General features: G+C 38.9%; 1 protein-coding gene across 1 annotated transcript; it reads right to left on the bottom strand.

The window, feature by feature from the left end:
- Positions 1–24030: 24030 nt before the first annotated feature.
- LOC145994311 (protein takeout-like) lies at positions 24031–81075 on the bottom strand. Its single transcript, XM_083130414.1, has 6 exons — positions 80887–81075; positions 50848–50943; positions 50006–50153; positions 45822–45955; positions 35804–35953; positions 24031–25566 (listed from the first exon to the last, which is right to left on the bottom strand). Exons 1-6 carry the CDS (start codon positions 80942–80944, stop codon positions 25412–25414), a joined length of 741 nt encoding a protein of 246 aa, XP_082986540.1. The 5' UTR covers positions 80945–81075; the 3' UTR covers positions 24031–25411.
- Positions 81076–121573: the final 40498 nt, after the last annotated feature.

The following is a 121573-nucleotide window of genomic DNA, read 5'->3' as shown; positions in this document are numbered from 1 at the left end:
CAAGTAGCTGAGCGATCACGTTCCTCGCTGAACGCTCAGATACTCGACGCGCCACTGGCTGGTTGACTGTACGTTATGCTCGATAACATGTGGGTTATCATTGTTGCTAACTCATCTCTTTTGGAGTTAGATTTGGCCTTTTCTAAACACGTGGTTAGATCCTAAAATCATGGAATGCTCGAAGATGATTTTCTAGCTTCGGGTACGTAATTTTTCTATATCTAGTGTCTTTTCAGTGTAAATCAGTGGCAGCGAGTAGGGGGACGAGGGTGCAGTTGCCCCCCCATTTTTCGCCACTCTTGCATCCACACTGTGCTAAACCTTATCTACAAAGGTAAATATACTGTCTTCGCCCCCCCCCCCCAGTTTTGGCACCTTGCCCCTCAGTTTTGGAACCCAATCGCCGCCACTGGTGTGAATAGTCTTTATTCTATTACCAAGAAAATGTGCATGTAATATCAAGACTTAGTTACGGTGTTGAAAGCTTAGTTTTGCCACTTGCTCGCGTGTAATGTCTAAGCAATAGCGTTCCCAAGAGGGGGGAGGAGGTTGGTGGGGGTTATACCCCCTCATTTTGGTCCAGTGTTCCTGAAGAACGACACTAAAGGCAGGAAAAGATGTAAAGATGAGAAATGGACACACCACTGTGTCTAAGAAAACAACCTCTCGAATAACGTTCTCCTTGATGCTGTTTCCTTGCAGTTAAATGCCCTAAGTTCTACTCCACAAAGAAAATTCGAGTAGTATAGAAATTAGATAAGGACGGTCGCTATTTAATATTCGCAATTGATTTGCACGTACTTATAACTAATTTGCACGTACTTAGAACTAATTTGCACGTACTTAGAATTCATTTGCATGTTCTTAGAATACTTTACATTTATGTATTTGCATGTTTATAACTTTTTATGACTATATATTTATTTATTTTATGAAAAATATGTATATAGAAGGTAATTAGAGGTACTAAACGCTATGCATATGGTTTTATATTCATTACTGCAAAGTATGTAATGTATAAAATGTTAATATTAATGTTTATAATATTGAAAATAAGAGTTTATGGTTTATGAACCGCTATGAACGGTGGTAATGGTACGAAAGAAGACGGTCCCGGTATTCGAACCCACAATATGTAATATTATTAATTAGTACTATGCAATTATTTCATTATGTTATAAAAGACGGTGGTTTCACACGTTAGACAGAATACTGTCTCCGAATCTCGACTCCGCTCTGATGTCAGACAGAGAGAATGAATTAATATTCCGCGCAGGTAGAGGAGAAAGGAATTTGGGGAGTGTGCGTTCAAGGTCAAATGACGTCACAACGTCAGGACAAAGAACGAACCCAATTGACCAATCAGAGAATGCGTCGGTAGGTTTTCAGAACCGGTTTTTCCAAGGTTAACCAGTACGCAAGAACAGGGGAAAGCTATGCAATACTGTAGGGCAGGGGAGGGATTGAACCAGACAACAAAAGATGTCTGGAAATGCGCAGCAAGGGTCAAATTTTTTGAAACTGCGCGTCGCTTGCATGCTACGACATGTTTCTGTCAAAGTATGCCAAGGTTACCGAGAACATTAGAACAAAGGATGATGGGAAGGAGTTCAAGGTGAACTAGAACGCAAGAACAAAGAAAGCGTCGATTTTATTTCCACCAATCAGAAAACGCGTCGGTTTTATTTCAACCAATCAGAGAACGCGTCGGTTTTGTTTATGAGGTATAAAAAAGCGCGTAAAAGCGAGAAGATGTTAGTTTGAGAAGAATTTCTGAACCATTGTGTCAGAAAAGATATCAACATCAACTTGTGATTATTGTCTGAAAGTTGAAGACAAAGAACTCAAAAGAAGCTATAATTAAGGTAAGTGAATTGTTACATATATGTATTGTGTTTTTAAATAATGCGTAAATGCAAATATTGAAACGAATCAAAAAACAAATATGTGTAATGTGAACAAGTACTACAACTATTTTTCCTATTTTTTTACAGGTGATTCTATTGTCTCTCTAAGTGCGACTGGAAGGGACCATTAGTGAAAGATGGCGTCTACAAGCTCCACAAACGAGGCTAACCACACTGCGGTGAGTACTTCGGACGAAATTATATGTAATTTTCATTCTGGAAAGTATATTTCCCCACTAGAACTCGTTAATGTATACTATGATATGTGTGACAGAGTTATTTTCCACGACGATATCCCTTCATGTGATCCGACTTTTTTCTGCGAGACAGTGCAAACAGCAATGTGTCAATTAGGGGTGGGGGCAAGTCAGTTTTCAATTGTGGATGAAAGAGAAAGATATTTTAGACGATTTGGAATGCTAGGACGGGAGGTATCCATTGAAATACCTAATCAGGTTGTGGGCGACCCTGAATATTTGGTTGGGTCCATGTTCCAATTTTTGATGAAAAATATTTTTTTGATGTGTCACCGGACAGTCAGGTTGGTTTGATTATTTTCGGCAATGAAACCAATAAGGATATTTATATCCCTTGGCGCCGCCTTTCGGCATTAAATCCCAAGATTATTCAACACTATGTGACCAAAGTGTTGAACAGCAATGAATCATTTTTTGTGGATAACACCATCAAATGCATGGCGCATATTGTCGAACCCAAGCGCGGTAGAGGGAGGAACAAGTACCCTCTTTATAGAAAGTACGCTCCCTTACTATCAATAAACAATCCTAACCAGAGACAACGGGCTATCACTATTATGACTAACGATGACAATTTGTGCTTGCCACGCGCTATTGCATTTGCCCAAGTCAAAGTCGACAAGAACACAAACAAAATCAAATCCTTTCAAAGATTTGATAACAAATTGAAAGAAGCTGCTATGCGCTTATGCCATGAAGCACGCGTTGATCCAACCAATGGGTGCACTGTAGAGGACATTCTTAAATTTCAGAATCATTTGGGTCCAGAGTACCAAATTGTTGTGTTTTCAATGAAAGAGGGGGAAAGGGAGTATGAAGTTATTAGGTCAACTCCGTTCTCCCCTAAACAGATTAATTTACTGTATCACGATCAACATTTTGATATAGTTAATTGTGTACGCAGACTTTTTGTGAAAAATTATTACTGTCCCAAATGCCAAGTCGGATTTGGATATAAATATCAACATACTGAATGCACTAGGTATTGTTCGTTGTGTGAATACACTCATAGTGATGAATCCAATAACACTATTCCCAGAAAATGCACTGCATGTAACAGGAAGTTTCTGTCCCCGGAATGTTATGAAAATCATTTGCGCACCGAAGGGCGAAAATCCAGTGTTTGCCAAACTATACACCAATGTAACGTTTGTTACAAAGTAGTGAAGAAGAGAAAGCGCAAAACACCACACAAATGCGATGAATTCTTTTGTAAAAGCTGTAATGCTTTTGTTGACCCAGCACACAAATGCTATATTCAGCCTGTTAAGCCCGAACCAAGTGCAAAGTTTCTTTATATTTTTATGATTTTGAGTGTATGCTGGTAGAAAGAGAAAATGACCAGAAACACGAAGTCAATCTGGCTGTTGCTAAGCAAGCCTGTCATGTCTGTAAAGAAACTGATGTAGATTTCTGCGAGACGTGCGGTCCCCGTGTCCATATTTTCCCCAATATTCAAGAATTTATGCAATATATACAAACTCCGAGGGAAGGGTTTGATAAAATTGTGTGTATTGCACATAATGCAGGACGATACGATTCTCATTTTGTTTTAAATTACCTGATTACTAAAGAGAATATTACCCCCTCCGTAATTATGCAGGGCAGAAAAATAATTGAGATGTCAATTACAAAGAAAATAGTGTTCAGGGACTCCTTGAATTTCATGCTCATGAAATTGAAGGACTTGCCTGCAAGTCTGGGACTAGCGGAAGATTTGCAGAAAGGTGATTTTCCGTATTTGTTTTCAACCCCTGCAAATCAGAATTATGTAGGTCCATTCCCAGATATTCAATATTATGATATAGATTCCAAGTCCCCCAAAGAAAGAGAAGAGATGCTAAAATGGCACAAGGAAACTGTCCAAGCAGGGAAAATTTTTGATTTTCAAAAAGAGTTGCGCGAATACTGTATTAAAGATGTGGAAATTCTTGCGGCTGCATGTATTAAATTCTCTAATCTGATCGAAGATCTGACTGGAATACAGTGCTTTGTTCGCTGCGCGACTCTTGCGTCGTTAGCGTCTTTGATATTTAGAAGTAAATATCTTAAAGAAAACACTCTTATTAAAGTTCCGCCATTTGGATTTCGTGAACAAGACCAACAGTCTCTAATTGCATTAAAATGGTTAAAGTGGGTAGAAAATACTGACAAGATCACTCTAAGACACGCAGGTAATCTCGGGGAGGCTAAAATAGGTCGTTATAAGTTGGATGGGCTCCATGAAGAAAGCAAAACTGTTTATAGTTTCCAAGGCTGCTACTACTATGCTTGCCCGATTTGTCTTCCTGACAACAGAGATAAGCCTCTTAACGAGACTGGGGAGACCCTAGACCATAGGTACGAACGTACTGTTACCCGTAAAGAAATATTAGAGCAAATGGGGTACAAGGTTGTAGAAAAATGGGAATGTGAATTCAATGAGGAAATTAAAAAAGATCCAGAATTACGCAAATTTATTGCTGAGAATTGTTATTCCCTGAATAACCCACTTATCCCAAAACAAGCTTTTAATGGGGGACGCACTGAACTTTTCAGGGCAGTTTATGAAAAACAAGAGAATGAAAATACGAGCATGAAACTGCTAGATGTAGTTTCCCTTTACCCTGCAATGATGAAGCAAAGAAAAATGCCTACAGGGAAACCAGTGATTTACACGTCAGAGTTCCCCACCTTGGATAATGTGTTTGGGGTTGTAAAATGTGATATTCTCCCCCCTAAAGATTTATATTTACCAGTACTGGGCATGTCGTGCAACAACAAATTAATGTTTGCTTTATGCAGAACTTGTGCACAAAGCGAGAATCAAGAACAATGTTCACACGCAGATAAAGAAAGATACTTACATGGCACCTGGGTATCAGAAGAACTGAAACTGGCTGTAAAAAAAGGGTACAAAATACTCAAAATATATGAAATTTGGGATTTTCCTTCGGCTGACCAGAATGATAATGTGTTCAAAGACTATGTAGACACATTTCTTAGACTGAAACAACAGTCTTCAGGATATCCTTCCGGCTGCAGTTCAGAAAATGACAAAGACAAGTATATTCAAGATTATTTCGATCGTGAGGGAATTCAACTTGTAAAAGATGAAATTGCACCTAACCCTGGACTTCGTTTTATTTCCAAAATTCTGCTGAATTCAATTTTCGGGAAATTTGCCCAAAATCCTTTAAAAACTAAGTCCATTTTTGTAAATACAGAACAGAAATTCCATGATATAGTGTTTAATCCACAGTATGAAATCAGTAATGTTGTCCCTATTTCCGAATCTTGTTTATTAGTGAATTATATTGATCTGGAAAGCAAAAATGAACCGTTAGTACTTTCAAATGTACTTGTCTCTGCGTTTATTACTGCTTATGGAAGAATGCATTTATATTCTTTTATGGACAAAGTCAAGGAAAGTATTCACTACGTGGATACGGACTCTGTGTTCTATGTAGAAAGAGAACATGAAAAACTTATTCCTACAGGATCATTTCTTGGTGAAATGACGGATGAGATTAAAGAGCCCTACCAAATTACATGCTTTTTGGGTGGTGGTCCCAAAAACTATGCATATAAAATGGTGAACAAACATGATCCTCAGGATGAGAAACATGTTATTAAAGTAAGGGGCATTACCATGAATTACAGAACTCGACTCCAGATTAATTTTGATTATTTTAAGCAACTGGTCAAAGGGGAAATTGAAAAGCGAGTTGTTGAGAACCCCCGTAAAATTAAACGAAAAGCCAATTTTGAAATTGTTTCTGAATCTGAGCAGAAAACACACCAAGCAATCCACACAAAACGAAGAAAAATTGAACATTTTGAGACAGTGCCAAAAAACGAGTGTTTTGTTTTATTTTTTTATTGTCTTTTTACAGTCCTAAGAGCGTCTGTAAAATCTCTATTTGGCGTGCTATCCAGGGGCACTCCCCGTTGACGCGCCGCCTGGCGCAGAAACCGCATCTCCCCTCTCTTCGCCGCCTCCGGCGCGACAGGGGAGGGGACACCGGGCGAAGGCGGTGAGCGGTTCTGATGTGGTCCATGAGGGCCTTCTTCCCCCGGAACCCCACCTCCCAGCACACAGAACATTCCCTCTTTATTTCATCCTGAAAAGAAAAGATAAAATTAATTTGTGGTATATATTTGGGCCATTGTGTGTCTGCGCTTCAAGCAGAGAACGTGTGTTGTTCAACATGGAATTGCGTTTTACACACCCGTTTGCAATGATGGTTTGTGGGCCCTCACAAAGTGGAAAAACCACTTTTGTGGATAAGCTTCTATTTTATAAACATAAAATGTTTACACAAGTTCCAAAAACAGTAATATGGGCGTATGGTGCGGTTCCTCCCAGATTAAAATTAAACCAAAATACAAATATTCAGTTTATTGAAGGAATCCCTGATGTAGCAAATATGGATATTGAAACTCCTGGATTAATAGTCATTGATGATCTAATGAATGAAAGCAGCAAAGATTCCGCTGTTGCAGATATATTTACGAAATATTCTCATCACAAAAATATAAGTGTTATTTTTATAGTACAAAACTTATTTCACAAAGGTGCTAAAATGAGAGACATAAGCCTCAACTCACACTATCTTGTGATATTCAAAAATCCACGTGACAAACACCAAATATACCATTTAGCACGACAATTCAAACCTGACAATAGTAAAAGTGTTTTGGAAGCTTTTCAAGATGCAACTGAAACACCACACAGTTATTTAATGTTCGATTTAACACAAAATACACCTGAAATTTTACGTATGAGGGCGAAGAACAAATGGCTATTTATGCCACTGGAAAGCATGTAAATAATCCATTTCTTGTGCGAACGTCAGAATGACATCACAGCTAAAAGAACATGCTCCGGCACTTAAATTATTGTGTAAATTAAAACCTATTCAACGGAAACGCCTTTTGCAACGAGCAACACCAGGACTAGTTCGTGTACTAGGACAATGTGCAGCCAATACAGTACGCGGTAATATTCCGCTTTCAGGGGTACAAAAAACTAAGCTTCAAAAGTATAAGGCCAGTTTGCGTAAACTAGCGGCGAAGGGCACTTCGCTCAAAAATAAAAATAAAATATTAATTCAAAAAGGCGCCGGCTTTTTGCCATTTTTAATCGGTCCGATTATATCAGCGTTAGGTAGTGCATTGTTTTCACAATGAGCGTGAGAAAAATGATTCTTGTTCCCGAGGACTTTGCCACTAATATGCATGCCTCCGTTGAGAAAGCTCAGAGACACGAATCAAGATTAGATTCTAATATTCGTACAATATTAGCACGTGAAGATATAGGGGAAAGTGAAAAATCGAAACTTTACCAACAGGCACTTCGACTATTTGTTAATTTTACTAAGCCTATTCCCACACACCTAACATTGATCGAAGAAGAAAATAAGCTGCCACAAATAAGTGAACCAGTGCAACAAGACGACCCCCCTCCTAGTGTTACTCTCAGGGAAGAAATTCTTGCTTCAGTACCGAAAACTGTTCAGAAGAAAACAGAACTTTTACTTAAAAGACTATTCTCTTCTCAATATATAAATTGGGACGCATATGGAACAGTGTACATAAATGGAAAAAGAATTCAGGGTACAAATATCATAGATCTGATAAATGATTCTGTTCGCCCCCGTAAGAAAAGTAGAGATCCTGTCGGGAGAGATCAGTTCCAATCTATCCTTCATTCTCTAAACATACCCAAAGAATATATTCTTACACGCACGCCCCCACCCCCTTCAAGAAATAGGAAAGCTGAGTTTATATGGGAAGATATATAAAGAATGGATCTTAAAACATTGTATTATACACATGAACTACCGACTTCATTTTCCAATACTGAAAAATTATCCAAACATTTTACGCAATCACGAAAGAATATTTCTGAGTGGCTATCAAAACAAGATGCATATACTTTACATGTTCCAGTTAGAAAAAAATTCCCACGTAAACGTTACGAAACCACTTTTCCCCTGGAACTTATGCAAATGGATTTGGCAGATATGCAGAATATCGCCAAATACAATGACGGTATGCGCTATACTTTGTGCAATTGACGTGTTTTCAAGGCAAGCGTTCTGTATACCAGTGAAAAGCAAAACGGGTGAAATTATGGCAAAAGCAATCACTAAAATTATAAACATGTTAGAATATCCTCCTGTTTACTCCCAGACAGATCAAGGAAAAGAGTTTTATAACGCTCAAGTGAAAAAAGTGTTTGACAAGTACAATATTATTCATTATAGCGTTTATTCAGAACTAAAGGCAGCAGTAGTGGAACGATTTATTCGTACTTTAAAATCAAAATTGTATAAACACTTCTCAGCCAATAATACGTATCGTTATGAAGATATTCTCCCCTTTGTAGTAAAATCATACAATCACTCGTATCACCGTTCTATAAAAATGGCTCCTGTTGAAGTGAGCGAAAATAATGCGCTGCAGGTCTGGTCTCAGTCTAGAAACAATACAAGTCAAAAAACCAATAATATCAAATTTAAATTTAATATTGGTAACTACGTAAGGATAAGTAAAGCCAAAATGAAATTCGAGAAAGGATATCTACCTAGTTGGACAGAGGAAATTTTTATAATTAGTGATCGTATGAGTACTGATCCCCCTACATATCGTATAAAAGACTGGAGTAACGATCCTGTCAAAGGCATTTTCTATGAACCAGAATTACAAAAAATTACACTTGATCCAGACAAGCCATTTACTATCGAGAAAATTCTAAAACGAAAGGGAGACTTTCTTCTAGTAAAATGGAAAAACTACCCCCTCGCATGTGCAAGTTATGTACATAAATCAGATATTACGCGTGTTTAGGTTAGTTGCCATTATGCCGCTGGAATTCTATGTTACATTACCTTCCAATGTAAACTTGAACTTGTTTCCTGATAATAAAATAGCACATTACCGTACTAAGCTGAGCGAACCAATAGAATTAAGAGCCCGTATCAGCGTCACTCGAAAAAAGCACCGGACAGATGCCAAATTTTCTTTCTAGTCTCACCAATATTGATTCCATTTCCCCCTTTGAACGCAAATCCATTGCATGGTAGACCGTTTGAGACTTTACTGGTGGGAGGCTTGCTTTGTCGAAAGAAACAGAAGACAAGGTTCTCTGTCCGCTACTCACCCCCCCCCCACCCCGCCTGGAAGGTCAGGCTCTGACCATAAAAGACCTTTCTTTTGAGCCCGCACGTTTATAACTCCGAGCCGAGAGGGTTTCTCTGACAGGACAACACTTTTTCCGAGTGTCTGAAAGAAGAAAAACACACATTGACGAACATCGCAATACAACTTACATGTAATAGAGCCAAGGACTATTTAGGGGGGGCGGGGTGACCAGGGAGTCCGAATCTTCCGCGAGAGACTTACGAAGTACTAAAATTAAAATATGTAAATATGCTTGTTTTGTTTAGCATCTGTCGTATAATCGAGAGAGGTGTATTTCCGTCAAACTTATTGTAAGGGAAGGATTACATTTGGGTCATACAACTTTGGATGATTGTATCAAAGAAGATTTATACACACCACTACCTAAGTAATATGCTTAAATATTAAATTAAGAACTTTACTTTTCGTCAAATGGATCTAACATCCTTTTTCGTTATTCAATAAATATTCAATTCCTTATCTGTTTCACAATCACCTTGCCCGGTCAGTTGTTTTTATACAAATTGAAGCGATCTTAACTATTCATGAGCTAGATAATGAATACGTGCTGTTATATTCCTATTCTTATGCCATCTTTTCCCATTCATGTGATAACAATATTAATTAATATTTTATTATTATTAATTTAATATTACTGTTATTTTAACTTGTTTTTATTATTAGAAGAAGGTGCCAACATCATAGGCGTGCGCAGACCCTCTGATAAGGGGGGGGGGGCAAAAACCTTGAAAATTAAATCAGATCGGCAAAGAAAAACCTCATTTTATCTCACTGTTTTAGTTTTTTGCATTGATGTGAGATATATATATATATGTGTGTGTGTTCGCGCGCGCGAGTGTGTATATTATATATATATATACCTAGGTATTAACATATTATTTAAATACATTACGTAATCTATTCATCCGCCCCTTAACAAACCAACAGCAAAAATTATATAGATTGTCTCTGAAATGTGAGCGCTCGTTTTCCTCCAAACCAAACTGTTATAGCAGCAACTGTCTGAATTACTTATTCGTTCTTACTTTCTTTCTGGTAATTTACAATGTATTGGAGAAAAGAAACTGAGAGCGAAGCGAGCAAGAAAATTTTTCGATCCAAATTTTTGAAAGTTGAAAACAATATTGATTTAATAGGGCGCAAAAAAATTCATGGGACGGCATGGCATTCTCTTTTACAATTTTTCTCAATCAGATTGTTCGGCGCCCAGGGCCAACTCCCGCTACTTCCTAGCTACGGCTCGGAAGTTGACAAGACTGCAAGAAAAGCAGGTACCCCGAGCGAAGCGAGAAAGAAAATTTTACGAAATGTATTTTTATTTATATAAAATTTAAAGTCGAGGGGACAATTGTCCCTCTGTAACCCCCTGCAAGTGATCCTGACCGTCTGGAAGAAATAATGCAAGATGGACGTGAAAACTAATTCCGTCTTGAGTATCCTTTTGTCCTGCTACTAGTAGATTCTGCTAGTCTTGCTTTCTTTTACTTCAATGATTTCCGTCCAAGGTTGGAAAAAGGCATAAGCAATGCCCCCCTGTCCCATTGTGGTTGCGCCATTGCCTTTTAGAGTATAATATTGTTTAATAACAGCGACAATATTGCTCTCCACTAAATTTCTGTGAAAGTATAATAATATAGGGGCATGGAACGTCTGGAAGGGGGGCAAGGATGACCACACCTTGAAAACGAAGGTCAACCTAAAAGTATATATTTCACAAGTATAGTTAGATTTCAGTCATAGTAATTTACATTAATTATTATGTAATGGGTACGCAGGAATGCGATAATTTCAAATTCAAGTGGTGTTTTTTGAGGGGACAGCACTAGTATCGGGGTAATATGCCCCATGAAAAAAATACCTTTCTTGTCCCTTTGTGGAAAAATCTGCGAACGTCCGTGATTAGGGGCAATTCCCCCCCCTCCCCCGCACGTGCGCACGCCTATGACCAACATATATATAATAGTTTATAACATCGAGTAGCAGGATATCTCTCCTGTATGGTGCTGTAAACTAGGGAAATAATGCTGATGTTTTGTAGTAGTGCATAGCTATTCACCCTGTTGCGACACATGTGCAGAACAGGCGGAAGACATTCTTTTGTGTTTTCTGCAGTTGGTGGATTATCCTAAGTGAGATGATTTTGATGTTCTTTCTTTTCTTAACGTAATAAAAACGTGTCTTACAACATAAGGCGTCATGCTTTGTGCTCCGCCTGAGGATGAATTGTATGATGAAACTGATGAACGGACACTCACAAAAAGCATCCATGCCGGGATTCGAACTCCCGGATGTGCTAACCACTTCATCACGGAGGCCAGTGCTAATGCACATGAATATCAATCAAAGTTAGCCATTTGGAATCATTGGGAAAGTCGTGTAGTTAGTAAAATGTGTACTTTTAGCATTTTTGATACAATTAAAACTATTTACAGCCAATGCATATTACTCATATTGAACCGGAACGACGAATTTGTGAATTTACTACAGGACTTTTCAAACATCCGCAGATAAGGCTAATGCAGTTTCTTGCTCATATCTATCATAGTTATCCTGAAATACACGTATGTCAGTTTTCACGCCGCTTACTAGTTTCCAGATATGATTGATTCTGTTAACTGTACACTCCTCTTATTCATAGTTGCGAACTATCTCTCCGGATCCGAGCATGCATGTGAAAAAGAACTGAATCACTCCGCCAAGGGGGGCAGCTTTTCTGATTGTAGTTTCTCATTCGAGTATTTGCAATGAACATAATTGTCAGCGATGTTTTCTCAATCCTTTCATCGTTACATCGTTATTGAAAACATCCGAGAGGCAAAAATACGACATTAAGGAATTAAAAGACTAAAGAAACTAACTAACTCTTAAATGTTAATAATTAGAAAGATTATAAGTGAACCTTCCCGCCTCGGTTAGCGGTAATAATGATGCTTTGTAATCGACGGGTCACGAGTTCGATCCACGGTTAGGGACATTTAATTAAGTGGCTCGGATTCAACTATAGGCTGTAGGTTTTGTCCCGATTAGCCTTTGTGCAACTAAACATTGCAATTTAGTGCAAAAATCAGCAAGCTTGGGCAGTTTTATTCCTTGTAAGCCTATAGGTCTTCATGTTAATAAATTATTATTTATGACGTTGGAAAATATTTTATGCCGAGTGGCCAATTTCTATTCCATGGAGAAGAATCAGATGTGAAACATATATAAAACTATTGGTAGTTATTTTCACTACTAATCAAATCTACCCAGTGCGAGAGCTGCAACTGTATCCATTGATTTATGTCAATGATATTGATAGTCAATGCTTTTGTCTCCTAGTGTAGGTAAATTTGCACTGAAAATATGTTTGTTCTCTCAGTGTTACCTTCACAATACAATTGGTAACATCCTCCAACTTATAAAAAATAATTTTTAACACTCGTTCCAAAAATAGTGACATGATTTACATAGGATAATAATTGTTATCATTTAAGTTCGTAGGCATCGTATTATCATCGTTTGACCCTCCAACAACCAAACAGCAATCCCACAGCCTCTGAACACATCCACCTACCAGATAGGCAGCAGAGTATCTGTAAAGTTTTTTTGGCAAGTTTGGAGACTTGTGATTTAACAATTACTTAGTACGTATTAAATAATCAATGTCCGTTGTTGATCCATGCAGATCTGCAGCTGCCACCTCCAACCACGATTTTACGTACAACACGTTGTAATAATCTTGCGATCTTATAAAAGCAGGAAATGTACTTGAACATAGCAATGGCCTTGCCCTAAGGGAAGTTTTATAATGGAAAATATTACGTAAGATAGCTTCTACTTCTTTAATTTTCGATCGAAAGGCGTCTACCGTACTATAAAAATCTGGGGGCTACAGGGAGCTTAGATATGTTGTTGGGGTTTCATCCCCCCTAACCTCCTTGTAGCTCCGTCCCTGGCTGTATGTATTTCGTCCAATGAGTACAAGCTAGCAAAACTGCGAATTTCAACAAGTTTGTAGATAATTCTGCAGCTGTTCATAAAAACAGACATATTTTATTAGTTTCTTGCTGTGGTTCATTTTCCCATTTCAGCAAAAAAGTATTCACACTCTTTGCATACGGTGAGTAAATGGGGGGGAAGGGAGAAGTTGCCCCTTAATAGCCTCACTTAGAAATTTAGTGCAGAAGAATCTAATAACAGTTCTTAAACAACATTATGCTTTTATAGAAATAAAAGTAAATACTATTTTCAAACCTACGAAAGTTCCAAGTAACTACGTAAGGAAAGGGTAGTGTATAACTTCCTATGTAATTGGACTCTCCCACTAGCAAATTTCTTATTAACACCTCCACATATTTTATTCTTTAGTTGTATTATCTGTATGTGTCTGCAGAATAAATTGCCCATATATTGCACATGAATAAATTATGTGTAGTTCCTTTGAATTTGCGGTACTAAACCACGTTTATACGTACATTAGTCTTTGAACGACAGAGATGGAAAATAAAGCGCCAGCAGAGAACAATGGTGCCACTGAAGTTAAAATTCATCTAATAAAGTGATTTTAGGTGCGTCGGGACACACACGATCCTGTTTTGTTCCCATCAATGTAATAAAAACAGTGAGATGGAATGAAGGCTTTATTTCGTCAGCTGAACTCTTATCAAGGCCCTTGCTCCCCATAATCGGAGGATCTGAGCACGCCTAAAATTCCTTATACAGAAATAGTGTTATTTGTCGTATATCCAGAAAGTTGATTGATTTGCTTTATTTTACTTCGCTTTTTGTGCCACTTTTGGCCAATTTGCGAAGAAGGGAATAAGTGATGATATGATGAAATTGATGAATGGACACTCACAAACATCCGCGGCCAAGCCGGAATTCGAACCCGGGACCCCTGGCGTCGTAGCGCGATGTGCTAACCACTCCCCCACGGTGGCCGGCCCCAGAAAGTTGAAAGAGAATGAAATTTCTATGGTGTGTTTTGTATGGTCATTATCAATAGTAAGTCTGTCATATTATTCAACTAAATAATGTCTTTGGAAAAGAAAAAACAACATATAATTAATGATGTATTTTATTTTACATACGACCTGTTCGATCCCGGCCGGTTCAAATCCGGGAACTTTTCTAACGGTTGGAAGCGGCCCCGGCGCCCACCCAGCGTCGAATAACATGGGTACCTGGGGGAAACCCTGGGGGGTAAAGGCGGTCAGGGGCGTGATGCTGATCACATCACCCCTACTCACGACCGGATCAAGAAAGTGTGGGGCGTTACCCCCACACCCCCTATACGCCTTCATGGCGTGGTGCTAAGCACAGGGGAACACTTTACTTTTTACTTTTACCTATGCCTAAAAGTATTTTTGTATATGATGACACAGAACTATCTTATGTTGTGACTTCTTTGGGTCTGACTGTAATATATATATATATATATTTATATATATATATATATATATATATATATATATATATATATATATATATATGTGTGTGTGTGTGTGTGTGTGTGTGTGTGTGTGTGTGTGTGTAATTGGTGATAAAATAACGCAGTAAAGTATTAAGTAAATATATTTTATCCCCCTTCTTACAAATCATGAAAGGAGTCAAATTCGAAATTAAGTTGAACGGACGTTCAAAATGTTTAAAAATAGCACTATTTCCATTACAGATCATCAAGTATTTTTACCATTGACCCTCAGAAATATCTCAAACTGACAATGAACGTTCATTGAACTTATTTATGATCGACAGCTAAAAAGTCATTCATTTGCGTGGCTGGTTGATAATCCACCACCAGATAGAATTTACACAATATTTACCTAAAAACTTTGAGTAAAGTCACCTTCCCCCTAAAAAAAATCCCTTGGTAATGGACTTTCGTGTTCTCACAAAAAAAAGTTTATAATTTTGCACAATTTTTCTTTTGCAGGCAAACCTTTTGTAAAGGTGTACTTGAGTCTGTGCAACCAGCCCTTCCCATTTGTGAACAATATACTGGGGAAATCCCCCGTTCTTCACTGTTGTCATTGCACTACAACCCCATCGTGATTTAGTATTAGGATATAGCGTAGTGAAGAACTGTTTACAAGCATCGCCCAAACCATTGATTCTCCCCCAAAACCTTTCCCTGCATTCTTTTTTCTTTTCCTAGCTCTCAGCATGCGGTTTTCTTGGAAGACCGGCCGATTGTGAAAGAAAAAAGGGCCGTGGAGGAGGGGGGGCGGGGTTGAGCGCGAGCGGTACAGAGGGGGAAACGGCTAGCGCGACCAGCTTCGAAAAGTCGAAGTTAAAATTTACATACATTGCTCTGTACGTCGACAAACTACAGACATTCTAAAGAAAATTATGTAAGATCAGTTTCATTTCTTTGCTGTAGAAGAACAGTAGAAGCTTTCTTGTTCTTTAAAATGTTGATTTTAGTTATTACATATAATTGGCGAGCAAGTGAATTTTACGAAATTGAGATAAGGAAAACTACGTAATAAATAATGTATTTAAAAAAAGGCTTAACGACATAACAAATTTCATATTTGATCTTTAACTCAGTAAAATTTAAATGCCACACACTTGACTGTTCGAGCACAGAAGGTCGACGCAAGAACCTAATTTTTAGGTATCGTCACCAGCGGTGATACGGGCTCTTAAATGAACAATGGGTGGTGGCGGCCACAGAGCTTCATTTAACTTGGAGTTTTTATAATATTGTTTCCGATACAAATAGCATTTCATATCAATTTAAACCGAAAAAGAAGGACCAAATTTTTTATAGTGAAAGTATAGTTCCTAAAGGTTACTACTCCAATATTCCATTATTATTAAACAATATTCCCCCTTCAAAAAGAAAACTTCTTGCTCAACATGTCCGATTTGGCTATACTTTGTCCACGCATAGTATGTATACACAAACAACGCTAGAGGAAGATGAAATTATGAAATTGTATATATCTCTCCACAATTAGCTCCAGTGTTTGGTTTTTCGTTGGATACTCCTCAGTCAGAAATATCTATACATTCGGTTATTGGTCCAGGTACGGCAAGATCAAGTTCTATTTATCCTTGTAATTTAGATTATCATATTCCCCGTGAAATCAACATATGCACAGATATTGTCAAATATCAAGCAAATATAGGTCCCGTAATACGAACGGTTAGTGTGGTTGATTATGAATATGGAGCAATAAAAAGTTATATATTTGAGCCCAGGCAGTATCTAAAAGTAGAGAAGCGTTACTTTGAAACAATTGAAATTATATTAAAAACAGAGCATGGAACTTTGCTTCCATTTGAGTTTGGAGCGTCAAGCGTTACATTACATTTTAAAAAAGTGGAATAATGATTTCTGAAGGCAGTGATAATGATTACTATGTAACTTTGGTTTCAAATGCATCCAAAAATATTTTTCCGACTAATACACCTTCTCATTTTTTAACTAAACTTTCTAATGCTGTTAAGCTCGAGTCTGGAGGCTGGTTAGTGGGTCTGTCTGAAATTCATTTCACAAACAGTCTGTTTAATATTCAAAAAGGACAAAATGAAATTATGTGGACTTATTATAACCAAGACTCGGATCAGTCAAGTAAACAGAGCGGTAAAACAATCGTTCCCCGTGGATATTATTCAAGTGTGGAGTCTGTTTTACAAGTTTTAAATCAAGATCATATTGGAGAAGGGCTATTTCGATTCGGTTATAACCCGTCCAGCAATATTGTTGAGGGAAAATACAATGCACAATTATCTACACTGAACTTCTCTGATATTTTGGCTCTGCAGTTAGGATTCGAACCAAATAGAAATCTTGTTAAACAACAGCATAGTTCGAAACAGACCAACCTAAATATTGGTTATCCCCAGCAGGTTTTAGTATACACTAATGTACTCAGTTACCAGTTTGTAGGAGATACAAAGGCACCTCTTTTAAGAATGTTTACATTTTCTTCGGTCCCTTATGGCCGGTCACAATCTATAATATTTAACCCCGTTCATTATATGCCTGTATCGAAATATTTATTTGATACAATAGAAATAGTTTTAAGAGACAACACAGGTCGTAAACTCTCATTTGCCTTCGGAGATCTGAGTGTTAAACTACATTTCAAGCGACAATGAGATACGATAGACGTCAGTTATATCGAGATTATTATCTCAACCAGGCGGGAACAGGTTTACCTTATTTTTCCGGTCCTCCCTATCAAAAAGGCCACGGAGCCCTCGGTTCAATATTTAAAAGCTTGTTTCGTTTTGCGGCCCCTTTATTAAAACAGGGTGCTAAAGCAATTGGCCATCAAGCATTACAATCGGGAATGGAATTTGTTGGGGATGTTCTACAAAACAGGCCTCTCAAACAATCTTTCAGAGATCGTGTAAATCAGGCGGGAGAAGCTCTTCGTGAAAAAGGCGAGAGAAAAATTTCTCAGATTCTTTCAGGTAAAGGCAGACAAAAAAGAAAGGCTAAAACTATAAAATTCGAACCACCCTTTATTACCTGCCAGTCACGCAAAAAAAGGCGAAGGGTACACAGAGATATATTCGCTAATTAACTACCATGTCGTTAGTAAACTGTAACTCATCGGAATGCACAAATACAGAATTGGATTTGTTTTCTCTGCCATTAACTCAAACTAGCATTGAAAATTCTTGTTTAGTGGAGTATCGTCCCATTTCATCTTTAACTAGTAAAAGTCCAGTCGAGTTTGCCATTACTGGAGACAGTGGGGAATACATTGATCCAGCACACATTTATCTGTACCTAAAATGTAAAATAACTAAACCAGATGGTGCGGCCTTAGCTGCCGATAACCTGGTTGCCCCCGGAAACAATTTTCTACATACAGCATTCAGTCAGGTCGACGTTTCGTTAAATGACAAATTGATTTCGTCCTCTGCAGGGTGTTACGCTTACAGAGCCTACATTGAAACATTACTCAGAAACATTACTCAACTATTCTAATGAGGCTAAAAAATCTCATCTCACTGCTGCTCTCTGGTATCGCGAAACGCCTGGGAAATTAGAAAATCTAACTGAAAATAAAGGAATTGAAAAACGAATGAGTCTTGCTGCGCAAAGTCGGCCATTCGACATGTACGGGCGACTGTATTCTGATTTTATGTGCCAACCTCGTCTTCTCTTGAACAATGTGTACATGAGAATTAAATTACATAGATCAAACGATGCATTTTCATTGATGGCCGCCGAGAATTCTTCTTATCGTGTAGAAATACAGGACATTTCTCTTTATGTAAAAAGAGTTACTGTATCTCCAGATATAGGTCTTGCTCATGCAAACGCTCTTGAAACTACTACAGCTAAATACCCAATTACACGCGTGGAAGTAAAATCAATAACTATCCCTCAAAATATTACTTCTTATAATCTAGATAATATATTTTTAGGTACTGTTCCTAAACGTGTAATGTTAGGTTTTGTTGAAAATTCAGCTTTCAATGGTCAAATACATAAAAACCCTTTTAATTTCCATCATTTCGGATTGAATAAAATTCAACTCCAAGTTGGAACTAGAACCATTCCAAACCAACCTCTCTGCCCCAGCTTCACAGACAAAAATATTATCCAAGCATATTACAATTTATTCTCTGGAACGGGAATACATTACCAGGATACAGGAAATAGTCTCTCCCAAGAAGATTTTGATAATGGATTTGCTTTGTATCCCTTTATTCTTTCACCCACAATGGAAATTGACTCTACTTGGGACATATTACGCGATGGGAGTGTAAGTGCTAAACTGTCATTCTCTGCGCCGTTGCCTACGGCGGTCACGTGCATTATTTATGGAGAGTTCGACTCTCTGCTCCAAATAGACAAACACAGAGGTATTTTCCCAGATAATACAAAATAATAATCAGTTGAGTACCAGCCAGGAAGGAGTACGGATCACAATATGAGGGCTGTCGTTGATTTTCAAGGATTCCGAGACAATTCTGGCAATTTTATTCCTAAAGAACTAGCTATAGTCGATGCAGACTCAGATAGTATGCAATCATGGATATTTCTACCACCTTACGAATGGGATACTTTAGATATTGGAGCAAAAAACGAAAATATGTGGCAAACACAAAACAAGCATTCTCTCGAATGGCCTATCGGTGAACTTTGCTATTCAAAATTGTTTTCTGTACTTTCCCAGTACACCGGAAACGCATCAGTTATTTATTCTTTTGGAGCTGATAAATGCAAGTTTTTGATTAAAGTACTTCACCGCACTGTGGTTAACCTCGAGGACCTAGGATGCCCTAAAGCGTCACTGTTAGCCTTCCCTGCACAAAATTGCTGTCGCAATTATCACAGATTAAGGACAATCAAATGTGCTCTTAGAGACGCACATTTATACGCATCTTATCTCCGTAGCTTCATGCTTCAACAGCATATTATAGGAGAAGCCACAAGGACTGCACCTAAACAGAACACCTCAACATCAGACAGTGGATATTCATCCTTAGCTTCGTTTTACAACGACGTTTCAAGTGTGTATTACTTATCCGAGCAAGGTTGCTCTTCCAAAAATAGTGCATTTTCGGATAGTGAACAATGAATAACATTGAAATTGAAAAAAACTGTTCAATCAGACAAATGTCTGTCTTTTATTTTTCGAGGTGTTTTTGCTAATAACACATTGCCAAAAAATGTGCAATTGCCTGCTGCATTGATTATTAACACCGACAATGAATCTGGACCAGGGATACACTGGACAAGTTTGTTTATAAACAGTGATAAGGAGGCCATGTACTTTGATAGTTTTGGTCAGTCTCCTAGTGCAAATGTACTAAAATTTATAAAAAAGAACTGTATTTCATGGTGCATCAGTGAAACGGTGGTTCAAAACCCAAACTCATCCATGTGTGGAATTTATTGTATTATGTTTTTACATTATATGTGCCGTGAGTTACCCCTAACCTATTTTCTGTCATTGTTTGGAACAAACTTAAAAAGAAATGACAGAATTGTATGGACAAAATTCTCAAGTGCCTTTAATTAATTTACAATGTGCCTGCAGTGAATACTGCATCGAAGACCAGTGTCTTATTTTCTCTATTGCACAAGCAATAGTAGAAAATTATCCCAAGCCTACGTGTTCTGAATGTGAACTTGGCGAACCAAAAGAAGAACTTCACAAATGTCTAAATCTTGAGTGCATAGAAAAAGATAAAATGGAACAGTTGATCAAAACTTACAAGGGTGTTATCGGCTGCTACTTCCAGCAGGCTCATAAAAGAATATTTATACGTGACAGAAAGGCGTTCGATGCAAAAAAATGGACAGTGTAGATATCGAACTAGTTATGAAACTGTATACTAAATTTCTGCATAGTACATTTTTCTACAATAATCATCATATTGCATATACATGCAATGATTTGTGGGCTCCAAACAAATCAAAAACAGAACAAAAAAATGTAATGTATATAAATGAATTTATCACCTGTAATAATAATAAAGTGTACTTTTCTGGGGCGCCAGTACAGACATTACGCAGAAGAGAATTGTACGGTAATCCCGTACGTCACTGTGTGTTTAAATATAATAAAAAGCCAACAAAAAAGTTTCACTTTTGTGGGCAGGGATATATGTATATACCCGAATGTATATGTGCGTTGGATTCGCACCGGTTTCACTCATATAATTTTTCTTTGGAGAACGAGTTCTGGGAAGCTATTTGTTCCACAAAGTAACAACTTAAAAGCATTGTACTTTGAGTAGTTATAATGTATAAATATAGCAGCGTAGTGTTAAAGCTGTTTACTATCTATGTACAATTTTGCTTGAGAAAATATAAAGCGTTGTGTGAACGCTATGTATTACAACATGTGTACAAAATGACTTATAAAAAACTGTAAAGCGTTGTGTTAACGCTATGTATAACCTTTTGTAAAATTAATTTGACTCTGTATTTATTTTGTAGTAGATTAGTTTTAGAACAATAAACTTGTATGTAGTAGACTTGTGCGTTTTATTTCTTTTAAAAAATAAAAGGTTTATAGTTATATGTAGAGTAAAAAAAGCTAATATTGTTGGTGCAAACGGTCCTAGGTTCGATCCTTGTTAGGGATCTTGCACAAATCTCAAATACATTAATCGCGACTGTTACTACAATTCACTTTTATTCCGTCTCGCCACGCTAAACACTTTGCCGCTAAACAAAAAAACACAACCGAGATAGAACTTGACAAGTTAGTTTGTATTTCGGATAAAACACTAGTCAAATTCCATTCTCGTATAACACTTGTACTTAGATAAAAAATGCAATACTTACAATATGCATCATCATCTTGACAAACCAGAAAACTCAGCAGACAAACACAGAACAAACTCAATAGAAAAAATAACAAAAATGTGCGGTCAAATTCTTTTTCCCCAAGTTTAAATACCCCAAAAAATCGGGCCGAAAAATCAAAGCCTTTTCTACCCACCCTTATTTTCCATAGTGGAAACTAACAATCTCTTTAAATTCACGCTGCCTCGTTAACTCTAGACGTCCAAATTTAAAACCCACAGCCTCTTTTTTCCATTAGATAAATTCCTTACGTCCACCCGCCTTGAATTATATCACCTTCACCTCATGTCCTTTTAACTTAAAATCCTTTTTTCGTCCAAATTCTGTACCTGCCTTGGCGCTTACTATTTTACTGCCCGTATCGCTCCACACACAGACGGACTCTTCCGCTTAGGGGAGACTTTTAAAATTAGCATTTTACAATCTTTTGTTTTTTTTTCACGGGACACAATCACCCCGTGATACATTTTCTTTTTCCACCTGAAATCGAAGCGGATCGTATCTCTAACCAATTTATTTTCCCCAAAATGACTTGTTGTGTATTTGTCCCGTCACAACAACATCCCGCCCACAACCCTTTCGCCTTGAACGCACACTGCCCAAATTCCTTTCTCCTCTACCTGCACGGAATATTAATTCATTCTCTCTGTCTGACATCAGAGCGGAGTCGAGATTCGGAGACAGTATTCTGTCTAACGTGTGAAACCACCGTCTTTTATAACATAATGAAATAATTGCATAGTACTAATTAATAATATTACATATCGTGGGTTCGAATACCGGGACCGTCTTCTTTCGTACCATTACCACCGTTCATAGCGGTTCATAAACCATAAACTCTTATTTTCAATACTATAAACATTAATATTAACATTTTATACATTACATACTTTGCAGTAATGAATATAAAACCATATGCATAGCGTTTAGTACCTCTAATTACCTTCTATATACATATTTTTCATAAAATAAATAAATATATATTCATAAAAAGTTATAAACATGCAAATACATAAATGTAAAGTATTCTAAGTACATGCAAATGAATTCTAAGTACGTGCAAATTAGTTCTAAGTACGTGCAAATTAGTTATAAGTACGTGCAAATCAATTGCGAATATTAAATAGCGACCGTCCTTATCTAATTTCTATACTACTAATTCGATATTTGTACTCGAATATAAATATGTTTCAATTAGCAGTAGATTTCATAAATCTGGTTCCACGATGTGGCTCTATTCTAGGTGTGCTTTAGCTCTTTTATGCGAACATGTTTTGGCAACACCACTGGCGGCGATTAGGGGGAGGGGCGACGGGGGCAGTTCTCCCCGCAAATTTTCGTCACTTTGCCCCCGCACTATGCTAAACCTTATTTCTCAAAGGGAAATATACTATCATTGCCCCCCCCCCACTTTTGCACTTTGTCCCCTCGGTTTTGGAACCCAATACCCGCTACTGGGCAACACTGTAGAAGGCATTTCCATCTTTACCTTCAGGCGGTGCCTCTACTCGCGGTGGTTAGTATATAGAGGAAATCTTTGCGAATATTTTCTTATTTTGGGGGTAACGAGAACAGTTTAAAATTTTACCAAAGGAAGGACTGAATTTCACTTGTCATTCATATAGTTTGTAACATGAGGCATACCGTAGCAAATGGAACAATTTGTTCACACAATCAATTTCATACCCTTTGACAAGTAGCTCCAATTCAGTAACTTCAATATCTATATAGTATATCTTAAAATTCAATGCACACTTTAACCAAAATCCTAAAAATAATCCAGAATGTCCTGCTTGAAGTTCAATTCAAAATGTACACGACGACAATTGCAAAACATTTCTTGTATATCTTCTATTAGTCTTTCAACAATTAAGACTGGCTTGGAGGAATATGTCACGGGCGAATTTGATTGATAAGACGACAGGAATAGTACGGACCAGACGAAACAAAATGCACTTGACAATTCTACGAATCTTCCACTTCATTACACAAATGCGTCTTTGCGAACAAAGTTTATATCTGGGAAATATTTCTATTACAAATTGGATTGGATTGTATGTACTATCTCAGTATTGAAACTTTACCTTTTTGTCAGTATATTCTGGGGCGGTACCTAATATACACTTGCTAATTTTCACCCTGCTAGAAACTATATACGGTACTTTTCGGGGGAGGAGGGTGCGAAGACTAACAATATTGTATTGCTTCTTTTCATCTTCCTGTATTGTTAGAATTAATCTGCTATTGTATCTTTGTACTGTTGTATACTATATTTAGCATTAAAGATAAGTAAGAAAAATAATATTTTTATAGTCGTTTATATTCCAGAAAGAAATTTAAATGGATTATTATAGATTTTGGAAATGTGTTCTATTTTCTTAATTTTATTGTACATAATGAGCATTATTAGACAAAAAATTGAGCAAATTTTACAAGGAAAAACAGTTCTCCACAAAATTGTCACAGAAAATAAAATGATAAGTGCTTTACATTCTGGGTAAAATTTATCCTTTTCAGTGCCATTAACTACATTATTAATACTGTTAAAATGTTATAGTTTTAAAACTAATATTATTTTCTACTAATGAATCTTTTGGACACTTCTCCATAGGACGCTTGTCCAGTTCACCTGCCACTTTCACGTCCATAGGTTGCAATTCTTGTAAAAAAAAAATCATACAACTTGTTATGAACAATGCTGCACGTGTTGTAACCGATCTTGAAGAACCCCTACAAAACTTGACCCGCCCCCGCTGGTGGTGAAAGGGCGGTAAAAGCGGTTAACATTTTTTTCTGGGGGACGGTTGAGGTGCGTTGCTCATAAAAAACAGTGCAAGCCGTGCGTTGATACGAGTAAGACCCGCGTCGATACATGAACTCAGTTTTTGCACTCAGATGTGCATACTTAGTAAACCATTTGGTTTAAATGAAACTAAATACAATACTGTTGAGACTACAATCCTGAAGTTTAGTGTCATTACTATGGTGTGATTAGAAGCTTTATTGGAAAGGAATCCAATTTACTGCTAACTGTTGAGGAGCGAAGTCGTGTTCGTTTGAAAAGAAAAGTTGTTTTATCGCGAGCTGTGAAAGTACTGAGTTCATTACAAGATACCTGTTAGAATATTTATATATCTCTATGGAAGAGAGACAGGATCGGCGGAACTGAAGGAAGATAGAAGACATACAACTGGATTTTAGTTACCGTCAAGATATTTACTCCCCCCATCGCCTCCATGTGTTTAGTGCTTCAGTGTGTTCATTGATTAGTGTGTTTAGTGTTCAATAAATTTACTAAGCGCGCCGAGGAAGTTAACGCCTGGAGTCATGAAATTAAAAATAGGCTATATAATAACAATAATAAATAAATAAAGGCAGGGTAGGTAGTTTCTTGCCAAGTTTAGTAGACAACCTTGGTTACAACAAGAAAAAAATTGTGTACGATACAAAGAATTATTGAAAAAATGTTATTGTATCTCAACAATACCAAAAGCTGGACCCTCAACGTATTCCGGAAACGTTTATAAACCGTTGATGCCAGGTGCCTGGGCCTTGATTATTTACCATTACAGTCTTTAGTGTATAAATATTGTAAGTTAGAGCTTCACTTCAAAACACAGTTCTATAGATTATATATAAATTTAAATATAAAAATCCACTGTTTGTTTTATTTTGCTTTTGACGTCAGTCCGCAATAAAACTTCAACATCAAATACATTCATATAACGATATAGTTGCAATGAAATTCACACATGTGGAGTGTGATGGTGTCCACACACTCACTTTTACACTCCCTTAAAGAGTTGTTTGTAAGGCACTTTGTCGAAAAGTCTCTTGGATAATCCATGGTACAGTGCACTGAAGGAGCCGTCCAATGCTGGTTTCATTTCCTTGAACACTTCACCTGAGTTCTCGTTGAGGAATCGGGACATTGTATCGGCTAAAATATGAAGAAAAAAAATATTAGTTATTAGTAGGGTACAGTAAGTAAAATACCCCTGCCCCCCTCCAAAAAGTTAGCCGGATTGGTGTAAATAATCCAAGATAAAATTATGTACGTTGGAGTTACTTTGGATTATTATCCATTACGTTTTGGGTAAGACCGGGCATCCAGAAACTCCTTTGACAGAGAATGAGGCAATGAAGTTACAGAAACGTCTCCTACTAGCTCACTTAGTTGCCAACCTCCGTGGCAGAGTGGTTATCACTGCGCGCTACGACGCCAGGGGTCCCAGGTTCGAATCCCGTTCGTGTTTGTCCAAAATTAGAAAAATAGAGAATTTAGAAAAAAATGATTCATGTGAAAACTTAGAAAAATGCGAATAACAGGAGATACTAAATTACAACTTAGGGAAATTCCTAAAGAAAGTTGGTAGAGCATCTGGCTACTATGCGGAATACCCGGGTTCGAAACCCTGGACAAGTGATCTGGAACAAAAATTTCCAGTCATTTCTCTGTTTCTGCGCGGCTCTGATGTCCAAACAGTTTCGTATAAATGGGTACCTGGAAGTAACCCTGGGAGAAAAAGGAGACCGGGTCGTGCGAGCGAGATGGTGATCACATCATCCCAACCATGGCCGAGATCAAGAATATGTGGAGCTCTATTCCTCCACATCACCTCATATGCTACAGCCAGAAACCAAATTATACCTTTCACAGGTGCAAAATTAATTTTTTCATCAAAATTTCCCTTTGTCTTACAGAATTAAAAATCAGCAAAACTTTGTTCACTATTATTATTTTTATACTTAATCTGAGTAGTAGCAGTAATAGTAATAAAAGATGCATCAATGGCAAAATCTCAATTTTTTAACAGGGTATATACGCTGTATCGTGAAACATTAAATGGACGCCATGTTTGCATTAACTTTAGATTATGTTACCATTAAAATGGATGAAATTAATTAACTTTACAAAAAAAATGTCATTCATATTAGAATACTGATAATGACGTCCGTTACTGATGTAAAAGAGGCATAACATTGTTGCGACTCGATACTTGGAAATCTCAACTGACGTTAAGTCATACGTATTTCTACATTGGTTTTGATAACAAAAGGCAGATCTCATATTAGTCAATACCTGCACAAAGATACCAACCAATCTAGCGAAGGTTCTGTAAAATTAACTACACATTTTTACAAAAATTGTCAATGTTATTTTCGTAGCTTTTGATAGATTCACATTTACAAATTGCATAGTTCGAAGGGGGGAGGGCATGGTCCAGTTGACCCCTTCCCTGGGTACGAGTCTGCCGTGCATTGTCTATTCACGGCCTCTTCCCATCTCAATATTATGTTCCCCGATCACGTGAAACCAAAAGTAAGAGGTACAGAATTCTGTATAGGTAAGCATTGTGACAGAAGGAATATTATAATCAGTAAGGTTAACCAGTCATACGTCGATTCTTGGATGAGGATAACGTGACAAAAGAAAATAAAATGCATTTCATATTCAAATGTAATAAAGTTGAATTTAATATGCGAACATGAAAAATTCTCATTTCCCTGCATTATTTATATTTCTCATAGAATTCCTCTTTTTACGTTTTTGCAAAATATTCTACTCGAATTTATGGCGTAATGGAAATTTTCAATCTCACTCTCTCGGCATATTTTTTTTTTACATAAATTCGTGTAAACTGTTCATTCAGAAGAGGTGAATGTAACTGTGAATTATTATTATTATTATTACAATATTCCAAATGTATATCTTTTGACTTGGTCTTTTAAAATGTAATTATCGTGTTAGAAAATCTGAAAAGATGATTAATTTTCTAGCTTCTAGTGATTTTTTAAATCTACAAAATTAAATAATATTTTTCTGCCATCTATGACCGAAAAAATAAGTTTCTGTATTTTTGTAATGTAACATCATTCTTTATCAATGAAAGATATATTTATGGAGGGAATAGGTGACTGAGACTTATACGTTAGAGGTTAGAGGCGATAGTGTAAACTAGGTTTCATTATGGTAAATAGTCAGAAGGTGTATAGGAATTTATCCCGGTTCACCAGTCATGGTGGAATCAATCCTTCCCACCCCCCTTGCATTGACCTCGAGATGTGGAACACGAGAAACTAAGTTCCGAGAGGACTTTAGAGAAAACCACACATGCGTATATTTGACACAAATTTACTAGTCGGAATCTTTACACCACATATTTTGTGTGTGTGTGTGTGTGTGTATGTGTGTGTGTGTGTGTGTGAGAGAGAGAGTGAGAGAGAGAGATAGATAGAGAGAGAGAGAGAGAGAGAGAGAGAGAGAGAGAGAGAGAGAGAGATATCAAGACGACAGAAACAACACTGTGAAATCTGCAGAGCTACAGTCAAGGGTGCCACAAGGTGGGGGTAGATTACGATCTCATATCTTGATGTTTAGTCATATAATTTATTATTATTATTAATATAAAACTGTAAAGTTTTAAGATGTACCAAGAAAGTTAATTAAATTGTCTCCAACTGTATTTATCAAAAGATTGATTGATTGATTGATTTAGTTTATTTTACTTCCCGTTTTGTGCCTCTTGGCTAATTTGCGAAGATGGGGATGAGTGATGAAATGATGAAATTGATGATGGACATTCACAAACAACCAAGCCCGACCGGGATTCGAACCCGGGACCCTTGGCGTCGCAGCGCGATGTGCTAACCACTTTTTTTTTTATTACATTTTGCAATTTATTACATTACATTTGCAATTTACATTTCAACTCATTGGGCAAGTAAACATTACAGTAAGAAAATTAGCATACAATCTATTTCTTTTACAGTCAGGTATCCTGTGGTATTCTTGATGGAGGTAATTTACAAATTGTATATTAAAATCTGGTTGCCGATATGTCGATAGGAAATAGGCATAGTGTCCTAGGAGCCATTGTACACTTTTACGTTTTGTTTTTGGGTAATATTCAAAAGCTGGATATAAAAGAATATCTACAGAGATGTTATACACTGATGTTCGACAAATAGTACTCACAAGTTTCCTTATATAAAGCCATGATGTTTCTATTATTTGGCATTCACTCAGTCTATGGATTAAACTATCAGATACATTACATTTGGCACACATTGGTGTATTTATTAATTTAAGATCATAGAGTCTCTCTCCAGTGAGTAATTTTTGGTGGACAATTATATACCATGCTGATCGGATTCGTGATGTAAGATGGTGAGCCTGAATATTATTCCATATTTCTCTCCACTTCATTCTGGGATTTTGCTCAATAATTTTACATGTTGGTTGTTCTAATTTACATAGTCTGCGATATATTTCCGATGTCACTGGTAGTGTTAATATCGGAGATTGTAATAGGGCATAACTAATATCCACTATTGTTGACTTAAAATACCATAAAGTGTCTACCAGTCTAGTAATATCAATAGGAGCCTCTAGTGAAATATAGTCCAAAGCGCTTCTCAAAACTTTACTTGTGAGGCTGAGTGGATGCTGAATCAATGTCTGCGTGTCAGCTTGAATACGTAAGGCCTGGCATTTGAGTTCTATATTCACAAGATTCATTCCTCCCTCGGCAAAAGGCAAACAAAGTAATACATGTTTCACCCTCAATATCTGACCATTCCAAATAAACCAATTTACTGCACTCTTAAGTTTATTTATATCTAACTTCCGTAGTGGAAGGATTTTTGCCATGTACCATAACTTTGACAGTGCATAGACATGTACAAAGGTCACCCTTGACTGTAAACTAAGGCTGCGAAATGTATTTGTTTGTAATATCGCTTTAACCCCAGTTAATACTCTATCATAATTTAATTGGATCATACTTTGGATAGAGTGCGTATATATTATACCTAGTATACGTATCATTTGTACAACCTTAAAATTACCTCGCTGCGAGTGAGAATGAACCAAATTTAAATTCAAAATGGACGATTTTTCTTGGTTTATTTTTAATCCCGACCATTTTCCAAATTTCTGTAATACTTGACATGTTTCATCAATATCAGACTGTTCATTTATTAATACAGTAACATCGTCAGCATACGCTAACACCTTAATGGTAGTAGAGTGTATGTTAATTCCTTGAACTTTTCGGCCTATTTCACACAGAATGGGTCTCAGTGCAATACAAAACGCTAACATCGACAAAGGATCTCCTTGCCTTACACCTTTATAAATATAGAGTTCTTTTGTCAGAAAACCATTTATTTGAATTTTTGCTGTTGCATGACTATAAAGACTTTTAAATACTGAAAGAAAATGTCCACGTATACCGTAGCCCTGCAAAACGTTAAATAGATATTCATGATTTATCGTGTCAAAAGCACGTTCAAAGTCTAATGCTAATATAGCATTTTCAGAGTTTTTGTTCTGTAGTCTATAACATGTAATTATTTCACGCATCGTTTGTAAAACATTTGTGATTTTCTTATTTAAACCAAAAACATATTGATCATCTCCTACTAATTTGTCGACATAAGGCATAAGTCTGCCAAGCATACATCGCGCCAATATTTTATAATCCGTACAAAGGAGGGTGATGGGTCTATAATGACCAGGTTCGCTTGGTTTTGGACATTTTGGTATTAGAATTATAATACCCGTATTGGAAGATTTACCCATTTGATACTTGCTAAACACTGCATTTATCCAATCCGTTATTGTTTGACCCATCAATTTCCAAAAGGTTTGATAAAACTTATTGGGTATCCCATCCCAACCAGGAGCTGAAAATGATTGCCCTACCTTAACCGCTCGAAACACTTCCTCACTTGTATATTCTTTGTTTAAGTTTTCACTTTCTTCATCTGTAAAAACCTCTGATTCGGATGCCAATTCATCCATTAAAGCTCCATTATGTGACGCTGGTTGGGAATATTGTTGCTCAAAATAATTATAAATGCAATTACGTATTTCAGGGGCTGAATTGATCTTTGTTCCCCCATTATCAAATATTTCACTAATACATTGTCTTTTAGCATTTTTTCTTTCATGAATTACATGGCTGATAGAGGCGACCTCATCGTTGTCAAAATGAGGAAGTCTACTACGAATTTTGACCCCTTGACGCCTTTCTGCAGTCATTTTTAACAATACAGCTTGTATACGTTTGACTTCAGTTTGCACTTTTTTTTCCGTCCGTTGCTTGCTGAATTTGTTCACGCAATACCCTGTAGTAAAAATTATATTTATTTGTCCACTCTCTCGACCGTTCCTTACAGTAACTGATACAAAATCTTTTTATACCCGGTTTGAGAATCTCCTCCCACCAGCGGATTATATCTATCCTCCTCAGACGGTGTGTTATCCATCTCGACCATTGGTCATTAAATGCTTGTTGGAAATTTTTCTCATTAAGAATTGAAGCATTTAATTTCCAACAACCGTACCCTCTCGGGACTATTGGAATGTCCACATTTATCATCATAATGACAGCACTGTGATCTGAAAAACATGTAGGTGTTAGACTGATGGACTTTACGTTCTGACGTAATGTGGGTGTGACATAAAATCTATCCAAACGGGATGCACAATTGTCACGTATATACGTGAAACCCCTCTGCCCAAAACATTTGTCCCTCCAGACATCTGTGAAGTTAAAGCCAGTTACTAATTTTTGCAATGAATTCGACGTGTTAAATCCAGGTCTTTGATCCTGCGGATACAATACACAATTGAAATCTCCCCCACATATTATGTGTTCTCTCCTACCCTGCATTTCAACAGCAACTTCCTGCGCAAGAAACTCATCCCTTTGTTTTCTACACTGTGACCCGGATGGAGCATATATGTTATATATCCATACATTTGCAACTTTTGCTGATATGATTCTATTATTAGGATGACATACCACATTTGTGAGGGGAACCGTATTACGTGTTAACAAAGCTGTTCCTGTCGATTGGAAATTTGCATTATTATGAACTCTTATCATTGGGGAAAAATTGAAATTCATTTGTCCACATTCTTGGAGAAAGACAATATCTAATGATGCTTGTATAATAAAGTCCTCTAACGCCGCCTGTTTTGTAAGGGATTTCATTTTGTTTATATTTATTGTAGCAAAACGAAGGGTCGTCATCATAAATACTATGAACAAAATTTTTGGGATTGGGTATTCCCAATACTTATACTTCCACCTTTGCCCCATCTAAGAGTAATAATTCTTACACTATTTTTATATGCCCCTAATGTTATACACCAAAAATTAACAAACACACTAACAATATTATTTTAGTAGGGGGGGGGGGAGGAAATACCCCTGCCCTTTGTATAGCTTAATCCATAAATATCTACCACCACGCAATACAATATCATTAACTTTCTGACAGTCCATATAAAAATATTCATTCCAAATAATACTATTTTCTAATCTTAAAGTGATTACCTGTATCCAGTATTCACAAACTTTCATGGCCTATCGGACTTGGATCAATAACCATGTCTTGGACATTTGTTTTTACATGTCGCAATGATCGTCTTTTCGTCCGATTGCTGCCTGACACTTTCCTTATACTCTTTGGTCGTTTTTGTGAGCCGGAAACCGAACGACCCGTACTACTTTGGACACTTCCACTTTCACTATCAGTTTCCGAATCTTTTTCCTGTTTAGCTTCTTGTCTGAAGTCCTTTTGCTTGGTCTGATTCTGCTTCCTCTCCTTGTTGCTCTGTAGCACTTCATCACTCGATTCCTCTTGCACTTTAGTTATGTCTTCTTGTCGTCTTAGTGGTCCACCCTTCTTCTGCTCCATAGTATCCAGGGACATTTCTTCACTTTGTCGTGTAAGTTGAACATTTAACACAGGTTCTTTTGGTTGATCTTGCATATTTTCTTCAGTTCCTTCCTTGGTCAAAGTTTGTTGATCATTCTTGTGAATATTTTTCTCTTCCTGTATATGTTTTCCCTGTTGAAGCCCTTCTATCACAGTCAGTTGTGCTGATTCTTGACTCACATTTATATCTTCGTGTGTAGATGTAGACGGTGCAATTGCTTCGCTATAGGACCGAACTGCACGACCCATGACTTTGAACACTGTTGGTTTCCGTAAGGTACAATTAAACCGCATGTGATCACTACTACCACACCATTCACAAGTCGGGATTTGACCATTATATACTACATGTGCCGTATATTGGCCTATTTTCACAAAGGAGGGAATTGGCTTCTTAATTGCCATCAAAACCTGACGCACCCCATTATACACTTTGTACCTAAATTTGTCACTCCAAGTTTCTGCTTTCAATTCATCGATTGTCCCATATTCACTCAGTTTTTCACGAATTTGTCGTTCTGGCACTTCCAAAGGAAGATTAAACACTCGAACCGGCTTCAAAATTCGATTCGCATCACTCAGTTTCACTTGTGTCACAGCTCCACTACTATAATAAAAATTCACTTCACCAGTATTTTCTTCTAATATTTTTCTCATTTTTCCCGGACGCACTAATTTCAAAAATACACATTTAATCGTCGTGGGAATTTGTATGGCTGCAATTTCATCCACACTCAGTTTGAATTTATCATGAATAAATTCATGTACTTCCAAAGGACTAGGTTTCAAAGTTCCCGTTTCAAAACTAATTTGTATCGTATTTTCGCGATCCATTCTATATTTTACTTTTGTCCAATTCTTCACTAGCACAGTTCAACAGCACACCCTCTCCCACACGTACGTACCGATATCGCGCTGAACTTTCACTTTTCCTCAAAGCACAGAGCTCGTACAGCACGACCTACCTGTTCCGCGCTAGGCGCGAGACTGACCACTCGGCCACAGGGTCGGGCTATTTATCAAAAGAAAATCCAAGTCTGCGGCAGACATAAAGACTTAGGAATATTAATAGACTCCTCTCTCATATTTGATGAGAACATTTCAGAAATTTGCAAAAGAACAAAGAAGATGTTTGGTTATATATTCTTCTCATGGAAACATTTTCAAAAAGAAGATACCTTAATATACCTATATAAAACGATAGTTGGTCCTATTCTTCAATATGCTAATGAATTATGGTTTCTGACAGCCACCAGTCACCTTCAAAAAGTTGAATCAGTTCAAAAACTTTTTATCAGGTTATTATGCACAAAGTTTTTTTTAAAAAAATACTATGACCAACATTGATCTGAATGGTTATGACGGTTGAACATGTTTATCTTAGAAGAACGAAAATGAAAAGGATAAATTTTGTACAAGAGATTTTAATTTTAACGTTCCAAATAGACTGTGAATACCTTTTGAAAAATATATCTTATAAAATTCCCAGTTATTCCCATAGGTATATCTCAATTCTTACATGTCTAAATAAGGTCAAAGGTTTAGTAGATGAACTTGTTGAAACCTACAATTTGAATTTATGATGATGTATAAGATTGTAGGATCCACTGTATTATTTTATAATTATGTATTCAATTCTGTAATTTTGTATGACCAATTTTGACATAGTGATGTACCTAGTTGTCAAGTGCTCATCAGTTAAATAAATATTTTTATTATTATAGTCTACTTCACAAATCATTGTAATTGAATTGAGAACACTTTGGCGTTGTATACAAGTTCAGACTTGAGTCTAATATTTAGATAGGAACTGGATTCGCCTCGCTTCCTTTCAATAAACATTTCTTTGTCTTTTTGTAATTTTTCAAAAGTACAGGTGTCACACATAGACCACTTGATCTACTGTCCTTCATATGTTTCTACGTACCGAAAGCACTGTAAAAAAGTAATAATAATAATTCAAAATGACTGGGTGTGAATATTCAAGATCAGATCCTGACTTCGGAAAATGTTTTCCCAACTTCTCGTAATGATTCCAAAGGAACTTATTTAAAAGAGGTTAATTCTTGATATTTTCTGCGCTAAAAATTCTTGAAAATAACAGCTTTTATTCCACAAGTGCTAAAGCAATGTCTTGAAGGGGAAATAGTTTGTACAATTCTGGATTTTTGCTGCGTCGGAATATTTTGAAAATTTCCCGACATGATCGGTAAATGGAGAATGTTTTCATTCCTGAATGTCAGGATTATTAATATTTCCTTCCCAATCTCGTGTCGACCCTTACACTCCTAATTGTAAAACTCAACATGAATCTAATGTATCTGGTGAAAACGTTCTCTCGTTATACACAGGGCCGGATTAAGACGAAATTGGGCCTGATGCTGCACAATAAAAACAACGACGCGTTATAGTTACGTCATAGCCCAAAGAATAATAGCAACTGTATAATAAGTAAAGCTGTGTCTAGGCGTCCGAAATTGGGTCTCCAAATTTCATTCTAAGATTTATTTTCAGGTTAATATAGCAAAATAAAACTGCTAAGCTTTCGGAAAATTCTCGTCTGTTTACATCTGCGCCTATTTCAGGAATGGGCCTAATGGTGCAGCACCAATAGCACCCACCTTAATCCGTAACTGATTAAACACTTTGTTGAACATGACAGTTAATTGCCTGTAAATCGAAGAAAACAATATTATTTGTAATAAAATTTAGTTTGTTTTAGTAAACGCAAAAAAATGTACAATTTCACCTTTCGAATTATATGAAAATTTTCCAGATATCTCCTGGAATCAAGTGTCCTCTAGCCTCCCCCCCCATTACTGCGGGCTTTTTGGTTGTAATCAAGGATATATGGCGGTATTCGCCGTATACTCTGTGGTTAACCTTACATATTAGAATATACCTTACCCGGTGGACGCACATTGAACAGTGCTTCGGATCCAACTTTAAACTGTAGGTCCCGTCCTGATTAGCCTATTTGTGCATAAAGTGGACTTTAAAATATAGTGAAAGGTTTGTGAGGGGCTTTAAGAAAGGGAAGGTAAGTAAACAGTTTCATAATATCAATTTCTAGTAGATTTACGATCTTTAAACTGAATTTTTGTATCTGCTGCATACATACAAGCATTTGAGGAAAATAGGTAAACGCGATGAAAGAGAAAACATTTTTCTTTAATTGCATACCTTGCACTAAATAAATGTTATTGTACTTTTTAGGTAGTATATTGCGTTTCGAAATATGCTATGAACACTGCCACAATATATATATATATATATATATATATATATATATATATATATATATATACACACACACACATGTATATATATATATATATACACGAATTGTAGCCTCGTGTTTGATTCTTTTTGAGTAACAATATGTTGAAATCGTTCAATATTCTCTGACTAGCCCTGTACAATTGATGCAAATTGCTTACCTAACTGAGAATTCCCATTGAAGAGGTTACCGAGATAGAATGTTCCTTTGTTAGAGAGGACATTGACGTCAAATGACGTCAGATTCATGTACGTCTCCCCATTCTTTGTCATTGGCTTTCCGTCGAGGATCCATTTTCCTTGAATGTCATCTGAAAAACCAAACTTTAATTAATTTTAATCACAAATTCTAAATGGTTCATATTAAATATACGAGTATTTATGACAGTAACACATAAACGAATGCTTGTTTTAAGACAGCTTTAGTCACGGATACGCTAATCGGGACCTGAAGCACTGAAATGTGCGTCCACCGGGAATAGAACCAGGGTGCCTTTAATTTCAAGCCAAAAGAATAACCACCACCTAAGCAGGGCCAAAAGATAAGCCAAGTGGGCGCGTTTATAATTTGATTCTAAATTTTATTTTTCAACAAATTAACGATGAATAAAAAAAATGATTTGGATTATTTATTCTGCTAAAGTTATCATTGAATTCACTTAGAAGTAATTTGAATGCTATCTGATGGGTCTCCCCGATGGCGCAGTGGTAGCGTCCTGGGTTCGATGCCCGGTTGAGGCACATAGTAGTTCGGATCCCACTTTAAACTGTTGGTCCCATCCCAGTCCCAAGTAGCCTTTCTTTGCATAAAGTGGACATAAAAAACAACAATTCAATTCAATGATATCTGATTCTGATAGGACGGTCTTGTAGTAAAGGGAATGAATAAATTTGTTCTGCATTCTTTCAACCTTTTTCCTATTACATTGTACGTAAGGTGACCAAACAACATTCACATATTGTAATTTGGATCGAACAAAGCAATTAATCAGCGCTACATGAGAAATTTTGAAACTAATCCAAGAACTGGAATTCTGCACACAAGTGCAAACGGATTAAGACAGAGAGAGAAAGTGATTGAAACAAATAAACAGAGGTAGAAAGAAAGAGAGAGAGAGAGAATGCTGAAAAAGAAGGAGTACAAGAAGAAAAAGAGAGAAATAGGAATAGGCATGAAAGAGAAAGATGTGGACACAGAAAACGAAAAAGAAAGAGAACAAGCAAAGGAACAAAGAAAGAGGAGTAGGGATAAAAGGGAATTGAAGCGAAAAGAGAGCAAGAGAATAGAAAGAAAGAGAAAGATAGAATTAAAAATATGGAGAAACAGAGGGAGATGGATAAAAAGAGGAGAGAAGGAGGAGAGGAAGAGCATAGGAGAACATAGCCACAACCACAGAAGCAGAGGCTAGGTGAAGATATTTCGTCCACACCCCACTAGAACTTTCTTCTTTCTTTTATGTACAGTCACAGGCAATAAAAATGGGACATCTAGATTCTAAAAAACTAGTTTACCTTCAAGGCGTTGTGTGTGTTGGAAGTCAACGTCCATAAGTGGATTTTAATATGAAATATTCAATGGGAACTTCTACGACCGCCGAAGATTTAGGCAACACACATAACGCATTGCAGGGAAGTGAATATTTCAGGATCTAGGTCTCTCATTTTTATTGCAGGTGACTGTACGTATTACTTGCATTGTAAACTTATTTCTCTTGTAGTCTACGGTTTTTACAAGTACTCTATGTGATCAAAAATATCCGGACACTCACTGGAATTGGGGCGTGAAATTCGAGCATCCTCCATCGGATGCACTGGCAATCAATACCGTGTGGGGCCACCCTTGGCCTTGATGACAGCCTCCACTCTCGCAGGAATACTGGCAATCAGGTGGCGAAAGGTATCTTGGGGAATGGCGGCCCATTCTTCGCATAGTGCCGAGATGAGAAGAGCAGTGGATGTTGGTCGGCATGGTCTAGACCGAAGTCGGCGTTCCAAAACATCCCAATGATGTTCAACTGGAATCAAATCGAGGCTTTGCGCAGGCCAGGCCATCAGTAGGACGTTGTTCTCTTGAAACCACTGTCCCACACGGCCCTCAGTGTGGACGGGAGCATTGTCGTGTTGAAACACACAATCATCATCCGCGATGTTCTTCGATGGTAGGCAGCATGAACGTTTGTAAAATGTCAACGTAATGATGTGCCGTGACAGTACCGTGCAAAGCAACGAGGGGACCAAGCCCCTTCCAGGAGAAACATGCCCACACTGTCACCCCACCTCCACCGAATTTCACTGTCGGCACAACACAGGATGCTAAATGTCGTTCATGAAGCATTCGCCGCACCCACACACGACCATCGGATCGCCACATGGTATAACGCGATTTGTCACTCCACATCACGGATTTCCACTGTTCTAACGACCAGTTGCGCCTCTCCTTACACCATGCGAGGCCTTCGCTTCGCGTTTCGTTGGGTGATGTGGGGCTTATGGGCAGTCGCTCGTCCATGGTAACCGAGTCGTCGTACTACACGTCGCACAGTCATGCTGCTAGGGTTACATCCTGCCCTGCTTTGGAATTCCTGTGTGATGGTGGCGATCGCTGATTGCCGGTTCTCTCGTACTACCCTATTCAACACTCGGCGGTCTCTGTCTGTCAACATGGGTGCTCGGCCAGAACGTTTTGCGGTTGTACACGTCCCATTACGTTTCCACTTTACTATCACATCGGCGACAGTAGACTTCGGGATGTTTAAGAGGATGGATATCTCGCGCACTGACTTGTTACTCCTGTGGCACCCAATCACTTCATCACGTTCGAAGTCTGTAAGTTCCTTCGACCGAGCCATTCTGCTGTCTCGTGCACTATGCTGCCTATAGTGGTCCCTTGCTTGCCTCACCTTGCTGTAGATGGCACCACAGAGTGGTCTACTATGCGCAACACACATTTTACCTGGTGTCCGGATATTTTTGATCACATAGAGTATATGTGCAGATATTTTGAGGTTACGTTTCGGAAGAACACATGCTTCCTTCATCAGGCATTTATTTTTAGTGTGAAAATGTAAATAAATTATGTCATAATCCAAACGAAAAGTAAATGTTTTTCCTGAAACGCAAAATCAACAACAATTGTGTTCATCCACTCGTAAGAACCATAAACTGCAAGAGAAATACAATATTCTTGTAATCCCCCGTCCGTAACCGTGGTTAAAATGAATTCACGAATAAAGTCTCACCCGTTGTTGAAATGTCACATAGTTACATCACATAAATCTATTTTTAATAATCTAAACTCTCAATACAGTTATGGATATACACTAATCAAATACTAGACAGTACTTGTAACGAATTGTTATTCATATTTGAATAAATAACAGTTTTAAACTTTTAGAAAGCTCTAAACCAAAGAAAACTAACTAAGGTTAGGTCTAATTTTAAATAATTGTACTTTTTAAACAAGTACAAGGTTACTGTAAGCTATTACAACTTGTTTTATCACTGTGACCTCAATCAGTATTAACCTAATCGACTTTGTTAAGTTTATTACAAACTAATAGGTCAAGATTTGAAAACTAAGTGAAAGATGAGTGTAGATTTGATTGTTTGCACATTACGATGTTAAATCATTATTACCATCGAATGGATTTATATGTAAATTTACATCTTTATACAATGCTATAAATTGCAAGTACATTCAGCGCAGTCAAAATGTATTAGTTGAAATAAGCTTCAGATTCAAATATTTATGTTTTGCATTTCTGGTACAGTTCTTCCATTAATTTCACCCCTCTTTCGGCACAAATATTCGTCCGTGGTCTACAACGGATCTTTCAACATTCCAGTGAGTTACAAAGCACTTCATGGCTGCAGAGCAATTTAATTCGGAAATTCCATCCATCAGTTTCTGGTGAATCCCTGCATTGAACATTTGGTTAGAAAACTAGGCTTCCTGCCATGTATTTGAGATGAGAGAGCACGGTATTTGCAGTGATATTCTCCATTTAGGAATGAAGAAGTACGAAATAAGAGCATATATGGCACGTGAATTACATCTGGCATTGTGAAGAGACGGTAATTTTCTCCATTTAATTGCTGGGTATGCACCAGTTTCTTTAAGGAAACGGAATGCTCTACATAACCCATACAGAAATCTAAAATCATCTCGCCAACCTGGATTTTGAACAGTTATCATTTAACTTTCTGGCTTGTAGGACTGCTGCAAGACATCGTATTGTTTTATCACTTCGTCCACGAATTCATAGTTCAGAGTTGGTTTGGTAGAAGAAATCGGATTAAAGAAGTCTAACACATGCTTTACGATTCTATCAAGAATATGGTGCTGGCAGCCAATGTGCTGTGGCTGATCAAATCCTCTTGTGATGATTTCACTTTTTAATTTTTGAACAATTCCATTTGCTCGTCCAGTATTTACTACTGTTGTGTCACATATGATCATTTTGAAGTCGTCGAAATGAAGGCAGAATTGTTTCTCTTCTTGCAAAATAGATTTTATTTTACGCCTTTCATCTTCGCCACTTCTTATAACATCTCGCCAAACACCTAACTGTGATGGTGTTGTAACACTGATTCCATCTTCGGCTAGACTGGAGCACACTACAGCAGCTTTATTAATTGAAAGATATTTTTTGTCACCAACCAAGTTGCATGGAAAAATGCACGACTCGTTTTCTTTTGTCATTTTCATTTTCATTTTCTTCAGATACATATGCTGTGTCAGAAAAATTTCATCACTACTTACTTCTGCTGATGATGCGTCGTGTACATCAGTGGCAAAGACAGCGTTTGATTCAGATTGTGAAGCCGATTTTCGCACTCGCTTAGAGGGATGGATTGACGATTGTGGAGCAACTGTGCTTGTTACATATCCAATTTTACCTTGTGATTTAACTTGTAACTTGTATAGTTCTTTATCTTCTTGGCACACCAATGTCAATCTGTTTTCGTTATGTCAAATATATTTTCTATTTCAACTTGAAGTGAATCTTTTTTCTTCTTTCTATTTTTATCGTTCTCTTCAATCAATTTAACTACTTTTGACATAATTGCTTGTTTTGATAAAATTGGAAAGCTAAATTTTTCCCAGAAAACAGTAAGCTCACCAGTTATCATAGACATTCATTCTTTCTTATCTTTCTCTGTTATTTCCGATTATTCCAACCGGAGAAGTTGGGACTTGCTGAACACAGCATCACCGAGGGATACATGATTTTATTTGCCGACACCAAAATAATAGCCGAATGTTCCGGTTACTGGGACCGACGGATGAAGGAATCCATACCCATATTATGGGAAAGCGCCAATCTCAACAGGGAAGTGGGATTCCAGCTCAGTCACGTCTGAACCCACTTCTGAGTAAAAACAAGACACCAGCCAATGAAAACACCAGGTTCCAGAGAGAGTCAATAGGAAGACAGACCTAACCAAACTTCACCACATTATAGTAATGTATATTAACCTACACTGGTCTCCGTTTCTGCGTTCCCGGAGGGTGGGAGCGGTGTATGCCCTCGAGGCGTTGGGGGCCGACCCCAGTTTTTCCTGGCTGGTGGCCCGAGAACGCTTGTTCGAGTTACTAGTAGAGGTTGTATAAATTTCGGTGGTCTCTGCCATCATCTGATTTGGAACTCGTTGTTTCACTCAGTGAAAATTTTAAACAGATTTTACTTCCAGAGTGTTTTCCAAGAGCAGAGATCAAGGGAGGTAACTAGTGGCACAATGTAGTATGCTTGGTTCATTGTGGTTTTGATTCTTTCAGATGGGGAGATAATGTAGACAAAAGTCATCTTTTTTACATTTAACTACTAAATTGATATTCTTTGAACAACAGCATTATGCATCTTTAAAATTATTTGAGAGGACTTCAAGGCTACAGTTTAGATTGTAGGGTAGATAATGATAAAAGAGCACAATAATAAATAAGTACATATTCAACAGTTGGAATTCAAATATAACTTGGTCATTGTGTCTCAAAAAAAAAAAAATCTTAGTGCAGGATTGGTGATTCTATGGCACCTACCATAAGGATGCCTATACACAGTGTGTGACATGATTTTCCGGACTACAACAAGAAAACAGGAAATGCACATGCAGTTACACTCTTAGTTGTATATTATTCAAAATACATTCCTTGTGCTTCAATACACTGAATGCAATGCTCATATAGCTTGTCAAAACAGTTCTGGAAGTCTTTGATAGGAATAGTGTTGAGCAGGGGTTTATCCAGGATTTTTCCCTTGTGGGGAGGGGGGGTGTACATTTGGGGATGTTAAGTGCATATTTTGGACAGTTTTTAAAATGTTTGCCTTAATTCAATTTGTAATTATGTGTGGATTTATCTCTGTGTGTTTATCTTGTGTAGTAGTTGTCATGTGCTTGTATGTGGGTTTGTCTTGTGTAGTAGCTGTGCTGTCTAGTGTGGTTGTGTTTATCTTGTGTAGTAGTTATGCTGTCAAATGTGTTTCTATTTGTCTTGTGTAGTATCGGTGGTCTGTATGTATGTGTCTTGTGTTGTAGTTGTGCTGTCTAGTATGTTTGTGTAGTAGTTGTTCTGTCTAGTATGTTTGTTTTGCGTAGTAGTTGTGCTGTCTAATTTGTTTGTGTTTGTCTTGTGTAGTAGTTGTGGTGTGTTTGTGTTTATATTGTGTTATAGTTGTGATGTGTTTGTGTGTGTCTTGTGTAGTAGTTGTGCTGTCTAATGTGTTTGTGTTTGTCTTCTGTAGTAGTTCCTCCATTCATATTGGGGGTTAGGCGTAGAGCTGACAACTCTGCACTGTAAAAAGCCATGTCAAGAATCAGCAATATAAGGCCATGGATGTTCCCAAGGTAAACTATTCCGGAGGTAAAATAGTCCCCCGTTCGGATCTCCGGGTGGGGACTACTTTGGGAGGTCCCTGGACTAAGGATAAGATCTACGTTAGGAATAAGGATATTAAATTAGGCACCTGGAATGTTCTGAGCCTTTACCGGCCTGGGGCATTTCAGTGTACAGTTAATGAGATAGTTAGGTATAAATTAGATGTAGTAGCTGTCCAGAAAGTTAGGTGGCCAGGAGAAGGGAATTGTAAAACTAAAAATTATACTTTTTTCTATGGTGGTACTGAAAATCATAATTTTGGAACAGGCTTTTTCATAAATAATAAAATTATCTCTGCTCTTAAAACAGTAGAATTTATTAATGATAGGATATCATATGCAGTTTTACAGGGTAGGTGGTGTAAAATTATTTTAATAAACATACATGCACCAACGGAAGTTAAAGATGATAATACTAAAGATGATTTGTATACAGAGTTAGAACAGGTCTTTGATAAATTTTCTCAGTATGATATGAAAATTCTGTTAGGTGACTATAATGCACAGATTGGCAAAGAAGAGACATTTAAACCCACGATTGGTCAAGAAAGTCTTCATGAATTAAGTAATGATAATGGTATAAGATTGATTACTTTTGCAACCTCAAAGAATTTAATTGTGAAAAGTACCACTTTTAAACATAAAGATATCCATAAATATACCTGGTCTTCTCCAGATGGTAAAACTCATAATCAGATAGATCATATTCTCATTGATAAGAGAAGGCACACTAGTATAATTGACGTTCGTACACATAGAGGTGCCGACTGTGTCAGTGACCATTATTTAGTAATTGCTAAATTAAGAGAAAGACTCTCAGTGATAAATCATAAGCAACAAAATCTAAAAGTTCTAAAATTTGATACAGGAAAGTTTACTGATGAAAGAATTAAGAAAGATTACCAAATTAAACTGTCAAATAGATTTGATGTTTTGCAGGATTTAAATCATGATGAAAATATAAATGAAACAGACGTAAATAAGAATTGGGAGCACATACGTAATGCAATAGAATCAGCAGCTAAAGAAAGTATAGGATACCATAAACCGAGAAAAAGTAAGCCATGGTTTGATAATGAATGTCATAATCTAATAGAAATAAGAAATCAGGCTAGACTTAGGTGGTTAAATAACTCTGATGATACAAATCTAAACAATTATAATAGAATAAAGCGAGAAGTTAACCGCACGTTTAGAAGTAAAAAAAGAGATTACTTGAAAAGCAAAATTAACGAAATTGAAACAAACAGCAAAAATAAAAATATCAGAGATTTATATAAAGGTGTAAATGAGTTTAGAAAGGGGTGGCAACCTAAAGTAAACTTGATAAAAGATAAAGACTGTGATTTTCTAGCTGACCCAAGCGATATTCTAAATAGATGGAAGAACTACTTTAATGACCTTTTAAATGTCCATGTAGGAGATAAATCAGAAGTGAATGAAGTACACACAGCAGAACCTTTAGTTCCAGAACCTAACTTCACTGAAGTTAAAGATGCTATTAAAAGGCTAAAGAATAACAAAGCACCTGGCATTGATTTAATACCAGCTGAGTTAATTAAATATGGTGGAAACTCATTAATATGTTAAATTCATAAATTAATTTGTTTAATATGGAATAAAGAAGAAATCCCTCAACAGTGGAAAGAATCCATAATTGTTCCTGTGTTTAAAAAAGGTGATAAAATGAACTGCAATAATTACCGTGGAATTTCTCTACTCTCAACAACATATAAAATATTATCTAACATTATTTTAACAAGACTAACCCCATATGCTAATGAAATTATAGGTGATTATCAGTGTGGATTTAAATGCAAAAGATCAACTACAGATCAAAGTTTTCACATCAGACAGACACTTGAAAAAAAGTGGGAATATAATCAAAATGTCCATCAGCTATTCATTGATTTCAAAAAAACATATGATTCGGTCAAAAGAGATAAATTATATAATATATTAGTAGAGTTTGGAATACCTAAGAAGCTTGTTAGTAAGATAAAAATATGCACCAGTGAAACAGAAAGTAAAATTCGTGTGGGTATTAATATGTCTGACAAATTTACAATTCATAATGGGTTAAAACAAGGAGATGCATTATCTCCATTGCTCTTTAATTTTGACTTAGAATATGCTGTAAGGAAGGTAAACGAAACTAAAGAAGGACTAAAATTAAATGGTGTGACTCAGATGTTAGCATATGCAGATGATGTAGACTTACTGGGGGATGATGTGAATACAATTAAGAATAATGCTAAAATATTTTTCAAAACTGCTAAAGAGATAGGTTTGGAAGTTAACAAAGAGAAAACTAAATATATGCTTACAGGCCGAAACCAAGTGTTAGGTAATAATCAAAATCTAATTATTGATAACAACTCGTTTGAAACAGTTTCCAAATTCAAATACTTAGGAGTAATATTAACAAATGAAAATTATATTAAAGAGGAAATAAAAAGTAGGCTTAATTCAGGAAATGCATGTTACTTCTCTCTTCATAAACTTTTGTCATCTCGTTTAATATCTAAGAAAGTAAAAGTTAAAATATACAAAACCGTAATTTTGCCTGTAGTATTATATGGGTGTGAAACTTCGTCCCTTACATTGAAAGAGGAACATAAATTGAGAGTATTTGAAAATAAGATCCTTAGGAAAATCTTTGGACCTAAAAGGGATGAGGAGACAGGTGAGTGGAGAAGGTTACATAATTTAGAACTACATAATTTGTATTCATGTCCAGATATTATTAGAATAATTAAATCAAGAAGACTTAGGTGGGCAGGCCATGTGTCACGAATGGGAGAGGAAAGAGGAGTTTACAGGATTCTTGTTGGGTAAGAGACCAGTAGGAAGGCCAAGACGAAGATGGAGGGACAACGTCGAGATGGAGCTAAGGGAAATCTGTAGGGATGGAAAAGAGTACGGAACACCAAGAAATTCATTGCATATTTCAAATATACTCCCCTTGCTTCATGTGCCATTGATCACAGTTTCAGTCAATACAAATATGTATTTACAGACAATGGGAGATTCACGATTCAGCACTTAAAAGACACTCGGTAATCAATTTTTTTGCGTTCCGATTTGCATTACAGTTAATGTCATGTTAGGCTAACATATTTTATTCATCAAAGTGTGCACCTTGTTTAATGAAAATTGTCATTTTTGACAATTATAAGTACATATTTAATTCCATATTTTGATTAAAATAACTATCTAAAACTTTTTAAGTCATATATATATATCCGTTCTCTGGTTATTATTAATAATCTACCTGCAAGTCTATATTAACCAAATACTCACAAAAAGTTAAATTGGACGGTCCTTCTCCATAAATAGGGAGGAGCAGAATCCTCCCCTCGCCTTTGTAGTCTCCAACAATTCCGTAGTAGGGAAATGTCACATCGAACTCCATGTGATAGTTTTTAGGATCTGCCCTAGAAAAGTACAAATAACACATTAACGCTTATAACTAAATTCGTAACCGCAAAATACTGTGACTAAAATAATAAGTGTGCTACTCTAAAAATCGGAGAAGAAAGTTGAATGGTGATTTGAACTCGTAAGATACACGGAATCAAAATAATAATAATAACAATGGAAACACAAACAAGAAATAAGTTTAATAAAGATTTATAAATTATAATTTAAATAAGTTGTCAAAGTTTGTTTAAATTCACTTTAATCGGGACTGGGTATATCCTCCAATGTCTATGACGCACTCCCCACAAAAGATAGAACTATACACAGAAATGCCCCCACCCAAGGCCTATGACGCACTCCCCCCAAAAGTAGAACATTTCTCCTCCCTCCCTTTATGCCGAATTACGTATTTACTCAAAATATTTTGGTCCGTCAAAATTTGGGGAACAATATAATACAGACATATTTAAGAAAAATATATTTACTTTAGGTATTGTTTACAATATATATATTTGCATGTATATTGTATATTACTTTGACAGTTATACGTAGCAATAACGTTTTACATACATGATGGAGACTCATAGAACGGAATTAAGGTAGACATTAACCACTCATCAGCCATACACGAACGTAGTCAGTTTTTAATTTTTGTGTGAAAATATATAGAATTGGTAGCTGAACTATAAAATTTTGTCCCCCGCAAAAAAAATCCCATGACGCAGGCACGTCATGGACCTCCCCCCCCCCCCCCTGTGGGCACCCCTGGTTTATAGTGAAATCCGGACTGCTGTGTAATGTTCTTCTAACCCAGAACCCTCTTTCTGATTACAAAGGGACAGCGTTAACACTACGCCATCGGGGAGGCACCAACAAGAAATAAGAATAATATTTCTTTTAATTTACAAATAATATTTACGAAAATTGTAATAGTACTGTTGTGATTCTGAAAGTTTCAGAAAGAACATTAGAAAACAGAAGTGAAAAATTGGTTAATATCTTCCTCATTCCCTAATTTCTTTACACACACACACACACACATACACACACGCACACAAACACACACACACACATAATATACCGGGTTGTCCAAAAGTTCCGGAACGGTCACATATCGCGAGAAATACACATAGAATCGGAAAACGAAAAAATACATCTTGAATAAGTGAAAGAAAGCTATTCAATGATATCACACTTGATTCCCCACCCCCGCCCCTGGGGTGGGGCGGGGGGCAACTGTGAAATTTTAAATGAAAACTCCTATTTTGTATTGTAGAATCGGAAAGAGGACTTCATTCCGAGTCCAACGAGCTATGAACCATCCTCCTAGCTAAATTAGAGACGGAGATATACAGGGGGTGGGGATGGGGGTCAAGTGTGATATCATTGAATAGCTTTCTTTCACTTATTAAACTCGTATTTTTTCGTTTTCCGATTCGATGTGTATTTCTCGCGATATGTGACCGTTCCGGGACTTTTGGACCACCCGGTATATTCGACTGTAACACTTGATCTGTAACACTTCCAAGTGTCAGAGATTAAGTGCTACAGCCGCCATACATTCCGGAGAACAGCCATCCAGGAAATTAAATCCGAGACTTTCTCGTGGTAACCAGACGAAACTAAATCTCCCTCTATACTGCTTTTCCGGATTCTCTGGAGTAGCGACGCGCAGAGGGGTAAGCTTGTGGGCGGGGCCAGGCTGGGTGGGGAAGGGTGCGGGATGAAAGCAACGAAGTGCTGCGCGGTATAAGGGCCGTAAAGCTAAACGCTTTCTGCTGCCAATTTCTTCTCTTATTCTCAACAATGGCCAGTCAGGCCCGTAGCCAAATATTCTTTGTAGGGGGGTGGGGGTGGGGCGAAGTCAATCTTAGAGGGGGGCTTTAATATATTGTGTTGCATTGGCAGATATAGCAGGGTACGCAGAGGCACTTGCCCCCTCCCCCAAAAGAGATAAGTAACAGAAACTGCAACAAACAAACAAAAAAAACAAAAAAACATCAAATAGCAATATTTCGATAATGACCTTTCCAGATTGCCAAAGAATTTGGAATATTGTATAAGTTTAACGTAAATAGGCTAATAGGGACTGTATCTACTTGATATTTACAGGTCGATAATGTTAATAGATGATTATTATGTACCAACAGCTTTGGGCCTCTCTGCAGAACTGATTAAGTGAGTCCTTTCAAAATAATGCTTCATAATGATTCCGTCTTAGTTTCCAGTATGTAAGATTTTTACGCACAAAGGAATCTAACGAGAATCCAACAACACCATTGTGTTGTGTTATGCAAGAAAAATTGAATTAATTAAATATTAATGGTTACATATTATCTACACTTTGATGATTTGTGTAAAAATTTGTAATACATTTTTTTGGACTTGCTAAAACATTAAAACATGGGTCCCTTAGTCCACCACGGACTCTATTTCCTTCAAAGGGGAGACTCTTGCATCACTACAGACAACGTTTGCCTACTGGTTACGTTAACCATTTTGCAAAATATTGTGTGAATTATATTATATTATAGTTGAAATACATGTTTTGACACCTGACAAATAAATAGGAATCCCTTGATTGATCCATGACTTCAGGGATTACAGTGTCATCATTAATATTTCATATTAAGTTTCATAGAGAGAAATTCTTTTAATAGGGCGCAAATAACTTTACGGAGCGCAATGGCATTATCTTTAACATTTTTTACTATAGATCGTTTGGCTCCCAGGGCCGACTCCCGCCGCCCCATAGCTATGGCTCTGAACTTTGACTATAATAATAGGAGAGATTGCGAGCGAAGCGATCAAGAAAATTTTACGAAATGTATTTTCTTTTTGTATAAAATTTGAAATCGAGGGGGGCAATTGCCCCTCTGTGCCCCTTGCAAGTGCCCTTGTCCGTCTGGAAGAAAAATGCAAGAAACACATTAGAAACTAATTCCATCATGACTACCCAATTGTCCTGCTATTCTTAGATTCTCCTAGTCTAGTTTTTACTTCAATGTTTGCTTCCCCTAGAATGGACTTCGGTCCAAGGTTGGGGGGGGGGGGCAATGCCCTCTGCCCCTGTGGTTGCGGCACTGTTTCTGAGTGTCTCTTTATCAATTTCACGTCATCACTCATTGTTGCGATTAGCTAGAAGTGGCAGAAAAGCAACGCTAAGTAACAAAAATCGAATATCCACTCCCTCTCTACCACATGAATCACTATTATCAAAAGGTAGACTTGAGAAACAAAAATTTAAGGCTTCGTAATGCCTCTAGCGCAAACTCATCGAAGTCTGCAAATCGTTGAGCTCGTTTCGGATGCTTCTTGCCCGGCGTTTCCAACAGGGATGTTCCATCCTTTCCTCGCGATTGTTTCGCTTCCTTCCGGATATTATAGACGGTGGATTTCCCAATTCCCGTTAGGGCAGCCAAACACATTCATGTAGCTACTGTTTTACCACCTCGTTCAAATAGGTTCTCGAACACATTCAACAATATGCGGCGCTCTCCTGAATGCAGAGTTCCCCTCGACTTCCGAGCTGACATGTTTACTGCGGAGCTACTGTACCAAGAATGAGCAGTCGAGTCGCACCCTCCCGTGGATGCCCCTCCCCTCCGCGCGGTCATTGGACGAGGCGCACACCCTTCAACATGCGCTGAGAACGCGAACGCGTTCTCTTACTCCAGAGAATCCGGGAAAGGAATATACATGGAAAACATGTAATGCGTTTCCATTGACTTAACACCTAGAGTGCGCGTCAAATCTCCTGCATATGGCCTTGAACGGCTGAACAGCACCAGCGAATCACAGACGTGCGGCGTTGCCGTGCTCCCTTGACAAGGCGTTTCGCTCAACCACGCTGTCTCTTTTCAGTGTGAGATTTCGACATGGCACCGCTGCAGTGCGCTGCTATTGGCTATCGCCATATGCAGGAGATTTGACGCGCACTCTAGTACGCAGCCAGCCTCATCGTGATTAGCTGTATTAAAATCTCAACTGGAAGAACAATAAGACGCGTACAAACAAATTAGCTACACTTCAAGACATAAATTACCAAAAAAATGCTCACTTACTTTGCGGAGTTGAATATTATCTCACTTAGGCCGTAGTGGTCGCTGTTCTTCAGTGTGAGAGTCAATCCCACTGGTCCATTGCCTTGACTGATCACCATAGAGGGCACTTTCAGCGGGTTAATTTTGGGAATTCCAAATTCTTTCGATCCTGAAAACATTTATATAATATAAGGTTATATATATAAAATTATGATGATGTTGAACGGTTACGGTCTACGAGAATGCATTTGTATTTTTTGTAGCTTTTGTTTTATCTCTTTTAAGCCAATCTCAGTACTAAAAATGAATGATAATATTGATGAAGAGGAACGTACAATGGAATTTCTTAGGTATCGAAGCTTAGGTGGCGAAACTGTGTGTCGACCCAGTGATTAATCCACACACACCCAACATCCCCTAACACCCCACAAAGATCCTCAACAGCCCTCTAAATTTTTCACTCTATACTTTTGGTCATTTTGGCTTGAAATTTACCCTTACACTCCCCTAAATTTCGACTTAACCCCACAGAATGCAAAATTCTGGATAAACCCCTGAGTAGACCACAATAATTGATATGCAAATCAAATGTGTTCGAGAGTGTTCTATCACTAATACGACGGGTTGCCCAGACCTAATTTTGTGTAAGAATTACAATTTTATTTGCCTACCGTGCACTTTATCCGATATAACATCGTAGAATGAACTGAGCAATGTTTACTAAAAATGCCAGGTACTTTAGGGAAGGCATTTATAATCATATTTACAAAAACATTCAAACCTTTTACTTCAGCCATGATTTCCACTTAATGTGCATATTCTCCCTTAACCTCGCATGCAAATTTACAATTTAGCGACCCTACCTTTATTACTTAATGATTTCATCGCATCTTGTGCTGCATTTTTAACGCATTCGTTTAATCCAGGATCGTTCACATCACAGACAGACGTATAGTCGTCTGGAAAGAAAGAGACAAATAGGTTAATATGACTGATGCATGCCCAGATATCAGAGTAAGCTTACTACATACTTGAAACAAACTTTCATGTAAAGTGAATAAGTTTGCTTAAAGCATATAATGGCAAGCTGGAAGCTTGCATCATGCTTGAATCAAGTCAAATAGTTACCACGTAGCAAAATTTGGCAAGCTTGACATGACATGCTTGCACCAAGCTTGTCACAGAAAGTTGCATGTTTGATACATGCCTGTCACAATCAGCTTGATTCAAGCTTGCCATATGAAACTGACGTTGACAAGTTACAAGCAGGCTACCTCAAACTTGCCACAAGCTTTCGTGCTATCCGGCTGATCACGAGCACAGTACAAAAACTAATACAGCAATAAGTCAAATAAAAAGTACAAAATTATGCAAATATGTAAAAATATACAGCGTGTCAGGTAGAATTACTACCAAAAACAATTGAAAATATCTCCTAGGTTCTTGATTGCTATTTTTGTGACATAACTCTCCAAGTTTTACTACCACCCATAAAAAAAGGAAATGATTGCTACGTATGGTGAGCGTGCGAAAGTTCAATGCTATTGTTGGTTTCCTGAAATTAAATCTCCAATTAGTGTTTCTGTTTTTCAAAATTAGGAGTGCATCCAACGTACGTACATCACAAAACATTCCCCAAACACAAAAAACTAGGTTTATGTAACCTTCGACAGAGATTAACCGACGCTTGTTAATCAGTTACTCCAAAAATGCTGCAAGTTTGCTTAACAGAAAATCAAAATTCCGTTAATATATTATTATCAGTTTCAGAAATATATTTGTGCATTTCTTATTGGTAGTAATTTTCCCGGATACGCTGTACTATAGTAAGACCAACATATTAAATTTCATCACAGCTCAGATTGCAGTTTTCAAAAAGATGCGCTACTGGACATTTAACACTGCGTAACGTTCCCTAAGGAACTGGGATCGAATCGTAGCTCATTCATCATTCATCCTCGCTGCTCATGGATAGCTTAATGGTAACACAAATGCACAAAGGCGTTAGAACTGCTCTTTTTTTCTCACGTTCCATTTGGGTATTTTGTAAGCTGTATTACTTAATAAATTTTCACCATCTATTTACAAAGACATACCTTATGTACTGTACAAAATCGTTCATTTTTTATTTTCTTCTTTCCTACAACGTAGATAAATGTAACCGTGTAAACAATTCGAGGCAGTGACAGAAAAATAATTCTCTTCTCATTTCTTGCATAGAAACCTGAGAAAGATTTTCTCTTCAGATTCAACTTTATGAAGATAGCTCTTGACTGCTGGGATCATAAATTATTAACCTATTGTACGTAGTAATGAACTAACAAAAGTTTTATAAGAATGTACAAAAGTACCTACTCTCATTTTTTAAAAAAATACAAGTCGCTCACCAAGGGAGTTTATTAAGATTTAAAAAAAAACTTTACATGTACCGTCTCTACCCTCTATCAGGGTCTTCCTCAGACGAGAAACTTAGGAAGACCCTGGTCGAGGGTAGAAACGTTAAATGTAAAGTATTTTTATATATTTATAACCTGCCTTGGTCATCAACTTTAGTGTCTTTTTTAATATGGAAAGAAGGCTTAATTATATTAGTACCATTCTCATTTTAAAATACATTCCGCAAAAAGTAGCTATATGTGAACGTGCCTCCCCTCGTAGCGTCGTCGCCTTGTAATCAAGGGGTTCATGGTTATATACCCGGTGGAAGCACATAGTGGTTAGGATCCCACTTTAAAACTGTAGGTCCAGTCCCGATTAGCCTTATTGTACATAAAGTGGACATAAAATACAAACTCAATCAATCAATCATGTACATGTGAACTGAAGTTTTCTTAGCTAGTTTGAAAATTTTTGAAAAATGTTCACCAAATAAAAGAGAAGAGTCAATTAGAATTCACCAAGTCCTTGCTGTTAGTGCACACTTGCACTTTACATTGACTAATGTATAAAAGTAATTATGTACGTACAGTCACGGACACTTCTGGCTTGTAACAACCCTATTGAAGAAGCACTGAAGCAAGCCATCCATGTCTGACCACCAAGCGCCTTGTGACTAGACAACCCAATCAGCATTGCAATTCTGCGGCTTGTATACCAGTCACGGGCATACATCTCTGTAAATTGAGTAGTGATGCCAAAGAGAAATACGAGATGAAGATTGTCGATCGTAATGTCTCGTGTTCTCGACATGGAATAATACTCGGTCCACGTTACGTTCCATTATTTAATGTTGTTTGGGAACGAACCTGACGGACTGAGTTTATATTTTCACTCCTTGCATTACAGTAAATTCCATATTTTACAATTATATTAATGCTTTGAACGAAAATAATACCCAGAAAAACATCGAACACACGTTCACACCATTCTTCTCACACACATGAACGTGAAAACAAACACACAAAGCTAAGTTTTAACTTCCAAGTGAATGTCCAAATAACAGTAAATGGAGAAGCACGATGTGCGAAACATGGGACTTTTCACAGAAAGAATGCGTCTATTTTTGACATACGTGGTTTCTATTAATAGACAATGAAACAATTATGAGAGAAATTAACATGCATTTTCCTCTTCAGGTGTTGAGGAAAGAAACAAACTGACTGGAAAAAAGAAAACATGGTGTTATTGATAGAGTGTTGGTTAGCGTACAGAGCTTTCACCAGTGAGATCTAGGTTCGATCCCCACCAAGGACACTTTTTTTATTCTTTTCTATTAGTGAAGAAGTATGTACTATTGTTTTCTAGGCATTTTGACGAAAGGATACACATCAAATGTGTTCGTTTAATCTGTATTTTCATTCTTCTAATAAGTTCTCTATCACAAGGGGATATAGAGATTCTCTATCTAGGCGATAGATATCTTCTCAATGGTTCCGTAGCTACGATTCTCCAGTCCCTTCCACCCACTTGTCTTATTTATTTACTTTATTCATATCAACTCACTAAATACCATGAATCTAACGAAAACACACAGATATAGTTAGAACAAGAAACACACCTCGCGTCGAAGGTTCCAGACTCCAAATATTCCTCATTATTGCCGTGATTAACCTAGGGAGAGACCAAAGCGACTGAAATAACAAAAATACAGAAAATGCAAGACACATCTGCCTAGGCATGTTATACCTTGGGAATTAGCAATCTGAAAATTAACTTGCGTTTCAGTCGGCTACTTGCGAACCAGTTTCGTGTTGTCTCGTTTGCAGTGTTGGTTATCGTGTCCGACTAGCGTGCGCGCAACCCGAGTTCGAACCCAGCGGAAGGGAAGTTTTTTTTTGTCTAATTTCATCCAATCTTATTTATAAAACTGAGGTTTCTGCAAAACCTTTTGAATTGCATTGTATGTTGGTAATCTGAAAGCAGCAAAGATGAAAATTTGATGTTCCGAAGCGACGATGTATTTGTGTATGTGTTGAAAAAACGCAGTTATTAATTAGTGAAAAGCATGCAGCCACGTGATCATTGAGAACGCTTCCTAGTTGTCAGTGCTGATATGGCAGTACCTGCAGTCTGTCAACACACACCAACTTTCACGTTCCCCGTAAAATTATTACATTTCCACGTTTAAAAATTATGAGTGCTGTCTAAAGCAATACTTTGATACTTGCGTTTGCATGTTCGCATCTAAAGTAATACCAAAAATTTTTCCCCAGGAAATGACATTGAAACCATTCATAACTGTTTGCAATGTGATATTGATATCATATATGGAAAGAATAAAAATGGAGAATTTCGCTTAAAACAACTTATAAATATATTAAATTATGTGGGTACCTGATCTGAGACGTACGATGCACGATCAGAGAGCCTGAATGTTGCATTGGAAACTGCAGAGAACAATGACTGACTTATGAACAGTGAAAGGTTTTTCCATGCTCCAATGGGATTTTATTTATAACTATAAATAAACAAGGCAGAAGGACACAGGTTGGTATGATGAACTAAATTGTAAACTAAAAGTTTTAATTGAAGAAACTTAAAACACGTCATGTCCTGTTTCTCTCGTGTTTTTACATATCGCATTTCTCTCTCTCAAGTCGTACATCATCCCTATGTTGTTTCAACATGTCTTTCAGCCTCTTTTTCGTTTCTCCTATGTACACACTCTGATATTCTTTACATTTCACTTCATAGATAATCCCTTCCTCTCCCTCTTCTCTGTTATGCACAGATTGGCCAATAGGGACCGGACAAACAGTTTTCAAAGCTGCATCCGAATCACCCAGTGCTCCCACCGGGTATCGAACCGGGCGACCTTACTTCTAAGATATACGTACTTGATTTAAGACAAAAGATGTCATTGATGAAAATAGCAAATTGATTTGGGCCTAGTGCAGAAACTTGTGAATCCCAACAATAAAATATTTTCCGGAAGAAATTATTTCACCAACTTTGACAGAAAATGTTCTAGTTTTATATAATTCTAGATTTGATAATCTGGCATGTTGTTTGTCTCGTCTCGAGCTGGTAGCTGGTGAATGAATCTCGGTTTGTCCTGATAAGTGTCTCGCGAGACGAGACCAAAACGAAACCTATAATAGTTTTGCCTCTTTACCACGCATACTTTCTGAAGCAGTACTTTACAAGTTACGAAAAATTTGCAACCAAGGCCACACTAAAATTCATTATTTTTAAAACGTTTGTCCTTGAGACACATTGGCACTTGCGTAACTTCGTTACACAAAGAAGTTTAAATATTTTGAGTGCGTAAAATAATTATTGTTGTTAGAATTTCTGAAAAACCCAAAACTATGACTTTCTACTCGGCGTTCCGTAACTCGTAAAATTGCCCTGGGAAGATGCGTAAAGGCATCCCATCACACGAAACAATCTTATGGTTGGTTCCCACGACTCGGAACGGAAGTGAATACGTATATTATGTTTGTCAAGATACATTCAACGGGCATCTTAGCTGTTTTGGATATCTACCAAGGCTATGTAAATCAAATGTAAAAATTCAAGTTTTAAACTAACAACATGTTGCCATTGTATTCTTATCCCGTTACGTACGATCTGGCTGTAATCGGATGTGGGTGTTTTACCGGTTACATAAAAATATTCGATTTTCCACAATTCGTAATTCCACACTGTCCTTCTACATCAGTGTTTCTCAACCGGCTGGTCGCGAGAGTTTCTCAAGTGTGCATCTTGCAGCCTCAGCTGGCAACAACATGCACAGGTGAATTTACGTTCGGAATTCATCAGCGAATGGCCGCGGTGGCTCAGTCGGTAACGGGTCTGACTACCATGCTAAAGGTCCCGGGTTCGATCCCCGGCCGGTTCAAATCCGGGAACTTTTCTAACGTTGGAAGCGGCCCCGGCGCCCAACCAGCGTCGAATGACATGGGTACCTGGTGGAAACCCTGGGGGGTAAAGGCGGTCAGGGGCGTGATGCTAGGGTGACCAGATATTTGTTGACCAAAAAGAGTATAGTCTATAGGTTGAAGGTGCGCATGCACAAAACATAAAAAGAAAACGAAAATAAGGGTGGGTAGTATTTGTTATTGCTTCTATTATAACCCCTATAAAATAGGCCTACACTCTACAGATTTAAATTACTTATGGGTTTAATGTAATTAGCTAATTACAAATACTTCCTCACCAATCATACTTCTGGGATGGTTTTGCTTGCTTGAGTATGTTCAAGTTGTCCTTTATTGGCAGTCCAAACTCTTTACAGGTCATGTCCACATTGAATTTCACTTTCATTACTTGTTCAAGTGTTGACACCAGGAGTGTACCTTTTCCTCTCGCCAATAAGTTTTCATACCACTGACGAGTCTTTCACAATCAACATTTGTATACCAGGCAGTGTAAACAAGAATTTTATAAGAGGCACAATCACTTTTAAATTTGACCCAGCCTGTACTGACCTCCACTTACCCATCATTGTTTCTCTTCATTTTGTGGATTTTAACGTTTTTTTATGCGTAAAATAATGAATGAAATTAAATAGCAAGGAAAATAGTGTATTTGGGGATTTTTGCAAATTGAAAAGAGTATAGAGTATATGAACCTCTAAAAGAGTATAATACTCTTAAAAAGAGTATGTCTGGTCACCCTAGTGATGCTGATCACATCACCCCCACTCACGACCGGATCAAGAAAGTGTGGGACGTTACCCCCCACACCCCCTATACGCCTTCATGGCGTCGTGCTAAGCACAGGGGAGCACTTTACCTTTTCTTTACCTTTATTCGCCAGCGATAAGAGGAAATAATTTCTCGCAATTGCTGGTGAGAATTCAAAGCCGCTGAGAGGGGACTGTCACCTGCGCAGCCTCCAAATTTGAATTTTAACGGTTGTGCTTTTCTTGAGTTGTAGCCAGAAGGATGAAGCTACTTGCAGCGCAACACAGCAATTTTCATTAACAAATATCAGGTGTTTCATAAATAATTGAGGGGTTACAAAAATTTATTGCAAGTAAACTATTGAACTTTCGTTAATGAAACCAGTTCAGAACGATCGAAGAGCGAACAGTTTGGACGTGCATGTTTTGTTTAGCTGAGAGTTCAAATCCCTGCCGCCAGGCGACACTCAAATCACCCACATCACTCACAGTGTTTTGGGCAATGTTTTTGTCACCAATATCACTGGACCTTACACCGTGTGACTTCTTTTTGTGGGGTTTCATCAAAGACTGTATTCGTCTCACCGATGCCGCGTGATATCGCAGCCCTAAGGGAGCGTATCATCGCAGCGATATACAATATCGACAGGTCCATGTTGATGGGAGTGTTGCAAAAGTGGACTATCGGGTTGATGCGTGCCGTGTCACCCGTGGTGCATACATTCAACATTTATATTTGTAAAAAAACTGAGTCTCGTTCGTTCTGGACTGGTTTCATTAACCAGTTTACTTGCAATAAATACTGTATTGGCCCGAATATAAGCCGCACATTTTATCCAAATTTCAATTGTAAAAAAATAGGATGCGTCTTATATTCGCGACTTTATACATGACACCTAGTTGGCCGCGGTGGCTCAGTCGGGTTCGATCCCCAGCCGGTTCAAATCCGGGAACTTTTCTAACGATGGAAGCGACCCCGGCGCCCACCCAGCGTCGAATAACATGGGTACCTGGAATAAACCCTGGGGGGTAAAGGCGGTCAGGGGCGTGATGCTGATCACATCACCCCCACTCACGACCGGACCAAGAAAGTGTGGGGCGTTACCCCCACACCCCCTATACGTACTGTGCCAGTAGTTAGCAGAAAGCTACCTTTGAAGTAGGTATAGCAAACAATTGTAACCTAAATTTTTCAATAATGATAGTGTATTTTGTATTTACTGTATTTATGATAAAATAAAATATGTACCTACCTAATTATATTTCCCTGAATCTGTGGGTAAATGGTTACGGTATTTTGTTTTCTTCCCTCGGCTTATATTCGGGTATCATCTTTTTTTTTCTTTTCGGTCCATCAAATTTTAGGGTGCGGCTTATATTCGGGCCAATACGGTACTTGTAACCTCTGAAGTATTTGTAAAAAATCCGGTATTTTGAAGTGGAAATATTTTCATTATTATTTGGATTTTTTTCAGTGTCCGAAAGGGAACGCGCCAAAGTAGGTGAAACCGTACGTTCTGGGCCGGCCCTTTGACCTACTTTTTATTTTACGACGTTTTACGCACTAAACTAACCTACAATGAAAGAAAAAATGGACAGAAAAAGCTCTGGCATCACTTTTTAAGCTATTTTTTATGCCAACTCGTTTTTTTGACCTACATTTGAAATGACTTACGACATTTTCCTATAAGGCTACCCCCCTCTTACTGTAAGGCCCCCCTCAGTGTAATCTACTACGACCTGCTAATAGAGTAGGTGGAATGGCCGATCCTAGAACAGTCCTTTGACCTACTTTTCGCGCGCAGTGTTGCCAGCTCCTCACTCGAAAAAATCACCAAGGTTTTTGTTTTTGGGTCTAACCTAACCTAAAGCAAGGAGCTGGCAACCTTGCTTGAGGTATTTTCTCGCAGTGTTGCCAACTCCTCACTCGAAAAAATCACCAAGGTTTTTTTTTCTTGGTCTAACCTAACCTAAAGCAGGGAGCTGGCAACCTTGCTTGAGGCTTGCCTTACAGTGCATAAAGCAAGGTTGCCAACCCACTGGTATTTTTGCCATAGCTTTTTACAAGAAAAAAAGAGAGAGGGAAGAGTTAAACAACCGACAGCTTACCCACAGCCTTTTTTGGTCTAACCTAACCTAAAGCAAGGAGCTGGCAATTTTGCTTGTGCAATCAACCCGGTTGACCGCCCTCAAGTGGAGATCAGCGTTGCCAACTCCTCACTCGAAAAAAAATCACCAAGGTTTTTTTTGGTCTAACCTAACCTAAAGCAAGGAGCTGGCAATTTTGCTTGTGCAATCAACCCGGTTGACCGCCCTCAAGTGGAGATCAGCGTTGCCAACTCCTCACTCGTAAAAAAAATCACCAAGATTTTTTTTGGTCTAACCTAACCTAAAGCAAGGAGCTGGCAACTTTGCTTGAGGCTTGCCTTACAGCGCATAAAGCAATTTTTGCCAACCTGCACACACTGGGCAAGGAGAGCCGGCACTGCCGTAAAAGAGAGAGAGATGGGTGGATGGCAACGCAGTATGTGTGTGCGTGTGTGTGTATAATATGTAGCATTATTAACTAGAGTGTGTTGGAAACCCACTTACAACTAAAAAAAAATAGAGATGCCAACGTTGGTGTAAGATGAAGAGAGAGAGAGAGACCCATGGCTGGCAACAGTGGTGAGCGAATGCGCCATATCGTAATTTTCCAACTCCGTATATCGTGACCTTTGTAAACCTCTCTCGGGGGAACGATGTGCCACACACACGCGCGCACACACCTGTATTGTGACGCAAGCAAACAAACAAAATAATAATTGTTGTTTTTTTAGGATACCTGGCCCCTATAACCTCGCGAGGGTGCGTGGTGCCCAACACAGTTCTAATGGCCGCGGCTAACAAAGTCATGCCTTTGTAGAGTTTCATGGGTTTTTTTTCTCAAGCTTCTATGAAACTCTACAGAGGACCTCCATGTGTAATGTGTGTGTTTTATGATTGAAGAGAAGAAAAAAATTTGGTTAAGAATGGAATGTGTAAAAACTAAAAAAGTTTCCGTAGGGGGTGCAGCATCTGAAAGAAAAAAAATATCCTCAAAATAGTGTACATAATATGATAGAAAAATATAAAAAAAAGTGTGAATGCAAAAATTAGTGTGAATGATTGTTTTTTTAAAAAAAACGATAGAAAAATATAAAAAAGTGTGAATGCAAAAATATAAAAAAAAGTGTGAATGCAAAAATTAGTGTGAATGATTTTTTTTTAAAAAAATAAAAAGTGGTGCAAGAAATAATACATACTTTTTTTGATGCGGAAGTCTAATGGTGCGAGCAGATTTCTTCCTCGTCATGACATCCCCATTCTCGGGTGTGGATGTTGCAGTCCAGTAGCCTCAATTTGGTGTCGTGGGGATCAAGCGCCACTTTATTAATCATGGATGTACGCAATTGGTCGATGGTGCTCGTGATCCGATGTTCGGTCATGCGTTTGATTTTTTTGTCGAACAAGCACGACTTGTAATCTTCTACGGTTAGTTTGTTTGTGCTCGAACGCCCCACCCCCTTTTGCTTTTTTTATTTCGGTCTCATCCTGAACTTTGATGGCATACATTTTCGCTCGAAGACCCGCAAACTCTGTGATGATGCGGCCGTTGACTTCATCCTTCATCTTCCCGATCGTCATTTTCTGGCTGTCGTCGAAGAGAGGGTGATTTTTCGGATAATTAGAGAAGTCGAAATGCTGGCTCATGTTTTTCAGATCTTCGTATAGATCATCGGTGCGGATGTTGTACACGAAGCTGTCCGTGTCGGTGTACGCCACCTCGATCGCCTCTCCATAGCGTGGTTTCATGATGTCGTAGTGAAACTTGTACATGGCCAGCTTCGACAACTCGAGGATCGCGACTCCCGCGGCGATTGGTTTGTCGAATGTTATGTGGCGGAGAGCACGTTCGATCAATGCCAACGTGTCGCTCAGTATCGTGAAGTTTTTGTACGTGGGCTGAGTGACGTGCTTGTTTATTTTCTTTGGGTTGGAGACCAAGTTGATATTTCTTCTTTTCCTGGCATCTTCCATGCTCTTGCCGTAGATGCTGTTATTCATCAATTTGTATAGGTCTTTGTCTGCGGAAGAAGAAGCTGATGCTCGACGTTGAGTGTTGCCGTCGATATAGGGTGCTAGCCACCTGGTCTGTCTAAACTTCAATCCCGAGTGCACATGCTTCAAAACCAATCCATGCCGGAGGTAGAATTGTAGGAGACGATAATGCACCACGTAATTTTTTTTGCTCTTGAAGGTGAGCATCAGCTTCTTCTCCGGAGCCGTTTCCATCACAGGTGCCATCGCAAATCCATGGTGTTTTCGATGAAGCGATGCAGGATATTCCAAATCTACTTTCAGGAAACATACATTTTCATGATCTTCGCTCCATTCCAAACAATCTTGAAGTTCTTGCTCGCTCATCCATTCGTATTCTCCGATGGGCAGAGGCTCGGACATGGCATAACCATACAGGTTGTTCATGTCCCAGTATGCCAAGAAGTTTGTCGGTTTTTTTGCATCGAAATCGGCAACATATGGATTGTTGGCCTTGACGTATCGAAGGGGACACTGGACGATTCCACCACGTTTTGCCTCTTCAACAAACAAAAGTTGATTGACGTCCTTGATGAGTTCTATCTTCATCTTCGTGGATTTTAACATCGCCTGCCAAGAATAACCCGGTGTGGTGTAGCTGAAAGCGGGGTCCAAACCATATGCTGCCATTCCTCTCGAGCGATGGAGATGAAAACGGTCGCTCAATAGCGTAACATCCAGTTTCAGATACAGATCGTGATAGTCGGCCATGGTTTGACAAGAGAATGTAGACCACACGAGCTGAGCATGATGGTAGTCCTCTTCGGTGCAACAGGTGTCGCTAAGGCGACTGTAGAATGCTTCTCTCGGTGGTAACGATGTTTCTGAGAATTTGGAAGCATCCGTCATGTATTCGTAGGGGTAAACACCCTTGCGTCTTAACAGTGCTAAATGTTGGTCGCCGAAACATTTCCTGGTGGCGACCAAATCATCGTCGGTGAGTTGAGACGCGAGTGTGGCCAAACTCGAAGACAGAAAGTTGTAGGAGTCCAAGAAGCGAATTTCTACGTGATTGCCATTTCCAACGTCCACCTTCTTGCTGAATGAAATGAATTTCTCGTTGGTGCGAGGTATGACGCTAATGGGTTGAGCGTCGCATCCCATCTCCTTTATGAAGATTTTGGCGTCGTAGCCCTCCAAATTGTGAATGAATACGGGAATAAAATTTGGTTTTTTGATTTGAAGATTACAGTTGTTACACACGGGGGCCACATATTTTCCCGTGTGATGGTTGTGGTGGCGAACTTTGACATTTTCGAGGGTGAAGTTACTTTCGCACACACCACACTGAGAGGCAAGGTCGTATGCTTCCTTCTCTTCCTGGGTAAGAGACTCCATTGCTTTGTCTTCTCTTAGTAGAGGAGCGAATTGTATGGCCATCTGTTTCAGGGTTTGAATGAATTTTTGTGGAGCATCACTGCCGCGATGTAAAATAACATTGCCTGTGTTGTTGACCATCAATCCAAAAGCGCAGGCTTTGTGATGTAGAATTTCGGTAGTGCTCGATACGCTGGGATTTGGTTCGCATGTGGCGAGTGGAAGTTGGAAACTTTCAAAGTCGGCGCATATCACCACGGGATGCCAGAGTAATGCCTTGTAGTTGGAAAATGTCATGTCTTGAGAAGGCATTTTGATAGCCGTGGCCGGATGTTTACTACACATTTCATGATGATCTCGGAGTTCTTCATCAGCGTTCTTTTTTCCTTGACCGTAGAATATACTCAGGCATCTGTCGCATACTCGAATTTTATGGTGATTTGTGGTAATTTGACTTCTTATTAATTTTGGAAGATTCTGAATTAGACAGTAATGATAATTATCGTCATCTTCGATCAGGAGTAATCTGATGACACGATTACTTTTAATGTTGCTGTGTCTGAGAACGTAGATGGTGTTTTTTTGTCTAATCCGAATATGTGTACTGCTATACTTTCGTTTTTATCTGTCTTGTACTGTGTCTCAAATTTACTAATGTCTCGTAGATTTACAGGGTAATTAATGCCAGCCATAGGTTTTTCAAATTCTGAGAGATATTCTGGCTTGTTGTAGTGGTATAAACGATGCTTATGATTATTGGCTGGGTGATGATCGGCAATGATGCACCACAAAAAGCATCTGTTATCTTCATTTTGAATGTTGATTATGGCTTTCTTACTGGCTATTTCCGGAGGCAAATTGATGTAGCTGGATGCTCCCATCGGGTTGTATCGTGCCACCTTCAAAGTTAAAGTGTGAGGCGAACCGCAAAGTGTCCAACCCGATCCGCGTTTTTGGAAAGTCTCGTGCTTGTTCAACAAAGCGTCAAACATCTGGTTGCAAATGGCATCCACCTCATCGACGTCGGCGGCGTGGAGGCTCTCTACACCAGTGTAATGATGGAAAGTTTCTCGCTCTTTTTTCATGTTTTCGTAAATGACGGAAACGATGAGGTGGATTTTCAACGAGCATTGCAACAAAGCTTCGGTGATAGACGAAATTAACTTGCTTTTGACCGAGCGAAAAAAGTTGTTTAGATCAGATGTTTCTTCAGATCGGAAAGTCTCCTCGGTTAAAATATTTCGAATATTTTCGCCGGCACTCTTCTGCTTTTTTCGTGGCGCTTGATCGTCAACATCGAGCTCTCTCTTACTTGATCCTTCGCCATGCACATTCTTCAGATGTCTTCTCAAGTGAGAAATGGATATATATGTCCCACATTGGTCGCATGCACGTTTCGCTTCCTTCTTCTCCATTTTTTTTGCTAAGAAAAAAAAGATGAAGTTACTAAAATTGCACATTTTTTTGTGGTGTTATTTATATTAGATACGACCTCAATTTTTTTCTTAAATAACCAACATGAATCTTTTTGGTTTCCGAAAGCAAACAATGGAGACTGTACACCGCACGACGACAGATCATGAATTTCTACCTTCCGCGTTAACTAAACTCAACGGTTTGTTGATTATTCACCTCAACAGCATTTGGACGAAATTGGATGAGGACGTGGGCAAGATGTTTTATGTTTTTAATAACAATTTACATTTCTATGAAATTCCGATCGACGGGAAACTTCGGATCACCCTGAATCCGGAGAACGTAGGCGAAATCAAAATATCTAGCGGCAAGAACATTTTTCGAATCAAGCACGACAAAATGCTTTCTAACATGGCATACGATGTTTCCGCAGGAGATTATTTTTACGTGGAACTCCTCGGAGATTATGACAAACTTATTCCTCTCTTCGTAGAATTACGAATCGTCTATTCTATTATAAATAACCGTTAACCAAAAATGCCTAACGACATTTTCGGCAACACCAAGCGTGTAGACCATGCAGAAGAGATTCTCATGCTGGACGTTCGAGTTAAGAAGTTGAGGACCGATTTGATTGCTTTGCAGGAGACCTTAAACAAAAGTTTAGAGTCTGAGATCGCTACGCTCCAAACGCAATGTCTCGATCCCATTCTGAAAATCGATTCCGAACTGAAAACACTGATAAAAAATTATGTTGACGTACCTTCTTACGACAACATTCAAAATATACAGTTGAGCATGGATTCGCTTCAAAATGATTTGGCCAAATTACAGCAATTTCAATCGAAAAATGAAGATTTGGAAAAATTGAAACTCGAAATCGAAGAGCGAACTTCCGCAATAGAAAAGAATTTCTCTGAACTTCAAACCGTCGTGAATGATATTGATGTAGAACGCTTGCAGGTTGTTGTTTCCAAATTACAAGAAGAATTCACCGGCACGTTGGAAGAAATCAAATCCAAGTTGCAGACTTTGGAAGATACAATGACGAACCTACCATCGTCGGACGAACTGCAGGTCATCGGTAAAAGCGTCGCGAACATAAAAATTCAACTGGAGGCTTATCGAGATTTCGAACACATTCAAACCACCATCGCTACGCTTCAGGCGTCCTTGGAATTGATCAACGAAGAAATTAAAAATATTCACGCTGAAGCAAGTGTGTTGACGAGTATTCAGGACACGTTAAGCACGGTTCAGCAGAAGATCCAATATTTGGAAAACTTGAACGTCGAATCCAATCTTACTCATTTTCATCACGTACTGGACAACATACAGGGTGACTTGGAATCGTTACGAACGAGCGTGCCTTCGAGCGAAGATTTGGAAAAATTGAAAACGGCGGTGACGGCACTATCCGATTCGAGTGACATCAAAAGTTCGTTGAGCGATCTCGAGAGTAGGGTGGCCAATCTCCCCACCTCCAAAGAATTACACGCTTTGAAAAGGAACATATCACGTATGCTGAAACGATTGGAAACGGAAACGGCGAACGTGGAACAGATTCGAGACGAACTTGCTTCCCTGGTGTCGACGCTGCCCACTTCGCAGAGCGTCGCCGACCTTCACACGCAGTTTACAGAGATGCGAATCATCGTGAATGATCTTACCGAGAAGAGCTCGAAATTGAATCAAATCGAGAACCTTCAGAACATTGTGGTCAACATCAGAGATCAAGTTGGAGTGCTGGAATCAACGCAGGAATCGACGCTGGCCTCTTTCGGTGCCAAGTTGCAAGAACTCAACGAAAGCTACAAGCAGTTGAACGTGGAAGTGAAAATCAAACCGTCATTTTCTACCGTAACGAATACCATAGTCGAGCATTTGGTGCCCGTACAAAACACACTGGGTCAGCTTCACAGCAACCTTGTTAGCATCGATACTAAATTCGCTAAACTCCATTCTCTGGAAGCCATCGAAATTAACAGCGTACCCAATCAACAGAGAATCTCCACCTTCGTCGAAGGTAACAAACTGTACATGTTGCATCCTTATCATCCGTACTACAAGTTTCTCCTCGATGGCACGATTCAGATAAACGAATTTTCGTACTGGTCTCACGGTAGAAAAGCTAGCGTTCCCACCATGACTTTGATATCGAATCGTGGTGTCCAGAAAGCAGGAAACATTCCTCTGGCACGTTGGAACGAAACGCGCAACATATATGAAATACACGAAGACGAAGATCTCACCGTTTTCGACGTGAGTGCCGGCGATAAGCTGATCATTCAAAACACGAGCGAAGTGCCACCCTCTTTGAATCCCATCACGCTGGTGCTTCTCTTGAAACGTAATCTCTAAAAAAATGTCTAGGCAAGCCATCGTCGAAGAATTGCATAAACCTGCACGCCGTAACTACGAACGTTTGGCTGTGGTAACCAAGGGCATCGACGACCTCTGGCAAAGTGACCTCGTGGAGATGAGCAGCGGCAATTTGAAAAACGTACATAAATTGAACAAGGGCAACAAGTACCTCCTCACCGTCATAGACACGTTTTCGAAATTCGCATGGGCTCTACCTTTGAAAGCCAAAACGGGAACATGCGTCACGGAAGCATTCAAATTAATTTTTCGCGAAAGCGGCGGCAGACGACCACGGTTTCTGCAAACGGACAAGGGGAAGGAATTTTACAACGCTGTATTCCAAAAGTTTATTCAAAAACATGACATTCGACATTATTCGACCTTCAGTCACATCAAAGCCAGCATCGTGGAAAGATTCAATCGAACCTTGAAAACACACATGTGGAAACGATTCACGCTTCGGGGAAATTACAAATGGGTCGACATCCTGCCGGAACTCGTCGACGCCTATAATGATACGGTACACAGAACGATAGGCATGAAGCCAGCTGACGTTACGAAATCTGACGAGCAGCGTTTAATTTCTACCGTTTACTGTCCAAAGTACACACCCGCGACAAAAAAAGCTAAATACAAAATTGGAGAACAGGTGAGGGTCAGTAAATTGAAGCGAACGTTCGACAGGGGTTTCACGCGAAACTGGAGCACTGAACTTTTTACCGTGGTTCGAGTTTTACCCGGGAACCGTCACACGTATATAATAAAAGACAGTGGCGGTGAAATTTTGAAAGGAAGATTTTACGAAGAGGAACTCTCTAAAACTAAATACCCCGACACGTACCTTATCGAAAAAGTTTTGCGCAAGAGAGGCAACAAACTTTTGGTGAAATGGCTGGGACTTCCGGAAACAAGTTGGATCGATTCAAACGAAGTGATTCTATGAGTACGTGGAATGTTGTGAAACGTTTACCTAATTCGGAAAGTGGAACGAAGAAAAAAACGGTGAATTGCTCCCCGACAGCATCCGCTGTCTGATCGTAGGACCTTCGGGGTGTGGAAAAACGACACTGCTCGTGGACAATTTTCTCCTCGCACCGAATTAGTTAGATTGGAAGAACAGGCACCTGTACGTGTTCTCGAAAAGTTTAGAGCAATCCAAATACCAGCAACTGATGAAACTGTACGATGGTCTGGATATTGCAACGTTCGCCTCGGAAATAAAACCACTCGACGATTGTCGTGAAAATTCAGTCGTTGTGTTCGACGACGCCATCCTGGAAAATCAAAATGAAATTCGCAACTTTTTCACGCAAGGTCGTCACAAAGGAATGGATTGCTTCTACCTAGCTCAAACGTTTTCCAAAATTCCAAAACAGTTAGTGCGCGACAACGCTAATTTCATATGTTTGTTTCGTCAAGATCACACCAACCTCAAGCACGCGTACGATGACTACGTAGGCGGAGACATGAACTACAATCAATTTTCGGAACGCTGCTGCTCTACTTGCTGGAACGGTGACGATTTCGGATTCGCTACGATCGACATGACGAGGAAACCCAACAACGGAAAATACAGAAACAAAATCAACGACTTTCTAAACGTTGCAACGTTGTGAGAAACGACGTATATAAATAACGTCATGACGAAACGAAAAATCGAGGACGAAAATCTCAAGCTTCGCGATTACCTCGCGAAACGCTTCAAAGGTTGGAAATCCGAGAATCGCGGATTCTACGAAGAGAAGAAACGTCAGGATCAACCCGTGATCGATGCCATCAGCGGTCTAGGTAAAGAAATTAAAAGTGTCACGGAACAAAATAAAAATTTGATCAACGAACTCGTACCGCTCGCAGCTAAAAGTTACGCCGTACCCACGCCTATTTCGAGCATTCCTTCGACGCCGTTCGAACTGAAGGATGCACCGGCACGACGTCGAGCTATTGGTAGCACGTCTTCGGATAAAATCGAGTTGGGACCTTTGGCACGAGACTACCTGAGCACGGGGAAATTCGACAAGGATGAAGTGTTCGGATTGTATCCCAGCATGGAAACCAGCGAAGGCGGCGGTGTGGTGTGGAAGATTGGGAAATCGAAGGTGACCTTCGAAGGCAACGACATTAAAGTCAATTTAGGCGACAAGGATAGTTGGAACAGGTATCCGGGTACGGTGGGACTGTGGGAACTCGTTGCCAAAAAGCAGCCGAAAGATTACACCGACGAAGATTACCAGAGTTACAAGGAAATTCTGATCATGACGGATGCCTTGTACCAGAACAACGACGCCTCGCAGAATAGGGTGAAATCGAGCAGCGGCGAGAAGTACAGGAATCTCATCAAACCGATTTGGAACCAGGTCAAAACAGGCAGCGGCGTCAAACGCTACAACACGTTACCCAAAGAATTCGTTTGGGTGGACGACGTGAGGAAACTCGTGGACCGATTGTTGGTGATAGCCGGCGAAGAGAATGCAGGCAACCGTAATTTCTACAACGAGAAGGTTGGCATCGTGGACATGATCAGCACGAAACTTTCCAACTTCATCGTGAACGACGACAAGGGCATAGGTTACCTGATCAAAATCATCAACACGCTGCCTCCGAAATTTTGGAACGTGGCCGAAGGAAAGGGACTCGTGAACGACATCATCAACAAGTTACCTTTCGAGATGCATCTACCTGGCTACCAGTACTGCGGACCAGGTACCAAACTCGAGAAAAGATTGGAGAGAGGAGACAAGGGTGTGAATCCGTTGGACGCAGCATGCAAAGATCACGACATTGCTTACAACACCACGCAGACGGATCTGGACGCACGTCACGAAGCAGACAGAAAGTTAGAGCACGCAGCTTTCGAAAGGTTCGTGAGCAGAGACGCATCGCTGGGTGAACGGGTCGCCGCACTGGGTACCACCATCGCCATGAACACGAAACAAAAATTGGGGTGGGGTATATAAATAACATACAGTAAAAAAAACAACATGGCTTGCATAACTGATTTGCCGCACGAACTACTATCTAAAATATTCAAAAAGGTAGTTAACGGAGATGTTAATAAACTTGTGATCATAGCTAGAACGACGCCGGCATTTCGCATGGGATGCGAAATAGTTCTCAAGGACCATCTTCGGGAGATCAGTGGAATAAGGTGCGGTGATCTCGACACTCTTCTGTCGGCCGCAGGGCAGAAATTGAACGAGAGGTTGGATGAACTGCACGAGGCGAGGCAGGGAAGAAGACGGTATACTGATGATTGGCGTAAGTCCAAACAGGAAACTGAAGAAATCATCACGCACATCATCGCGTTCTCCGAAGCACGAACTTTCTTCCTCTGTTAAAAAAATCTTCGATACAAATCGTGAAAAATATATATATATATAAATAACACGCATCGTGAAAAAAAAATAATCTTCGGTATATATAAATAACACACATCGTGAAAAAAAAAATTAAATTTCTCTAACACACACACTGAAAATTTCTCTTCTTCGATATGACAACTGAAAAAATGAGTGACCTCCAAGCATTAAAACAAATGCTAAATTTGTCATTCGAGTATGTAAAAATTCGGGAATTGGAAGTCGACAAACCTTACACGATAACTTCCGGTTCAATCGTTTCTACCCAGTATGGTCCCAAGGTACGCCTGTTGCTCAACGCACAATACAGTCTATTTTTACCAGATCGATACGCTAACATGTTATCGGACGAGAAGCTATCTATTTTAATCAAGAACAAAACTCGAATCGTGTACAAGGGGACAAAGGAACTTTTTGGCAAGAAAACGAAGCACGTAATAGAATTTGTGTAGCGACTGCGGGGCCGTGAAAAAAAAATCTCAGAATATTTATATATAAATAACATACCGTAAAAAAAACTACACAAGAAAAAATCTCAGAATATATATATAAATAACATACCGTGAAAATAACACATAGAGCATCAACATGAAGCCCAAGGGTGTCGTATACCAGATACCATACTCCAATCTGAAAAATCTAGGTGCCCTCGATGGGTTACTCACCAAGAAACAACGCGAGAAGAAACGTTCTTGCTTGAGCAAAGGACATGGAATGAAATTGCTGCTCAGCACACCTCAATTGAGACGGTTGCAGCGTTCGCGGAAACAGCAAAAGGTCGGAGGTTTCATATTCAGCATCCCGGCCATCCTAGCAGCATTGGGGGCCGTTGGAAGTTTGGCCGGCGGAAGTGCCGCCATCGCGAAAACCGTCATCGACTCGAAGAAGAACAAAGCGGAATTGGAAGAACAGAAACGTCACAACCTGGCCATGGAGAAGAAAGGGGGGAAGGGCGTGATGAGAAAGTTTAAAAAAAAGAAACAACGGCACTCACCAACCGAGACATTGAATCTCTGATCGGACCGTTACAAATCAAACACTTCAGAGGAGTTTTTATGTCCGACTCGTTACCTTCAAGCGTGAAAAAAAGAGAATGCGGAGTAGTCAACTTGGACGGTCAAGAAAATCCAGGCACGCATTGGATATGTTACCACAAAAATGACAATGATAAAGCATTCGTTTTCGATTCTTTCGGAGGTGTTCCACCTACACATTTAATTTATTATCTGAAAACAAACAAAAACTCTATATACTACAACGACGAACGCATTCAAGATTTCGGAGACGTGAACTGCGGTCATCTCTGCCTCTCCGTGCTCGCGTTTCTCTCTAAAATAAATAACCCTACGATCGAGGATTTCCAGAAAGCATTGTGGAACCTCAAACAGCATCACTAGGATGGGCGTGTTCCATCTCACGAGCGAATCTTCAATCTTGAAACTCACGCTGCACGACGACATCGTCTATCCTAAATCCGTGGCTCTGCGTGCATTCTACAGCATGTACCTCATACCTAACGTCACGCAGCACAACAACAAAATTAGCGTCGGAAGCGAACACATCGTCGTCACGCCAGGACAATACAATCTTTCCACTTTGCAAGCTCAGTTACCCAAAGGCACATACCTTTCTCAAAATTCGGTCACGCACAGAGTGGAAATCCTATCCGCGACGGAGACCGTGGACCTGGGCACCATGGGAGAACTTTTAGGTTTCGAGAACAACACCAAACTCGAAGCTGGCATCAAGCACGTAGCAACCAACATTCCTAAATTCTTGACCATAGAGACTCTGAACGTACACTGCAACGTGGCCGAAGGTATGATCACGAAATCTTCGGACGGATTATTAGGAAGTCACAAGCAGACGGGAATCATAGCCACTTTCAAACCAAGTTCCGAGTTCATGGAACCGATTATCTACACGCCCTCTTCGCCGATCTATTTTCCAGTATGTCGCAACCGCATAGACGACATAGAGTTGGTGGTGACGAACGAGAAAGGAGACGCGGTGGATTTCGCAGGTGCCACTACGACGGCCATCGTGGAGATCAACGTATAATAAATAACCATACATGTAAAATGGAGCAAATCGAAAGTTACGAATTGCAATCTTTCCCTCCCAACCGTCGCACGTTCGCCAATCTGAACGAAGCGAACAGGGAGATCGAATACGACGTGGACGTAGGCGACGGGTTCATTCATCCTCACAGAGCGGACCTCTACCTTCAATTCGACGTGGTGAAGAAGGAAAGCGGAGACGCGTTTCCTGCAGCAGCAAACTTGATACTCGTGGACAACTTCGTGCCACACCTGTTCTCGCAGGTGGAGGTGAGGAAACACAACACCTTCATCGACAGAATAGATTATCCAGGCATCACGTCGACGGCAGTGGGAACATTGAAATTATCCAAAACGGACGCAGCGTACTACCAGGCCGGGGGATTCGAAGCCGGGGCCAAAATATCGACAAGAAGTCACACGGTGCTTTTTCCCATGCGTCTGCTGCCTGGTTTCTTCTCGGACTACAAGGAGATCATGTGGAAGGGAGGACTGAGGATCACGTTTCGAAGAGCAGCCAACGACAACGACGCACTGATGCGATATGCTACTTTGGGTCCGGACGGCACCACGCCGATAGCCAACACTTTACCCGAAGCAGCGAAATGCGTCATCCGGAGCATGGAATTGAGAATGCCGGTGGTGGAATACGAAACGAACTACGCCCTCAAGTACAAAGCGGAGATCTTGAAAAGTCCGCAGGTGCCGATTCACTTTCACGGTTACCAGTGCGTGCAGAAGATGACATCGGGAAGTCACATGGAATTCGACGTGACGACGCAGTTCAACAACATACAGTTCGACATGCCAGATTTTGTCGTAGTGCTTTTTCAGACCGGGCGCGATAACAACCAGGAAAAAGATTCCAGCAAGTTCGACGACTGCAAGATCAAGAACGTTTATCTGAAGAACGGTAGGAACGAAGTGTTCCCGCGCGAGAATTACAACCTCGACATGACCAAAAACGATTATCTCAAACTTTACGAAGCGTTCTCGGCTTACAAACGCGTGACCGAGGGAAGCGTGGACATGTACTACACCCCCAGCGAATTCAAAGCACGGAGACCCATGACTGTCATTAACACATCTAAGAGAAAGCAGGTCGTGGTCAACGATCGCACCAACATCAAGGTCGTCTGCGAGTTCCACGATGCCTTGCCCGAGGACACCGTGTGTAGCGTCATCCTGATTGCAGAGAAAACATTTGTGTATGACGTGAAGAACGAGAGGGTCACAGAGCAGTTTTAACAGGTTTTTTAACATCTTTTCTTGCACAATAAGAAATTTTTTGTACTAGCACAATCAGTTACAATGGCACAATACAAATTTCACTAGTTCAGATCAGTTACAAATGTCAATTTTATTAGTTATCAGTTACAATATCTTTTTTTCATCACTATAGCACGAGACAATCAGAATTTGCACAAAATTTGTTGTTGCGCGCGCGCATATGTGTGTGTGTGTGTGTGCCACATCGTTCCCGAGAGAGGTTTACAAAAGTCACGATATATAAACATTGCCGGAGTTGGAAAATTACAATAAAGTGTATTCGCTCACCACTGTTGCCAGCTATAGGTCTCTTTCTCTCTCTCTAGCCCTTGCCAAGTTAAAAAAAAAGGTGTAGGTAGAAGTTGGCAACACTGCGAGAAAATAAGGCTCATGCCTTACGAGAAAAATCCATTAAGGCGAGCCTCACCGAGCCTCATTTTCCGACGTTGAACCCGTGCAGTGTTGCCATCCACCCATCTCTCTTTCTTTTACAGCAGTGCCGGCTCTCCTTGCCCAGTGTGTGCAGGTTGGCAAAAATTGCTTTATGCGCTGTAAGGCAAGCCTCAAGCAAAGTTGCCACCTCTTTGCTTTAAGTTAGGTTAGACCAAAAAAAACCTTGGTGATTTTTTTTCGAGTGAGGAGTTGGCAACGCTGATCTCCACTTGAGGGCGGTCAACCGGGTTGATTGCACAAGCAAAATTGCCAGCTCCTTGCTTTAGGTTAGGTTAGACCAAAAAAACCTTGATTTTTTTTCGAGTGAGGAGTTGGCAACGCTGATCTCCACTTGAGGGCGGTCAACCGGGTTGATTGCACAAGCAAAATTGCCAGCTCCTTGCTTTAGGTTAGGTTAGACCAAAAAAGGCTGTGGGTAAGCTGTCGGTTGTTTAACTCTTCCCTCTCTCTTTTTTTCTTGTAAAAAGCTATGGCAAAAATACCAGTGGGTTGGCAACCTTGCTTTATGCACTGTAAGGCAAGCCTCAAGCAAGGTTGCCAGCTCCCTGCTTTAGGTTAGGTTAGACCAAGAAAAAAAAACCTTGGTGATTTTTTCGAGTGAGGAGTTGGCAACACTGCGAGAAAATACCTCAAGCAAGGTTGCCAGCTCCTTGCTTTAGGTTAGGTTAGACCCAAAAACAAAAACCTTGGTGATTTTTTCGAGTGAGGAGCTGGCAACACTGCGCGCGAAAAGTAGGTCAAAGGACTGTTCTAGGATCGGCCATTCCACCTACTCTATTAGCAGGTCGTAGTAGATTACACTGAGGGGGGCCTTACAGTAAGAGGGGGGTAGCCTTATAGGAAAATGTCGTAAGTCATTTCAAATGTAGGTCAAAAAAACGAGTTGGCATAAAAAATAGCTTAAAAAGTGATGCCAGAGCTTTTTCTGTCCATTTTTTCTTTCATTGTAGGTTAGTTTAGTGCGTAAAACGTCGTAAAATAAAAAGTAGGTCAAAGGGCCGGCCCAGAACGTACGGTTTCACCTACTCGCCAATGAAACTCAGGAGTTATCAAAAGTAAAAAAAATATTCCATTAGATCCAATCGTTTTTAACTAATTTAAACCACATTTTATGTTTGTCAACAAGCCGAAACATAGTCATACTAATACCCTCTAGGATTATGCCATAATTTATTTATTAATATTTAATCTCAATAGTGCATATTAATTAACGCGTAAGGTAAAAAAAAGTAGAAAGCTATTTAGAAATAAAATTGTTGGGAACGGGGCATCGACCTTCTAAAAAGGAATTTACCAGACAGCCCGCTCACGAAGGTTGAGAACCACTACACGCTCCTTTCTACACATCTTTCTGTGTTGGTTACTTTACGTCACTGTAAGTCCGCTTTCAGGCCGAAGCGACAAGAAACATGGGTACCTCCAATCTGTAAGAAAACGTTCACTGCGCATGCGCGACCCTCAGACCGAGCCGACACGAAAATGAGGGATGATATGATGAAACTGATGAAGGGACACTCACAAAGAACACTCGTGTGCAGGCCGGGATTCGAACCCGGTAACCCTATCTACGTAGCTCGCCTTACTAAACACTCCGCCACGGGAAACGACTCCGAAAGACAGAAGGTTGCCTTGTCAGTTCGGTACGAAAAGTTGCATTTACGTGTGAAGATTGGTTTCCAAGTGATACATGTGGACTCGGTGTGAAAGATCCCATAATCTGTTGTGTACAGTTCAGAGCACAAGTGCCGTAATTCCACTTTTCATGAAAATGGAGTTGCATGTATAACTTACAACTTTGAAGTATATCTTTTCAGTGCTAGGTTTCAAATTCTTGCTCATAATGGCAACAAATTTATTTGTGCACCAACGGCTAAACAACGGCCGAACCTTACGTTCCTATTATTTAATTTATTCTATCAATTCGTCAGCGTCTTCGAGATTTACCCAGCGCTACGACAGCAGAAGTTCCGGGTTCGAATCCCGGCGTGGGCATGGGTGTTTGCGAGTGTCCATTCATCATTTTCATCATATCATCACCATCTTCGCGATTAGACGAAAGTGGCAGAAAGCGAAGTAAAATAACCAAATCAATTGAGATTAATGCAGAAATGTCCCATAATTTCTTTAAAAAATAAACAGTTAAAAGGGGGAAAATGCAGACTGTAGTAAACTCGTCTTGTTCGATATATTACTGAACTAAGATGTGAGGCATGTTCTAGCTGGAACCCAAACCCCCGGAGTACAGGACTTAATAACAATAATAATAATAATTGTTATTATCACGCTTGTCATTATAATTATACATTATAACCATTATAAATTTAATAAAAATAAACCCATTTTATAAAAAAAAATTACTACTGCCACTATTATTATTATTATATTCTTGCGAGAACTTTTTTCTGCTCGAACCATCAGATGAGTGAAAATATAGTACAACTGCTTTACATTATATATTTACATTTCGTACAGTTTATGTACTGAAACGCAAACTTATTGCATTTTATTATTGACTTTTATGCACCTCGTTCAAGAAAATGCTTTAAAAGTTGGAATGAAATTTTAGCCACAGCGCTTATGTTGTGCGACATCTAACATAAAATTATAATTTTTTAAACTGAAAACTTTTGAAATGGTAGAATATGAAAACACAAACTGGTACCTGAATTTTTGCACTTATTTTTTCGATTTAATGCATTTTTACTACGTTATTTTGTTCGAATAACAACTTGCTTAACTGTGTTTCGGTTATTAACAGTAAGAATAACAAACTTTCTGATTTTTTTCTTTTTTGTAAGTTGAAATGAAGGATGGCAATTCCCATGGAGGTCGACTGACCGGTTCGGCAACCCCTCCGGTCGCCCTTGGCAGCACGGTCTCCTGACCTCAACCACATGGACTTTGCCATAAGGTGAATTTCGAAATCTGAGGTATATGCTGTGAAAATCTGGATCTGGATTACCTCCGGGAAAGGATAACCAATGCAACTGTTTCTATGCAATTAATTTTGAAGAGAATTCAAGGAAACACGTTGAAAAAGGGAACGGGTTGAGGCCAGTGACGTGCGGTGACGTCGACACTTGTGTTAGCAATCCGTGGCATGCTCAAGTTGGGGTTGGTGTGGCTGATACCCCTCCCCCTTTAGGGCTCAGTACTTCTAAAAACAACGTCAATAACAGGAAAAGATTGCAAAATGATGAATGAGTACTAAAAAAAGTACATGTAACCCCAACCCCAATCGAAAATAAAAAAGATTTGATTTGACTACTAAGCGAGAGATCCTGGGATCGAATCTCGGCTTGGCCATGGTTATTCTTTGAGTGTGTCCCTTCATCAATTATATTGTATCATCTTCGCGATAGCCAAAAGTGGCGGAAAAGCGAAATAAAATAAACCAAATCAAGCAATCAATCAATGATTTGACTTGATTTTTGTTACTTAGCGTCGCTTTTTCTCACATTTGGTTAATTGCGAAGATGATAAGATAAATTAATGAAAGGACAAACACAAAGAACACCCACGCCCAGCTCGGGGTTCGAACCCGGAACTCCTGGTGTCGTAGCACTCTGTGATAACCACTCCCCCACGGTTGGTTGATTTGGTATTTTAAGTACACTTTATGCACAGAAACAAAACAGGTAACAAAACACACTTTTTTTGTAGTTTCTTCAATAATATTCATTTTCCTTCTTGAGTTCTGAGATACATTTTCCATTTCAAATTATTTCATTATTCACTTCAGAGTACAACACAGGAACAAGAATGCACGCTCATCACGGGTTCGAATCCCGGCGTGGATTGTTCGAGGCCCCTTCATTAATATCATCACATCATCCTCATTTTCGCGATAACCAAATGTGGCAGAAAAGCGAAGTAAAATAAACCAAACCAACAACAATATGAATGTGCGTTCTCTTGCCCAAATAAATACATCCGTTGGAGGCCAATGGATTAGTATATATTTTTTAAAAAAAAAAACACTACTAAAACGAGAGCGAGAGTGAGTTTGAGCAAATATTTGTAATTTAATCATTATTCCATATTTGAAAAACAAAACAAAAAAAGAAAGAAAGTATAACATTATTGTCTGCACATAACACGTTCCCATTTCATAAACAATAAAACTACATCCCATATTATACATACATATTGTGCAACGTGTAAAAGGTTGTGTAAATACAGAGAACATAAGTACTGCAGAAAATTTTCCCTTTAGTTCCTTAGAGGATTTACAAAGGAATCGAATGGAAACCAATCTCCTATCTGTCCTATAGGATATAGACTGGGGGACCTGTAAGCACGGGCTTTCAACCATTGCAGCGGGGGCGAGGGGGCAAGGGATGTAGAGGCAGAAATCTTCCCTTTTCCTTCGGAAACCCGTTTCTACCTGGAACTGCTAAGGCGGAAGAAGAGCGAGCTAGGCCAGTTTTGTACGCGGATCACACTGAGGGACGAGAAGCGCGTGAAAAAGAAAGTGTTGCATATGAACTGTGGCTTTAACAAGACAATAAATATTGTGATTTAAAAATAATTAGAGACGTGAGATTGATTAATCTATCTCTGCTAGACTAGCTACTCCTCAGTGCACGTCACTGGTTGAGGCTGTACTAGCGGACATGTTGAACACGCTTTGCATGGAGGAAATGAGCTATTCATCACGTTTTTCATTCGTTGCTGACTTTATGATCACCCTGTATATTAATGGCGACAAAAAAGCAAAATTATGATTCGATAAAAAATAAATAATTAAACGCTTACGGTCATAAATCGTACCCTGGTGATAATTTTCAGTTGACGAATATTTGATTGATTACATACGTACGGAAGACTGCCAGTGTCTTCGGCTACAATTGAACTGTCTTTTGCTGCAATGAGACGTATTAAAAACACGAGTAAGTTCAACCATGGGCAAGATAAATTTTATTCCATATCACTATCACTGTTAAACACAGAAAGGGAAATTGTAGTTGACCGACAAGAATTTTTTCAGGAATTTATACAGATGTGCAAGAAACAGTGAAGTTTTAGGTAAGACAATTACGTAATTGGTGTAATATGTTAAAGTTTTCTTCACGAATCTAGTCGCAAGTGGTTCTCAGTTGTAGTAAAATTAGGAAAATGCGAAGTTTTGTTGTACAGAAATTAAGAAAATTTAAATTTTTACTATTTCATTACCTATGTAGATTTTAAATGCTTTGCAGCATTATAATTTGGTCAGTACCATGAACACAGGGTCATATTATCACACTAAAATTATACCTTCTTTATTCTAAAGAAGAAATGTGTTCTTTAAAAAAAACGCAACCATCTATGATAGCATATGTATTCCTTTTAGCAATCCTATTGCTTTTGGATAAGATGATGCGGGGGTTACCTGTCTCCCAAGGAGAATGTCCGTGATGATTTTTGTAATGGATGACAGCATGAATAAAGTTAGCCCCAAGAGACTACGGCTATGAGGTTGACATGTTTTACGTAAGGAAAGTGAGTAGATCAGTTTTTAACGGTAGAATTAATAACCCTTCGAGTTCAGTTTGTAGAGATTTGAATACATATTCATTCATAAGTAACTCAACAGTGGGATCCGAACCGGGATCTCTTGATTACAAGGCGATGACGATAACTCAACTCTTAAACCTACCCCAATGACAACGTATATTTACATGTTACCCCAAATACCACATTTCACCGCTTCAGGGTCTCACCCTATATCTTCATTCCAAAAGTTTGTTTCTAACCTTTCATCGCGTAATCGTCGAATCAGATAACGAAATAAATGATAGTGGCGCAGAATCTTTGGACACAGAAGATTAAATTTCGCAAGTCCATACTTCGCAACACCCTCAAGTGTAATATTTTGACTACAATGCCAGGGTGCGAAATCATTTAAGACTGGTGGGGGGGAGAAAGATCTTAATCTACAACCCCCCCCCACAAAAACATACATATAAATTATACGATATACATATTTATAATGTTATTAAAAGCATAAAGAAATTACTAAATTAAATTACTAAATTAAAAATAATAATTATTATTAATTACCCCAAAATAAATAAATGTCTTACTTTTAAATATACAAGATTTTGCAAAGCAGCTAATTAATTCCTTTACTAACTGGTTAAAGATGTTAATAAATTATGAAATACTTGAAGTGGTTTTATTATGTGTAAGTTTTTTGTATTAAGTTTTTGCTTTATATTAATATAAATCAATTAGATTTCATAGTTATTATTTTCTTGCATTCTTGTTTTTTCTTGTATTGTGCGTATTGATGTAGATTTGTTAATGATCTCTTGAGAGAGAAAAAGCATTGTACACTCACAACTATACCCTGTTCCAGCTAACTGTGGAGTAAGTTTGCGCATAGCGTCAGAGAAGCGAGGGAAATCGAGTAGCCAGAGCGAAGCAGTGCAGGTTGCTGGGAAGGTAGTCGCTTTCCCCCCTCCACGCAATTCCGTTCCTCTCGCGTGTTCATTGGGGGAGCCGTCTCGCGTCACTACTTGCGCAGAGACTTGTTTCCGTTTGCCTGCTCTACAGTTAGCTGGGACAGAGTATACGCTAATTTGTGTATGTATTCGATATTATTCTTAGTACAGTATATTTGAAATTAAAAGTAATTGTTTATCTTTTTTGTTGTAACAAAAACTCTCCCCCTCGAAAATGTTTGGTGGGGGATTTTTGAGGCCAAGATTGTTCGTGGGGGAAATCGCCCCCGTCCCCCCACCAGGATTTCGCACGCTGCACAAATCAATAACAACCAATGTGTTAACTTATTTTCAGACAGAAGCGTTCACTAATTCTCAGTAAGTAATGACGTGCGTTCATTTGACTATTCAATTTTAACGTATATTCCCGAGTTCCGTACATCCTAATATCGCACCAGAAACAGTTTGCATAGTAATATACATGGGGCAGTCGTCTTATAGTCAAGGGATCCCGGGTTCGATACCCGGTAGAGGTAGTACAGTCAACGGCAAAGATAATGGTAAGCAGATTGTCCACCGCTAGTTTCATTACTTTTTTATTCTACATCCTGTGTTGTTTTAAGGAATGAAACTATGTTGGTTCGAAGCAGGCATTGTTCTCTGCTTATTGACGTCATTATTTCAATTCATTGCCATCACATTGTGTAATACAGACCGAATGAAAATGGAGGTGGTAAATTTGCCTACTGTTTCTTTCGCCACTGGGTGTACAAGTGCTTCGGATCCCATTTTAAACTGTAGATCCAGTCCCGATGAGGCTAACCGTGCATAAAGTGGACTTAAAACACCAAATCAACCAACCAACATAGTAATAAATGATATTTAAGTTACCGGTAAAACTGACACAATTTATTTAATAAATAGAAGCCTCACATAATGGTCGCACCCCACTTTCTTTGCAAGAAAAATTAGCATAAAATCTGCCCCGATTATGCTGTGAAATACACGGTATAGATATCAACTAACAATAAATTCTAAAAAAAATACTCACATATTTTTGCTTCGGTTGCTGCGAAAGCAACAATAAGAAACACGAAAATCGGCGTCATTGTTGACGATGATCGAAATGTTGCTCTCTCTTTATCAGATTCTGCATAAAACTGCGCCGTTCTCCTGAAATTGGGGAAAAAAGTATATGACCAAGAAAATCACGTCGACCTTGTGCATAATGGACCTATGAAATCCTTCCTCCCCTCCCCTCCCTCTTTCCTTTCTGGGAACGTAACTTTCGTGTCTGCCTTTCATCCCACGAGAACCAGTTTTTGAGCGACTGAACCCTCCTGAACTTGCTAGCATTGTGAATGTTTCCTTGGTCCCTGCCTCTCTTTCGCCTCGTCAATGCCTTGTAATTGAATCATAAAGTTTCCACGTAAACGTTGAGTTCCAATTAACGGACGAGACTCACAGCTCTCTTACTCCAGTGCTTATTTGTTACGTAACTACCCCCCCCCCCCTTCCCCTCTTCTTCTTTTTCCTCAGAACAAGTTTCAAGTTCATTGGGTGTGATAGGCTTTTGTTCGGAGACGTCACGATCCCGTCATTTTGAGCAAAAAAAAAAAAAGAATCGGAATTTCCCACAAAATAAACTCCTACTAACCAGCTAGAACATGTGCAGCATGGTCTTACAGAAGTTACTAAACGACGGGCCACGCAAATGAAAGCCTCAAGGTCAAGTGTAATCAGGACGCTGTTGCCATGTTGTGCTGACGGCTTAAAATATTTTATACTTTTACGTTATTACTTTATACATTATTTTATACTTTCTAAATATAAATAGTGTGTCCAAGAAAAAATTTACCAATAAAGAATTTAAATAACTCAACAACCGTTAACGACAGAAATGTCAAATAACGTTTATTTGGAAGAGAAAATCATAGAATTTTTTTTAACTTAAGAACAAGAAAAAAAATCACCTTAGTAGATCACAATGTGTGCTCCTTTGGTGGCGCGACAAACATCAAGGCGCTACTCAACATCCATCCAAGTGTTCTTCAACATTTGATGAGTGACGGAGCCACATGCATTAAGATCATTGAGGTCTTGCACAGGTGTTTGGTAAACCACAGTCTTCACATAACCCCAAAGGAAAACGTCCAAAGGAGTCAAGTCTGGTAACCGTGGTGGCGATTTAATGAGTCCACCCCTCTCCAATCCAATTACCAGCGAAATTGTTATTAAGGAAATTAGTAAAACAACGGGCATAATGTGGGAGGTCCCCATCCTGCTGAAACATGTACCCATGATGTATACGAGGTACAGTCATGGAAAGTAGTTCTTGGGCCACGAGACCTACGATATCGTAACATCTTAAAGCCTATTGTTTATGCAACCCAAATAACAAAATTGTCGCTTGGGTTTGCCTGGCGGACCTGGATTCTCGGGAATGATTGAGTATTGACAGCAGCGTGAGTCATACCGCAGGCCCAGCCATAACAAACACCAGCTGGGTGCCGTGAGACCACCAGAAAAAGTTTCAGGAATTGGTTTCTTAACAACAGCTATTCGTAAGAAAATGTTATCTTTACTGATATTAGAGTCATTGTCAAGAAAGTTCACTGAAATGGTGGTTTTCGTCGAATCATCATTGCGCAACACACATGCTGTCAACCCAGAAGTCCTTGAAAAAGATTGGAGTTAAAAACAACTACTTGACAAATGATAAGACGAATCGATATTCATTACTCCCAACTTAGAATTTTGTGTAAGACGTGGATCATCATGTCCTATCATCCATTTCATAACTTCCTTAATCATCCTCATCGCCTTTGTTGACGCCAAGTGCTAGAAAAGCAATATTAGAAATTAATAAATGACATTTTCAGCGATTTCATGCAGCGACTCAGTTGCATGTAGACAAAGTTTCATTAATCGGGAACCAAGGGCCCCCTCGTTGTGCTTCATTGTCATTTTCCCTCCACTTTGCCTGCCGCGATTAACCTGATGTTGATTAATGCACAATCCACAAAGTGCACCAAAGCGGCGGATATTATGAATAGGTAAACTATGTGATATTATGCTAATTTAGAATTTAGTAATAAAATGTGAATTTTGGGGGGTTCAGTTAAGTGGCTGCACATCCTTTACGTAATCGCGATATCATCAAATTATACGAAGCGTGTCAGTCCCCGTCATAGGCGTGCGCAGACCCTCTGATTAGGGGGGGATAGCCTTGATGATAGTTCAGGCCGGAAAAGAATAACGTAATTTCATCTCACTTGTTTAAAGTTTATTGCATTTATTGCAACACACACACACACACACACATATATACCAACAGTAAAAATCATATAAATTGTCTCTCAAATCTGCGCGTTCCTTTTCCTCCAAACAATTGTTCATGCACTTAAGAGAAAACCTTTTAGCAGCAGTACTTCTCTCCTCGGTAATTTAAAATGCATTACAGAAAACAAATTGCGAGCGAAGCGACCAATAAATTTTCAGATCCAAATTTTTGCAAAATAAAAACAATGTCGATTTAATATGGGAAAATAATTCATGGAGCGCCATATTATTCTCTTTACATTTTTTTTCATTTAGCTTAGATCGTTTGGCGTCCAGGGTTAACTCCAGTCGACCCCTAGCTACGACTCTGAACTTGACTACACTGCAAGAAAAGCAGACATTGCGAGCGAAGCGAGCAAGAACATGGCTTTAAGATCAAATTTGTTTTGTTATTGTTTTTATTAGTAATTACTTCAGTTTTCTTCCTCTGAAGTTAAATTATTCATGACGACGATTTATGATTACATTAAAGACATGAATGAACATACACAATGAACCCATTTTGGTCGGAACTCGAACTCGGAACCTTGTTAGGCAAGAAATAAAAATATCCATAAGGCATGAGTGTTTCATTGGAGATGTTCCTCTACTTCCGTCATTTTATCACTAATATATTTCTTTAATATATGGCTGTTCTTTGTGAGTGCCCCTTCATAAATTTAATCATATCACTCATCCTCGTCGTCGCGATGTGAAAGAAAAACGACGCTAAATAAGAAAATCAAAAGACTTATAAGAATCATTCTTATTTCCGGACGTGTCCTACATTTTATAGTTGTGTCTGCCCTCCGGAAGGAATTTGAAAGAAATGTCAAATGTCTTATACGTATTTTGGGCATCACGTAACTTCAAATTAGATGGAGAAACAGAAAAACTGAGGGGAGTCTAAGATAACGTGGTTCCTTGGAGAAGTATGCTTAAATCAAAGAGTGTGCATGGTTGTTACTGGATGTTCGGAAAAGCAATTAGAATCGCAGCTCAGAAATTACTTCACGATTTTCTAGATCCGGAAAAGTCCGGATATATGTATAAAAATGCTTACTTTGTGAAGTTTTATCGATATAAGTGTCGGTAATTTGTTCGAAGTAACAAGTAATTATTCTCCTTATTGGAGAAATAGGGCACACAATTCTTATTTTCCCAGTGTATAGTGGTTTTTTACATATTAATAAACAAGAACTTCCTGACTTTGTTTACCAAATTTTTGAATTTTTCCCTTCCCGAATTCATGGATTGTTTTCTCTTCCTGGCCCCACATCTACGAAAAACGTTCTGTCTTACATACACAAGTTGAAATCACATACAGCCGTGCTATTAATTAGCAGTTGAGGAATTTTGAACTCAACCGTTCACTTCAACATTAATTATTGAGCTGAAGATGTGTCATATTCTCGTTATATGCTAAGATGTCCTAGTAACCTATTATATTTACTGCAAATACGTTCGCGTCCAACATTTTGAGACAATTTGTCCTACTTTCCGCTGAAGAGTGATCTGAGAACCCTATGTGTGATGGAAACTGTTTTTACACAATTTCTGATATAATTTATTCCAGCATTTCCTTCAACTTCTATTACCTTGTTATTACCTCCAATGCTTACACGACTTTTCCTTCGTGCTCGACCTTTGGGTTCAAAAATGTTTACAACACCCCCATCTCCCGCGTGTAAATAGCAGGCAACAACACTCTGGAAGTGTATACAACTTGTTTACTACATATTTTACGAAAATATTAGAATGTTAGCTTGATATAACTGTGGATTGGAACGAACGAGATAAAATACCTGTTTTATACGGAAACTGGAACGAGGGAAGGCCAGCTGTGAGTCACTCTGGCAGTGAAGGTCACTGATCGAAGCAGTTAGGCTTGCTTGCTACAAGCAGGCGCCTTATCTTTCCTCAAGTAAACAACGGAAATCTTCGTTACTTTTTTTCGCTAGACTAATGGTGAACATTTACAGGAAAGTAAGGAGTAGTATCGTATTCTATTGGAATTAGATTTCGTGGTGTTTAAAAGATATCATAACAATATGTAAATCTCCTTTGTGACCTACACTGAACATATTTTAAAGTTTCATTGACATGTGAAAGCGGAAATTTGGAGATCCTTCCTCCTTACGATTTCTAAGAGTGTGGTGAACGTGAAACTACTTATTGTTCGCAACAACGATATGTATTATACAAATGGTCTCTAATCAAAAACCCTATTACATCACAGGAAGTGATATTTAAAACAGTTCTACCACGTATCTAACTTAACCAATATTCAGATTGATTCGAAGCTTCTGTTTGGGTTATTTTGTGACGCATTTTTACCTCTTGCGATAATCGCGACGATGAAGATGATGGGTAATGATACGAATACAATGCTACATCTAAGCCTCAACAGGTTTCAAAAATGGATCCTCTGGCTTTGTAGAGAGTTACGGTGATTTTTATTTTTATTTTCATTTGGTATTTTAAGTCCACTTTATGCACACAAAGGCTAATCGAGACTGCATCTACAGTTTAAAGTGGGATCCTAACCACTGTGTCTCCACCGGGTATCGAACAGGGGACTCCTTGATTACAAGGCGGTGACTATACTACAGCAGCATCGGGAAGGATGAGAGAGAGAGAGAGAGAGAGAGAGAGAGAGAGAGTTACGGTGACTACGATAATGAAGAATTGAAAGTAGCAGAACGCCTAAGCTATTCTTTTGTCAATATTGGGATTGTTAATGAATGTTATGAATGTCAGTTCAAATTGAAAAAAAATAAACTGAAAAAATTCCAGAGTGCCGTTACAAATCGTTAATTTTTCTCTTTCCACACATTAGGCTACTTTGTTACTATGTAGATATTTGCATGCTAAGATGTAGAAAGTGCTGCATTTTCAGTGTGTGGAATTGAGATTTATTTATGAGAATTGAGTAGTGGTAAAAGGATCACCTCACATGTTTGGATTATACCCCCCCATACACACACGCACACAAAATATATCGGCTGTTGTTCTTATAAGGAAATGTAACATGTATGAATTGTGTCAAGAAATATTGGAGCCTATTCACATCCCTACGGAACTTGGAAGAAAGCCCACGTAGAGATTGGGAAGTTTTGTTCCGACAAAATTGGGATGTATAGTAAATTAAAAAGCAAAGTCCTACCTTGTTCTTTGCACCAAGCCATGAAGGCGTATAGGGGGTGTGGAGTTAGTGGAGTCAGGGCCCCACGCTTTCTTCATCAGGCCGAAGGTGGGAATGATGTGATCAGCACCACGCCCCTGGCCGCCTTCCCCCCCCCTCCCCAGAGTTTCCTCCAGGTACCCACTTTATACGACGCTGGGTAGGCACCGAAGCAGTTTGGACAGGTGGACAAAATCCCGATTATCCCCGTCGGGGATCGAACCCAGATCTCTCGCATGGTAATAAAACGCCCTAACGACTGTGCTACTGCGGCACATACAATAATTAAGGCAAGAATTCATGGGCGTCCGGAAGGGGAGCAAGGGGGGCCGTGCCCCCCCCTGGAAAATGAAAGTCAACCAAAAAATATGTATTTCATACATATAATTTCATTTTAGCCACAATAATATGTGTTATTTATTGCATGAACACCATAAATTCAAATTTAACCATTGTTTTAAGGGAACAACACTATTTTGGGGGAAAATTTGCCTTCGTTTGCCCCTCCCTGGAAAAAAATACCTTCCTTGCCCCTCCCTGGAAAAAATCCTGCGGACGTCCATGCAAGAATTGTTTTAGCGTTTCGTTCAACGTTTCTAGGGGAATCATTTTCGGAGATATAACGTGTAGCTCTTGACGGTTCTGCGACCTGGCTTGAGAAAAGGCGATTTTCTGACGAACAACATTCCACCTGACAAGTCACGTGACTTTCCTACATTTCCTGTGCCTGTTGGCTTTTGCATGAAAGACGAGTTGCTTTTGAGACAGACAGAATCACCCGATCACCTAATGGTGCAATGTGTGTTGCCTACCCTTCCGGCATTATTTACTGCCATTAAAGTCTTATGGGGAAGAACTTTTTTCCACCACTGCACAGCATACTGTTGCAACATTTGCAGGGAACTTGCATCTGTAACTGTAGCTTCCTCAAAGAAAAAGAGCCCAATTACGGATTCTCGTGTCAAACCACACCACACATTCAACTTGGGGCTGTCGCGTTCATGTTCAATAACTGCATGGGAATTCTGCTCACCCCATATTCTACAGTTATGCCTATGTACAGTCATGGAAAAAAGTTCTTCCCCATAAGGCTTTAATAGGAGCAAGTAATGCAGGAGGGTAGGCAACGCATATTGCACCCTTCGATGATCGGGTGATTTTGCCTGTCTTAACACCGAGAAATGTGTTCCACGCGAAGGTCAACATGACAGGAAAGCAAAGAGGGTCACGTGACTATTGGTTACGTGGAGTGTTGTGCTTCTCCACGTCCCCAGTTCTTGATCCACATTGCAGAAAAAGTAGAGCTGCATGCAATATATGAAAATAAGTTGTTTTCAACTACAGGCTTAATTATGATTTTCCCAATTGTAAATCTATCAGATGTGTCTCCAGATTTAGTCGGGACAGTCTTTTACTTTGAATTCCTGTTTGTCATAGGCGTAACTTGACGGGAGCAGAAAGGGCATTTGTAACCCCCCCCCAAAAAATCAGGTTTCTTAAAGCTGCTAAAACAGGAATTAAATACTATGATTTGACGCGTCCAAAAAAAGTATTATATTGAAAGATTGTTCCGAAATACGTAGATAGCAATTTAATACTTTGAAAGTGTCTCAGATTTGTTTATTATGTCACATCTTAGTGTGGCACAGGTCTACTACAAAAGTGGAATTTCGTAACAGAAATATGAACCCACTCCTTTTATTTCGTAGCCGATTTCATCTTGAAACTGAAATTAAGAATATTAGTTAACAATGTCATTGGTAAACAATAAAAAAATGTGTTAGACCCAATTCTTTAATACCTTATCATAATCTTTATCGCAAGTTTAAATTTTGTTGTAAGTCCACTTTATGGAAAAAAAAGGTAAAGTTCTCACCTGTGCTTAGCGCTACGCCATGAAATCGTATAGGGGGTGTGGGGGTAACGCCCCACACTTTCTTGATTCGTTCGTGAGTGGGGGTGATGTGATCAGCATCACGCCGCCCCACACTTTCTTGATTCGTTCGTGAGTGTGGGTGATGTGATCAGCATCACGCCCCTGACCGCCTTTACCCCCAGGGTTTCCCCCAGGTACACATGTCATTCGACGCTGGGTGGGCGCCGGGGTCGCTTCCAACGTTAGAAAAGTTCCCGGGCTTGAACCGGCCGGGGATCGAACCCGGGGCCTATAGCATGGTAGTCAGACGCGTTACCGACTGAGTCACCGGCACAGATAGACTAATCTGAAATGCATACAGTTTAAAATGGGATCCGAACCACTATGTGCGATCACCTGGTATCGTACCCCAGACCCCTTGATTACAAGGCCTTACCACTACGCCATCAGTGAGGCGCACACAATCTTTGTATTTCGACCTTTTTAAACCTATATGTATCATATAAGAGGTTGTTAGTTGCTATGCCTCTATGGATTATATTTAGCCAGTATTCGAGCACATAGCGTCAGGTTTCATAGAATATAAGCTTCTCTTCCATGTTTATGGTTTCCTGTCTGCAGTAGAAAAACTGGCAGGTTCCCATTGCTTTTCTTTCAATAGTCTTCCAATGGTTGCATATCATATCACTCAAATTTGATTCATTCGTTTCGAACACAATCCCCGATGGCGCAGTGGGATCGTGGGCGCCTTGTAATTAAGGGATCCCGGGTTCGATACTCGGTGGAGGAACATACTGGTTCGGATCCCCCTTTAAACTGTAGGTCCATTCACGATTAGCCTAACAGGACATAAAGTGGACTTAAGACACCAAATCAAGCAACCAAACACAATCCCGTTATTGTCCAGATTATCGAATCCAGAACCTTCGTCGCGAATAACATAAGCAGGAAGACAACGTGAAATAACCGAACAGAAACAGAACCTAAAACCTACATCGGATAGATTGGATTAAGTCGACGATGCAGCACGGGTTCTGAAATGAAAAAGAATACGAAAGTTGAAGGACCTATATACGCACCCACTTTTCCTCCACTCGATGGGGAAGATATCCTTCTAGCTGAGAAGCCTTTACGTAGGAGTGCCCTGAGGGAACTTCAAGGCCACGACGATAAAGTGTTCTACGTGCAATGACGGGACCAATTCATACGTCAGATAGCTGTGTTCCTCCTTATTTCGTACGCCATTGATAACTGGAACACGTGACCTCGTCTTTGGTAGAGCAGAAGCCTGCTTGCTTGCCACCACCCTTTAGTTCAGTGACCTTCGCCCGTAGTCAGAAAGAGTGAATGACTCACCAGATACTTGTTGTCTGTGAGGCTACACAAGAATAGATATTTCGTTAGTGGCTGTAAGTATTGTTTCATCTGCAGTTATATCAGTTAACATTTCAATAGTTTCCTAATGGTTACGTTAGTAATAAACATGTAAATTAGTTCTCGAGAGTGAACGTTTTATCTATTTGAACGGGGGATTTTTATACAGCCTGCATGTATTATTTTTTCCTGAAACAAGAAGAAATTCGAAAACGCAAAAAGAGTTGTATAAGAGTAGTTAACAAAAGGAAAAAAGAAGAAGAAAACAAAAATGTAAATGCTGAAATAAATTATGGTAGAGATCGAGTGAATAACATTTTGTCATGGGGCCTCCTCGATGGCGTAGTGATAACGTCGTCGCCTTGCAATCAGTGGATCCCGGGTTTGATACACGGTGGATGCACATAGTGGTTAGTATCCCACTTTAAACTGAAGGTCGAGTCCAGATTAGCATATCTGTGCACCAAACCAAAACTAAGAAAGAAATTGTCACAGTGTAAGAAAATTTCATGTTCAACCAGATACGAAACAAAAGGGAATAATATATTGCAGGTTGGAGTTCACATCTGTAGCACCTAACCAGCACAATTATGAATCGCAACATATCGTATCAGATCCATTTTTATTATACATGTATGATAATATAAGGGAAGTAGAGGAAAGAGAAAACCAAGCGAAACACGGACGCCTTCTCCAGAATTTCAAATCTCGTTACGTAAGGTTCTGGGTTGGAGTCCCGAACAGGCATGACTTTCTTGTTCTTGCCCTTTTATCTGCTTCTTTTCATCATAATTCATCGTTATGGTTTACCTGCAGGGAAAGAATAATGACAATAATTGTCAATACAAAGCCAATGACAAACAGAACAACTCGATTACGGAGGTGCCAAGAAGAAACGAGACTTGACAGTTTCTCCGTCTCTCGGTTTGTCGAATTGAAAATTGCTCTCCCGTTCTCGGTCTCGATTAGTTAAATATAGAAATCGAAAATGTATGTGAATGAATATACATGTATTTTATATATTCCGGTTTTGTAGGAGATTTCGTGAGAGATGAAGTAAGTACTCTTCCATCGTATTTATTTTTATAATTTTTATTCCCTGTTCGATGATCGCGACGATAAGGACGAGTGACCATTACATGAAATTGATGACGAAATAGTCAAACACCCCCGACAAGGACGGTACTCAAACCTGGGAACTTTGGCGACGATATCGAATGTCAATCACTTAATGAGCTTGACCACCGAGCCTGCTTAATGTTGTTTCTGTCAGGTAATTCGTAATAACTATCATTTGCTTCATAATTTATCTTATTGTTGTGATTAACCTGAATTCAAAGAATTAGTTGAAAGGCAAAAATGCAAGATTGAATGTCTCTGATGTTACTTCGTGCCGAATAATATGACGTGGTATTATGATATGAATTTATTAATCATATAATATGCCTATTCATTCCATTGATTGATCCCAATTGAGCACACAAAATATGCTATAATGTCCACTCCATGGAGGAGTGGTTAGCACAGCGCGCTACGATGCCATGGGTCCCTAGTTAGAATCTCGACTTGGGCGTGGGTGTCCTTGGTAAGTGTCCCTTCATCAATTTCATCACAGCATCACTCATCTTCATCGTCGCTATTTGCCAAAAGTGAAAGAATAGCAAATCTAAATAACAAACATCCAATCAAATCGAACATCTCTACCGATTTAATTCTATACGGTACCGAATTCCCACTTTATTACTGCATCTTAAGTCATTTTACAGCATCTCAATTGTTTTCCGATTCGAAAACATTTGGAATGTTGTTTTGTGCAGTTGATTGTGCATTGTTTCGTTGTTTGGATTGTTTAATTAACGTCGCATTAATTAGTTTTAGACCAATCGTGACGGGGGAAGCAAGAGCACAAAGGAAGCGAAAAAGACAAGGAAGAGACCACGGCTTTCTTTAAAGATAGCATCCCGTGAATACAACTCAAGTGACTGCAGAATATTATGAATAAAATTTATTTCGCTTTTTCCTTTTATTTCTATTTCAGTTATTTTACTTCGCTTTTCTTCTACCACTCGCGTTACTCGTGTCGGTGAGGAAGAATTATAAACTCGTGAAATGGACGATGGTACAAAAAAATATATGCCTCTCCCACGGTTCGAAACTGTCAGTATAAAATATTGTCTTATTTTTAAAATTTACGGGAAAATATGGTTTGTCACGTAGCAATTTTCGCTTATCTCTTTCTCAAGGGGTTCCATTGCCTCTCTGATGTCGTAGTGGTAACGTCTTCGCCATGTAATGAAAGGTTTCCGAATTCAATACCAAATAGAGAGGCATTTGGTTCGGATCCCATTTTAATCTGTAGGTCCAGTGCATGAACTGGAATTAAACAATTAACGTGTGGCATGTGGTCTGTGATGAGAACCATCATTTCAGCGAACCTTCTTGACAATGACTCTAATATCACTTGAAAGAATAGTATTTCCTTACGAGTAGCTTCGTCAAGAAACCAGTTCCTGAAATTTTCTTCTGGAGGCATCGTAGCACCCAGCTGTTTGTTGTGGCTGGGGCACGAGTCATGTGACTCATGCTATCAAAGCTCAATCCTTCCCGAGAACTCAGAATCACCAGGCAAACTTAAGCGAATATTTTGTTATTTGGGTTGCATAAACAACAGGCTTAAGACGTTACGAAATTCTACGTCCCGTGGCCCAGGTATTTTTTTCTAAGACTGTACTTTTCAGAAAATGTGGAAGGTAGGCTCATCTGAAAATGTTACGCGTGTCAGGAATTCATTGTCATCATCAATGCGTGATAGCACTTCACTAGCATAATCAAACCTAGCGGGTTTATCACTGCACTTTAGTTTCTGAATAAGCTGTAACTTGTAGGCTCTAAGCCTTAACTTTTTATGTACGATATCATGCACAGTAGAACGTGGAATTTGAAGTTGAGAACTAGCACGTCTCACAGATTTATGCGGGCTTCTCTGGAAAGCTTCCTGAACTGCAACCACTTTATCCTCGCTCACACGCTTCCGACCACTACCTTTCTTCCTCAACAAAGACCCTGTTTCCAGCAATTGTTTATGCCATTTAACAATGTAATGACATTCTGGTGCTTCCTGTCCATATTGTTGCCGGAATCTTCTTTGTACCGTTACAGGAGACTTCAATTCTGCAAACCAAAATCAGCACTCAACTTTCTGACGAACAGTAAACGGCGCCATTGTACAGACTACTCACGAACAAAGCCGCGCATGCGCTTAATTATGTTACGATTTTTTCCCTTGTGGTGTTAAAAAAATTCCTTTCTTCCCTCTTCCAAATAAACGTTATTTGACATTTCTATTGTTAACGATTGTTGAGTTATTTAAATTCTTTATTGGTATATTTTTTCTCGGACAAACTGTGTGTGTGTATATATATATATATATATATATATATATATATATATATATCAAATGACAGAAGAGGAGAAACATTAAACGAATGAATGAAACATTTAAAAAACTGAGTACAATATTAAACACGCCCACACACGGACACAAGTTGAGTATCTCACTTCTCTGAACTGTCAGCTTCATAAAATATTCGCCTTGGGAGTTTCAGACAGTTTCACAATCATATATTTCATTTTCATATATCATTGTGTATTGGCAAGATAGACTAAACTATAGGGCGTTTCACTCGCTCTCGGCCCCTGATTTTCGCTTATAGGAATCAAACTACTGGTCATAATGTAATGAATAGAGCCCGGATATCTATGCAAAATGCATGTTTCATGTAGCATGCAAAAACGTATGGAAAATATGTTTTTCTTTCCAACGAACTTGTAAAGTGTCTTTTAAGACGAATATGATAGCACATATAAGTGCATATTTTGAGTGAATTTTGTTTTCCATGCATATTTCTTAAACTTTGCAGGATAAGGCATATTTCGAATTTTATTGCTACATACCAGCATATTTCATAGTCTATCAAGAGATAATAGCGTTGAGTTTGTTGCCCACATTAGTTGGTAAATTCACTTTCGACTGCACGGCGATAACCGAATGGCGAACATACCAATTTAATATACAATATACACTATAATGTTTAAAGTTTTTTCATAATTGTATGTAGCGCTTTTTCAAAAACAGCGATCTAGCGCCTTCTGGTGCTTTTACAACTGTCAACTGGCGGGAATCTTTTTTCGCGATTTTGCAACTATGTGGAAAATGGAAAGGGTTTCTGCTGTCAGCATCAAAGGATTTCAAGAACGTGTAAGTGTTATTTTGTGTTCTGTTTAACATGTCACCTGAAAAATCAAGTAAGGTGGTATTGTTGCGTAAATATGTAGAATAATTTGGAAGTAGTGTATTTACAGAAGATGGGTCAGTTTTGTTCTGTGTGGTGTACGAAAAAGGAGTTTCAGCAGAGAAGAAATTTCAAGTTACTCAACATGTCAACACAGCAAGATCCAGGGAAGCCCTTCAATGAAGATCGCGCAGTAAACAACAACTGCTTACTACCGCGTAAACTAATTCAACATCTGACTGCACACAGTAAGTGATACATTCTATGTAGATCTGTGTCCTGCCTTTGTGAGTGCTAATATTCCTTTGTGGAAACTGAGCAATGCCCATCTACGAGGTTTCCTTGAAAAGTACACGGGAAAGAAGGTGCCAGATGAATCAACGCTACGTAAAAACTATGTGCCTGTTTGTTTTAATGAGGTCATGGGAGAAATTCGGGAAGCGTTGAAGCACGAGAAAATATGGGTGTTATCGATGAGACTATTGACGCGGCGGGACGTTGTGTTTGCAATGCTGTTGTTGGTGCAATGAAGGCGAGTGGTAAACCCTACTTACTGAATATCGAGGTGTTTGAGAAAGTGAATCATTCCACAATTGCGAAATTCTTTAACGATTCGTTAACCTTGTTGTGGTCAGATCACAACCAGTATGACAATGTGTTACTGTTTGTTACTGACGCGGCCCCGTACATTGTCAAAGCAGCATCTGGTTTGAAAGTTTTGTATCCTAAATTAGTCCATTTGACTTGTCTTTCACACGGTCTTCATCGTGTAGCAGAAATAATCAGATACCAATACCCGAAAGTAGACGCACTTCTATCAAATGTAAAGAAAGTACAGTATTTGTGAAAGCTCCTTCGCGAGTACGTCTCTTTCGCGAACTGGCGAAAAATGTTCCGTTACCTCCGCAACCGGTATTAAGACGATGGGGCTTGTGGCTAGAAGCTTTGTCGTATTATGCAGAAAATTTCAATGAAGTGAAGGCAGTCATAGACTCACTAAAACCAGAAGATGCAGCCGCTATTTGTGTATAACTGCAATTATTACACAGTTAGAGTCCCGTAACAATCCTTTGCAGCATTCACTGTCCTTGTTGGTCGAAGTATGGCCAACTGTCCGGTGAAACTCACGGTGTTGCCAAAATAGTGTCAGAAAATCTTCGCCAAGTAGAAGACAAAAAAATATTGTATATTGTTCATGCATATCTTAGTGTATATTTTTGATATTTTTCGTGCATATTTGCATGCATATTTTGCTGTTTGTTTGTGCATGGAAATCCGGGCTCTATGAAAGCACACATCAGTACGATTGGCATTTAACTCCAGAATCGCCCAGACGCATGCGCATGCCCACGCAAGGACGAGAGAGACAGTGGCGCCATCTCAATGACGTCACCTTGCTTCTCAAACACAAATGTATGTCTGTAGCAAATTTCATTACATTATGACCAGTGGCGACGATTAGGGAGGACAGCTGCCACCCCACTTTTTGCTAATTTTGCCACCGCAAGATGCTAAACCTTATGTATAAATGAAAATTAAACTGTCCTTGCCCCTCCCCCTCACAAGTTTTGGCACTTTGCCAACGCAGTTTTGGAACCCAATCGCCACCACTGAGTATGACCAATAGTTTGATCTTTATAAGCGAAAATCAGGGGCGGAGAGCGAGTGAAACGCTCTGTACATTTTAACACGGGGATGATGACTGTGTTCACATAAGTATCAATTTCACAGCGTCTTTCGCTTCAGGACCCATATGTGAGAGCCCACTACAAAAGACAAATCTCGGTTATACGTGTACTACTGGGCTTCGAGCGTATACCGCTCGTTTTGCCTGTTCGAGAGCTATTCGCTCGAGAGAAGAAGCTTTCAATTCCGTACGCTATCTAGCGTCGTATAAGCGAACTACCTCGCGTTCAAGCACGACCGGCTAGGGACAGCATTAGCACCATGATAACTTACCAAACCTATTTATATGCTTATTTATGCTGTTGTATGCATACGTGGATGGGTTAGGCAGGTCAGGTTTGGTGCTGTTAGCATGCATTTCCGCTAATGCTGTTTCTATAGCCGCTCGTCTAAGTGTGTACAAACGTGATGTGTTTTACCATAGAATACAGCATTGAACGACTGAGATGCTTTTGAATAATGTTTTGTGCGCTTACAAAGTTGCAAAGTCATTATTGAACTACAGTACTTGTATTATAGTTTCGGAATTCTACGTATATAAATCCGGGCATGATGCATCTCCAACAAATTATGTTTTCAAACCAAAATATGTTAAATGACATATTACAGGGCGTGACCATACTGATTTGACATAATTTATAATCTGGGCTCTTTAACATATCATCGACAAACCGATCGTATTAGGGAGCTTTCAGATGGAAACTACACGGGGTTTCACACCGAAGTGACAATCGACACCGACCCTATCTTGTCTGTAGAAAAGCATTCACCGCGCATGCGCCACCAACAGACCGCTGCGACACAATGCACACCATTGAGAAAATGCCCCGGTCCGAGTTTACTAGTTTTTGTTGATTTTTGTTATTGAAAGTCGCTTTTCTGCCACTTTGGCTAATCGCGACGATAAGAATGAGTGGTAATATGATGGCATTCATGAAGGGACACTCACAAAGAACACCCACGCTCAGCTTGTCGTGTCACTTTGGTACGAAAAGTTATATTTTTTCTGATTTCCAAGTGACTCGTGTCGCTTGTCGCTACGGTATGAAAGCCCCCTTACAGCGACATCGTCAAATGTCAAAAACTTCAAAATTATAAATTTCACTGAAATATACGGCATAAAAGAGTAGAAAATAAAGAAATGATTACGTTCAGGCAAGCCAACTACCGAAATAGCTACACTTCTTTGTTAATATTTATGTAGTCCATTTGTAAATACATAGTGCTTGTTGCTGCTACGACTAATTAGCAGATATAGCATCAAAAAGAATAATAAATGAACGCGATTCTGTACACAGAGTAATCTAATGGTGGGCAAAAACTTCAATATTCTCTGATAATTTCGAACATCTTTTGTAATCCCTAGCATTATTTTGCTTTCTTCCCGTAATAATCTAGCCAAAGCAACAGCGTAGCACAAAACTGGTTGCGTACATTTTTTCTTTTGTTTTTGGCACAGCAAGACCACTGTCCCTTGCGCATGGTTACCTGAAAGGCACTGACGTCATAGAACCTTGGAGAGAATAAAAACAAATAAGTGTCTTCTGAAACTTGCAGCGAACCAAGAACGGTTATTGCTGAGTGCAAAAGCGTAACACTTAATCGTGTTGCTAATGTGTAAGTATCGGGGACATCATGGGATTAATAGTACTATGTATTTATTTATTTATTTATTTATTTAACAGAGAATTCCAAACATAGCGTTAGCCATTTTGCATTTGGATCTAAAACCAATGGAAAATAACAATAAACAATAAAGAAAAACAACATAAATAAAAACATATATGTGATAAAGTGATTATCATATTGTTACAGAATAGCCTTCTGAAACGTGTCTGGTTTTCAAAAATGTCTTCGGTTGTAGTCTGTGGAAGAGACGCATAATCTTGGTTTCTGAATATGGAGTAAATACTGATATGCAATCATGTTCTACAAAAGCATATTTACAGGCGACGTCAGGAATTAAGCGGTATGGAGCTTACGAGAGACGTGATTTGTATTTAATCAAGAACACCCCAATACATACAGCTACCTTTACACACAGATTAAGCTTACAATAATAATAATATTATTTGCTACCCGCTTCTGCTATTACAAAACGATTTTAACGATATCTGCTTCCGCGTCTGCGTTCTACTTGCAGCCATCGCCCCTATTTCACCACTGGACTCATCCAGTTGGCGCATGCGCACTTGAGTAGATGATTATGGCTAACGGACATGGACTGTAAAATGCGACTTTCTCATGCTTTTTCCTGCGCAATGCAATGGATATTTCTTCTCCACTGAATTGTTTGTATTGAGTATTACTGTTACAGCTAAATTCTTCGCAAAGTTGCCAAAAGTGGCACAAAAAGCGAAGTAAAATAAAGCAAATCAATAAATAAACAATGTTACAGCTAACTACATAAATTGATTGATTGATTGATTTGGTGTTTTAAGTTCACTTTATGCACACTAAGGCTAATCGGGACTGGACCTACAGTTTATGGGATCCGAACCACTGTGTGCCTCCACCGGGTATCGAACCCGGGACTCCTTGATTACAAGGCGACGACGCTACCACTGCGCCATCGGGAAGGCCCTAATAACTACATAAACATGGATGTAAGTAGTGGTTACCAGTAAGCAACAGCCTAGGACGTAAGATTTATTAATGATTTTAAAATCTCTTAAGCTCTTCTCAAAAAAAATAAAAAAATAAAGGTATCCAATATTGGAGCTCGGCTACTGCAGAAATGAGCAAGCAAGCTAAACTGAATTATATTTGTAGATAAATGAGTTCATGTCAATTAGCGAGCTCGTTAAGAAGCATAATAAAATATGTGTGAAATCTGTTGCTTAATTTAATAAAATCCTTACCTCTTTATTCTGGATTGTAGAGAATGTGGGTTTCAGGGCCAACATTATATTGAGACTTCTATGTGACTCAAAGTGTATTCTCTCTGCATTCACAGCGTACGTTCGAATTTCAAGGCAAAGTACAAGCCTTTCTTTCCGAAATCGAGTGCTGAGATCTGATTTACTTTGTAGGTTTTGAACATAGCTACATTTCTGTCAAGCAACTTGCTCACAAGCGAGATAGTACCAAGCCACATTCATTTTCATCATACACTTGGTAATCATTTCAATGAAATGACATTTACAAATATTATCAAGATATAGATTAGACTACGAATGATAGAAGTAATTTCAAGTGCAAATCAGATTTGTGTTTGAACTTTGAAGTACAACGTGTCCGGATTGTAACTGACAGTTTTTACATAGTTAATTACATTTCAACAAACCGAGCCTTTTGTTATCAAAGCATTGCAAATTTGCAAATTAATAGTACCTTTGTGAGTTTGGATCAGCAAATTCTCATACGTGTTCAACTAGCGGTTGCGGCGCTAGTGTCGCTCAAACCGGATGGTGTCGCTACAGGAAAAAGTACAATGTGTGTGGTGTGAAGAGACAAAAACTGCAACTGCAACGAAACTCACAAGGATCCTTTGTTTCAAGTACGAAAATATGGCTTGGTACTAGCTCCCTCAGATCTCTTCTATTATACAGCAACCCGATAGTATTATAACATTAAAAAGGCAGCTTTTGCTATTTATAGTATGTAAATCTATGCTCTGATGTTTACAAACGCTGCAATGCTTGGTTATCCTGTAAAATCAAGCAGTTCTTATTTAAAACATAATCAGCCGTTCTTATTTAAAATATAATCTTAAGTTAAATAAATTCTGACAATGATATAGATCAGTGGTTCTCCAATTGTGGTACGCGTACCCCCAGGGGAACATGAACAACTTGAAGTGTGTACGCGATCAGCTCGGAAGAGAAATGTCGAGAATACCCACACGATTACATTTTAGCTGCAAGTATGAAGAGCAGACTTCATAGCTTTAACACTCCACAGGAAAATAAGACTGATTTCGTCACTGCTACTTTTATCGTTATTTAATTTGTTTTGAAATAAAATACGTATTCGTTCGAAATCTATAATAGACTAAATTTGGAGCCGAATCTCTGCTCGAAAGTTTCAAGTGCACAACCAGACATCAAGCTACTGTGTCAGGCTATGAGGCACATCCTTCTCACTAGAAACTCAGGATTTACAATACAAGCTGCAAAATTGCTCTTGACAGTTTCTTTACAAACTTATTTTTGTTCTTTACTTTTTTTCAATAACTAGAAAAAATATATGAAAATTAGCGTACATGTGTTCCACGTGTTTATTCACGTAACTAATCATAAAGATTGTAAACGTAGGAACACCCAATAAAATAATAAATCTTGGATTATAATGTTTACTTGTTTACCATCTTTCCACATGCAGCCCCAATGCGGCTCCGGGGTATCATTCTACATCCTCGATTTTCCATACATTTCAAATATATTCGTGAAAATATTTAGTTCCTCATAACAAATAGTGTTTGTAAATAGCGCGGAAGGTAATCTTTTAGATCTACGTGCTACAGCGGAAAAAAGTGAGAAATAATGTTGGGGGCAGGTGACTCCGGTAAATTTCTAACATGCCTTTAAAAGGGATTCTATAGATAAAGGCGGGGCCACGGTAGCGATAGGGGGCGGTAGGTCAATTACCCCAGGGGCGGAGCCCGGAATCGGTGGAAAATTTGGAGTCAACAATTTCAAACAACAACATCTCAACTTCAAACGGCTGTGCATTAGTAAATACTTGTTTTCGCGCTCCAAATTTTTGTTCCTCATAATTAGCATGACATAATCTCCATAAAAAAATCTTCCGAAATCCAGGGTATAGAATGGGACACCGGAGCCCCGAATGCAATTTTGCTCTATTGCAGATACACGCCTGCAACATATCAAAAACACCCTACCAATCAGGCAGCCAAAAACATTTCCCAAAACCCACTATTCGGAGAAAACCTATGGTGGGGGTACATTAGACGTTTTTTTTACAACTAAAGGGTACAGTGAGAGAAAAAGTTTGAGATCCCTGATATAAATATATTGTAAATTTGTTAGAGATCAGTGGTAACAAACATTGCGTGAGGTTATAAGTACTGTTTTGGTACAAAAAATATTCACGGAGGTTAAGTTGATATGGTTCATGGATTTGAGAACACGTGCAATATTTGCACGTCCACACTTTCCTTCAATAAATCCTGTTTATGTAGAGCGCTTGCCGTGCGGGCAAACACATGGAAACTTTCTTTTTGCTGGGCTTCCCGACCTGCTTCTAGATCTCGATTCTGAGCTTTCGTCTCTTTTGCGTTTACCTGCCGATTTCCTCTTCTCGCTCTTAGAATGACGTTCTTCAGATCTGGATCTGCTTATCGACTTCTTCTCTGGGTGTCGCTTTGACGAGTTCTCTCTCTTCTCAGGGCCTCCCCCATGGCGCAGTGGTAGCGTCATTGCCTTGTAATCAAGGGGTCCCGGGTTCGATACCCGGTGGAGGCACAAGTGGTTCGGATCCCACTTTAAACTGTAGGTCCAGTCCCGATTAGCCTTACTGTGCATAAAGTGGACTTAAAACACCAACTCTCTCTTCTCAGGGTGATGCTTGTGAGATGTGTGTTTAGACGGGCTTCTGTGTCTTGATTTGTCTCGGCAATGGAATGTTTCTTTGGAACCATGCTGTGATCCGTGTTTGGACTTGTTTCTTCTACTTTTGGATCTGTGCCTCGATCTTGATCTGTCCTTCGACCGGTGCCGTGATTCATGGCCATCTTTGTAATGTTCTCTTCTTTTGTGTCCATGCATCGAACTCTCCTTTTGTTTTGGTGATTTTGATCTATCTTTGGCCTTTGTTTTTGATCTGCTTCTATTGCCTTCTCTGCTAATATCTTCTAAGCTTATTTTACTTTTGCTGTGATCTGATGATTTAGATCGATGTTTTTTGCAGCGACGCATGCGATGCACAGACTTCCTCCTTCACTTTTCTCCAGAAGGAGACCTAGACGTACTTCTGGAACTCGATTCTGAAGTTTCGGCTCTTCTGCGTTTGACTGCTGACTTTATCTTCCTGCTTTTAGAATGGCGTTCATCAGATCTGGATCTCGATCTGCTTGTCGACTTCCTCCATGACCTTCCTTCCTTGTGTCGCTTTGATGACTTGTCTCTCTTCGCTGAATGGTGCTTGCTAGATTTGTGTTTCGGACTTCTTGATCTTGATTTCTGTTTGCAATGGAATTTTCCATTGGAGCCATACCGTGATCCGTGTTTGGACTTACTTCTTCTACTCTTGGATCTGTATTTCGATCTTTCTCTGCCTCCCGACTTGTTTCGCGATTCATCAGGTTCTTTGGAATGTCGTCTTCTTTCGTGTCCATGCCTCGATCAATCTTCTTTCGTTTTTGTGATTTTGACCTATCTCTGTCCTTTGACTTAGATTTTATTCCCTTGCCTTCTCTACATATTTCTTCCAAGCTTATTTTTCTACTGCTGTGATCTGATGAATTCGATCGACGTCTTTTGCAGGTACGGGTGCGATGGTCAGACTTCCTCTTTTCTGAACCCTTTCCTTTTTCTTCAAGACAGCTCGATCTGCTTCTAGAACTCGATTCTGATCTTTCCCTTTGACGTTTCTCACCGTGTTTTCCCTTCAAGGTCTTTGGACTCTTGGATTTGTATTGATGGTGTTCCTTCTTCCTACTTTCTCCTGAACGAGACCTTGATCTGCTTCTGGAACTCGATTCTGATCTTTCCGTTTTGTGCTGTTTTCTACATTTGTCCTTCATGCTCTTTCGACTCTTGCATTTAGATTGATGGCGTTTCTGCTTTCCTCGTTCTCCAGACTCGATCGGCTTCTAGAACTTGATTCTGACTCTTCCCTCTTGTGTTTGTCTCCTTGCCTAGCCTTTTGACTCTTGTATTTCGATTGACGGTGCGACTCCTTCCTCTTTGGGGTACAGTGGCATGGTTTTCCTCTCGCCTCTCTCTTTTCAGACTCTGTCTTCTTAGATTTCCTTCCCGAAGACTTACTTATTGATCTGTGTCCGCGTTTTTCGGACCTGTATCTGGACTTCTCTTTACCGCTGTGCTTCTTCTTGTCTCCTAGGGCTCGGACTTTTAGGATTTTATAGACATCATTTTAGGCTTTATAAAGACATGATTTACCCCTTTTTGGGATTTTTTTGCTACCCGTATTTTTATTGAAATCAATCACAAATCTTTGCATTTACATGGGCATCAATACTGCAAACACATTTTCCTTCACATATTACATGTTTACTAATCTTAAAGCATACAAAAAAACACAGTTTTTTAGAAAATACAGAAAATAATAAAAACTTAAAAAGTATCATTGTCACGCTATTTCTTTTGTAATGCCAACTTTGCTTCCTTATTCTTCTCATGCCCTTTCCCATTCCCCCTTTTGTCTGTGTGTGTATGTGCGTGTGTGTATGAGAGAGAGGGGGGCAGAGAGAATACGTTTTCATATTGCTGTACAGTTAACAGCGTGTTCACTCTGATGAAACAAAACAAGTTTTCAGCATTTTTTTTATTTTATACATTTATTTTGCTTTAAAGTTCAATTTAGCCTTTTTTAGGATCTTAATACCTTTTAGTCGCTTTTAGGACCTATAGGATTCATGCATTTCATTAAGAAATGGCTACAACGAAAATATATGTTAGAATAGTGACGTTACCAAGTAAGGAATAAGATAGGTAAAAACCTGAGAATCCGGATCCTACTGATGACCATAGATGACACTCGAAGAGGGTTGGTTTTGGAATTCGGAATTCTTTCGACCCTGAAGAAATTGTAAAAGAAGTACATTTAAGAAAAACAGTGAATTAAACTCTCTTTCTAGACACAATAAACAAAAAATAGCCTTTAATAGCATCCAATTACTCGAATTATAGCATTCATATCTTTGATACGTACTTCAAAGGAGTGCAGATGTAACTGCTCTACATGTAGATGTACTTGCATAACCCTCTTATGTGTGTCCATGATCGCGTCCTCATCTCCAATTTTCAGCGGAATAGTTATAATAATAACAAAAATAATGCCAACATTACGGTCCTCACCGAACATGATTTGATTTGTTAATTAATTTTTGTTATTTAGCGTCGCTTTCCTGGCAATTTTGGCTAATAGCAAAGATTAGCATGAGTGATGATTTGATAATATTAATTAAGGCACACTCAGAAAGAACACCCAAGATTCGTACCCTAGACCCTTGGGTACTGACCGTACACGGTAGCAACTCTAGTCCAAAACCGTCCCACAGTGTGGTATTTTCGTAATCTAGCTGGACAAAATTTTTTATCCATCAATATGTAAGCTATATATGCCGTAAAGTGTTGTAGATGAAATACAAATGCACTGCCAAGGGTTGAGACATATATTTCAAGAAAATATTTCATACTAATAATAACATATATGACAATGATTACGTTAAATCGGTTAAGAATATCAATGAATCCAAAGCACAGAAGAAACGAAAAGTATTCAAGAGAATATATAAAAACAAGAACCTACATAGTCGTACAAATATATAGAGGTACAACAAATATATACCACACACACCAAAGGTATACCACACGTCGAAAAAATTCCACCGTGAAATTTGCGTAGTCATTCTGTAATTTTTTAAAAAAAGTGTATGAGTGTCGCAAACATTCGCAAACAAATTAACATCATTTGTGTAGGTAACAAGTAACTCTTTCAGAAAACTAGGATAACAGATCTGTATAATGCGATATAATGTAGTATAAAACTCTAGTCCAAACTGACTTATACGTTTTCTCATACAGAAATAAACGTGACTTTTTCTGATGGTGCTCATGCTTAAACTAATACATATAATAATACACCAACAAATGTAACCTTACGTTGAAAGACGAAAGCAAATAAGAACACCACACAATCACCACTAGCACACAGAAAGAGACCGTATTCATCGAGCAAACTCAGACGAATGACGCGATCGCTTGCAGCACTTGGCAGGCGGAACTCAGGTAGTCGGCTAGTGAGACCCTTTTTTCCATTGTTCAGTGTGATTCCTTGGAATACAAAGCCTAGTTTCATGTAATATGGTTCAACTCCTTTGCAAATTAACAAGTATTTACCCCATGTAGACAAATGTGAAAATTGACTTTTGTCCAGCTAGATTACGAAAATACCACACTGTGCCGTTGAAATTATGGTCCTGGAGAAAATTTTAGAAATATTGAAGTGAATGAGCCATAACATGACAATACTGAACTCAAATAAGTTATATATTTACTAGTCGCAGAATATCGGGAACAAGAGTTCTGTTCTATCCGCCAGTGCAACAGCCACTTCGGTGACAACTTCTTCTGCAATCGGCCGGCGGCCCCTTCCTGTTGTAACACCCAGATCTCCAGTCTCTTTAAATTTCTTCATCATCTTTCTTAACCCATGCGTCGTCATGGGCCCCTTTCAAAGTCCCTTCGCATGACGATATCCTAGAAGTGCAGCTGCACTATTACTACCGTTCTGATAAAACAACCTCACCAGCAATGCACGTTTTTTTCTTATTTAATGGCATGGTGATCACTTCCGAACTTTTGTTCAGCACTCACGTTAAGTGATTTAGCTGAGTTATTAATTAGAAAGACATTTGTTAGTGGCTGTAAGTTGCGAGAAAATAATCTCTCGTTTATTGCAAGATTGCAAGATAATGGCAAATCCATAACCAATTGGAGCAGTTTACATCATTATTACAATCCATCATGGAAGTACAGTGCCACATTTCAACCTGGTGGCGGAAAATTGAACTTTTTTTTATCGCCATTCTCTTCCCCGTGGTCTGCATAGTGGATTCACCAAATTCTCCAAACGATAGATAAAATGTGCAGTGGGAATCACTGCTAGCTTAAACACCATCCTCAAGAGTGATGTGCAGTAACTCTAGTTAACCCTAGTAGTAAACAACTACAAAACCACAATAGAGGATACATTCATTCCTTTATTTGGACTTAACAGCTCTTTGAGAAACAATTGAGGACTAAAAGTGGTAAACGTTGTAAGTGCCAAAAGCAAAAGTGTTGGGAAATCGCATCGTTCCGCACATCAGCCCGTAAGAACGTGCACACTACTGACCTCTTTACAGGCCCTTTGAACTACTTAGAGGGCTACCAGCCACAATTCACGCTTACCACATTCTAAAGCATGGCACATTTCACACTTTAACGTTGAAAACGGTGTTTGAATTATTCTGGCATTACAGCGTTTACCAATTTTAGTATTCAATTGTTGATTCCTACAATCGAAACAAATTACAAAAATCAACAGATGTGAAAACAACTGAAATATGGAAACATACTGCGGAATTAAACTGTTTTGTATATTCTGAAGAAAGGGAGAACGAGAATTTACCTCGTGCAGTGATTGTTTTTATATTAAGAATGCGTACAGGCCATGTAATAATAAATCAACATTTGGTTCGTTTAAAGATTGTGCCATCAACTTCCTGCCAAGATAACCAAATACTTAATCATTTATTTTTTGAATGCCCCTTAAGACAACATCAACGAGACTCTCTATATAAAAACTTACAACATGCACAGGTACCATTTCTGATATCCTTATCTACATTAATATCTAAACCTCGCAATGCAGTTATTTGAATTATTTATAATTTCGCTAGAAAAACATAGATTTATAATGGAAACAACCATGATGATCCGCAAGACAATTTAAATCAATAAGACCTCCAAAAACCGTTATACCATAAGAACAGAATGGACTGCAACATTCAATGAGACATTAGTGATGCGAAGAAAGTGAACAATATTCAACCACAGTTTGGATCATATATAATAGTAATAATACCTGAACTTTGGCTAGAAATCGCAAACGCGGTGCGAGCCAAAAAAAGAAGAAGAGGAAGAAAGGGAGAACGTAGAAGAGAACCGGCGACGATTATGGTGAGGGGAACTTGCTTCCCACTTAATTCTTGTCTCTCTTGCCCCGGACTATGACCTCTTAAACCTTGTCTATCAAGAAAAAGTAAAATGTCCTTGGTCCTCCCAGCTTTGGCACCCAATCGTCCCTACTGTAGGAGAGCAGGGGCGGCGATTGGGTTCCAAAACTAGGGCGTGAGGGGCAAAGTGCCAAATCTGGGGGGGGGGTGCAAGGATAGTTTACTTCCCCATGGTAGATAAGGTTTAGCATAGTACGGGGGCAATAGTGGCAAAAAGTGGGGGCAATTTTCCCTACACTTCCCCTAATCGCCGCCACTGTAGCAGTGTTGATAAATTAGCTCACACATAGGATATTTGACTTAAGTTCCTATGTGTGTGTTTATACAGAGATATGGATATTTTCGGAAGAGTAATGACATACGTTTATATTACGTAATGCAAGAATTACTGGTTAATATGTATTAATGTGCATAAAGAAATTCCTATAATGCAAATGTACGGTCCAGTGGCGGCCACAGACTTTCTGGTTTATGAGGGCAATATCTTCAAATGTAGACCTGTAATTTAATATCCACATTGTTATTATCTACGTCATGCAAACAAGCCTTATTTTCCAATTAAAAACATTTATATTGGAGTAAAAACAAATAATACACATTAAAATGTTACATTCAATAAGTGTTAAATCTATGGTTTCATCATTTTACACGATATAGTAATATTTAAAAATTATAAAATAATTAACTGCATAATAGGAAATGTACTCGCGAGTGGAGAGCAGGGGTAGAGTGGAATAGATGGAGGGGAAGATGCGCGAAGGATTCTGGCTGATGGTTCTTTTGTTTCTTGTCGCTCTATATTTGCAGTTTACAGAGCACATGGCTTTAGTATTAAGGACGTTCATCACATCGTGTGCAGCGTTCTTCACACATTCGTTTAGCCCAGGGTCGTTTACATCACACACTGAAGTGTAGTCCGCTGAAAGAAAGAGACAGTGATAATGAAAGGAAGCAATATATATATATATACGGGGAGGGGGAGAGCAAACAACATATTTCCAGTGACGGCAAGGAATATAGTATATTCTTCGAAATTGTGGCAATGCTTTATTTTGAATTCCTTGAAAATGGAATAACATTTATATTACTTTCCATCACATAAAATCACAATGAACCAAATTAAATTTTTCATCGCTCGTTTTCCAGCGCAGGGACAAATGCTCCCCTTGAACCCTCCCTGATACAGTCCATAACTAACTAAGTAACTCTCTAGCCTTCTTAAACCCGAAGGTTTATGGCTGCAGCAACATAAGCCTTCCATCTGTCCCTATCCTGGGGAAGATCAATCCAATCTTTTCCATCCTTACCGATTTTCTCTAGGCCCATCTCAATGATATCCCTCCATCTTCGTCTTGGCTTCCTACTGGTCTCTTACCATCAGGTTTCCCAACAAGAATCCTGTAAATTCTTCTCTCCTCTCCCAATCGTGCTACATGGCCTGCCCACCTAAGTCTTCTTGATTTAATCATTCTGATAATATCTGGACATGAATACAAATTATGTAGTTCTAAATTACGTAACCTTCTCCATTCACCTGTCTCCTCGTCTCTTTTAGGTCCAAATATTTTTCTAAGGATTTGATATTCAAATACTCTTAATTAACGTTCCTCTTTCAATGTAAGAGACCACGTTTCACAACCATATAATAATACAGGCAAAGTTACTGCTTTATATATTTTAACATTTAGTTTTTTTAGATATTAAACGAGAATATAAGTTTGTGAAGATAAAAGTAACACGCATTTCCTGAATTAAGTCTGATACAGGCCATGCTAATAACAATGACCATTTTTATACCACACACTGATACAAAAGTAAAACTACCTCTCGCATATTGCAACATGACGTGAAGCAAAATGGGGGGGGGGGGGTGTAAAGGTAGGACCAAACACAGTCATGTGATCAGCACCGCGTTTCGGTAGCTTTTAATCTCCAGGTACCTATCTACGAGAGGCTGGGAAAGCCCTAGAAATTGCTGGAAAATATCCACACTTGAAATCACCCACTCTGGGAATCGAACACGGATCTCCCACGTGGCAGTCCTACCGATTGGACCATGCAAGTATCGACTTTGCAAATGCATGGTATGTCAATACTTGAAAACGTGAAGGAAACATTGAACAGTTCCTACAAAGAACCAGTTCACTTCAAACAGGTTATACTCGCCACCCGTTCACAGTACTGGCCTTCACCGACAGACCTGTTACATAATTTCGTTAAACAATAGATCCTATCTCTGCAGAAACAATGAAGGGTTAAAGAAACCTACATTTATTACTTAGCACCTGTGACTCGTAAAAAATATTGTGAGAAACGTTCATAAATGTGTTCCCATCACACAGGAAAACCGGCGAGTGGCTCCCGCGACTGGAAAGAGAGATGAATATATTCAGTTTGTAAAAAATGTATTTAACCAGTATCTTTACTGAAGGCTCATGTTTAACAAGCTCAACAACATTGTTAATTATAGTTGTTAGATACAGCGTTGTACACGTAAAAAAAAACCTCTTGGAAAAATCACTCATAATTGATTATGTTACTTAATATTGCATACAGTCTCTATGCGAAACATGCATGTACCGGGTGGCCAGAATTAAAGTTACCCAATTCAGAGCCCTCTGTAGCCTGTTTGAGGTATCGTAGAACTCTGAAATGTGGAGCTGTACTCCATGATGGGTTGTACAAATAATCACGTTAAGTGATTTTTCTGAGTTATTAATTAGAAAGACATTTCTTAGTGGCTGGAAGTTTCGAGAAAATAATCTCTCGTTTATTTCAAGATTGCAAGGCAAAGGCAGATCCATAATCAATTGGAGCAGTTTACGTCATTATTAGAACTCATCATGGAAGTACAGCGCCATATTTCAACCAAGTGGCGGAAATTGAGCTTTTTTCCCTGCCATCCCCTTCCCCATGGTCTGCAGAGTAGATTCACCAAATTTCAGATTTCTACGATGCCTCTAACAGGCTACAGAGGACTCTGAGTTGGGTAACTTTAATTCTAGCCACCCGGTATTTTAAGGGACAGAATATAGGATAAATCTATAAATATGCCATCCACCGTGGGAGAACAGGTATTTAATGGGGATCCAAGGTGTCCGGACCCCAAACGAAAGACTTACCAAGTATTACAATTAAATAATGAAAACATACTTGTTGAGCATCTCTTGAATAATCGAAGGTTATATATCGTATTTTCGCCTAACTTCCTGTAAGCCAAGGATCAGATTGGGAGCGTTCAATGTTGAATGACAGTACCAAAAGAAGCGATATGCATATTAGTAGACTTCCATGTATCCCTATATTAGGTCCATCTCAACGTTATCCCTCCATCTTCGTCTTGGCCTTCCTACTGGTCTCTTACCATCAGGTTTTCTAACAAGAATTCTATAAACTCTTCTTTCCTCTCCCATTTGTGCCACATGCCTTGCCCACATAAGTCATGTTGTTTTAATTATTCTAATAATATCCGGACATGAATACAAATTATGCAGTTCTATATTATGTAACCTTCGCCACTCACCTGTCCCCTCATTCCTTTTAGGTTCAAATATTTTCCTAAGGCTTTTATTTTCAAATACTCTTAAATTATGTTTCTTTTTTAATGTAGGAGACCAAGTTTCACATCCACATAACCTTACAGGCAAAATTACTGTCTTGTATATTTTAACTTTTAGTTTCTTTGATATTATACGAGAAGATAAAAGTTTATGAAGATAAAATTAACACACATTTCGTGAATTAAGTTTGATTTTTATTTCCACTTTTATATAAGTTTGAGCCATTACTATTACTCCTAAGTACTTGAATTTGGAAACTGATTCAAACGAGTTATCAATAATTAAATTCTGATTTTTACCTAAGACTTGATTTCGGCTTGCAAGCACATAGTATTTAGTTTTGTCTTTGCTAACTTCCAAACCTATCTCTTTAGCTACTTTTAAAAATATTTTAACGTTCTTCTTAATTGTATTTATATCATCCCCTAGTAAGTCTACATCATCTGCATCACGAATTGCAAATTTGTCAGACATATTCATACCTACACGAATTTTATTTTCTGTTTCATTATTGCATACTTTTATCATATAAACCTTCTTATGTATTCCAAACTCGACTAACATATTATATAATTTATCTCTTTTATGTCTTTTTTAAAATCAATGAATACCTGACAGACATTTTCATTACATTTCCACTTTTTCTCATTCGTCTGTATGATGTGAAAAATTTCATCAATAGTCGATCTGTTACGTTTAAATCCACATAGAAAATCACATATAATTTCATTAGCATATGGGGTTAGTCTTGTTAAAAATATGTTAGATATTTTACAGGATGCTGAGAGGAGAGAATGCCATTTATAAAATGTAATTGTACTTTTAATATTTTCTTTCATTGAGTCAATATGACATAAATGAAATGAACAGAAAATCGCAGTTTGTGACTTATGTGCCTATTTCTGAACACCATAGAATTATTGTTATTACTGCTTCTCTCAGTAACCAATCACACTGTCCGCGGACTGTTGTGGGGGTGAAATCAGCATGAACATACAATATTTCGCACGACAGATACAGATTTCACGACTTCCGTGTGGCAGTAGGTGCACACTCGATCTCTTGCCAGAACCCAGCCACTTTGCTCGGTGATGGAAAACGTTACGATAGAAGATGAAAAATCGTGGAAAAATATATATTTACGTATAGTTGCCCGTAACTCTAGGTATTATTTCATGTATTTTTTTGGGATACATTTTAAAAAACGTACACGTTAAACCAACATAGTACATTTTGTATTTAAACAAAAAAAAGTTTAAATTTTCGGGATGTTTTTCGTTTTATAAGCAGAAAATATGTTGCAATTCTTGAAAAGGTCACAATTCGTATTTTATGCTAAATTCGCGTTGTTCCGCGATTTCGATAGCATGAATATTTTGTTGATAACATGTCCCTGCACATTCATAAACATTTTTTTCCCCCAGCAATTAACATTTTTCATTGTTTCCACGTTTGAGAAAATTCAAAGTTCCTGATAATTAGCCATACTTCGAGCTCGGAAGTTGATGACCTAAAATAAATCTAGAAAAATGACCTACGGAATGACCTTAAAATTATTTTAAAATTACCTAAAATGGTGAAAAAAAAAACGATCTAAAAATAATTTATGCTTTTAAAATAAGAGCTTGATTTTCTTTCACAAATTAGTAGAAAGTATCTGAATAATTGATGTTTTTAACTACTAAAGTTTTCCTTATTTTTACTTGAAGGTTCCATAAAATACACCGCAAGTTTCTTGTGTTGTATAAGCCATTCATCTCCATTCAGAGTGGATCTTCCACGATACGGTAGTTGGCCAGCATCTGAAAACATAGTCGTGTTTCCCGTACATCAAATTATAATTTTTCTTTTTGTTTTACTTTAAGACCACAGATTGAAGCGATTGTAGTGGCCATCAATGGAACTCTCAAAGTAGATTTCATGCAAGTATTTCAATTCTGGCGAAGGAAAAAGTAATTTACTACAATTATAATGTAATTAATTGCAAAACATTTCAGTTAAAAATAATATTGTGCTTTTGCATTCATTGCGTATTTGATTAATGGCGAACTTGTTAAAAAGAACATGTCAGGAAATTTAAATAGTTATGCTAGCAAATGCACGAAACAACAGGGGACGAGAAAAAAGAACCTTCAAAAATAAAGAAAATGCAACAAAACCGGCAAAAAAAATACTTAAAATGACCTAAAAGCCAAAAAGACCGGAAAATGTAATAAAAGCAAAATAAAATGTTATGTACCACACCAGATAGATCCAATGTCTTTACGGAAATGAATTCCTGAGAAAATTTCAATGCATTTTGATATGCTGCATGACCCTCTTTCCATTTGAAAATGTTGACTTGGATCAAGATGGCGGCCACATTCCTGACCTACCTCAAAAGGTTCGCCCCCAGCCCCATTCTTTGCTACCGTAACCTAACCTCAGATCTTTCATTTTTCCTTCCGTTTTCTATTTATCAGGGTGTCCTGGGACTTTTGACAACCTGTACAATATGTTATGGTTCTAATTGAAGGGAAAAGGGCTGATATCAGGTTTAGCGTTACTCTCACGGCTCAGAAAAAAAAAAAGATTTTTCATATACTTCCGAGATCTATTTATACTGGTACTGGTAAGTTCTTAGGATTAACAAGCTCTAGGAGCGTCAAAATACGAGTCTTTGCTGATAAGAAATTTTAAAAATACATACATATCTTCGCTTCCGCCAGTGTTAAAGCAAACACAAGTACCACAATCATTGTAGCCATTACAGACGATGGAGTGTAAAGAGTCCTCTGCTTGTAGCAAGTTATTCAGATTATGTGGGTATATTCTCGAGGGTACCAAGAGTATTAATAAATCACTGTGACCTTGGGCATTATGCATGCGAAAGAGTCCAGTTGCAGGCGTGTTTCCCCACTTTGACTTCGAATTCATGAGAACAACTTAATGTTTTGGCTAAATCCTTGAACTTGCTAACATACGAATTTCCCATGTCTAGCGCATTCTTCATTAGCATCTTAATTTTTAATTTCCTTTCCTTCTTCAGTTCTTCTCATTCTAAGCTGTAATCATCTCTAATTGAATCAATTACAGATTCCCGCCATATTTGCACCTCAACCCAGCAACAGTGGCGCTAGTGTCGCATATTTAAAGAAAGACAATGATTACATCAATGAAACCCCTTTTATTTGTCCTTGTTAAAACTGGTTGGGAATTAGTTTGGAATTCTGAAAAATGATCTGATGACGGATAATTGCGTCAACTCTTCAGAAAGGCGTGTAGACATCTCGTCCCCATTTTGAAAAATAAATTTTCCACAAAATGTCCTCCTTTTCCCTTCGTTGCACATTTGTCTGACTAGATTTAAAGTTTTATCACATGCTATCGAGTTAATTTTGAAATGTAGCGTGACGTCATCTGTCCAGCATAGGCGTGCGCAGACCCTTTGGTTAGGGGAGGGCAAAAGCTTTGATGAAAGTTGATTCGGGACAGAAAAACCTAATTTTATCTCACTGTTTAAGTTCTATTTCATTGATGGATGTGTGTGTATATATACACATACTGTAACGTTTGTCCCTTGCGGTTTACAATCCTTACATTGTTAAAACAAAAAAAAAAATTGCAAGTTCAATTTTTCGCCATCGAGGGCGTTTCGCCTCACGATCGCTCTCTGCTGCTGCCTCCTGGTGGCATATTTTTGCGGCTTACGCCCGCTGCTGCGATTGCAGTTCAGTTCGTCCTCCGACCTCGGTCTTACTCGCTCGCTTCGAACGGCACGCACCAGCCAGGTGCTTCGTCATCCAGTCCCAACCGGCTAGAGAGTACCTGAACCACGACCTGCCGAAGCACGCCTGCTGCGCTGACAGCTAAATGGGAAGAAGGCAAATGGAGTGATCACTTGGACTCTTGTGAAAGGAAGGCGTTGCAGTTCCATGGGACGTTTACAATCGTGGTGAGGTACGTACAAACTTTAACTAGACAGTGAAAGGTGGGAACAAGGTTAATTCCTTGCCGTTCGTCGCATAAGTGTTGGGAACCCCGTAACTTTGACATAACCCAATTGAATAAGTGAAATTGCGAGAAAACTAATGTATATACGTTTCTGCTTTTACGTGTTGGACCTGTGATCTACTATCTCGCTACCCTGTTGTACCACGGCGAACATTTTGTAACGACGCAAATCGCGTACGTTTTGTGTTAGAGTGGCATAACTTCACGAACCGATCATTTCGGTTGAATTTGGCTTTTGTAAAATAAACGCAAGAAGAAGTGTGGGGAATTGCTTATAATCTCTTGGTAATCTACAATTGGGCAAAAATAGAAATTTGAAGCTTTACTGCGGAACTCGTGGTTGTAAGAAGCACTACCTTGTTCGTGCTACGACAAAGGCGTGCGTGTTCGCACCAGAATTAAACGAAACAAAGAGGACTTGCACTAATTGCAATCTCCCCCCTTTTTTCCCCTTTGTCCTAATAGCGATCCTGTATAAGTAACGGTAGCACTAGTTGATGCGTAAAGAATAGGGGACAAGTGATATATTAATGTATACATAAGTACGTACAAGTTACGTTAAAGATTGAGGCCATCTAGGTCTTTTGTTGGATTGGGCAAAGGAAGAACGTCACGTTCTTATTTTTGGATATGCTACGTATACTGTATAAGAGAGATGAATGTTTTGGCGAGTAAAATTATTACGTAGGATCAATTGATAACACGACAAGATTGTTAAGTGGAAGCTTTTTGCTTCGTGATTTTGCTAGTTTGTTAAAATTGAACATGAGTTTATGTAACGTAGTAGAATAGAGCGCTGGTCGCTCAGTTTGTTAATCAAGGAATGTGTTGTTGAAATCACACCCAGTGCAATACGTGGGGATTTGTTGTTATATTGAAATAATGTAAAATGGAGAAAACAATCTTGAATGCAATTATATTTGTTAATTGAATTGAGTAGCGTCTTAATTATTGGTGGAACGTTTGAACAGTAAGAGTTGCCCGTTATTAACGTTACGCAGAATCCTAAAGTTAGCTTTACAAAAAAAAAGGAGTGTGTACACGTATTCAATTTTTCATATAATTTACATTGCACAGAGAAGTGAGAAAAGTAGTTACGTTGGAGGAATACTATCCTTTTTTTATTTTGTTACAGCGGAGAAGGTTAATGTTGCTATTCGCTGTCGGACCCCTTTTTGAAACCTTGAAGCACGGCACGTGCTAAACGTGAGTTTTTTTTTTTTGGGTCACCTTCCTCCCCTTCTTGTCTCGTGCTTCCTGCACTTGTCGCCCGTAAACTCTCGCGTTACTGTGGGGGAAGTACGACGCAGGAGGAGGTGGAATTACTTTTTGTACGTGAAGAGTGGGTCTTGGATTTCTTTTTTTTGAAGGTGAGTTGCCGCGCGCGCTTCCAGACAATTTATCCCGTGCAATCTCACTTAGCCCCTCTCCACGCTACAAATTTTGGTAGCTAGAGCATTGGTTTTTTTTTCGTTCCGATTATTCAATTAATACCCTTGTGTCATCATTGAAAGCAAAATTTTTTTCCCTCCCATTAATCCCCCCCCTTTTTTTCTTTGTCCATTTATACAAACTTTGGCAGCAAACTTTTGGGCCTTTTGATATAACAGTTCACCATATATATTTTTTTTTAGTAATAATTGACACAATTTTTTTCCCTCCCATTCATCCCTCCCCATTTATTTTTTTACGTGCATTTGGTGCTTAGTTTTTGTACGGGCTGTTTCATAGCCAATTATGGCTCCTCCGGATGACGTGAAGGTTATAGACGCAGGCTGTCAAACCGTACTATCTTTGCCTGCGGTGCCTTCTTTGGTAAATTCTCAATCATCAGCGTCTTCGGTTCCTTCTACTCTGCCTTCGCAGCCTCATTCTTCATTACCACCTTTTTATAGATTCCAAGATTCTACGGTTCGTCCGTCATTTGCGCTACCTACTCGCCCATTGCTGACAACGCCTCCTCCCCTTGCTCCGATGTCTTCCGTTTCCGTATCTGCCCCTCAGAACGCATGTTCTTGGGTTCCTTCTCAGTCACCCTTAGATACGATAAAAATAAAAAATCTGAATAGAGCAATGACGCCTTACCACTCTGCGACGGCATGGACCCTCCTAAACTTTATCTTTTCATGGTTGCTTTACAGCGCCTAATTGGGTCTCGCCAATTTCCTTTGGAGTGGGTATTGCATAACGCCTTCCGCCGCACCACGGGCTTCTTTGAAAATACGTGGTTGGAGGCTCTATCCCAATCCCTTTCATGGGATGATCTTAAATCTACCATTTGGAACTGTTTGGTTCCTAACCATCAGTACCTTTTGTTAGTGAACCAATATGTTACCCGCCTTCAGAGAATTAACGAAAATCTCCATCCTTTCGTAAGTGACATAGTCACTTCTGCGTCCGCTCTTGCCCTTGCTTGGGACGAACATACTCTGTTGCAGACCATTCTCCTCCATTTGAACCATATTTCCATGGGCTGTCTTCTTTTTCGTGGCCATCCTCAATCTTTGGCGGAACTTACTCAATATGCGAAAGAGATTTTCGCTATTGAAACTAGTAAAACTGCTCATTGGAATCAGTCGGTCACTTCTTTGACATCCATTCCTCATTCACCTCATGGGATTACCCCTCGGGATAGCCCACCATACTGTACATATTGTCGTCGAAGGGGTCACTCCATTTCTGCGTGTCGCCGTCGTCCCAATGCTTCTACCCCCACCGGCTCTGGTTATGAGCCGCGCCCATCTTAGAGTTTTTTTTCTCTATTCCGAAATTTTTTGATATTCTTATGAGTAAGGTCTTTCTTCCAACGTAATTCCTGGCTCATCTCCTTACTTGGTCATTGTATATACATATTATGTACTTTTTGAAAGTGTATTCTTTATGTTTATGTATCAATTTCAAATTTTGCCTTTTTCTAGTTATGGCTAGTCTTGTTTATATCCTTGTGTAGATATGTGATAATCTTGCTTATTATGCTTTATTGAGAAATGATGTTGTTCTGTCTTGCATCCTAATGTTATCCCGGATTTGGCATCTTTTGTAATAGTGCTACCTTCCTTTTCCGTTTCGTAGTACTTTTCCTCCTCTCCTTTCCTATATTTTTGTTTATTCTTCCTTCTTATTTTCTCGTTTTTTCATTCTTGTCTTTTTTTCCTTTTTTTTCTATGTTTTACTTCTGCGAGGATGGAAGTGCTACGAGTTCGTTTTCCGAAAAGTCAATGGTTTACATCTTCCGTTGTACTCAGTGTAGCCATAAAATCCAAGTCTATTGCAAGTCCGCATGGGTAACATACTTCAGTGGTGTGATGGTTTTCTACAAGCAGCGCCGACATTTATCAGGAGTCCAGGTGTATCGACCGGGAGGCGTACACAACGTCCTGTTATCTACATGCTCAACAACAACAGCTTGGTTTTTATAAAGACTTATGTGATTTTCGAAATTTAATTAGAGTTAATCTCTAATCTGTGATTAGATACGTGTATGTCTTTAGGCGTATTAATGATTTTTGGGGGTTGTAACAATGCTTTAATGTTTATGGTAATAATTTGTGGTTGATAGAATGGGCTTATCTTGGTGCCCTTATTTTTTGGGATCAGTGTCTTGCCCTTATTTTGGTTAAAGGGGGGTTTTGATTCCGCTTGTCGGTGGAATTTGTAACGTTTGTCCCTTGCGGTTTACAATCCTTAAATTGTTAAAACAAAAAAAAAATGCAAGTTCAATTTTTCGCCATCGAGGGCGTTTCGCCTCACGATCGCTCTCTGCTGCTGCCTCCTGGTGGCATATTTTTGCGGCTTACGCCCGCTTGTAAATCCTGCTGCGATTGCAGTTCAGTTCGTCCTCCGACCTCGGTCTTACTCGCTCGCTTCGAACGGCACGCACCAGCCAGGTGCTTCGTCATCCAGTCCCAACCGGCTAGAGAGTACCTGAACCACGACCTGCCGAAGCACGCCTGCTGCGCTGACAGCTAAATGGGAAGAAGGCTATTGGAGTGATCACTTGGACTCTTGTGAAAGGAAGGCGTTGCAGTTCCATGGGACGTTTACAATCGTGGTGAGGTACGTACAAACTTTAACTAGACAGTGAAAGGTGGGAACAAGGTTAATTCCTTGCCGTTCGTCGCATAAGTGTTGGGAACCCCGTAACTTTGACATAACCCAATTGAATAAGTGAAATTGCGAGAAAACTAATGTATATACGTTTCTGCTTTTACGTGTTGGACCTGTGATCTACTATCTCGCTACCCTGTTGTACCACGGCGAACATTTTGTAACGACGCAAATCGCGTACGTTTTGTGTTAGAGTGGCATAACTTCACGAACCGATCATTTCGGTTGAATTTGGCTTTTGTAAAATAAACGCAAGAAGAAGTGTGGGGAATTGCTTATAATCTCTTGGTAATCTACAATTGGGCAAAAATAGAAATTTGAAGCTTTACTGCGGAACTCGTGGTTGTAAGAAGCACTACCTTGTTCGTGCTACGACAAAGGCGTGCGTGTTCGCACCAGAATTAAACGAAACAAAGAGGACTTGCACTAATTGCAATCTCCCCCCTTTTTTCCCCTTTGTCCTAATAGCGATCCTGTATAAGTAACGGTAGCACTAGTTGATGCGTAAAGAATAGGGGACAAGCGATATATTAATGTATACGTAAGTACGTACAAGTTACGTTAAAGATTGAGGCCATCTAGGTCTTTTGTTGGATTGGGCAAAGGAAGAACGTCACGTTCTTATTTTTGGATATGCTACGTATACTGTATAAGAGAGATGAATGTTTTGGCAAGTAAAATTATTACGTAGGATCAATTGATAACACGACAAGATTGTTAAGTGGAAGCTTTTTGCTTCGTGATTTTGCTAGTTTGTTAAAATTGAACATGAGTTTATGTAACGTAGTAGAATAGAGCGCTGGTCGCTCAGTTTGTTAATCAAGGAATGTGTTGTAGAAATCACACCCAGTGCAATACGTGGGGATTTGTTGTTATATTGAAATAATGTAAAATGGAGAAAACAATCTTGAATGCAATTATATTTGTTAATTGAATTGAGTAGCGTCTTAATTATTGGTGGAACGTTTGAACAGTAAGAGTTGCCCGTTATTAACGTTACGCAGAATCCTAAAGTTAGCTTTACAAAAAAAAAGGAGTGTGTACACGTATTCAATTTTTCATATAATTTACATTGCACAGAGAAGTGAGAAAAGTAGTTACGTTGGAGGAATACTATCCTTTTTTTTATTTTGTTACAGCGGAGAAGGTTAATGTTGCTATTCGCTGTCGGACCCCTTTTTGAAACCTTGAAGCACGGCACGTGCTAAACGTGAGTTTTTTTTTTTTGGGTCACCTTCCTCCCCTTCTTGTCTCGTGCTTCCTGCACTTGTCGCCCGTAAACTCTCGCGTTACTGTGGGGGAAGTACGACGCAGGAGGAGGTGGAATTACTTTTTGTACGTGAAGAGTGGGTCTTGGATTTGTTTTTTTTGAAGGTTAGTTGCCGCGCGCGCTTCCAGACAATTTATCGCGTGCAATCTCACTTAGCCCCTCTCCACGCTACAATACATACATACGAGTACATAATCAATTTTACGAAACTTATTTTTAGTTGTATAAATTTTGAGATCGAGGGAGCAATTGCAGCTTTGTGCCCCCTCTGCAGGTGCTCTTGGCCATCTGAAAGAAATAATGCAAGAAAGACGTGAAAACCAATTCCATCTTGAGTATCCTTTTGTTCTGCTACTCTTAGGTTCTGCTAGTCTTGCTTTAATTTACTTCCATGTTTGCCTCCCTAAAATTTATTTCCGTCCAAGAATGGGGGGGGCAATGACCCCTACCCTCCTGTGGTTGCGCCACTGCACCCCTTCCCCCGTAGTTGCCTTGAACTTTCATTGGCTTGAAAATAATTTATTTTCTTTAAGAGTATACTATCGTTTAATAACGACGATAAGATTCCTCTATCCTAAATTTCTAGGTGAAAACTAGAAATAGGGGCATGGACGTCTGGAAGGAGGGCAAGGATGGCCACATCAACTCTTATATACAGAGTGTCAACCTAGAAGTACATTTTAAACACGTACAATTTGATTTCAGTCTCAATAATTGACATCAATTATTATTATGGGGATGTAGGAATGTGATTATTTCAAATTCAAGAGGTGTTTCTTGAGGTGGGCAACACTGTTATCAGGGTAATATGCCGCATGGAAAAATACCTTGCTTGTCTCTCAGTGGAAAAAATCGGCGGTGGTCCATGATTAGGGGGGCATTTGCCCCCCCTTGCTCCCCGTGCGCACGCCTAGGCTGTCCAGGACTACACGAACTCCCTCAATGACGTACGAAGATTTTTTTCTTTCGGAAGGGGCAAGAATTGTATAGATGAGTATTGCATAGCTGTGTTCTAAGGGAGACACACAGTGGAATATTTCGTCATTACAATGCTTAACATTCGTTTTAAAAGTTGTTCAAAGACAAAAATTGTATTCTAGGGCGGGAGCCTCATATTCATGTTTGGTTTCCGATTTATAGGCTGTCATAACATGTGCTCACTGGAATTTGTCTATTTTCCACAGGTGGTTTCCTGTAACACAACCAGCTATTTGATGAGTGGTACATGCTGAGTGGCCCTTGTTGAGACCATGTACACCAATCAGGAACGAGCAGATATGCACTTCATGTATGGTTTGGCAGATGGTAATGCTGTAGAGGCCCGTCGTTTGTACCACGAAAGGTACCCACACCGAAGATGGCCAGGAAAGTTAGCGGTTGTAGCACATTGCTGCAAAAACCATTGGAAGAACACGACACGCGCAGGGTAATCTGCTGGTGATAATGCCTGTACACGTTGCAGATGGTAGGGATACAACTGTTGTTCTCGCAATACTCTCCAGATATTGGAATGAGGAATATCCACTTTCATTGCTAACCTTCGTGTGCTGATTTCAGGAGTTGCAGTCACAATATACAGAATCTCCTCTTCTTGCACAGGAGTCCTAGAATGAGGTTGTCCTCTTTCAACAACAGGAGGTGCAAAATTGCCAAATTCACACAGGCGGCGATGGATATCACAAATGTTTTTCTATCTGGGCATCTTCGGGTACCTTTCGTGGTACAAACGACGGGCCTCTACAGCATTGCCATGTACTTCAGGTTCCGTCTCTTTCATCTCACACCGATGATGCTACGAAGTTAGCAAAAATTTTGAATTTTTCCAATATCTGGTGAGTGTTTCCTTTTACCTTCTTTGATTTTTACTTAGCCCTTTTGGCCCTCCTTGCTTTTATCCATATATATATATATATATATATATATATATATATACAGGGTGTCTAAAAATTATAGCGCAAACTGACACACGTGAATGTACACGATAATAGAAGCAAAAAAGTCTCAGTAAACATGGGTCTGCAAACGAGCCGTTTTCGAGATAATTGTCAATGTGTGGTTACAAGCCGCCACTGACTTCATTGTTTGTAAACGTCGTCCTAGTTTGTAAAATGCTAATAATGTGTGGTTAGAAGGTGTCACTGATTGCAT

This window comes from Lepisma saccharinum, chromosome 10 (genome assembly GCF_977018435.1).
Source record: "Lepisma saccharinum chromosome 10, izLepSacc3.1, whole genome shotgun sequence".
Classification (NCBI taxonomy): Eukaryota; Metazoa; Arthropoda; class Insecta; order Zygentoma; family Lepismatidae; genus Lepisma; species Lepisma saccharinum.
This window is presented reverse-complemented; position numbering and strand designations above follow the sequence as displayed.

Bases quoted from the DNA above. Each gene is read 5' to 3' on its own strand.
- LOC145994311 (XM_083130414.1), bottom strand. From the start codon at position 80,944: ATGACGCCGATTTTCGTGTTTCTTATTGTTGCTTTCGCAGCAACCGAA. The intron at 50,154-50,847 runs GTAGGGTCGCTA...AAATGTTTTCAG, and splicing joins GAAATCATTAAGTAATAAAG to GATCGAAAGAATTTGGAATT. The intron at 45,956-50,005 runs GTAAGTGAGCAT...GTACTTTTCTAG, and splicing joins ATAATATTCAACTCCGCAAA to GGCAGATCCTAAAAACTATC.